Source organism: Patagioenas fasciata, chromosome 12, assembly GCF_037038585.1.
Source record: "Patagioenas fasciata isolate bPatFas1 chromosome 12, bPatFas1.hap1, whole genome shotgun sequence".
Classification (NCBI taxonomy): Eukaryota; Metazoa; Chordata; class Aves; order Columbiformes; family Columbidae; genus Patagioenas; species Patagioenas fasciata.
In genome coordinates, this window is record NC_092531.1 from 19,309,726 (window position 1) to 19,453,904 (window position 144,179).

At 45.9% G+C, this 144,179-nt stretch overlaps 2 protein-coding genes across 3 annotated transcripts; one reads left to right on the forward strand and one right to left on the reverse strand.

Moving 5' to 3' along the window:
• Positions 1-25,873: 25,873 nt before the first annotated feature.
• Positions 25,874-52,058, forward strand: RGMA (repulsive guidance molecule BMP co-receptor a). Its single transcript, XM_065847462.2, has 4 exons — positions 25,874-26,034; positions 33,265-33,380; positions 45,745-46,256; positions 48,852-52,058. The coding sequence occupies exons 1-4, from the start codon at positions 26,021-26,023 to the stop codon at positions 49,551-49,553; spliced, it is 1,344 nt and encodes a 447-aa protein (XP_065703534.1). The 5' UTR covers positions 25,874-26,020; the 3' UTR covers positions 49,554-52,058.
• Positions 52,059-54,949: 2,891 nt separating this feature from the next.
• Positions 54,950-99,777, reverse strand: CHD2 (chromodomain helicase DNA binding protein 2). 2 transcript variants are annotated; one of them, XM_065847065.2, is made up of 38 exons: positions 99,672-99,777; positions 95,239-95,446; positions 92,397-92,483; positions 86,332-86,393; positions 84,866-84,988; positions 84,388-84,537; positions 83,344-83,477; positions 82,477-82,702; positions 81,659-81,759; positions 81,127-81,171; positions 80,792-80,967; positions 79,988-80,112; positions 79,137-79,353; positions 78,424-78,513; positions 77,411-77,601; positions 76,261-76,449; positions 75,161-75,323; positions 74,622-74,774; positions 74,064-74,135; positions 72,761-72,910; positions 72,015-72,163; positions 71,422-71,518; positions 70,633-70,725; positions 69,965-70,138; positions 68,869-69,044; positions 67,336-67,377; positions 66,216-66,355; positions 65,690-65,828; positions 65,401-65,551; positions 64,139-64,261; positions 63,728-63,856; positions 62,852-62,992; positions 61,525-61,659; positions 60,567-60,745; positions 60,063-60,162; positions 59,299-59,515; positions 58,680-58,929; positions 54,950-58,566 (listed from the first exon to the last, which is right to left on the reverse strand). In XM_065847065.2, exons 1-38 carry the CDS (start codon positions 99,713-99,715, stop codon positions 58,233-58,235), a joined length of 5,475 nt encoding a protein of 1,824 aa, XP_065703137.1. In that variant the 5' UTR covers positions 99,716-99,777; the 3' UTR covers positions 54,950-58,232. The 2 variants fall into 2 exon arrangements, with proteins under 2 accessions (XP_065703137.1, XP_071670104.1); XM_071814003.1 differs by lacking the exons at positions 95,239-95,446; positions 99,672-99,777 and adding an exon at positions 91,224-91,338 and having other exon boundaries at positions 92,397-92,416.
• Positions 99,778-144,179: the final 44,402 nt, after the last annotated feature.

Sequence of the window (144,179 nt, forward strand, 5' to 3'; positions counted from 1 at the left end):
ATTAAAGACTTCTGTGTATTTTTTTCAAAAATGAATAGTTTCACCTATTGTTGAACTGCAGATGTTTCTTGGGAGATCTTGGCCAGAGAGTGGGAAAAATGCATCGCACATTTCCTCCCAAGGGAAGGAACAGGTGAAGGAGCCATCCATCACCACATCAAAGCAGAGCTCACCCCTTTGTAGTGCCCATGAATGAGACTCATTTTTGTCCTCCTAACAAGTGGGTCCTGTGCCGAAGATGGCTGCATCAATTCTCCAGACGTTATTTTTAATGGCTGCGGAAAAACCAATCACCTTGATGTCATCGACAGCTTTTGACACGTTGACTAAGGCTCTCTGGCAGAAGAAGGGGACAATACAACCTGGAAAGCCCTCCTTCTTTTCAGCCTGCCCTGCACTTCCCCTCTCGCCTTGTTCTCCCTCTCCTCTTTATTTAAGCCGCTTTTGTGGGGCTTTCACCCATTCTCTCCAATAGTGAAAAAGTCCAAGTGAGTGAATCTCCTCCTCCTCTTTCCCCCCGCCCCGCCCCGCCTTTTCTATCATCCTCTTTCACAGCAGGGCTTGCAAGGGATGGTGGGGCTTTCAGCCCTTTGGGGTCCCTGCCATGCCGCTTTGTTGGCTGCCCCAGCATTGTGCTTCCCAGGGCAGTGCAGGTGCAGCGAGGTTTTGTCTGGGTGTTAAACACAGGGTAATTAGCTGGAGGGAGGGGAACGGGGATTGCAGTGGCAGTATTCATTACACAGAGGCATTCAGGTTCCACAGGAACTGGGATGTGCCCAGTTAGCGCAATCCCAGCTTGTTTCTGCCCCCACTGCGAGACGGGAGAGATTTGGGGAGATGGGATCACACCCCGCGTGGGTTCACTCACATCCTCTCCCCTTGTGTTTGCCACTATCCGGGGAGCCGTCTCTGATGGGGAAAATAAATTGCCATCGGCTCTCCACAGCCCTCACACACCCCGAGAATCGTGAAATGACATATCGGCTCAGGAAGCCAGGAAAGGCACAAAGCCCAGTAAAAGAAACACAAATAACCTCCATGTAAAATACCGCAGACAGCCCTGGCATTGAGGGCTAATGAGTGAGGGTCTGCCCCTGACTTCAGCAGCTTTTCTCTGCAAGCTCTCATGAAAATGAATCTATAATGCACACCATATGCAATTTATGTGGCATTCAAGCTGGATATTTATTTTGAAAGACAAGAGTCTTTGCTTGGTTTCATTCGTCAATAAAAAGGAGAAAGAAGAGGGATAAAGTAAGCAAAAATAGAAATGCTTTGACCCAAACCCAGAACATCAATGGCACAAATTTCACAAAAAAAAACCCCAAATATCAGTTTAATCTTAGGTATTAACCTGTGCTAGCTCCAAGGTGTTTGGCACCAGCCCCCTTCCGAGCAGCACTTGAACACACATCGAGCACACCACACCGATGGCTCGTGCTCTGAGCCAGGGCACCAACCTCCATAAGCTGGTAGAAAGAAAATGAGAAGTTGTTGGGGGCTGAGGATCATATGTTCCTTTGGGTCCTCTGACCTCGCATTTCCAGAGTGAGAGTTGCTCCTTATTCACATCTCCCATTTGTGAGTCCAGCCAGGTCAGAGCAAATTCTGTGTTGATTTAGCAGCATTTTACATTTACTTTGGACTCACTTTGGGCTGGTGTGAATAACTGCGTAAGTATCAGGCAATCAGGGGAGCAAAGATGTGCAAGTAAAGCAAAATAAACCATACAAAATCCGTATAAGGAACAGTTCCAAAAAGTCAGTCAAGTATTTTTGATCTACAGAAATTACGCATCCACATTAAGTCTCCATCCAGGTAAAAGTTGTGAGATAACTGTGCCACAGTTCAGATCAAAATTAAAAATTTTTTCTTGTGTTTCCCCCCGACAAATGAAGGACAATCTTGCAAAGCCTGTGTTTGTGGGAGTTTTCCACGAAGGGTTTCAGGCAACATAAAATGTTCCTGGCACCAATTTCAGCTGTGTGTCCCAGAGACACTTAACTCTGTACTTAATTCAGGTTTAATAGGCTGCGATTATATTAAATAAATACCAGCTGAACTGATTATTTAATACATAGTTATAGCTGTTTAACAGCCGCGCAATTGACTGTTACATCTCAATAAATGCATGTTTTTCATCGATCGCCTAGTATTTTATTTCACATCCCATAATTTTCCTATATAACTCTTGGAACCTTCAAAGCATTGCTGGGGGTCGCCCCAGCCTGCTGCGCTGGGCTCTGCAGCACGAACGTGCCCGACAGCCGTTGCCTTTCCAAGGATTCACTGCAGACAAGTGCAAGGTTAAGTTACCGCCACCGCCTTCCGTCCACCTCCCCCTTGCATTTTCAGGTGGATGCAAAAATGCTTCTTCGCATCCTTTTCTGGCCTTGCCCAGCTGCTCGGTGCCAGGGAAGCAGCTGCATCTCTGCACCCTGGCGCTGGCCACCTCGCAGGAAGCCAGAGATCATTCTGCTCTCAACAGGCTGTAAAGAGTTTAAAGCTTCAGGAGGCTCTAGCAACGTATAATCTGAATTTTATACTTTAACATTCATAGTTCCCTGCCCATTGATGCTTTCCAACTGATATTTGTGTTTTCCCCTTCGCTATCGGTTTGCCTGCAGCGCCTTTGAAGACATTTACTCAGCTAAGAGGCATCTTTATTGCAGAGCTGTCAGGCATTCAAAATGATCAGAAGATATATAAATAAGATGTTGTTTCTTAAACCTGCATCTATTTGCAACCCAGTGAACTAAATAACAAGCCGTTATTAAAAACACATTTGCTGAGGCCTGACAACTGCACAACAAACCCATACAGTTTCTGCCGTGGAGTTGTTTATCCCAGCTAATCACTTTACTTCTCAAAAGACACTGTCAAAATAAAAATGATACATATCTCTATTTAATTACTTTCTGGTGTTACTACAAACAAAATGGGGTTTTAAGGGATTTGTTTTACGAAGGCTTTTATTCGAGCATCCATGGAAACTGCGGGCACTGGCATTTCCATGTATTATACCAACTGAATTGCCATGCTCCGCCAGAAATTTCAGGTTGCACAGTAAATAGCAGGTTATTTGTCTGATTTGTGTATGTCAGTGTAAGGTCACCAAGCCTGAAAATATAGATGCCATTTGAAAAGTGGCAGAAAAGAAAAGAAAAATAAAAAGGAAAAGAACAGGGTGTTTTTCACTATTTAGTGCTGCCCACCCTTTCAGAATACAAAAGACAACCCCTCCACATCCCTGGCTGCCATGAGCTGCGCTGTCCTATTCAGACCCCAGCCCACTGAAGCAAATAGCTATAAATGCTCAATAACTAATAAACACTTCGCAGGGTTTAGCACTGGAAAGCCACATGGCAAGGAATAGACAATTCTTTGTTATCACTGTACGAAGCCCCTTCCTTAAAATGCCCTGACACAATTTTTCAGGCAATAAATCAACTTACTTTCATCCGTGTGCTAAAACCCAGCTATGTACCGTAAAAGCTGTTGTGTTGGGGTTTTTTTCCTCCATATTCCATATTTCTGTGATGGCTTTATTCACGCACAGGCACATGTGCATTCAAAAAGAAAACGCAGATCTTGCATTTCTAAGATATAATTCATTTTGCAAGTTAATACTCCTCAGAGCAAGTGGAGAAGCCTCATCCTCATCCAGCCAGCACGGGCTTTATTTGCTCTATGTTTTCCTGACACCGTCACAGCTCTGCACCGTTCCATCATATGGTAGAGGTATTAATTCACTATTTCCTGCATTATAGAATCCCTACTTCCTTTCCAGTTTTCTCACTCTAATGATGCTATAATAAAAAACAGAGGTAATAATGAAATTGGAAAATAGTGCAATTTCTAGCTGGCAAAGAGAGTTGCTGGAATAGCAGCTGGAAGCTGCTTTGCTACTAGCTTATTAGATGAGGGTTTTGAACAGCATTTGAATTATTGCTCATGAACTGCCTCGAAAATCTGCCAAAGCAGCGTTACTGGATCTGGAGAACAGACCCAGGACTGACTGGCTGACGGTCGAAGCCAGGTAGACCAAAAAAATCAAGAGGGAGGGTTATATTCAACATTGATGGAGAAATTCCCTCAAACAGGGCTTTTCTCACGGTCAAGTTAAAAACGCTCTGTGCTCCAAAAATATAAGGAATCCAAGATGTGAGGCTTGACTCTGCTTTTGTGTTCCTCCTTCTGCCGCAACCCCGCTGGCTGGTGCTGCTGAATCACTGGGCACAGGCTTTGCTTCTGGGGAGCTACTCCCGATTGCACCAGAATAAACAGGATCTGAATCAGGACATTAAAATGAAGTTTTTAATGAGCAATTTGAAGATAACATCCCCTCTCAGCACACCCAGAGACACACCCTCCTCTACAAGCTCTGCCCCTCAGCTGATTTTCAACACTTCATTCATGTGCCTATGACAATTCGTTACACAGATGCTTTTTCCCAAAAGAAGTCTTCACGATACGGTTAAAGATACTGATCTGGCTGGCTTCATCTTCCAGAACTCCTGATACTGGGGTAAACGGCATTTCAAAAGCTGGATGCTGTTGGGAAATGTAGTAACATCCTTCAAGCCTTATTTGTGAGCTGAGCTTGTCATCAGAGAAGTTATCCAGGCAACCCCAAATGCAACGGGTTTGTTTGAGCTCTGGTCAGAGGGTCCCTCAGCGTTGCACAGGCAGTTGCTGCAGTGCTACCTGGATGTCACTGAGGGCAGAGAATTTGGTGATTTAAGGAAAATCTGGGCACTTCCCACCCACTTCATTCATCAGCACTCTTCAGCCATATGAGGGAGACAGTAGTTTGGATGCTTTTTCTCCCTCCTGCTAGTACTGCACAGTCATAGAAGCAAATGTGAGGAAGGGAACGCCATCCCCAGAAATGGTGACATGCTCCAAAGACAACTTCTTGGTGCATAACAAACTAAATCAGTAACAGAGAAGCTTAGCAGGTACTGATGGAGAGCAGACCATGCAGCAGGCTGTCCCTGGAGACCTGTTCCATGCGATCCTCAGGCTGAACCCCTCAGCTCACCCATCTTCCATTAGCTCTCCTGGACGCCTAATTTTATGCCTCACCTTCCACCACAGAAGAGCATTCAGCTTCAGGACAGGCCTGGCCTCACCCTTCTCCAGAGGAACAGTGGCTTTCCAGAGGAAAAGTTAACTCTCCAGGTCTGTAGAGAACTGGACAGAAGCACAATGTGGGGGATCTCTTTTAAGGGCACCAGCTGGAGCAGGAAAAGGCAGGCAGAGGAGGTGGGGTGACCTGAGCTCTCATCCAAGCTTTGAGAGCTCCCACTGAGCAGCCAGACCTGTATCTCATCCCAAGACACAAAATCCTCCTGTGGAAGAAAGTGAGGGAGAATAACTGCTGTGCTCAGCCACCTCCAATGAAACAGGAGCCCGCAGCTGAGTCCTTCACTGCCTCCTGAGCTCCTGCAATTAAAGAAAGCCTTGGGGGGCAATAAACAGCACCCAGCTGGTTGCAGCACAACCCCAAGCAGTCTGGTTTCAGTGTCTGGAGTCTTTTAAAGCTTTGCAAGCACAGACTTTAACAGGGAGAATCATTTACCCAGGTGATGGTGAACTGCAGCTGGGAGGAGGGGGTAGCTGGATGGAGCATGTGGCATTGGACAGATCCAGAGGCAACAGATCTCTCACTGGTCAAAAGGTGGTTGGATCTGAGATGCAGCCAAGTCTGATCCCCAGCAGGGATGGAGCTGAGCTCCTGGGGAGCGGAAAAGTTATGTACCTGGCATCAACGCAAAGAAAAGTGGCATCCTGCACCCTCTTCCTGCAATAAATGAGGAATTATCATGGAATCATAGAATGTCCTGAGTTGGAAGGACCCACAGGGATCCTTGAGTCCAACTCCTGGAATTGATGTCTTGCACCCCGTCATCCGGATCTCCTCCCCGGTTGTTGACACTCTCCAAAGGCCTGTGCACCTGCAGCAGTGGCTACAGGAGAGAATATTCCCTGTAACGGGAAGCAGATCCCAGACTGCATCAGGTACAGTGAAAAGAAAAACGCACATCATCCATCTTTCCTCCAAAGGGAATTTCGTGCCACTACTTCTGTTTTTTGATCCAATAGCTGTCATGTGAAACTGCCACGGTTTCCAAGCACGACCACGAAGGGAAAGGCAGTTGCTTGATGCAGCACTATTGAAACCCTGCCCAAATGCATGATGGATGCAACATCTGACCGGCTTGACCTTGAAACCCCCTCCTCAGCTTTTCCATAGTCTGTAGTCAGATATGATGGTGGTTTCATTTCTTCAGGATATGCGGGCAGAGATAGGTGTCTGTTGACTGATGGTATCAGGTTGCATAATTTGCTTTTAATTTATATCTGTCATCCCAAAGAGTGTCTAGTGGGGGAAATAAAATAGATGTGAAGATAAAACTCTGGCTTCAGGGCAGAAGGGATGTACAGAACATATAGTCCTCTCCTTGCAGCACACGTCAGCCTCTACTAAATACCTGAACAGACATTAGCAGCTCCTGTGAGAGCCAAACTATCAGTTAAGCTAGAAGAGGATGCAGGTAGCCTAACTGGTTAGAGCTCAATTAGAACTGGGTTTGGAGCAGATATTAGGAAATGGGAAAATCTGGGATCATACCAAGTCACAAGCCTGGGCTAGGGGGATGCTTAGGGATGCCAAAAGTCAAGAAACCAGAGACAGGGCAGGTGTACCAAAGGAAGAGCAAGGTCAGGGGCAGGCTCGGTCACACTGGACCATCCTGCAAGATGCCTGGCTTTTTGAGAGGGACACTGTACAACAAAGACCAGCTTGGTGTGGTAGGGCAGGTTGGCTGGGAGCAGGGACAAGAACAGCCATATCAGGGTGTAGAAATCATCCATTAGGATGGAGACATCCAGGAGAACAGCTACAGCAAACAGCACATTGCAAGGGCAGGAGCAACTGGTGGGATTGCCCAAAATCTCTGCCATTGCTGGCTAGTCCTAGGCCTGGCAAGATTGGTCTGAAACTGATTCACTGAATGTTTTATTAATCAAAGTATGTAAAAGATCCATTTTTTTTTCTTCACTTGTCAGCCACACAGTTTGTTGTATTTCACTTACAGCTGCTCCTACTCTGCAAACACAACAGCAGCTTGCATTTGCAGAGACTGGCAGCCTGCCTTAATTAATCCTGAGATGTTGCGAGTTTTCTCAGCCTTTGAGAACAGTCACACCTGACCTTTGCATCTGCAGAACTCCCTCCTTTTAATGTACTTATCACCAGATTTCATCACAGCCATATTCAGCCATCCCACCTGCACAGACTTGGCCCACTGGAAGTGCACACCTGCCATCTCCTCCCTCTGAAATTATCCTCTCCACACACGAGCAGCTCGCCTTCCTCCGCATGGTGGGAAGGATGACATACACCTTCATGTGTATGGCCACCAGATTGCATAGGCACAAGTAATACTAAATTCAAGCACAATGTTAAGCCATGTCTGTGTCCTTGCCCCTTCAGCATCCCCATCCTCTCACCAGCTGCAAAAGGGAAAAGTACCTGCATCTTCTTTAACCTGAGGCCCACTTATATTGTAGGAGTTATCAGATGGCTGTTTTACTTTCTTTCTAGCTGCTCTTTAAACAGCAGTGACTAACGTGTAAAGTTTGTCACCTAGATTCAAGTTTTCCTTGTGCAGAAAAAGGCACTAGTGCATTTAACCCATCTGGATTCCCTCTTTTTTGATTCAAGGCTTCCCTGGACTAAAGATTCAGTCTATAGCTGGCAAGAACGCTATACTGTTTTGGACTGCAGCATCGTACTAGTTTATCATTCACATGCTGGATTAACTGGTCTGAATTCCACTAAAGATGAGGGAGCCAGTATGGAAAAAAACTCATGTAAACCAAACGTGCATCCAGTTTGATTTCATCGCAACGCCTCTGCTCACAACAAGGCTTAGCTGGGATCCAAATGTTTATTTCCAGTGCAATAATAATTAGGGTAAACCTAACTATCTTCAAAAGTCAGGGAGAAACATGCAAAAGCATTTTTAATAGGACCACTGCTCACTCCCAGCTCCATCCCCCACAGTGGAAGGAGCCCTTTCCCTTTGCTTATCCCCCCACTGTTTGCAAACACAGTCGAGTCCTGCAAGCAAAGCATGGCCAAAGGAAAAAAATCCGTCCTAACACATGAACCTCCCTGTGCCTTTGAAAACTTACTTGACTCATTGCCTTACTACAAAGCACAGTGAGGCCATAAGCAGAGCTGAAAGGGAGCCTGAGACCAGTAGAGAATTGGAGCTCCAGAAAGTAACTGTGGCTTAGAAATAAAGTTTAAATACTTCGAAATAAAATAAAGAAACATTAAGAGCCATATCAGGATCAGTACCATATACACGCTCATCAGGCTCTGCATCCCCATTCAGTAGGTGAACAAACCACCTAAGGGAAATGACTCTGACAGGATGGGCAGCCCCAGGAATCCAGGGTGACACTTGGACATTGAGAGCAAAACTGGGATTTAAGCAGAAATAGCCAGGAGGTTGGACTGGATGGTATAATAAAGGTCCCTTTTGGTCTTGCATTTGGTGATTTCAGGTTTGCATCATACACAAGTGAGCACCAGGAGAAGTGGGATGGAGTAAGCTGCCATCTGGCCAGATAAGGTTGATATTCAGCACTTCCATTCAGTTATTCAAATCTAGCAACTGTGGGAAACCCTTAGAATGTTCTCCCTGGGGTATCTCCACTAGTTACCTAGAAACCCAGACTGAGTTTTATGAGCAGAAAATATGTTGGGAGGCATGTTTGCCTCATCTGCTTTAAAAAGGAGCTATTTTCCCCTTTTTCTCCACCCAGCAATTTCATTAGCTGAGAACTATTTATGGGCTTTAACCACCCCTCTGTTTTTTGCAGCCTAGACTTCCCAGCCACAAGAGCATCCCAAGTCCTTTCACTTCCAGCATTATGGCCTCACTCACAAGTAATCTGTACAAGCTTCTGTGGTATCTACAGGGTTTTCTGTGAATAAGAAGCCCTTTATGAGCCTAATACCTCTGCACGCTGTCCTGAGACCTCAGAGAAACCTACTTGCAAGACGGATTTTGCCTGGGGGCAAATGGTTGGGGGAGAGCCCTGCCAAACCTACTGGGATCAAATTCCAGCTCATAATTGAACCCAGTGAGTTTTTCAGCTGACTGCCCTCTCCTTTTGTCTGGGATCTTGCTGAGCTTTCATTGCGGCCTGTTTGCCGAACATCACCGAGCAAACAGCCCAGCAGCCAGCGCATTATCCCCGCACACCAAGCAGGGCTTTCGCATTTCATTCATCATTTATGGGTTGCAGGAACGATTTCCCAAAGTTAGTGCATCGTCTTAACAAAGCAAGGGGGCTCAGTGGCAGGGAGGGAGGCCAGCGTATTAGCCTTTCACCTTTGGAGGCCCCAGCTCACATCCTGGCTCAGGTTACCAAAGAAAGTGAGTCTGATGGGCTCTGAGCATCATCTGCGGGGTGAAGGTGCATCCCCCAGCAGAGAAGTGTCACGCACGGCACTCAGCCCCAACATCCCATTTTCCTGCATAGGATGCTCACACTGGAGCTCCACTTCCAGGGGACATGGACAGGACTAACAGTTTTTTGGCTACAAATTGCCACATCTCTTGTGAGCACTGCAAAGGCAGCTCAGCGTGAAAAGTGAAGCCAGGTTGGGAAACACTTCGCCATCTATCTGCTTTCCCTTGGGTTAGCTGATCCTTCTTCTCCAGTCCAACTTGACCAGCTTAAAATTTACCAACCCTTTATCTCTTTGTCATTTTGCTTCTCTCTGTGACAGATAATTCATGTAAAAGTACAGACAAAAAAAAATAGTTTAACTATAAAATAGCTAGGATCATCACTTTTGAGGGGGCTCTGCTCTATGTGGAACTAAACTGCTGAGGGATTTATTTCTTTAATTACACTGGAAGGAAGCAAAAATAATTGATTCTGGAAAAAACCCAGGACCCAGAAATCATCTCAAGCTCTCCAGACTGTTTCTGGAGATAAGATTGAGCTTGACACTCAGAAATGTATTTTTAGAGAGGAAAAGTTTTACTTCTCTTCCTTATATTTAACCGTAACCACCAGCTGTGTGTTCCTGCAACAGCCTCCCAGGAAGAGTATCAGGGACAGAAATTCAGCTTTAAAGATGAAGGTAGAGCAGTTTAATGAAAGTTTAAGATGTGGCTGCCAGCAGGAGAGCTGGGTTTTTTAAATTATCTGAGATGTGGCCTACTTAGAGATTTGAAGTAAATTTAAATTGTTTGCATCTATAAAATATTCTGGTTTGGTTCAGAAGGAAATGAAGCAGAGATGTTCTTCTAAACCAGCCCTGGCACTGTCAAAGAGGACTTCTTCCAGGGATAGCAGACTTGCTGACACTTCCAAATTTTCTGTTTCCTGACTTCAAGATAAGTAGGATCCCTGAGGTTTGATGCATGGTGAGGGTAAACATTCATAGAATGACAGAATCATTTTGGTTGGAAGAGACCCTCCAGATCACTGAGTCCAACCATTAACCTAACTCAGGCACCAAACCATGTCCCTAAGAACCTCATCTATATGTCTTTTAAACACCTCCAGGGATGGTGATTCAACCACTTCCCTGGGCAACCTGTTCCAACGCCCAGCAAAATTCAGATGCAGGTGGCTGCAGCAGTGAAAGCCGAGGTGCAGGAGGACAGCTAGAAGTGGGCTGCATATTTGAGTTATCAGCCAGGTTTGGTTTTTGACCTGTTCTCAAGCCCAGACTCAGCCACCATCCACAGGATCAGTTCCCACATTTGTGTTTCAGGAGCAGCCAGTCAGTCTCAGACAAATCAAGCACACCGGAGGTTTAGCTCTCCCTCCAGCACACATCTCCAGGGGCTTAGCAACTGCTCCTACCAGACCTTACTCACTCAACCCACAGAGAGTCCTACTCAACAGACCTGCATGTTGGATACAGAACACCTAGAGCCAACCAGTGTGAACAGAAGGTCTGCGAGTTTGGGGGTCTGAGCTTTTGAACCCACTCATCTTGCCATGAAGGCATCCCACAGGGGCTGAGCACAGACAAGTGAGCTTTCCCTGCCGTGGCTCACGTCATGGGTGTTTTGCAGGAGGTACAGACCACCTTGGCTGTCAAGCAGATACAATCCACCGGTGTTATTTTCACTTCAGGTATTTCTTTTCCCTTCACAGAGGAAAAAAACAAACACAAGGCCCTTTGCACCTGGTGAGGAATGGCTGTTTGTTTAGACAGCCAAATGAAGTCATCACTGAGAAGCGATGCCCTCGCGCACCCTTTAATACTCACTTGCCAGAAATCATAACGGAGTGAAATGACCCATCGCCATCTGCAGCTGTCTGATATAAGCAGGAATGTTCCTGCCCCCGCTTCCATCTCTTCTAACCATACAAAGCCAAACTGTCTTTACTACTGTCATTAAAAAAAAAAATAAAAATAAAAAATAAAAATCACTGCCCTAGGATGAAAGGGAAGTAGAAATTGCTGCCTAACTAATTTTCCCTGCAATTTGCCCTGGGAGCCTCCTAATGAAGGCTACAGCACCTGAGCCTGCCCTGCTGTGGGGTTGGCCAAGGACTACACCAACCCCCAGCCCCAGCAAAGTTGCCTTAAAGAAGCTCCACAATTTACCACCACTCTGCTCCTCAAGATAAATAGAAAACTAAACATTTTTAATTTGCATTTTAAAATAAAGGCTTCTAATATCCAGACCATTAACTTGGCTGTGAGGCTTTCACAGCAAAACTTGTTACCCGCTATGTGTTTTGTTGTCATTAAGATACATTAAATACTATTAATTCTGATGCCTTGCTATTATGCTGTTTGGAGACTTGCCACAAACCCACTTCCACCCAACCTGTATTATGCTGTGAACCTTGGAGGCATTTTAAACACCTCGTGTAAAATTCATGAATGTGAAGAGGAACCTGTCTGTATTTCCAACTTATTGAGGGGCTGGGGAGCCTGCCTGAAACCCAGCTCAGGCCAGTGCTGATCCCCAGCAGCCACTATATCTCAATCCAGCATCCAAGCCCCTACTCAAGCCCAGATGATTACCATGCTCTATATGCACCTTCCTTCTAATGAATATAGGCTTACGGACATCTCATGAATTATTTACCAAGGTGTGCTTATTATGATTGCAATGATTTAAGGCAGTTTGTTACAGGCACAGCTCTGAGTGATCACGATCAATAGAAGAAACAAGAACAAGCCAATCTGCATGGAACAACAGTCCTAGTCCTTAAGGGCTGTGCTTCCTTGATTAACCCTTCTCAGCCTGGCAGCAAAACAGGCTTGCACTTGTCTGATAGACACAAACAGTTGATCACCCTCCCTCTTGCCCTCCCCACCACAGCCTAGGGTGAAGTGGCACTTTGAGGGGTCATGCAGCTCCTCTAGCTGTTTCCTGGGGCAGGATCCTACATGCTGGCACAGTGTTTCTTATGGTATTTAATAGGTATCTTGGATGTGGCCATAACCTACTCATCACCATATGGCACGCCTCCACCTCCAGGCCCTATACACAAACCTCCATTTCCTTTCCCAGATGCAGATTTAGAAACCTTTGCCGCTAGCTGTGAAGATCCCAGGTTCAACCCCAAGGATGAAAAAAGTACCAAATATGAAGCAATTATTGGAAACGAGTAGCTGGACACTGATTCTTCCCACTTGAAAGGCAGTTGGAGCTTCTTCAGTGTGAACTGGGAACCGGAGGGGAGAGGGATGTGCAGCAGCTTTGCCATTATCTAGGTTTAAATACAGGAAGGTCCCCACTCTTCACACTTGATACCTCCTAGCAGAAGGAATTATGGTTCAGCATTTGCTCTGTGCGCCCTGGGAGCTGGACCAGATCTCTGAACCAGCCAGGATGACACAGTGTTATTGCTGTAATGTCCCACCACAGCGGTGTGAGGTCTCAAATGCCAGAAACTTCACCCTGCACCATGGGAAGTGAACACCTAGAACCTCCTCTGGACAGGGTAACCCAAAGAACATGGTTTTAAGGGCAGCCAATAAATGCTGCTCTAGATTTATCCCCAAACTCCTCACACAGGTGAGCCTAGACAAGTATTTCCCCACTGAAAACACACCTGATCTCAGCTTGCTGCCTCAATTCTAAACGGGAACTTTGGATCAGACTTGGCACACAGGAAATATATTCATTATTTCAAAGGGGAAGCAAACAGGATGTCTGGACAAAGCACCAAATAAAAGGCTAATGACACAAATGGATATTTAATACAATCACTTCCTCTGATTATCCTATAAGGAAACACTTCAAATACTGTCCATTTTGTACATCCTGCATCACTGTAACATGTTTCAGAGTCTGGGAGGGAATTTTCCACACCATGCACTGGTAAGGTGAGGCTGTGCTCTTACCTGCCAGCTGCAGACGGGATGGTACAGCACAAATACAACCTGCCCAAGCTGCTGGGGTCCTGGGATGCTCTGCCAAGCAACAGGATGGCAGCCCAAGCAGAACAGAGATACATTTTCCCACCTGCTCTATGCCCATCATAGCCAGCAAAGCATCAGGGGCTGGGGATAACATCAGCACTGGGGCATCATCACTTGAGCTCAGCCCCCAGACTCAATCTCTTCAGGATCAGCCTGTACCCTAAGCCATCCCCCGGGCATTTCTGTGCTGGGGGGTCACTGAACAGACAGAGTTTAACCAAAAGCCCTGTTTAGATTAAACCAAGACAGGGTTTCATTATCACAGCACTTGCTCCACATGCTGCTGTTGTTGTTCTCTCTGGAGAAAAGAAAACTGAAGCCTTTTGCTTTATAGCAACTTGGGGCGGCGGGGAAGAGAAAGGAACAAAATAGTTCCATTAAAAAAAACAAAAATTGTTTCCAGAGTCACCGTGACCCGATGATTACTTCAGGTTAAACTAAATCCAACCCAACATAATTGGCCAAGAGGCCAGAGACAGTAATACATAGGAGAATTAAGATTAGATTCCTTTCTGCTGGAGAGAGAAGCCTGAAAAACTTCTCCCCAGAAATACTTTTGATTTCTCTTTGATTTTTGATGTGAAAAATTCAAGTGAGAATTGAGCTCTATATGGTTACTGAATAGCAAAATAATGACACCATTAGGAACACAAAGCTGAATGACTGAGGAAAGTTCCTTTCTAGTTTAAACTCGTAGGTTTTGTTAACAGTTATTTCATTCCAGTGCCTAGCCAGCACTTTGTTTAAAAGAGGCCTTTGTTAATATTTTGATTAAGTTAATAAACATTATTAGGCAAACCTCCCTCTACATAGCCAAGGAAGACCTCCTAGCAAAATCATAAGAAAATGTTTGACAGTCCTAAAAATTCTAAGATAAGGAAATACAAAGAAAAAAATATTGCTCGACCTGAGCAGTCTTTAACCAGAGCAGCAAAATTAAATACATAAATAAAATGAACACTAATTAAACAACAAATTTCATTACAGGCTGTTTTCAGGAAACTGTTCTTCCAATAAAGGAGATCTATAGTCCAGGGAGGAAGAGGAGTATTTTCTAATGCCTTTAAAAAAATAAATAAAACAAAACCCTTATTTAATAGCATCCTTGGGATAAAACTTGTTTTCCTGATGCAATAACGATAGTTTTGACCATTACAGCCATTGCTGCTACTAATCAGACTCTGATATCTTTGGACATGGTGTGAACTATAGTCATTTCTGTATCACTGATACAACAGCAGTTTTCTACCCATCTTGAGCTGATCCTAATCTCAAGGGAAAGAGGTTTGTTCTATCCCATCTTTGCTGTACAGCTGCTTTAGGAAAGAAGCCAGTCAGTGTTCCATTCCAGTCCAAGAAAAATAATTTTTAGGGATGAGATAAGACAGAATCTGATCCCATGTTTACAGCTCCCATTGCAACCAAGGCCAAGCTAACAGACCTGTGGGAAAAGCTCATTGTCCTACGGAGCATAGGTGTTCCTGAGAAGACAGCTTGCCCCAAAGGGCCAACGTTCCTCCCTAACTCCTATCCTGGAGCCACACAAGGGATTAACTGGTCTCATTATTCGAGAGCTCAAAGCTCCCTATTGATTCCCACCTAGTGCTGACACTAAGAAATTATAATTAGTTTCAGTCAGTTTTGCACACAGGAGCAAGCCTGCTAACAGCAATCTTTAAAAGGGAGAGGGGAAGCCTACAGCCCTATTACCTGCTCAAGTAGACCAACACAAGTAGAAAAAAAAAAAAAAAATCAAGATAGAAAACCACCTTCATTCAGATTCAAGGTCACCTCCTTCTTCTCCCACAAAAGCTCCAACCTCCATCACCTCCTCCAGCCTGGGAAATAAACTCATCTTCCCTCACAAATGACCCATTTCAACAGGCAGCAGCTGATGCTCAGCCACTTATTAGCATCCACCTCCAGCTGCTGGCTGCTTGCACAGCAGAGGAGGTTAAGTGTCACTAGAGCTTAGCAGCAAGATTGGACCTGCCCTTCTCCAGCTGCATCCGTTGTGCTCTTGGGGCTAGGCCAGGCTCAAGACAGAGGATCTGACAGGGTGGAAAAGGAAATTCTGTGCATTCCTCATCTGTAGCCTACATGCCAAGTGAAATGCAGCGATGAGCAAGCCAGACCGGAGCGCTTGTCTGAGGCTTCGTTCTAGCTGCAGAAATTGCAATGTGTCTAAAGCAAAGTTATTGAGTTGGATCCAGGGAAACCAGGCTGCTGGGGTTATGAAATCATTCGCCTTTCAGTGCTAGAACAACAGGTGAAATGTTAGGAGGAGCATAAATCCTGGGTTACACCTTCCAAAGACTGAATTCTGGCTTAGGAAAAGCACCTGCCCTGAAATGTTCTGAGCATGTGATTTTAATTTTCTTTGACCTTTTCATGTCTCTCCAGGCACAAAAATATCCTCCTCAGAAAAAATTCTGCCTGGAAATGATGGTCCTTTTCCCCCAAGTCCTTTTAAATGGAAGAAAATTACTTGTCTTCCAGAAATACACTGCTATGAACAAGCAATGTATGAACTGCTTGTTCAGAAAACAGAACATGTTCTTCAGGGAGCATTCTCTCCATGCTTATACCAGCTATATTGTAGCAAACACTAATGAAATTACAACACAACTGCAGGAAAACCCAACATAAATGCAATGTGACCTTGATAATTAAGAGCTGAAAAAATCAGCTTTGGATTCCCTACTCCCTCCTGTCGGTGCATTACTAATGTTGCAAATGGAAATCTCCCATGAGCAGAGTCATGGCTGCTAATCACAGCATCCTGACAAACACTGGTGTGAGTAGCTTCCCTTCATTGCCCCATCTGCCTTCAAGGTTTTTTTGGGGGGGACTCTACTCCATCCCCACAATAATACCAGCTCCTTTATTTTATCCCCTTAAGCCCTGTGCAGTTTGCTGGGGTGCACCAGATCCAGGTCATGTCTCCCCAAAGACTCTCCACCCCAGGGAATGTTAACCCCCCGTGTAGTGGAGGCTCTGTGGGTGTGAAGAGCATAAAAGACATATGAAGTGCATCACTGTTATAAAAATGCCTGGGGAAGGGTCTGCTCATTGCCATCCTTGTTCCATCTATGGTTGCTGACTTGGGTGGGACATCAGCTTTGGTCCAGGACAGTTTGGAAAGAGCTCACAGTCAGGTTAAAGTCCAGGCATTTTGGGCAAATCTACCTCTTATTCAGCAACAACAATGAGTTTGGAGGCCTGGCTTTTGAAAACTCAGCTAAAAACACTAGAGAACCAAACAAGTTTGGGAGATGGTGCCAATGACAAAGTGAAAGACACTGCTCAGAAGAGTCTTGCAGGAAGCTGGTCAAGCTTTGTTGGCATTGTCCACACCATGTTTTCTTCACCACAAAAACAGTGTTTCTGCCATTGTTACCACTAATTTCACTCCACTGCTTTTAAAACAGCTCCTGTGTTTGTATATGTTTCTGGAAAGGGTTTATAACCCTCCTGTTTGCACCATTCAGTGTGGGACTCCTTTCAAGCCACACAGGAGGTGCATGACCCAGATCCACTTGGTGGTCATCTCTAGTCACTGCTAAGTGTCACGTCTGCTTGAAGAAGATGCAGCCTCTTTGGACACTGGTTCACCCCAGCACTGCTGTTATCCAGGAAGGAGGATGAACTTCACGAGGGAAAAGCCAAGAAAAGAGATACATGAGGCACCATTACAAGGGGACTTCTCCAGAGCTCTCTGTACCATATGTATCAAACTAGAAGTACCATAGTATAAACAATTCCCAAGCAGTTGACTTAAAAACACTTTTGACTCTACATGAGGAACAGTTTCAGGCTGAGGTGACTGAGCTCCAGCAGGTCACGCTGAGGACATCATCCCCCTTAGAGAAATGGGTCACAGATCAGTGGAGAATGCAAGAGTGCAGGAGGTAGTTGGTAGGGATGTCACATTAGACCCTTTTTCCATCAAAGGGCTTAGTTAACAGCTGTATCTGATGCCAGCAGCAACGTACTTCATGTAGTCATGCTAGCTAAATGGGTTTTGGTGTTTAAACCTGCTCGTACTGATGCTTCTTTCAGCTGGATATGATATTCTCAACATCCTTCCAAAACCATCCCACGGTTGTCTCCAGTAAACTGAAGTTGGTCTCCAGCCAGTGCTGATTTCTGCTGCTCAATCTCAAGTTCATGTTCCTCCAGCCTAAATGTCCAACATAAAACTCTGGGATCAATATCAGCAACAACTTTTGTTCCTTGGGCAGAGTGGAAACATCCCCAGGAAGGATAAATGCCTGTGGGTACAGGAAAGAGAGATGGTGCAGGGTTTGGTCTTTCACTGAAAGACAAGAGACACAAAGAGCCACAGCTTTTCTTTTGCATTTCTTCCCAGAAAACAGTTGTGACCCCGGATCAAGCCTTGCAGCACATGTGCTGAAGGTAAACAACCACACTGCTTTTAAAACACTGCAAACAGGGCTACAATGACATGGACCAACTCCGTGTGCTAAAAGGGTTTTTCCAACCCTGTGTCCCATGGTCCTGTTCCTTTGACCTTGCCTTTCTGACATTAACACATACCACACATTTTTCAAAAAAAGCAACCAGCAAAATGAGATATTTCACTGCATTTGATCCTCCCTGGGAGAGATGAGAACAAAAACTCCTAATGCACGTTAATCCCATCACCAGGGGCACTGCTGAAAGATGGTTGATGGTTGGGACAGGAGCACTTGCAAGGCATAGGAAAGCCTGTAGTCTTATCAAGGCTCCCACATCGCACCCGAGCAGTGGCTGCCTATCAGTGATTGGTGAAGCAATTCTCAAATATAATTTGTCCACCAAAAGCCCACAGCAAGGCTCATTCATGACCACAGACCATGGTTCAGACTCCACGAGCTACCTGTGTAACATGTGTCACACTGGGCAGGGAGGTGGCCCGGTGGTGTGGGTGGTGGACAGCAAATGCACACTGTTCTTCAGGAACCCTTGTGCCTCTGTCTCAAAAAAACACAGAATAAGACAACTTGCATCTGTGGGACCTTCATGAGTTACCTGTTAAGGGGAGAATAAACCCTCTAGCAAATATAATGAAACATTTTTTAGCCCAAATAAACACAGGCTGGAGAAAAGGTGATGCCTTCAATGGGAGGAAGGCAAAGTCAAGCAGCAATTTCCATGCTGGGGCTGGGGCAGGTGGCAGCAGCAGCCGCAGTGGCTGTGTACAGACTTGTCCTCATTTTTGTCCTTTGACCCTCTCCCCCCCGCCCACAACTGAGCCTTGTTTACTGGCATTTCGGCAGCTCATCTCCTGTTTCCATTCACCCTCGGAGGAGATGGGAGGGAGATCAGAACAGGCTCATCGCGCTGGGCGGTGGGTGCTTCGCACGAAGGGCAACACCACGGGGAGAGGCTGAGCCAATATTTATTGAAGAGAGAAGCATGGGGACAGCAGCCTGACAAGGGTTTGCTGCTTTGCCTGGTACACAGCACACAGGGAGAAACAGAGTGTTGATAACGACTCTGAAGTCCCCAGGTTTGCCTCTGATGCCGCACAACTGGGAGGCATTTCTCTGTTGTGACAATTAGACAGACGGTGTCAAAACTAGCCCCTCTCTGCCTTCGGGCTGTGTTTATGCAGCACAGAGATGAGACATTTTCAGAATTCCTCCACTGAGCCTGACCTTGTAAGAGAATAAAGTCCACAGGACCTGTCCCCCACAAGTGACACTATGGGGACATCGGTGCTCCTGGACAACCATGCCCTATGGGTTAAATTCAAGAGTTTAACATAAGAACAAAGGGGAAATATTGTCCTGCTGACAGTCAACACCACTGAATCCAACTGATCTGAGCCACTTCTGGCTAAAAAGATCAGAGATTAATGATACCTGCTACAGGCAAAAAGACATATCACCCATTCTCCTTGTTCCTTCTGATAACCCTACAGTTACTACAGCATGGCTGGTACCCAGGCTATAGCTAATGCTGATTTGTGGGTAAAGTCCTGGGACAGTCCTGAGTCACCCCAGCTATGAGCCAGGCCAGTGCGATCCTGAGAATGCCCAAATAAACCCTGTTCTGAGGAGCATTCATCTAGGAAAAGCCCTCCCAAGTCCTCACATTTTCAATCCATAGTAAGAAATGAGCTCTGCTTACCTGCAAGATCATTAGGTTTTAAATTTGGGATGCTTATAGTTACAGAGTTTGGCTTTTCTCTTCTTTTTTCCTTTTTCCTTATGGAATTCATCACTAGCAAGAAAGAAGAAAATTCATCTTTGCAACACTGCCAACTGCAAGGCATCAGCCCTTGGTTTGGAGAAATCCCATTAACCATTTTACAAGATAAATGCTGAACCTAATGACAAGCTGCTGTATGGTCGTTCAGGATGGATAGACAGACAGACTATATCTCCTTCTAGCCCATGTGTGTTTCAGCCCAGCTGCAGTCAGTCAGCCTGGCTTAGCCGCAGGTATATTTGTCATACAGGGACCTGAAGGATAGCGAAGGGCACAGATTTATCATTAATCCTGCAAGCACAGGTCCAGCCTCTCCACCCTGTGCCTGGGAATTGCCAAATGCTACGAAGAAGAAATTGTGGATTAAAAGGACCCCTCGGATGTGGTGTCCCCCCCTCCATGATGTTCAGCTTTGCTGCTGACCCAGGGGACTGAGTGTTCCCTTGCTCTTTGTCTCTGATATGGGCTTGAGCAGGTGGCGAGGGACCCACTGCACCAGACAGCCGTCCCTGCTGCCCCACAAGCGTCAGGGTGCTGATGAATACCCCCCTAATTGGAATTAGAAATTCTCCAGAACACCCCTCCAACTGGAGAAATTAGCTAGTTTATTCCAATAAAGATGCTAATATGGGGGGCTTTGTGAAGGGCAAGAAACTCCCATTATCATTCAGAAGCAATTTGCAGTGGATTTGAAGCTTTTGAAAAGGTGATGTGCTGCTGGCTGGCTTTGTATAATACCCGGCCCCAAAATCCACAGCTGAGCATTCTTCCCTTCCATATGCTTCAGTGGTGCCCAATTTGTATTCCCCTGGTGAGGAGGCGATGGAGCAGAGCAGCGAGCGAGAGTGAACCAGCAGCAACAGCGAGGGGAGGGTGGCTGGTCCCAGGGAGGGGGACACCATAGCCATGCACGGGATGGAGATGTTGGGCTGGTATCTCTGCTGGGATAGGCAGCACACAGGATGAAATAAGCTGCTTTGGGGGAGAGGGGTCTTCACCCAGCAGTGTCAATTGTTTAATGCTTCTTGCGGGTTTTTATGCCATTTTGCTGGCACTGAACCTCTCCACACAGCCCATTTACTTTTTGCAGCTTCAACATCCATTGCTCTTTATTGCTATAAGTCATGAACTCTGGAAGCAATTGAGACTGAAGTTAACACCATCTCTCCAGAACAACACCAAAATCCTTACCTGAATTTTTCAACCAAATTTAATTCTTCCCCAACTCTCTCTTCAGCTGTAGCCTTCTGAAATGAAGGCTATGCAGGCTGGTCTCTTGAGGCATCAAATGGAACTGAATTATCTAGAGAGGCTTAGGTTCTCCAGATCGCTTGGTAGGTGACGTTTTATGGACCTTTTCACCAGACTTGCCTCTAAAGAACCAGTATCTGTAAGAAATCTAATCAGCACATTAGGAATCAAGCACTTCTGCAAACTGCAACCTAAATTCACATAAAAACCAAATGTCTCCCCAAGCTATTCTTTGCAGACTGTTCTAGGAGACATAATGATACAAAAATGTTTCTCTAATCTAACAGCTGCCTGGAAATTGGGGTAGGGCTTTGTACCACAGTGAGGGATTATTTTTGCTGAGGGGGCATCCTCTTGCCACTAACCTTATGTCCTTTGCTCTTTCCATTTTATGATGTAAAGCTGAGAAATGACAGCAGAAGCCATGAGCAGCTGGGGTTGCTCCTCAGAAGCCCAGATGCACTTGACTCCTGTCCATCTCCCAGTCTCTATAGCTTTATCTGTGCGAAGCCTGGCACTGAATTTAATGTTTCCTGTGGATTGCATCACTCCATTGAGTCCATCTGACTGACAGGGGCTGCCCTGCTATAAATGTTACGCTAAGGCCAGGTATTTCAACAATTGTCTAAATTTAAATGTGGGATGGCCACGCTGAACCCAAGGGATTACTCCCATGCCTGCTGCAAATACCTTGGGGTCAGATGGTTTAGAAGCACAGTCAAGGGAAGAGGAATAGTCCCATCTGCTCAGGATTCTGCCTTTGCCCAGGGGCAGTGGCCCCACTCAGGAGAGGACACCCTTGACCAGGTCAGAGCCCATAAATGTGCACTTTTAGCCATGGCGAGGAGGACTCCTTGGCTGCAGCCACTGTACCCGGAGATGTGAAGCTCAACAGCCTTTTCCACAGTATCTTTGCCAAATCTTTGCATTTTTCACCAGAGACTCTGGCAGACAAGCAATGTGCCCACACGCAGCTTTTCAGCAGTGGTGAACTGCTGGCATGTTCTCTGTTGAACCAAGGCTTACATATTTTCTCTAGCAATACCTGGGAACAGAAAGGACTTCTGGTGTTTCTCAATAGCCATGCTGTGCATTTACTACTCAGGCAGTGGTTGAACCGGTATTGGGTTTTGATACTTAAAGCAAACCTTAGTTTAAAAGCAATAGATAGAAAATTGTTACTAAATGGCTGCATATGAAGAAAAGGCAGTTTGGTCCCTGGCCAGGGCAGCTGATGCATCTGTGAGATTTTGTTTGAGATTTGGCTGTGCAGCCCGGCTTTCCACGGGTGTCTCGTGTGACCAGAGCACAGATGAGGATCATACAGAGCAGGAGAGCAGTCTTGGCTGAGCTCAACTTTATGCTCTGAAATAAGCTAAATTCAGCTCTAAAACCCCCCTGAGTAGGGATTACAGAATCTGTTTGCGATCACAAAGCACTAAATTGTAACTGTACGCTTCTTTTCTTATTTGCAATGTTGATATGAATTTTAATGACAATGAGGAAAAAAAAGTTTTTCAGACATTTTGGCTAGCTCTGAAGCAATTCTTTGCGTTATCTACCCAGAAAGAATAGTTCTATTAGCACAATAGCTTTTTTTTTTTTAACTTCTTGAAAACTTGAGTGAAGATAGTATTTTATTTTTGGTTTCCAGTTGGCTTCGTTTTCTACATGAGGCTCAGAATTGGGGAGTTGTGCCTTTTCCCTGGTCCTGGATCAGAATGAGGCCATGGTACCTTCCTCCCAAACGCAACAGGGAAAGGAGCAGAAAGGAACCAGTTTCACTGAAATGTCCCAAATAGGTAGGTCAGGCTACCTCCTGAATGGTGCCATTGTGCCTGCCTCCAGAATAAAACAGGTACAGGAGGTGTTTCCACCCGAAGAAAACCAGTTTTGACTGGTGACTTCTCCCCCCTTGCTCAGAATCCATCCTCCCTTTTAGGGCCCCCATAGCTTTCCTTTGTGCCTCTTCTAGGATGAAAAGAGGTAGTCATTGATTGTATTAATAATTCAGAGCTTAATCTCACGGACGGGTGTTCATGGCCTGTGAGGTGGCAATCTTTCATCTCGAGATCAGAATCAGTCAGATCTTTTAGAGGTCAAGGAAGATAGCTGCAGTGTGGAAAACACCTTCAAGATAATAGGTTTAGGCGACTCTTGTGCATGGATGAACATGGCAAATTAAAAGCTGATGTGTCCCAGATGTCTATTGCCCCTGCATCTCGAACTGGTGATGCCCACAAACCCTTGAAGATGACTTCCATCAGCTCCAGTGAGCTGTGGAGCGATCTCTGCCCCATGTCCCAACCCATCAGTGTTCCCCAGGTCACCTGCACCCTTCTCCTCCTCCGGACAGCCACCTGCCTGCTGACGAGGGATGTTGCACTGCCCATGGCCAAGCTCCTCCTTTAACTGCCAACTCTGTCGTGTTGTCTTAATCATTTCTGGAAGGACAAAGTGTACTGGCACTGTTTGCTTTGCTTGGTTCGTGGCCAAGCAGGTCCCTGTGCAGGGAGGGGGGAAAATTCAGCTTTGGTACAAGTAGGTGAAACCGGTCACAGGCACTAAATTGGGGATTCCCAGCACAAGCAAAAAAAAGGGAAATCCAAATATTCTAGATTAATTTTTCACCTGGATGTACTTTACAGACCAGGGGAAAAGTTACACTGCTCTTGGAGCATATCTAAAAGGCCATAGTCCATTCTCCATCAAGCCCTTTTCCTCTCCCACAATCCACATTTATCTCTGCTGCATCTCCAGCAATGCCCTGTTCACCGGGTGTTGCTTTGGCCCCAAGGGCGAAGCTCCTGCAGAAGGGTGCCCGCAGAGAGGTGCTGTTACACCTCCACCTACGCTCTACACCTCGCTGGGTGTTTATGGAGGAAATGGAAAGGTCAAAGACATGCACCTTGCACTTGGAACTGAAGGTGCCAACTCCTGTTGCGATGCCAAAGATTAACGTCATGCTGATAAGAGACGGGGAAAGTGGCCGGCGGAGACTTCTGAGAGTTCCCGCAAGCGCAGCTCCACTTTGCTGGGAGCCTCCCAGCTCCGGGGCTGCTGGTTCACAGCAGGAACCAGGCTCAGCACCAATTCGCTGCCGCCGCGATGCTCTGCCACTGTTACCAAGGCACTTCCAGCACCCTGTGCATTAGCATTTCTTCTGTCTTTGTGCTTTGTCTTCTCAGAGAAGCACTTCCACAGTACAACAAAAGACGGTGTGTTTACGATGGTGAGCTCGCCCCACAAACGGTGGTGGCACAATCCCCAAGTGTTCAGATTAGTAACGCTCCAGTGTACAGTATTTTACAGCCTGGGACTCAAGCCCAACCCATGGTGCACACCTGCAGGAAGGCCTGAGCTCGCAATCACTTTCCCCCCACCTTCCTCTTTGTCTGCTGTGCTCACTTGGGCTTCTCCGAACAAGCAGTTTACTTCTCTCAGGCAGGGTTTGTGCCTGGTTTCCTGCCTGTGCAACATCTCAGGCCTGACAGAAGCAGCTCTGCCTGCCCTATAGTATCCAGACACCACAGTATCCAGAACTGTGAATTGATTTGCGAATAATTATTACGGAAGGAAGCTGTTCCTTCTATAGCTGATAACTTATCTGGTATACATCAGACTTTCCCCAGTCTTTTCTCTGCTCTTGCTTTTGCAATCCATTCCCAAACACGTTGTTCCTTTGTCAGGACTATACACCCGTATTATCCACATTTAAGAAAAAGACCTCTTTGATGGCAGGGTTTCTGTAGCAGGGCTGTTTAGATTTGTTGTGATTAAATCACATCCATTTTCTAATTTGTACCTAACACACACTCAAATCCCTCCTTAAGACTGAGCTGTACAGGCACATTTTGTCTTTGCTGCTGACTTAATCAAGCAGCAGAGAGCCGCTGTGTGCTCTCTGCAATTGTCTCTTGTGCTGGATAAAAAAAAGAAAGGAGAGAAAGAAACACTTTGCAAAGGGCTGCTATTATCTGCACACTACGACGACAGCATATTTAGCACGTTTGTGGCTCTGGGGTTGCAGTAATTAATTGTGTGTCTGACACTTTGGCTGGCACAGCCTTGCACCCACAGCTTTCCCATCACAGCGGCAGAAAAGCAGGCACCTTGGCACCCATGCATGCCAAAATCAGTCCCCGCAGGGGTCTACGGCAGAGGGGTGCTCAACCCCGGCTCACCCCACACTGCCCAGCTCCAGGCAATGCAGGGTGCTGGGGCAGCTGGGGTGGAGGGGGGCTACACCAAGGGTCTGTTAGGGCAGCCTGGGGTCTCCATCCCCTCCTCATTGCCTGGGTCCTCTTCCCTCTCCCAACCTCAGTCCTCGCTGCAATCCCCAGTCAACAGAAAGACGCTCTCAGCGCCTATACGTGCCCAAGGTGTTGGAGAGCAGGTGCTCCCCCGAGACCCCCCTTCACCTCCATACCCTCCCGATGCAGGTGGAGCATCCCCACCCCTTCGGGAGGGGGTGTACCCTGCAAGACCCCTCCATCTCCCCCAGCCCCGGCAGCCTTGAACAGGGAAGGGGGTGCTGGGGGAGAGGGGAGGATTGCAGCGAGGACCCCCCCTAGCTCCCCCTCCGCCTGGCCAGGGGCCGCTCCTGCCCTCCCTCCGCCGCTGCATGCGAACGACGCTGCTCAGCGAGTGCGGAGGGAAGAGGGAGGGAGGGAGGAGGGAGGGAGGGGACCTCCCTATCTGGCTCTATCTCCTCCGCTGCCTCTCACATGCTCCGGGAGGGCGATGCGGTTCCCCGCGTCCCGCTGAGCGAGGCCGCGCTGCTCCCCGCCGGGGCTGCCCTGCGCAGGGCAGGGGGGGCCGCCCTGCGCTTGGCCTTTCCCCCTCCCCCGCCACCGCCCCTTCTGCCCTTGGGCTTTTTTTTTTTTTTTAACGATTTGATTTGATTTGCTTTTATTTTATTTGGTTGTATTTTATTTGATTTTCTTTTATTTGGTTTTATTTTTGTTTAATCTCCCCTGCCTGGAAATTAAAAAAAAAAAAGAGAGAAAAGTCTCCGCTCCCTGCACCCACCCCCGCGGCGGGCTGGAGAGGCTGATGCGGCCGCTAAGGTAAGCGGGGGCGGAGGGGCTGCGCGGGGTCCCCCGGCCGCATCCTGCCCCCGGCTCCCTGCATGGCCCTTCCTCCGCCGGACCTGTTGAGGTTGTCGCTCTCGGTCCCCGGCTACCTCCTCCCTCCCGAGCCGTTTTCATAAGAAACCTCGATTCTTCCCGTTTTCTTTGCCCACCTCGCTCCCTCCATCCGGCTCGATACCAGCCTGGCGTGCATGCGGTTATTCATTTATCCTCCCTTCTGATGGTTGCCACTAAAAATGCAGCCTGCTGGGCTAAGTCAATCGAATAATTCCTTGCAGACCACTAATGAAAACGGAAAATATCCTCCCCAATATTTTCCCCTTTCCGTTGCGTAGCTCATCACGGGGCTGATCGTGATTATCGCGACAGGCGCGCTTCTTTTGCCAGGACACAAAGCTTTCCCCTCACTCCCATGGTTGCAAAGCGCTGGGGTGTTTGCAAGCTGAGGGAAAGCGGGGTGAAGGGGTAACAGCTGGACAGATGTGGGCAGGGATGGCCACATCTGTGTGCAGGGAGAGGATGGGCAGCTGGAGTGTGTCTGGCCAGGGGAGACTTTGCTCCTGATGAACTGGGTCTGTAAATAGCCCGTAACCTCAGCCAGAAGCGGGGGCGGGAGGGGGGCAGAATATAGCCCCCGGTCAGGACATTTCGGAGGCACCAGCCAGAGCAACCTCTGTCGAGGCTTGCTTCCACACCGGGACCTGCACGTTGCCCTTCTTAAGTATTATATACGTTTAAGGAAACCAGGCTGTGTTTGCAAGACAGGTGCTTTTTGTTGTGGTGGTGGTTGCGAGGCAGGAGATGAAAGTTTGGTGTTGTTTTGATGTGATTCTTGATTGCTGCCTGTTGGAGTAATTGCATCGCAATTGCTCAGAGGTAGAATCAATTTCCCCAAATTGAGATTTTAATGGGAGCTCGCAAGCTGCTGTTATGTCATGTGGTTTAAGGCGGCGTTGGATTGCATTTATTTTATAAACTGGCTATTTTTGCAGACGGCACAGGGATAACAGCACCACCCAGTGGGGCCGCAGCCCCAGCCCAGCCCCAGTCCTAGCCCTAGTTCTAGCTTTAGTCCCAGCCTCAGCCACAGCCCTAGTCCCAACCCTAGCCTCAGCCTTGGTCCCCGTCCTAGTCCGAGTCTTACTCCCAGCCGTAGTCCCAGCCCTAACCCCAGTTCCAGCCCTAGTCCCAGCCCAGCCTCAGTTTCAGCCCCAGTCCCATCCCCAATCCAAGTCAGGTTCGCTCAAGAGGACTCAAGGTGCAACTTCCAAGCTGTTCCCCCCTCCACAGAAACTCCCAGATTCATTTGCTAAAATACCTATAGAGGTGCTGGATTAAAGTTGGGGTTTTGGTGGTTTTTTTTGCTTTTTCTCTTAAGGAATGTCTCTCAGATATTCAGGAAAAAGTTTTAAATTAGCTGATGATACTGTAATTTATTGTTTCATGACTGATAGCACAGGAAAGTGTCCTGCACTGGGGTTGTATTCTGGATATTGCTGTCAGGAGTTGCCACACAGCGACCTGGGCAAGGTGGTTGGTTTTCACTGAGCTTTTTCCGTAGGATCTTTCAAACACCACTTTCTCAAGAAGTTGAAGATGTAGATTTGCAAACACTCCATGTCATCTCCCACCTTTAAATAAGAGCCAGGAGATGTCCTTAGCTGACCTGTTGGTTGGAGGGGTGGAATTAGGGACCTGTGTTTGTACTTTCTCTAGATACCAGAAGTTTTTAAAAGCAGCAAAGAAAGACTGTCCCGTAACATAGATAGGTTTCTGTCTCTGCTGTTAAACGCAGAGTTCTCTGGAAATCTTCCCTGTTTTTTATTTTTTGTGAGTTCAGATTGATCCACCTTTTCTGCTGAGTTCATATTGGGCCATTCAAACTTGTTCTTAGGTACCTCTCAGCCTACCTTTTTTTTTTTAATTTATTTTTGGGATTTTTAGAGGGGAGCGCAGATGTGAAGAATATATACTAAAGAGATATTGCTTGATATTTACCCCAAAGAGGAGACTGAGCTGGCAAGCCCATCTCCCTGCAGAGAACTAAATATACAAATGGTGAATTCCAGCCAGCCCTCCAAACACTGTTGAACAAGGGACGGTTACAAGCTCCCATGTGGAGGAGTTAGGGCTCACCCCACAGGGCTTTGCAAGCCAGGGAGAGACTCGAATGAATGCCACCAGTCAAAAAAATAAGTTGATGTGATGAACTCTGTTTGCCTGAAAATATCCCTGCTTGTTTTGCTTGCTGTCGTGGGTGAGACTGGAAGTTTTCCACCAGCCCATCTTCCCTTCCCCTTGTCCAGCCTGGCTGATTGCGAGCATTTAGACATGACTTTTATGGCTGTGAGCTTGGAGTAGGCATTTCGGAGAGAGAGCCCACAGCAGGGATACCCCACAGAGACTTCAGATGGGGCTGCCATTAATCTGCTAATCTGTGGATGCAAAGATGCCGGTCAACCAAGCATTCTTACTATTTTATCTACTGCTGTTACAAAGCTGTGTTTTATTCCACCTTCAACCCACTGGCCTCTTCTTACATAGCCAGATTGGTGAGTCTAATTAATGTTCACAGGGGCAGCTGTGGATTAGCTAAACCAGCAAACTCTTCTCTGCACTTTGCTGTGCAGGAGCGGGTCGATCTTCAAAGCCCAGCTCTGTGCCATCACCTCCGCCTGCCCTGTCCAGCTCCTGCCAAAGTTCAGCACAGGGCACTAGTGACACCTTGGTGGGGACACTTTCCCTGTCAGCTGCTTTACCAAGTGTTGTGAGTAGGGTTAGTAGGTTAGTAACCCTACAGGTTAGTAGGGAAAAGGGTTTAGATGCATATTTGGTAGTTTTGAGGTGCACAGCTCAGGGAGAGGGTCTACTCGTGCTGTCAACCAAGGAGACTATAAAATTATAAAATAATTGAATTATGAGTTAGAGGAGTGTCTAAGAAACTAAATGCATTGTTTTCCAGTTTGCAAACATGAGAGATGTGGCTGTTACTGCAAAAGACGAAGGGAGTTTTTTCGTCGTTTAGAAGGTTTTTTCTTTAATAAGGGAACTGTTCATAGCACAGGTGTTTGGTTTTACTTCCACATTTTGGAATCAGTTGTTAAACCTCCCCAGATAACAGTTTGGGGGGTTTCCACTCCAAGCTTCCTTTCTTCTTCCTTTAGGGACTGATTTGCTTTTTGCTGCTCACCCCCAACACATACCACTGGAGAACGTTTCAGAATTGGCTTCCTGCATGGACAACCACGGCTTATCCCGGCCAGGCCACGAGCAGCGTTTGTTGAACGCCTTGTCCTAAGGCAGAGCAGGCGAAGCCGTGCAGAGATCGCTGCGTGAAGAACAGCCACGCAGAAAGCTCAGGGGAGAGTCAGGAGCAGACCAGAAGCCCTGACATCCATTCCTCTAACTACGAGTTAATAATCCTCAGAAATACCCATGTTTACTATTTTAGCCATATAATTACAGGTAGTGAATAATTCCATTAAGAAGGCTGTAAGGGGAGGTATCATCTGTAAACCTGAGGGTTCAAGTTAGGCACGTTCATTCAGCCCCACTGAAGCCCACAGCCATGTGGGCAAAGGGCAGACAAAATTAAACTCAGACCAGTGATCCCAGCTGAGTTTCCCCTGGGAACTGCGATCTTCCAGCAAATACCTTGAGGAATGCTATCAGCTAACCCCAGCTGTGATTCCTCCTTCTGTGTCACCCCAAAAAATTCAGACCCGCGTCTCCCCTCCATAATGACACCAAACACAAGGGTCAATGCATATGTGGTCACAGAGGTGCCTTTGCCCCCGGAGCTGAGCCGCTGCTCAGTGTAACTCCGCTGTGCCTGGGAGGTGTTTGCATTTTAGCGGTGGGTGGTTTCCCACATGGTGTTTGCAAAGAGCATCGGGCTCAGCAATGCCTAAACAGGGAGCCCCAGCCGGGCTTCGAGAAGGAAAGAAGCTGGGCAAAATGCAGTCATTCCGCATTTCCAAGCCTAGATACCCCCATTAAGCAAGGCAGAGATCTGAATTTCACACAACCTGCATTTCAGTAGGTGATTTAAAGTCTAGGTCTTTGATTCAGCTAATCAGAAAGGGGGAGGTTATTTGAAAAATGTGGTAGGGGGAGCAGGATTTCAGAAACACACCTTATTTGGGGCCTTTTCCTGCTCTGCAGTTACAGTTTGGACACATCTGTTGTTTTCTCCAGCAAAATCCGCTGCTTTGATCGGTGCCAAAAACAGCAATCCCATTTGCAATGCATGATGCAACTGAGCAAAATCAAGGAGAAATTTTTACAAACTGGATCCAGGGGCACTGGACCGTTGCTTTGTGACAGCGCAGTTTTCCCTACACCGAAGTCAGAAGCTCCAAAAAGAGTCTTATTTTAAAAATAATGCTTCAAACCAGATTCCAGTCCATCATTGCAATGTGTCAGCTTGCCACAAAATGGCAATACTGAAGTGACGCTTTAGGTCAAACAATCAAACCAGTCTAACAGCAGCTGCATTTTAAAAGTTCATAATTCAGATGTTTGGGGGTTTTTCTTGTGAAAAATAAATAAATCATGCTATATGTCATCAGCCGGGATAATAGCAGAAGTGATGTTTTCCAGTTTGAAACAAAAGCAAAAGTTGCATTGCAAGAGGACATGGTTGGAGCAAGAGGAAGGGATTTGAGGTCTGAAACCCCATCCCCTGGTTCTCTCCCCCCTGCCTAAGCTCTCCCTAGCTCAAGGACCCTCTCCCTCCTCCCTCCGGGCCCCTTCCAGCTCCAGCTGCCTACACAGCCCATCAGCAGGCATTTCTTCTTGGGTGGTAGCAGCAGCTGGCAGGGTTTGGACATATTTGCCCCTGTTTGACATCCCCCCACAAAGAGGTGCTTCGAGTAGGCGTTCCTCCCACTCTGCCTTTGCTACAGGTCTGGATCCGGCCTGCCAGCTTTCATCTCCTGCCCAGCTCAGCCCGGTCTGGCAGCTCTTTCTGCACAACAGAGCTCCTTCTGACTTTAGTGGACATCATCTGAGTGCAGCTGCCGGAGAATCAGGACCGAGACAGATCTCCAGTCAAGCAGGCAGAGCCTCAGAATTTTTGGATCCCATCTGGGTCCCAGATGGAAAAGCTTCAGCATTTTAATTCCTGTTGCAGACTGGATAAAGCCTCAGTGAAACTCCTCCTTCATTTGGAGGCAAGGGGGCTCAAACCCTCTAAGGAGATAGATAGGTGGTGTTAGATGCTTTTGCTTTTTGGATACTTACTGCCATCTCCTCTTCTGAAGCTCACCTTCCATGAGATATTTGTGGTACCTGAATCACAGATTCAGTCCTTGACAGGGAGGAGTTCACAAACTCTTCTTGGAGACTTTAAGCTACAATCACTCCAAAAAGCATCCTTAAGGCTGTTTGCAAGGTGGAAGAGAAGGAGATTTCCAAGGACAACTAGATGTAGAGTCAATGTAGACCTATACCAAGCAGCAGGAGGAAAGATCCATTGTTAAAGGGCATTTACAGAGTTGGGAGAAGGGTTTTGTAAAACAAAAAATTTGTATAAGATCCCCAAGAGAAAGGAGATGAAACATTAGAATAGCAAGGGGGCATTCAGTTAAAGGAGGGCTAATGATCTAAAAGAGGGAAGTTAAAGCACATTAAATAAAGAATATTACACTCATGGGCACTCTCAGAGTGAAGTTCTCATAGTTCATGGTGGCTAAAACATCCTTCAAGACAAATTTGAAAGAGATCCAGGTCTGCTGTTAAGGGGATGCCTCCCCCGCAACTTAGCCCTTTCCTGGGTGGAGAACCCCCTGGGATGGTGGGGCTGCAGATCCAGCCTGCTCACTCACGCTGTGGCATCACAGGAGGTGAAGAAGGGCAGGATATTGAAGCCCAGCAGGCAAATGCTTGTGTGCTTTGAGCTGCTGCTCCAGCTCCGTGGCCCATGAGCAGGGAAGGGGCTCCCAGGACTGCCACCTGTCCAGGGGCTGCCCAAGGGGTCTCTAAGTCAGACCCCCGGGACAACTGTACAACTAGTGAGACTTTCCCCCAGAGAAAGCTGAACAGCCAGGTCTATACACAGGCTGGTGGTGCAGACTGGGCTGTGCTGGAGGTCCTGAAAGAGCATAGATACACGTCAGTCCTCTCCATCAGCCCTTGGGGGCCTGGCAACCAGATTCAGGGACCCCCAACAGCGATCCCTCTCTCCGAGGAGTGTCAGCCTAATAATAAGGATCTATGAGATTTGTTTTTTCTCAGTCATCTGGGCTTACTCCACCGCTGCCAGCGCGGGGTGAATGACCTGAAAGGTTGTGAAAGGCTCACACCTCCTGCGCAGCCGGGGCTGGGGCGGTGTGGAGGAGCTCCTGATGGGGGCTATGGCACAGGAGGCTGGAGGCCACAGCAGCGCTCTCGCAATCCCTGCTGCGCATGAGCTACCTGGCATCTCCCTGCCTCAGTTTCCCCCCTCTGCCATACGATGGCTCCTTTGCCCCAAGTTGCTTAATTTGGGGGAAACCCAAAGCGGTCTTGTTAGGTCTATGGGAAAGCGGCAAGGAAGGCGCGCGAGGTGTCGAGACCTCAAGGGGGTGGGAAGAAGCCCCTCTCCCAAATCACAACCGAGCCGCGATGCAAGACAGCAAGAAGACGGGGCAAAATCACAACGGCCCCTCCCGCAGCCCACCCTGCGTGGGACCACCGCCACCCACCGCCCCCGATCCCCTTCCCCACAGAGCATGGGAGGGTTTGGTGGCTCGACCCACAGCAATAACCCCTTTGTCCGGGTCTCCCCGGCTCTTCCTTCCCCTCTCTCCCTTCCATGGCTGCCGGGCTCGGCGCTCGTTCCTCCGCCCCTTCCACGCCGCCGGAGGAGCATGGCCGGGGAGGCGGGCGGTGAGCCGGGAGAGGAGGAGGGGCAGGGAGAGGATGCAGACATTGGAAGGCAGACTGGATGATTGATGGTTTGGGCTGTTTTGTAATGGGAGGGGAAAGAGAGAAGGAGGAGGAGAAGGAGAAAAAAAAGTCTGTGTAATATTGCAGTGCGGAGGCCACCGGAGCCCGGAGCTGGGGCCGCCCGTCCCTGCATCGCTCCGCGGAGCCATGTGGGGCTTTTGATTTTTTTTTTTTTCCAGTTCTTTCTTTCGATTGATTTATTTTCCCCTTTTGTTCTTCTCTTCCTCTCCTCCCTTCTCCTTTTTTTTTTTTTTTCTTTTTAAACTCTTCTTCCAGGGAGAGGATAGTGGTTAAAGCTCGAGCTGGATGGATGGGTATGGGGAGAGGGGCAGGATCCACAGCCCTGGGACTTTTCCAAATCCTCCCTGTCTTTCTCTGCATCTTCCCTTCAGGTAAGGAACAGCCTCTTTATTTTAAAGAATTTTTTTTCCTGTATTTCTCGCAGCCCTTGGATAGCCGCCTCAGTCCCCCCTGTCTCTGGGCCTCTTTCTCTCTCCCTCTCCTTGCAGCAGTTTGCCACATGTTTGAAATAAGCAAGTGGGGCTCAGTTTTGGTGCGTGTGTTCCCCTCATTCCCTTTCCCCTCAAGCAGTTGCGGTGGGTGTTTTTCCTTGACCTCATCTTCTTTGTCTTCCCGCTGCTTCATCCCACAAGGAAGGAGATGGTCGAAATCAAAGCAATTCCCGGCGAAGGCAGCCGGGGGTTGTTTCTGACAGCGTCAGGCAGGTTGCGTTGTTCTCCCATTCCCGGGTGTGCTCTGTACCTTGAAAGGAAAAAGGGGGGAGGGGGGTGACCCACACATTAACACCCCAGATGCCAAATTTCTGCACTTAAATGCAGCAGGGGGTCCCCGCTCCCGACCCCCCGCGAAGGCAAAAGCCATAGGGAGGTTGCGAAGAGGGTAAGGAAGGTCGTTGGATTGTGCTTTCGGGAAGATCGTGTGTCCCGGGGGGGTGCACGGCCCCACGGAGCGGGGAGCGCGGCCCCGGGGCGCACCTGGGCCGGGCAGCGCGGCGGAGGATGCGCGGGCGGCACCGAGCGCCCCCCCTTCCCCGGCCTCGGGCTGGGGTTTTTTAGGCTCAGCACCATTATTTCGTTGGAAAATATACCCGAGCCGGGCCGGGAGGTTTTAGGCTGTCCGAGGGCGGGATGGCAACCAAATGGTCCCGCAAAGCATCGGCTGCCCCGGCCGAGCCCTCGCCCGTCGGCCCTTCCCCGCGCCCCCCCGGCCGCTCGCACCTATCGCTGATCTCTGCCTCCCCCTTCCCCATCCCCAGTTTGTTTGTATTGTGTCAGAAAAAGGAGAGAATTTCAGAAATACAGCTGAAAACGCCATCTGTTTCCAATGAATCCCCCATAGTTTTTCACAATGTTTTTGGCAGATCTCTGCCTGCAAATTCCTTCAAGCCCTGAGTGCTTGTTTTTGTTGGGGGAGGGGAAACCCAGTCCACAGAGGCGGATTTGTTCCTTCCAAAACTCTCCAGTTTCTTTACCTCCTTTTTTTTTTTTTTCATTTACAAGGGGAAAAAAAAAAGAGAGAGAAAGCAGGAGGGAGAAAGGAAAACCCTAATGCTTAAATATCCCCGTTTATCTTTTTAGTTTAGCAACACTTTCCCTCTCAACAAAAAAAAATCGCCTCTGCCTTTTCTTTTGCATAACCGTAGGTGAAGCAGTCTTGCACACACATGCAGTAAATAAATAAATAACTGATAAGTGCTTTACGCCCTTCCTTGCCCATTGGCCTTTTAGCCCTATTGCAGGAAAACGAGCCTTTTCAGGGCTGCCCTTAGCACTGAGGTGTCTCTTGGAACCCCACTTTCCCCAGGGGACTTCCCAGCATCCCAGCAAGCTGGAGGCTGAACCCCCTTTTTATTTTTTTTTGTAATGGCAACTCTGGACCTGCTCCCATATGTGTTGCTTAATGCCCTTTTCGGAGCGTCTGAGTTGCAAAGCGTTGAGGCTGTGAGATTTACGGTGCAAGAAAGAACTTGATAGGAGATCGGGCTGCTTTGTTTGATTCTCCCTTCAGCAGTCAAATAAGGTGCAAAGAACTGGCAGAACGAGGCGATCCGGAGCCCGCGGGAACGGGGCGCAGGCAGAGACGGTGCTCCCTGTGCACAGGGCTGGGAGCACGCTGGGGGCTTTCATTGAAAGTTTTTTGGGGTGGGAAGGTAGGAAAAAGGGGGATTTATTCGCTAGCATATGCTTTGCCTCTTTTTTCCATGTGCTTCCTGGGAATTTGTGGGTTCTCAGCAGGTTCCCAGCTCCGAGAAAGCTTCGCACCCTTCCTGAGAGCCCTGGGTGAGCGGGGCCGCTGGAGGCTGCCCAAGCCAGCGCTCGGCGTGTCAGATCGGTACCTCACCGAGTCCTGCCCTATTTATTTATTTGCTTAACCCCCCCTCATGCACACACACGGGGCTGGATTCCCGCTTGTGCTGCTCTCACACTCGATGGCTTCACCCCGCTGCCTCCTGGACAGCCCCCACCATCGAGCACCCTTGGACTGGGGGCACCGGCGTGGGTCCCCCTGCATGGGTCAGGGTGACCCCTGAGTGTGGGGCAGCTGGGGAGGGAGCTTTGGGCAGAGCAGGCCACTGCTGACAGTTTCCCTGGTAGGAGTCCTGCTCAAGGCTTGTGCCAAGTCTCAGTGTCAGATGCTCATGGGTGCTCTCCCCTCCCGGCTGGGATCCTGATTTCTTCAGGGTGCTCAACTGATCCCCACCTGTGCCTCCCGCTATGGCTGTGCTGAGTTTTCTTGCAAATCCTTTTGTACTTTCAAAATATGGCCTTGGTTGTTTTGCCCCAGACGTGAAGCTTTGCTCTCCCCTTCATACTCTGGTTTGCTTTGGCTTTCCCTGTTTGCCTTCAGCTTTGCCATTTTGGCTCTAATACACTTCTACTGCCCTTGGTCCATCCAGGCAATGGGGTTGACTCCAGATAAGGATCCGTCCCTTCTGGAGGTGTATTGGGTCGGTTGATAAATGGCTTTTGTCTCAGCGGCAGGGAGGGATGTGATCGCAGCATTAAGCCGAAATTGAGAAGGGGGGCTTAGAGGCTGTTAAAACAACACCTCCCCAAGGCTGGGAACGGGGAGCCGGGCTGGGGGCCGGGGAAGGTGGCGGCAGGGGAGGAGCGCGCCTGTGCGGGTTGTTGTCAGGGCAGAGAAGAAGGGAGGGATTCAAACGTAAACCTGGAAATATTTTGGCTTCCCTGTTTTGTTGCTCGCTCGGAGCTGGTCTCGTACTTGGAACAGGGAGTTCTCTGCGATTGCCAGCAAAGCTCGTTGTGGGGCTGGAAGGAGGCGCCTTGTTTTTAGTGCAGATGGGGTGGACGTCTTGCTTTTTTTCCATAGAAAATCCTGAAATTCCCAGACCTTGGTTACTGGAAAGGGAGGACTGTTAAGAATGACTTTGGGTTTATCATGGCAGCAGCTGAGGTTTCCTTCTTAGTGGCCTGAACAGCTGTGTTGAGTCGGTTGTGCATATGGAAGTGCTCACAGGGCTGGGCAGCCATAAAAACTTCCTAACCTGGGGGCTCTGCTCGGTCTCTGCACCAACCTGCTGTCCCTGGAGAGCTGGGCTGCAGTGCAGGATCAGTCCCCAGCACAGGTTTTGTGGTCTCTCTTCTGTCTCCCTGATGGGCACATCCCGTAAAGCAGCTGTAGGCTCTGGCAGACCCAAGCGAGCCCCTCCTCATCCCGTCAGTCCTTTGGGAGACCCCCCCGCAGAGTCCTGCAGCTCCCAAGGGATGAAGGTTCGCAGCACAGCAAAGAAGGTCAAACGTGAGGGGGTTTGGTCCGTCTGGATGGGTTTGGTTGGGTTTGATTTGCTTTGTCCGTCAGAGCAGATATCAAACTTGGAGTAAGGGGGAGTGTGGGAACCCAGGACCAAAGGAGCATTAGGGTCACAGGTGGTTTGAAGGGAGCTGGTGTGGACTTGGGGCTGCTGCAAGGCAGGAGTGATGTGTGCTGTAGCGATGAGAAAGGGGTTTCAGGAAGGATGGGAGATGCTCGAAGATGCAGCTGAGGTGGGGCAGGTGAGGGGGTGCCTGGCCTTTTTCTGGCTGTCCTGGCAAATCCTGTCTTGATGCTGCAGATCAGGAGCAATTTGTGCAGGCAGGGCCATGCCTGACTGTGTACAGCACCAGGAGTGCACTTGTAAGAGGAGAGCCTCTAAATGCCTTTAAAAAGCTTTGTACCTTGCACTTGGCAGCTGCTGGGATGAAAAGAAGAGGATATTTATTCCCTTTTCCATGAGCTCTCAAAATAACAGGGTGTTCGATTGTAGCCTCAAGATTGCTTTGCACTCAAGTGCAGCCCGGCTGAGTAAATCACTGCTTCACCAGCTGAAATTCCTGCAGCGAGGGGGAGAATTGAATTATGGCCAACTGCAAAACCAGATGCCATCCCCTTGATGAAGTCATCAGGCTCTTACTGCGGAGAACAAGCTGGCTCCTACACACACGCAGCCCTCGTAGGCGCAGACTGAGCCGCTCTGTCTAACGGCCTGGCCGTGGTGTGCGGGGCAGCCGGTGGCTGATGTCCTTGCAGATGCGAGAACAGTAAGTCCTTCAGGGTGGAGCACCAGAAGGATGTCGAATCCCACTTTGCACTGCTTGAGCATCCAGGGGAGTTTGGCCATTTAATTCCCAGCAAGCAGAGCTATCCTTGCATAGATGAGGTTTTTATGGGTCAGGCGGAGAGCAACATTCACTTGAGCCTGAAGTATTTTCTCCTCCCTCGGTTTCCTCTCCTTCCTGGACAGCTGTTGACTTGAGTCCCCAAAGCCCTAGTAATGATGTACAACGTTTTGGTTTTTGGACAAGTTACCTTTTTTTTTCTTGCCGTGTGACACACTCCAGCCGGCCCTTTCTGAGATGATGAGGACATGTGGCAGGATGTTTTAGGGATGGATCCTGGCTCTGGGCTTTGCCAGCCCACAGTGATGTGACCATCATCAGATATGAGCATCACGATGCTGGGGATGGGAGGGTGCGGGGCAGCAGGACTGGAGGGGTAGGTTCCAGTTAGGAAGATACTTTTTCTCTTAAAATCAACACCTCAGCCCAGGGGGTGCAGCAAACAGCTGCATTTAAAAATAAATAAACCTCTCAAGGTCTGTGACTGTGAAGGAAGAAGAAATATTGTGGTTCCCAGGGGGTGCAAATGATGGGGAGCGACTCTGGTGCTGGGTGGGAGGCAGGAGGGATCCAGCAGATCCCTGCACATCCCCTGAGTGCGGCTCCAGCATCAGTTGGGTGCCGGCGTGGATTTTCGGGGGGGCTCATGGGGCTGCTGCCTGCCAGCCAGGCAGCTGCCACCCCCCGCCCTGCGCGCAAACCAACGCCTCTGATTGAGATGCCGCAATTTTTTTGGCAGGCGTTTAATTGTATAAATTTGCCTCATCCAGATTTATGTGCTCCGGGCTTTTCTCCATCTCCTCGTTTCGTGTCTCATTTACCTCTGCGTTTGAAGGGTTGAAATTTCACAAGAGCATGGCGGGGATGATTATTCCTAGAGGGAACCCACACCTGCAAGCAGAAAGCATTTCCCTGCCAGCCCCGCCGCGGCCCGGGCGAGGGGGAGGAGGGCGAGGGACCCGCTGCCACACCTGGGGGGCCCGCAGGCGCTGGTGGGTGGCAGCCGTGTCTTCAAAGGCACCCTGGGAAAACAGCTTCAGCATGGGGAGAGCGATGTCTGCTGGAAACCCGAAACACTTGGTGATGGGGGTGGCTGGCGGAGGTGGCCTTGTCCAGGTACCGCTGTTTCAGAGGGGTGGGGACACAGGTGGTGTTGTCTGGGGGAAGAAGCTGAGGGTGGTGCTTCATGCAGGGGGTGAGAGAGCAAATCCACCTCTCGTCCCACTGGGCTTGTCTTGGGTGAAACCCTTCACATCCTCAGCGTCCTCATCTGTAAAATGGACCGCTCCCCTTAAGGAGATTTGCCAGCTCATGAGAACTGTCGGTGAAAGTGCCTGAGTGCTCCCCAGCTGGGAAAACCCAGGTGTGCAGCTCCAGCACCACTTTCCAGCCTGCGGCACACCGTGGCGGGGAGCCAGCTTTGTTAGCACCCTTCTGCAGATGGAGAATCAGAGGAGATTGTTTCCCTTCCTCCCTCCTCATCCTCCATCTACCAGCTCATAGTCTGTGTCCATGGAGCAGAACCCACGTCCTCCAAACCATCCTTCGAGCAGGTGAAGCCTCAACAGTTGTGTCGAAGACAACGCTGAAGCCTGAATCCCATGATGAAGTTTTAAGAGCAATGTCTGCAGCTCTGTTGCTGCTTTGGCTGTAAACGCCGTTTCCTCCTTTCAGCCCGTGGTGCCTCCTGAACTTCCCAAGATATGCCGGTAATTCTCAGAGCAGCATCGTCAGCTGCTCGTGGCCCCAGCTATGAGCTCCACGGGTGATGTCCTCTCAGATGGTGTCTGCTCAACCTTCTCCCTGCACGGGGATGCTGAGGTGAGCGTGGAGGAGCAATGCTGGCTGGGGGGGCCTGGAGAGAGACACATTTGCCCCCGCTAAGCATGCCGGGTCAGCGGTAAGCTGACTCTCTGAGCCAAAAGAGCTGACTAAGTGACAGGAACGATCAAGGGCTCCTTTGGCAGCATCCAGCAGTGCGTGCTGTAGCTGGACCCTGCTTTTTCCCTGCCTGTGCTTGCCCAGTGTCTTCATCACTCCAGGAGAGACGGGGGGCTGTGAACTCAGCACTGAGGACAGAAGGGACTTGGCTGTGGCAGGTGTTCCAGATGCCTTAGTGATGGACACAGGTTGAAATGAGAAAATTCCTTGTGTGTCCCTCTTTTGGCTTAACTGGAGAAAGCTGTTCTCCAGCATCCTCTCGAGCAAGACAAGGACTGGGCTAACAGAAGCTGCATGGATTGAGGTGTGTTCTCCGATACATCCAGAGTCGCTCCATCAGCACATCCTTTGCCTGGATTTAATGCATCTGCTGCTTTTGCCAGCAGAAGAAAGCACAAAACCCAGACCCCAGCATGGAAGGTGGCCGCTCCGGGCCACCCTCCCCATGCACACCCTTGCAAAATATGAGCTCCAGCTCTTTAAGAGAGTCAGGTTTATTTTTCTCCTTCAGTTCCCTCCTCCTGGTTCTCCTCCCCCCACTTCAGTGCAACTGAAACCTGATCTAATCCCTTTGCACATGGGTAATTTATTGGTCTATTGGGCTTTTCTTGATGGCAAATTGCATTGTCTTTCTTCCTGGGCTGAGGCTTTGGAGCAGTTTGCTGCATTCCTGCAGCTCTTTTCTCAGGGCTGATCTTTCACACCCCCTCTGAGCACAGTCAAATCAGTTTTATTGGGGCCTCTTTGTTATGCAAACAAGGCAATAATAACCAGGCTATTATTCTGCAAGATTGTGTTTGATTAACAGTTCAAAGGGGGTCGCTGGAAGTGCCCAGCTCTGCCATCAGAGCACAAATCCTTTCTCGAAGCTTGGGTCAGGTGGCCCTTGGGTCTTCTTCACCCCACAGTACCCTTTGGGGCTGAGGAGAGCTGCCCCTGCCCAGGACACCCCATCCATCAGGGCTCTCCCTGGTGTGACAAGGCACCAGTCGATGCGTGTCAGCCTCGCAGCCCATGGGGGCACTAAGAGATGGGTGCACCGTGGTTGCCATGTGGGGTAGCTCTTGTAGACTTCCCCACTGGAACAGGGACAATGTGAGGGGCTGGATGCAAAGGGTTGATGTCGTTCATCCCCTCGGGTGTTGCTTTGGACTCCCAAGACCTTGCCGAAAGGGATCCTGTCAGCCAGGTTTTTGAGGAGCAATGTGATTTATTTTTTTTAACACTTGTGGCCATTTTGGTGCTGGTGGTGATTGCTGTCCACCCAGGAGCTGAGCAGCCCATATCTCCTGGAAGCTAGTAGATGTTGCTGGTATTAAGTGCCTCCAAGAATCGTACCTTTCCTATTGAGGTGTCAGCATAAATATGCTTATTTACATTACTTAAATAAATATGTGTTTAGGAGCCCAAGTCTAGGTGCTCAGATCTGAGGCCAAAGATAATTACATTTTACTGTGTTCTCCGAAAAAAGCCTTTTACTGCATGTGTGAGGCTTGCACATCTACACTTCAATCCATATATTTGGAAAGACGCGGGATGATGTATTTGCATCACATGTGGGTGATGAAATACTTTCCAGCCCGTTAGTAACCAAGAGGATATTAAACAACATCTCTTAGCAATGAATGCCTTAAAATTAACGGGTTTGGTTAACATGCACCCAAGAGTCTTAAAAGAATTGGCTTTTGCTTAATGAAATTAATTTCCACTAATTCTTTTTGCTAGAGAAATTACAGGAGGACAGATGAGTTGCTGTGCTAGTTTTCTGCAAAAGCATAATTTAGGTAAATGAAATCCAGGTAACCTGACACTCGCTGAAGGGAAAACGGGGGGCACTGATAATTAAAAGGCTGTTAAAAGTAGATGCGTGGATGTAATGTGTTTGAACACTCAATTTAACAGCACCTCATACGATGTACCAAGGATGAGGGCAGAGCAGGGGGACCTGGGTTGTGTGATGCCCCGTGCTCCCGCACACCTGGGAGCTCGCTGGGGCAGGTGGACCACGGGAGGCTCATGGGATGGAGAACCAGTGCTTTGCAAACTGGGAGCTCTGGGAAGGGTCACAGCCAAATAGCACGTTTTGGTACCCACTGCGGTGCGATGTCCTGGTGAAAGGGGTGACCTCAGGAGAGCGGCGAGCGTGTGTCCCGAGTCGGTCCCGCCTGTCGGGCAGGGAGGTTTTGCAGGAAACAAGCCTGCCGGGAAGAGGTCTGGTGGTGCGGCTGGGCAAACACCTTTCAGTGAGAACATAAAAGTGCGAACCGTTTAGCTTATCTAAGGGATTGACAAGTGATTTGATTGCAGTGTGTAAATATCTTTGTGGGAAACATACCGGTTACTAACGGACCTTTTACTGCTTTGGAGAAAATTGCTGGTTCTTTTTATGTCCTTACAATGAAGTCAGATAAAATCCACTTAGACCCAAGACCCGCATTTTGTAAAGGCGATAAACTCCTGAAATGGGAAAGGGGTGGCTTCTCAGACTACGCAGATGCAGAAGTCCTCATGGGAGATACAGCTGAACAAACACAGGGCACCGGGCTCTGCACAGGGAAAGCTGTCTGAGTGGGCTGTGCACAGGGAAAGTTGTCTTGGTCCAAGTGATTTAAGGATTTCTTCTGACTTTAAACCTTCCGAAACCATTGGTTTCAAGACACAGAAGGAAATTTTGTCCCTAGTTTGAGTGGCACCAGGCCCTTGAAAGGAGAATAAAATGAGGAGGTGCCTGGGCTACCAGGGCTTGAAGTCACCTGTCCCCAGGGATGAGGGACCCAGCAGGGTGGTGGCATCACCCAGACCTGGGAGTGTCACACAGATCCCAGGAGAGCCTTGCTGGGCTCCTGCTTGAGAGGGGTTTGTTTCCGTGCTAAGTCATCTGTGGTTGAAAAACAGATCCATTGTGAGTCGATGGAAAATAGATTATGCGAAATTGAATAAACATAGTTTCTTGGCTTGGGTACAAATGAGCCTGCACCACCGTGCCAAAGCTGCTGCCAGAAGGGACGAGGCAAGATGTGCTTGTTGCGGGAGGGGGAAAGCGTTGTGTCTGCTCTTCTCCTTGGCCTTTATCAGCCACGGTCCCCTCCCAGCGGCACAAGAGGTTGCCAAACCCAGTGACCACCAGTGTGGTTGGAGAAACACCTCTGGGAAAGCCCAGGCGGGAGGGTGCGCAGCCCTGCTCACACACCGCCTCTGCGGCACCTGGCTTTGGAAATCTGGCCTTATATGGGGCCCTGAGCAAAACAGCGAAAAGGGAACGGGTGCCAAAACCGGAGTGATAACATCTTAAAGAAGAACGCTCCCTCTTCAGGCCCAGGGAGGAAGAAGATGGGCTTCCCTGCCCTCAGTTTGGTTGTGTTTTTCTTTTTCTTTCCTTTTTTTTTTTTTTAATCAGTACCTTATAAAGTCTCACGTGTCCCTGGAGCGGTGTGGTGGTGAGGGATGCTCAACACAGGGATGTGTTTAGTGTTGGAGGAGTGTTTTGCAGCAGCCTGCTCTGTCTGTAGACTGCCATAGCTCACGACTGCATATCCTGATCCAAGCAAATGAAGCATCTCCTTAAAGAGCAACAGGCTGTGGCTTTATTTCTACTAGAAAAATCCCATCCACACAGCAGCTGAAGGGCTGGAGCAGCCAGAGAGCGCTGCAGCCTGGGCTCTGCAAGCTGCCCGCTGGACGGGATGCTTTGCACGGTGCGTCCTGGTGCTTTACTGAGCTGTCAGGTGAAGAGGGGTGTGCGGGTCCTGCATGTCCAGGGACATGTCTTCCAGCTTCGACGTGTCTTCCAGCTCCTCCTGGGGCTGTGCTGGCAAGTCTGGCTGCAGTGGCAGCTGCATGCAACCTCAAGGCATCCTCGAGCTGTACATTAGCATAACTACTAGGAGAGCAATGATTTTAATTGCCTGATGCCACAACTGTTTTGGGATAACTGCGATGGTGGCACTGGTCACACTCCTGCATGCTTTTGTAACTTTACCAGGAGAGTCCTGGGGCATCTGTGAAGCTATGCTCGCCACCCCTCATCAGAGGCAATGAGGTGCATTTCCCTTATTTTCCACCGTGATAAGCCCACACCCACACCACAAGTATTTCACCCCCAAACGCTTCTGCTTGCATTTCCTGTGCCAGAAAACCTGCTTGTTCCTGTCACTCTGTGCTGTTGTGTGCGATTGCCTGCACTGAATACCGTCCCTTGCTTTTCCCTCAGAGTTTCAGCACTGTGCTCGCTATAGCATATTGCAGCAGCCGTGTTTGAACGTATAGTCTTCAGAGCCAAGGTGGGCAGCATCAGCAAGCCAGGCTTTTCTGTATGTTTGTAACAAGACATTGTTTGCATCATGTCTCTAATCTAGGAGATAACACTGAGCAATATGCTCTATTGCAAGGCAGTGGCTGTGATGGGAAACCCACTGATAAGCAAAGTGTGTTTGGTGGAAAACCACACTCTTGGGGCTGAAAAGAAAGGGACACAAAATAATAAATATATTTAAATTTGACCCATAATGCAGATGGCTTAGCAGTCAGAAGCTTGTTATCAAGTCACCTCTGGTCAGTGATGAGTTAAAGGCTTTCCACAGTGTGTCTTGCAGGTTTAAATGGGATGCTGCCAAGATGAAACAGCTCCTGGGTTCTTGGTGCTGTTGCTAGCATCTGAGTTTATTAAATGTGAATTTTGAAACTGCAAGGAACCTGTCACCATTTCCTATTTGCACTTCACTCTCCTTGGAAAGGGAGAGGAGACAGGCTTGTTCCTTAAGGCCAGACTGCTTAGTGGTTTATAGCCCTGGTCTCCCTTTCTGATTTTCCAGCACCAACTATGTTTAGGTTTCCAGCACAGCAATGTTTAAAACTAAAACACACTGTTTTCCCTGAAACAATACTGGGTTTTGTAACTTTCTTTTTAAACAAATCTGAAATGGTTTTGGCACAGATGTCTTGCCAGCCTCCTTCTAAACAAACCCGAGACAGGAATATATGTGTGTGCCTGCGAGAGGCACCACAAAGCATCTGGAAATGGTGGGGCTTTTCTTCTCATCCTCCTGCCTTGTGTGCCTGAGCCCATCTTGTCTCCAAGCCCTCCAAGGGGGTCGATTAAGAGGAGAGGAAGGAAAACACCATGAATTTTCAGTGATGTGAGCCTGGGTTCACCCAGCACAGCTCCAAATTGGCAGGGGCAGAGCGGTGTCTGCGCGATGCTCGGCGATGGCCATGTGCATTTTGCACAGCTGCTTTCAAGTCTGCTCCAGGGAAGCCACACTGCCGCGGGGAGCAGACGTTGTGGGGGGGAAAAAACAGGATCTGGAATACTTTTTTTGCCTTCCTCCGCCTTGCCAGCAAGCACCGGGGCTGCGGCTGAGCCTGGCGAAGGCTCTGCTGCCTTTGGCTTCGCCTCCGCAGGGGCAAGGCGAGGCGGGGGCTCAGCTGGCATCCCCGCACCCTGCCGCGCCGGTTTTTCTCCTCCACCTCTTGTTCTCTCTCAGTGAGCCGTGGCGGGGAATGGGCTCCCCAGGGCTGGGCAGAGGCAGACGGCAGGCAAGAAAGAGGGTTTCTTGGCTCCTGCCTCTTTCCGGGGACACGGGCAAGCGCTGCTCCAGGCACTGCTGCAGCCAGGAGGGTGCTGGGGTGGCCGCTGGCTCTGCCGCAAGGCTGGTCATGGTGCAGATCCTGCTCTGACCGCTGCACATCGGCGTCTGTCCAGGGCACAGCCAGACATGGGCTACCCCGTGCCCATGGAAAAGGAAAGCAGATTTTTGCCTGGTAGAGCTTATCTGGACATGACACACAGAGTTTTGAATGTCAAACCCTAAAAAGGCGATAAAAACCCCAACTGCATCTCCCCTCACATTAATGGTCCTGCCTTATCCCTGCTAATGAATGTGTCCCATTCTTCCCCCCTCTGGTTTTCCCCCAGGAGCATTCATCTAAAGGCTGGATGCTTTTTCCTCTCTTGCCTTGAACTGGGGCAGATCCTGTTGGTTTCTTTGGCTTTGATGCATGAGGGTTGGGTCATGTGAGAGGGTCATGTCCGGTGAGAGGCCTCATCACGCGGTAGAGCCCATGTCATGAGTTTGGGCTGTGGGAGGAGGACACCACCCTCTTGGTGGGTGTAGAGTTGGATGTCCCACACGTAGCCACTCAAGCATTAACCACCTTGCGTTTTCCTCCCCTCTTGCAGTGACGTCTCCATGCAAGATCCTCAAGTGCAACTCTGAGTTCTGGGCGGCCACATCAGGCTCCCACCACCTGGGCACGGAGGAGGCACCCGAATTTTGCACGGCGCTGCGTGCCTACGCCCACTGCACCCGCCGCACCGCCCGCACCTGCAGAGGTGACCTGGCCTACCATTCCGCCGTGCATGGCATAGACGATCTCATGGTGCAACACAACTGCTCCAAGGATGGCCCCACATCCCAGCCCCGCCTCCGGACATTGCCCCCCGGGGACAGCCAGGAGCGATCCGACAGCCCCGAAATCTGCCACTACGAGAAGAGCTTTCACAAACACTCGGCCGCCCCCAACTATACCCACTGCGGGCTCTTCGGGGACCCCCACCTCAGGACTTTCACAGACACTTTCCAAACCTGCAAGGTGCAAGGGGCTTGGCCGCTTATAGACAATAACTACCTGAATGTTCAGGTCACCAACACGCCGGTGCTGCCTGGCTCCACAGCCACCGCCACCAGCAAGGTGAGCTTTGGTCACGTCCCCATGAGCAGAGGTGGACAAGGCAGAGGTGCTTTGGAACAGCCTTTCTTTCCACCACCTCTTTCCTCCACCATTTGCACATCTCCTTGGGGAGAGTAAGACTGGGTGGGAGCTCCTCTGAATTTGAGTGTTTGGCCCTACATATCAGATGCCCATCTCCTTCTTCTGTCACTACCTTCACTTAAGTGGCCTGTGGTTTCTTCCTGAGCACATCCAGCCCCATCATGGTTAGCAGGCTGAGATGCTGCAGCTCAGAGGACAGTCGTGGCCAAGGTTGGGGATGAGGGCTCCCATTTGAGGGACTCCAGGTTGCTGTGAACAGCTGGATCAGAAATTATGGTGGCACCTTTTGGGAGGCACCTGAGGTCCGAGCAAACCTCAGACTCACCTCCAGGGAGGCTCCAGCTTGCAGGGAAGAGCCTGGAGGAAGCTGAGCTCCTCACACCATCTTCCCCTCTGCCCAGGCTCATAATCGTCTCTCTGGTTTGCGGCTGAGTCATTTTGTGGGGCACAGGCTGTTCTGGTGGTGCTTTGACAGCCTAAGTAAACATCCTGAAGATACAGGGCAAATACTGAGAAAACCCAAGTGAAAAATGGCCTGGCGTGATACAGCAGGACTTGTGCGACATGGCCTCAGTTTCAGGAGAGACCTGGAGCTGATGAACTGTCATGTCACTCTGTGGTGCACCAAGCTCTAAAGCTAATGGCTCACTTTTTGTGCCAAAAAAAGAGGGAGGTTCAGCAGGAGGCATCCTCTTGGTGTTGGAAGATGTCCTGTCCTGGCGTGTCTTGGAGATTTGCTTCTCCCTGTATGTGAGGAGAGGAGAGATGCACATGTAGGACATGGGCTGCTTTTCAGCTCTGGATGTGACCTTTGGTTTTGGTTTTCACCTGTCCCTGATAAACCTCCTTAAAGATACTTAATGATGCTCTTAACTCCTTATCTACCAAAAAGCATCAAAACCTGCTGAAGCTTGCAAGGAAGTCTGGCTTGGGGAAAGTGGTCCCTAAGGATACCAGGAACCTGCCATTTCTAGGCTGGATTGCAGGATCACCATCTTAATTGAGCCTTTTCACCCGTTATCTGCCTCACGGGCTTGTGGTGAGGAGGGATTAGTCATGAGATCTGTAGCATGAGCTGTGGAAAGCATTACTGGGTCATTGTTGGAGGACCATGTGCTGCTGGAAAGGATGGGAGCTGCTCAGTTCATGGGGCTTTTTGTGTTCTAGCATGAGGTTCTCTGATCCAGCCTTCTTCCTCCAGCCAGAGGCAGGGCTGGACCCAGAAGAGGTAGCAGAAGGTCCATGTGAGGGGAAGTGCAGCCTGAAAGCCATGGCTTGGTGGTGCTTCATGACGTGGTTGAGGAGGGTACAGCAGGGCTGGGAGCATCTGGGCACTCAGCGGAGGCATGGGTGGGAGAGAGGACATTGCCAGGGCTCTGGACAGCTCTGGACTCCTCACCAGCATCACTGGGAGCAGAGGTGCTGGTGGCCACCCCTGTGCTTAGCCCAGTCCTTGGGGAGTCTCAGTCTTTCCTTTCGCACTCAGCTCTTGAGTGTGTCTGCCCTGTAGCTGTTGGAGCCGTCTCTCCTCCAGCCCTGCCCTGCTCTGGCCGGGTCTCAGTCTGTCTGTCCATGGGGAGCACCTGTGGGGAGGTCCTCCTTACCGCTTGTCCCTCATGGAAAGAGGTGCAAGAGGAAGAGCAAGTTTGCAAGAGGTGAGAGAGGAATCATAGAGTTTGCATGGGAGAAAAAGCAACTTGCAAACTCTGCTTTTCCTCCTCCTCATCAAGCTTTCCTGCCAAAGCCAGGTCAGCAGGGAAGAGCAAGCACTGTGAGGTCCTTCCTCCAACAAGGGACTCATGTTTGAGCACAGCTGAGGATGGGGAGCTGTGTTGGGCTCAGTCTATGCCTGTTTTCCCCAGGAGGACCTGCCCACTCAACATGCTGAACACGTGTGTGTCTGTGTGGTTGAGATGAGGCGTGATGTGTCCTGGGGCCTGGAGGAAGAAACTGTTGTTCTGCAAGTGGCCGGAGAAAGGAAGAGATACAACCTGTGGGGGTTACAACCTGTAAATACAACCTGTAAATGCTGTGGGAGCTGGAGGAGAAGCTCCAACCACCTCCGTGAGATTCAGGGCTCTTCCCCCACTGCCATCTGCCAGGCCCTGGAGGCAAGACGATGCTGCTTGCAGGGGCATGCCACCACAAGCCTGTGAGCAGTGATAATCCAACCAGCTCCAGCTACAAGGGAACTCCTGTATCAGACATGGGAATAACAGACAGTACATTCATTCAGTTCTGTGTCTTGACTCCATTCACAGTCTCTTAATCCCTGTGCTGAAGCAGGATGTCCTCACCTAGGTGCCTAAAAGTAGGGGCAACATCCTTGTCTGGGTGTCTAAAAGTTGGGGCAGCTTTTCAGGAAGAAGCATCTGCCCATGAGCTGAAGGCCATACTCCTGGCGGGGCTGAGCAGACAGCTCCTCCACCTCCCATGCCATTCCTGGTGGTGGCCCTGTGCTCTCAGGTGGTCATCGCTGATTGTGACCCTGTTCTTTTCTTTCCTCCCCTACAGCTCACCATCATCTTCAAGAGCTTTCAGGAGTGTGTAGACCAGAAAGTGTACCAGGCAGAGATGGATGAGCTCCCTGCTGCCTTTGCAGATGGCTCCAAGAATGGTGGGGACAAGAATGGAGCCAACAGTCTGAAGATCACTGAGAAGGTGTCAGGCCAACACATCGAAATCCAGGCAAAGTACATTGGCACCACCATCGTGGTGAGACAGGTGGGCCGGTACCTCACCTTTGCTGTACGTATGCCGGAGGAGGTGGTCAACGCCGTGGAGGACCGGGACAGTCAGGGCCTCTACCTGTGCCTCCGTGGTTGTCCACTCAACCAACAGATTGACTTCCAGACCATCCGCTCGGCTCAGGCCACAGAGGGTCGTGCTCGTAGGAAGGGGCCCAGCCTGCCGGCCCCCCCCGAGGCCTTCACGTACGAAACGGCCACGGCCAAGTGCAGGGAAAAGCTGCCCGTGGAGGACCTCTACTTCCAGTCCTGCGTCTTTGACCTCCTCACCACGGGGGATGTCAACTTCATGCTGGCTGCTTACTATGCCTTTGAGGACGTGAAGATGCTTCACTCCAACAAAGACAAGCTGCACCTCTATGAAAGGACACGGGACCTGGCCCCAGGCAACACGGCTCCCTCGGGGACCCCCCCTGCCCTCTGGGTAGCACTGCTGTGTTTGAGTCAGTGTTGGTTGGGCTTGTTATAGAGGTTTGATCCTTGACACCACAAAGAGTGGGGAAAGTGGAGCAGGAGGGGACCAGGGACGAGACGGCGGCGCTGGACAACGGGAGGTTGGATATCAGAGCCACACGGGTTGTCCTCAAACCTCAGCCCCTCTCTTTGGCACCAGGTCCTCCACCTTCACAGCTCTTACTTAGGAGGAACATGCTGACAGTGGGACAGGTCAGGTGTTTTTGCTGGACTGTACCTTGTCTGGACCTTCCTCACCTCCCCCTCTCCTCCTCCCCGTCCTCCCAGTAGTGTGGGTGCCAAGGAGCCCCCACATCCTTGTAGCACTCCCTCAGGTCCCAAAAATGCACGTGTTGACTGTGACATCGGCGTGCATGAATGTGGCTTTGTCTTCGTGGAGTGGTGCCCACGAGGAGGGCACAGAGCAGCGAGAGGGGGCCAAGCCTGGCCAGCACAACAGGGCTGGGCTTTCTACTCATCGGGGCCGTGCTCTGCTTTGTGGGCACATCCCGCTCTCCCCAAAGCCTCGTCATTGCAGAAAGTGGTGTAAGGGGCCACAATGGTGGGGAATGGTCCCATGCTTACCCAGCTGCTGGTAGCTGGCATCTTCTGGGTGGAAGCAGGACACGTTCCTCAAGCCTCGGCTGGCGTTTGCTGTGGTTCAAAGGGCATCTCCTGTTTTAGCCAGCTCACTCAGCTGATTCACTCAGTGGTTTTATTCCTGGCTCCCTTGTCTCTGCCTGGACCAACCGAGGACTCTCAATGGCAATGGGAGAAGCCTGGCCAGTATTCAGGCAGTTTCTGTAACTTCTGCCTGGCGTTGGATTAATTCCTTGTGCCGTTTGCTGCCCAGTCCCCTAAAAATGGCAGTGGGGAGGCTGCTCAGTGGGAGACCTGATCCACACCCCCTCCAGCCCCATGTCCCCTCGCCTGCCTGTGGCTCGGCCGGGTCCTGGGATGGAGCAGGAGCATCACGCTCTGTTTGTTTGCTGCTAGGTCTCTGCTCCGCTCCTCCTCCTGGGGCCACGACTTACAACCCCATTGCAGACCAGTTGCACCTTAAGTCCTTCTGGGCTTGAATTGGAAATGGGGCAATGTTAGAAATCCAGCCAGGAGACGGGATGCAGCAGAGGACCCCCTGACTGCCCCCACATGTCTGTTCCCTGCCTCAAAACCATTGATAATCTTTTTCCCCCACCATGTAGTGCTGCCCATCTCCTCTCCTCCATGTTCCTCTGTGGTTCACCTCATTGCTCACTGAACAAACAGCAAGACCACCTTTGCGTTTTGGAGACCTCCTGATGGGTTTTCCCTCCTTTCCTCAGGGGGAAAGTTCCCAGAAAACAGCCCCAAAAACACGTGTCACTCTTGGGCACACCTCCTGCTCTCAAGGGAGGTCTCCGGGCGTGATGAGACAAGCTAGCACCGAAAGAGGTGGGAACAGGCTATGTTTGGCAGTCTGAACTGGTGCCAAGAAGCAGCCTGGTGTAAATACTCAACGTGACTATTCATTGTGTCCTAACAGCTCTAGAGCTCCATTTGTAAAGCAGCACAGAAATGCAAAATTGTGTCAATGGATGTAATTTATATTGTCTCTTTAATATATAGACCCCTGGCATTGATCTCGTGTGACTGTACAGATGAAGAGATGTAACTGGTTTTTAAATGTTTAAGGAAAGAAAAGAAACAAAAAGATGTGTTTACTACTTTGTTCCTTGCTTTGTTTGCTGGTGCCCCAGGTATTCTGTTTAGGGAGATTTTGAAATAAGGATATCACAGTTTGGAGGCGCTGTGGAGAGCAACCACTGGACTGCAGCACAGGACAGTTTATCTTCCCAATGCACTAATTTACCAGCCAGGCTGATTTGGACATTTGGTTTCCTTTGTTAAAGAATAAAGTTTTAGTCTTCCCTAGAAATTCAAAACACAAGTATTGAAAGTCAAAAATTGTCACTTAGGAAGAGGAAGCTTTGGTTTTTTCTAGCTGTATTACCCCATAGATAAGCAGCAGCTGTGCAAATCACCCCTCCAAAAACACGGACCTTCTTGAAAGCGCCCTTAGCTGGCCAAGCCACAGCGTGAGAACAAGTCAATACTTCCCTTAAGACCTCTCCTTCGTATAAAGCAATCACCCTAGGGCACGATGCGCTGTACTTTAGGGGTAATTTCCAGCCAGGGAAAGTCCATTTGATTAGGGGTGGCTCAGTCCCACTGTCCAGGTGAGCGTCCAGTGGTGGCCGGCTGTTGTACGCTGGTTGGGGTATCCCTATTTTAGAAGCAAACAGTGAAGCACTTTATTTTGTTGTGTTTGACCCAGTTTTGTTTAAAGGTGAAGTGTGGCCAAGAAAGACCCAATTCTTGGAAACAAAAGAAATACGTAGGCAAAGCGGGGGGTGTTACAACAAAGGCCCCCCCCACCTCCTCCCTGCGTTGAGACCCATGGGAGTGTCACCACGTGTATATACTGTAAATTATTTATTGAGAAAAACACAAGTAAAGTTTGAGTTTTTTTGACAATAAATGAGTGGGTCTGGTTCTGTTCTCAGTGTGCTGGATGATGCCGTTCACCACAGATGCAAATGCCGCCCCATTTCTGCATTCACTAAAGGAGACTTCTTCTGTCTGTAACCCAAGGACTCTTTGAGGCCTGTCCTAAATTTTCCTGAGAATTTCACTCGGGGGTTTTATTTATCTACAGCCAAATGAGAAAAAAAAAAGGGGGGAGGGGGAGGAAATATACAGTGTGTTTCAAAAAGATGGGCCCAATTTGAAATCACTGTATCTTTGAAATTGCGTCCACCTTTTTGAAACACCTTGTAGATGATAAAGCACTGGAGGATGGCTGGGAAAGGAGCCACGCAGCGATGGAGTCCAAGCGGGTACCATGGCCCTTCCCCTGCGCCCTGATCTCCCCTTTCTTGGGCATTGCTCTTGGCCCCAGTCAGGTCTGTTACTGCCCTCTAATGAGGGAAACTAAAATTGCAATTTTTTTGGTCCATTTTCCCTTCTTGAAGAGCTAAAGGGCTCCTTGCCCCTGCAGCTGGGGCCAGGGAGATGCTGAGATTGGGCAGGGCACCGACACCAGTTGAAAACACGGATTATTTGGGCAAATCAGCCCAAAGACACCCAGCGACAGAGATCTGAGACCTGACCTCCCCATCCTTCAGAGCCCTGAAGAACCAGTAGCTTCCTGGAAGATCCAAACCCACTCTCTCTGCCACCACTTGCACCAGCTCACAAGAGCTCGGCTTTAGCTAAATCTGTGAATTTGTAAAAACTACCCAGAGTATGGGGGCTCTAGGGGTCTTCTGTTGGTCACTAACAGTCCCCTGCTCACCAGCCTTGGGCAGGGAGCAGGCAGCAAGAGCACATCTGTATCTCCTGGTGGGACAAAGAGCTGGATGTAAAGGGATGGTGATCCCTGAGGGACTGGGGTGTCCTTGTCCTCGTCAATCACGTGCAGCACTGAACCTTCCCCAGGAGGTGAGCGGGGAAGATGCAGGTTGTGCAAGGACACCAGGGCAGTGATAGCAGCAATGACCCTACGGCATGTCCAAGAGGTCCACGTTGCTCTCCAGGTCATGCGTGAGGGCGCAGCCTTTGGGGGCTCTGAGGTCCAGTCCCACCCCTCTGTCTGAAGCACATGGTCCTGTGATGTTTGGCTGCTGAAGTGCCACAGCCCGATGTCTCAGCTTTGGTTTCAAGCCCCGTCTGGGCCGTGCCTGCCCATCCCCTGGCCCCAGCCCTGGCTGCTCTGAGCTGCAGCCACCCGGCTGCTTTTCACACCAGCCTGTCTGGCAATAACCACAGCTGCAGAGTATTATTCACCAAAATATGGGGTTTTGCTGGGAGCTGGCTGCCCTCTAGAGGGTCCGCTCTTGCACAGCGTAAAGCAAAAAGGGGGAGCTTCTCTGTCACCCCACCCCTGGCTGGAGTGGGTGTGAGACAGGGCTGTGGGTCCTGCTCTCCACAGCTGTGAAGTGGCTGCCCTGACCACCTTGGACAATGGGATAAGCCAGTGGCAGTGACCGTAGATCCAGCCTGTGCAACATGGACACGGTCCAGCCCTGGTCCTGTCCTGCCCAGCACCCTGGGGAGGTCACAGCACTCGGTGGCCTCGTGGAGGGGACATTCCTGTGGGACTGACTGGACCTGCCCTGATGGGAAGATCATCCCCACCCTGATGGAAGATCATTTCCGTCCCTGGCAACATCCCAGGCCAGGCTGGATGGGGCTCTCAGCAACCTGATCTGGGTGAAGATGTCCCTGCTCGTGGCAGGGTTTGGACTGGATGGAGCTTTGAAGGTCCCTTCCAACCCAAACTATTCTATGATTCTATAAAGATGCAGGAGGTTGCATCACACACACCAAGGGGTTATTTCCCCATCAGCTTTCATGGGGGGTCAGGTTTTAACCATTTGCATTGTGGTGCTGCAGATGCAATGGGCATGGGGATGCCGATGTCCTCCAGCATCAAGGCACTGGTGTTCTTACCTATTGCACTGCTCTGGTTCCTCAGGCCCTTGCTTCTCCAGCTTTCCTGTGGGTACCCCTGGGTAAGAAATGAATTAAAAACATCACCTGCCTCAAATAGATTCAATTCACCCCCTGTGCTGCAGGCAAGGACACCCAGACCAGCTCCCCATAGTGCCTGCGTCTCCCTCCAGCCGAGCCCCCTCTCCCTGACGCAGCCCCACAGCTACCAGCCAGTCAATCTTTCCATTAGGAAATCCCGTTTTTCAGGGGCATATATAATAACTCAGCTGTGAAATTTTCACTTTAGTCTGAAACTTGGCTCAGCAGCAGAGAGGCTGGGAAGGGCTGGATGCAGGTGTGAAAAGCCCTTTTTACAATGAGCCTTTATAACTTGGGAGAAATGGCTTTAATCCTGCAACGTGTCATGTTGTGTGGGCCTCAGTGTGAATGGGTGGAGGGGAAAAACCAAAAACCGAAGCAGTCCCCAAGAAGCCATCACATGCCACCCGGGAAGAGGCAAGTCCTGCTCAACAGAGCGGAGAACACCGATGCAATGGAACGGCACTTCTAGAGAAAGGGGAATTCTCCCCAGAAAGGGTCAAAAAGAAGTTTACACACCCCCACAGATCCAGAAAACATGGAGATTGGATATACACACAAATGCTGGTACCGTTCCAGTAAAGTCCTGTTGGGAATGGGTGAGGAAACGCACGGCTCCTCCTGGTGGGGTGGAAATTCCCATCCAAAGGGGTTTCCAAGTCTCTATCACCGCAGACTGTGAAACAATGTAAAACAGCCAAGAAGAACGTGCTTATTCCTGCTCAGTGAAATATCCATCCCGGCATGCCCGTGGCTCACAGGAAAGGACCCTGTGACCCCCTAACAGCCCCGGCTTTAGGGGCTGCAGGACCCCCCGGACACACCATGCTGGCACGGTTCTGAAAATCTCAGTAACACTTTTTAATATACAAGAATCAAAAGTACAGCAGTTTTACAATGTAGGAAAATTTAATACATACTATATAAACAACATATTTACATCAGAAATCACTAGGACAGTGGCATTTTTTCACAAATATAAATTAATAATTACTGTTTTTAGTCAACAGGTTTAAAAGTCCACATTTTTACAGTAAGAGTCCTTCTCTCCCCGGAGGGGAGGCGGAGGTCGGGAGGAAACGGGTGAAAGCAGAATAGCATTTTTGTGTGGATCACCTACACTGTTCACTTAAGCACTTCAGAGAGATGTTAAGAATCCACTTTGGTTGGGCACCGCATTGTCCGTCCACAGCAGGTTTTGGTCTGCAGGACTTCCATCCTGTGAATTCACAACTTTACACCATTTCCAAAGGGGTCAGGCTGAAAAATTATTTATTTTTTATTATTATTATTAAATAAAAACCCAGCAAGTTGCTACTTTTTCCTGCAAAGAGGCTAGAGGGGATCCCACAGCTGGTTCGGAAGGAAGAGCTGTACCAGATGCTGACACAAACACCACAGTGAAGTTTATGGCTGTGGACCTGTCCCCTCCGATCCCACTCACACCCAAGTGACTGTGTCTGGTTATGGTCCCTACATCAAGGGGACATCAAATGCATGTGTGTGTGTGCTCAGGGAGGACTTTCTCCCAAATCTAGTTCTTCAGCTTCATTAAAGCCAACCCCAGCTAAGATCCACCTGCCATGAGTGAACAAAACTATGTGACCAGTATCAGGTTAATGTGACAGTGGGGACAGCTCTTCAGTGGACATGGGTAAAGCTTTTGCTGTTCCACACGGAGGAAACCCCAACCAACCTCATACCAGGCACCCAGGATGAGCAGAAACCCCCACATCTGGGCACAGAAAATGCTTCTTGCTGGGGTTCAAAGTTTTCCTGCACCAACCGTAACACTGGTCTGGCCAGTATTGCCTTTTGCTGTAAGTGTATGGCACCAACTTTCCAGCACGATAGCACCACTTGGTGAGCAAAAAGAGCAATTCTCTTTGCCCCTCCAAGGTGTCTTCCATTTTCACATTAAAAGCTAACACCTCTGAAAAGAAAGGACCTCTGTCAAATACCACAGCAAGTGCGCCTGCAATCACAGCTTAGTGAGAAACGTCGCAAAAAACACTATCTCAACACCTCCCATCACCCGTCAGCTCCAAGGGGTCGGTGGAAGACTTGTCTCCTCCTGGGCAGGTAAACACAAGGGTAACACTTTCTCAGGGCAATTCAGCACTGCCCATACGGGTTCTGCCCCCAAGGAAGCAAAACTGCCCTGCGGTTGGTGGAAATCTTGCAAAATTAAAACAAAAGGGGAGCAAAACACTTCCCACGCATCCCGTTAAAGCAGTGGGTTCAGAAAGGAGTGAGTGACGGCAAGAGATTCGGGGACATGGGGGTATTAGTGTTGGTTTGTGTGCGCCTCCCAAGGCGCGGGCTGGAGTTAGGAAGCCAGCCCTGAACACCCATCTCCCCTCAGACTTTCCGGGGAAAGGACATCACAGCTTATTCAGGTCAGATACTGGCATCTTAATATGAGGCTCGGGTCCTGTCCCCCACCAAAAAGAGGAGTCTGGAACAACCCAATCCTTAACCCTGAGCTCTGGGAGATGATGCATCCCCAGACACCACGCTCCAAGCAGCCCGGCTGCTGGGAGAGCTTTGTGGTCTCCAGGGATGCGACTCTACAAACAAAGGCCTAGGACCTGAAAAATCATCACCCAAGCTACTTCTGGCCAGCAAATCCGTGCACAACCCCTTCCACCACACCACAGTCTTCGGGATGGACACTGTTCTGCATCATACGCTGTGGCTTGAATACTTGGAGGAGTGTTTGCTCTGAAGTCCACTGAGCTGGGCTATAGATCCCTCTTCTCCCTCTGCCATGCTGTGCTCTTAAAACATTTGCTCAAAGGATTTTTAAGGACTCAGTCCTGAATTCCTCATTCTCTCCCCGCTAACTTAGGTGCTAAGTCCTCAGGCACGTTTCCAGTTTAGCCAGATGGTTGTTCAGTGCAGGTACTTTTAGCAATTCCGAGTTCCTGCTGACTGCTGGAAGGGTGGCACGAAGGTGGCCGTCGGCTGAACAGTGATCAGGCCACTGGCTTCCTATTTAAGTCTGCACTACCTTATCCTTTGGTTGCAGTAAAGGTTTGCAGTCACTGCTTCACAAAGCGCAGAGAGGAATTACTTGCCCAAAGACTGGAGCACTTCAGTGGCAAGGAGATGAGGAGCTTCAGGATCTCCAGATGCCCAGAGCCACCTTTTGACCTTGCAGCTCCCAGCCAGCATCTGTTAGTTCCTGAGCCATCCAAGCTGTCCATGTCAGAAGAAGAAGAGGAGCTTTGTTAGGAATTCCTGAGCCCTGTCCACTGGGAAATACTGTTCTCAATCCAGTTTCTTTCCTACTGGTCAGAAGTGAACTAAGCCTTTGCTAAGGGGGTCTTTTTTTCGCATATCCCAAAGCCCCCCAGAGTCAAGATTTGCCAGTTCCAGCCCTGAGGGGGAAGGAAGATGCCCTGCATCTTGCATCTCTTCTGTTGCAGGGGACACAACAGCACTCAAAGCAGAGCCAGCTTCTTGAAATGGATAAAGACACAAGAAATGATAATGTGGCCAGAAAAGTAATGGATCGTCACCAGCATGGTTGCAACTCCTTTGGAGTCACTCTGCAGGGACATCGAGTACCTCCTTCAACCAAGCTTGGCTGCTGAGGGACTTTCCTGTTCCTCCTTTAACCAAGCTTGGCTGCTGAGGGACTCTCCTGTCCCTCTTTGAATATCTTCCCATTGCCCTGTGCTGGTTACACACAAGGCCCAGCCCAACCAGTTTATCCCCAATCCCAAAGCAGCATCTGTCATATAACATTAAGTCAGAGCAGGCACGCAGCCTTCTGCACAATCCTAAGCAGCATCGATCCGCCTTCTCGGTTTGGGGAAACACTGGTTGGGGATAATTCCCTTGGGTCCATTGGAATGGGGAAAACAAAAACAATACAAAAACAAAACAAAAACAAAACAAAAGAATGAGGCAGCAAGGCTGGTTCCAAACGTTCAATAGTAGAAGAGGGGAAAGGAAACGAGAATCCAAACCAGAACAAAGAACTAACGAAAATCTTCCTCCAACTGCTCCTCCAAAATCCTCCTTGACCCAGCAAGATGATAGCAGCATGTTCAAAGTTTCTTGTTGCATCAAACCAGGTATTTCAAATGTTCTCTTTCCCCTCTCAGTCACTTTATGCTTTCCGAATGTTCCAGTTATAATCTGGATTGGTTTTTTGTTCTAATGACCTATCCAGAGGTGACCTGTGATCGAGAGGTGACTTGGAATCATGGGGGGATTTCTGAGAGGGAGGCGAGCGAGGGTCCGACACCGCAGGGTGAGGTGGAGGGAGCGGCTGTTTGTAATCTCCCGATTTGTCTGTGTGGAAGGACCGGTAGTGGTCCGAAGGTCCTTGGCCATGATATCCCATGGGCGGCCTGTGATCAGACATCCGTCGGAAATCCTGCTGGTGGTAGTTCTGAGGCCTGAACTCATCGGACCGTCGACGCTTGGAATCGTGGTGGTGCCTGCAGAGAGAAAGAACAGATGCAGCTCAGTTCTCCAAGGAAAGCCTGGCCACCACAGTTTGCAGCGTTGCAAACTCCTCCCAGCCTTTCTGAGATGAAAATGAATTAATTACCTGTCATAATAATCCCGGTGGCCTCTGTGGTCTCGGTCACTGTTGTATTGTTCATATGGTCTCTTCCGGGAGAGGTTATTTGGTCTGTAGTTCCCAGAGCTCCGGTGGGGATCTCCACGAGATCGCCGATCGCCGTAGTGGTGGTCCTTGTACCAGTGCTGCTCATACTGGTGGTGCCGCTCCCCACCCCACATCTGGCTGCTGTTGCCACCATAGTTGAACTTCCGATCCCTCTGCCATTCTCCTCGGTCTGCAATGAGGAAAGCACCACTAAGTGTCTTTCATACTTTAGTTTGAGACCATTACTTTGCTGAATTATTTAAAAAATGAAAACTATTGCTGTGCCCCTTTAGCTTTCTCCTCCCTAAACTATGCAGGACAAATTTTATTCTTTGAATTTCTTTATGAGAAAGAAAGATAATATTCTAGCAAATATTATTCTGTCCTGTTCTTATACTCTTTTCATCACTATACCGTCATGTTTCCTAGCCCAGCAATAAGCACAGTGATAATTTATGTTCCATCGCATCAGCTTTAAATCTGACCAGCTGCAAGTGCCAGAAGGATTTGTGTCCAAGAGCAAACAGCCATGAGGTTAGAAGGGTTTTTCGGTGCTCACCTGTGTTGCTGAAATGTCTCTTGTTTGGATGGCCGTAGTTGTCACGTGGGTGTCCATGCATCTGCTGCTGGGCATGGGAAGGGGGCAGGTGGATCTTCTGGGAATGAGGATTGTGAGGCATGTGAGACTGGGACATCACAGAATCGCGGCTGGAGCCTGAAGGCTCTGGGCGGAACGGCTTCTTCATGCTGGACATGTCCTCCTTCTTCTTCTGCTCCTGCAAGGTGCAAGAGAGGTTTACAGCTCAACTGCTCTTCCACTAAAAGATTCAAACTATGTGAGCCGTGGCCTCATCTGCCAGGCTCTGGATTTGTCTGAAGACTCTCCACGCTATGGGCCACCTACTCCTTTGTGAGGGCTTTGTTTGTCAACTGTGCCCAAGTGTGGGATGAATGAAAAGAGTACAAGTGTGGTGGAGGACGGGCACGGCTCTGCCCCACACAGCTCTGCTTCTACATCCCAGCTCTACAGGGCAGCGCTCCCGGGCTTTTCACTCTAAAGGTCAACTCAACGCAATGTGCCACACCAAACAATGGTTACTCCGGGTTAGAACAACCAGGATAAAGTGTCCAGTGTTGTTAGATGAGGGGAGAAATGCCACGTGGAAGAGGAGGCAAAGGCAACCAGGACTGTTTAGATGTTACGAGAAATCACAGACTGCCAGCAACAATAAAGAAAGTCCATGATAAGAGAAAAAGTATTGACACTCCATGTGCAACAAGTATTAAAGACAACAACCAGAGGGAAGGCGCTTCAGATCTCACCTCCTCTTCCTGTGACCTTTTCTTATGAGCCATCTTGTAGAGTTTGTGCAGTTTTCTAGCATCAAATTCTGTGAATTTTGACACAAATATCCATAGGTTCCTAGAAGGACATGAACATTTTCTGTTAATTGGTACATCAGCAGTTTAGCTGCCATCTGCTTTCAAACCAACATCAGACCAGTTCTGTCCTCTCTGGAAAACAGTCTCAACCCAGCTCAGGACAGGATGATCAGGAGAGCTGGAACAAAGTTCTTCAAAGTAAAATAAAGAGGTTTGCACTGGTTTATCTAAACTAGTTCTGAAATCAATTCAAATGAAACCAGCACAGCTTGCAGATAAAACCCTCACTTGGGACTGGTCATGGACTTAGTGGGCTAGAGAATGCAAGAATTTGCAGGTTAAATAAGAGGAAAGTGGCACACTCATCCACATGAAGCCCAGCAGCCTCTGACTACCATTTTTAAATATCATAGGCCAGCCAAAGAAACCAAAATGATCCCTTACCTTCTCCATAGCTTGATATGATCCTGGTCAGTGTAGGCTTTAAGGCACTCTGAGATGCGGTCCCCAATTTTTAGGAGGCAGTTTCGTGTGTGCTCCAGCTGTTCTTGAACCGTCAGTCCCTTATCAGGCTTATCGAGTTGCTTCAGTGCTTTTTTCACTGGTCTCATCCTTTCCTTGCACTTGAAAAAGCAATAGGGAGCAGAAAGTGATTCATTTGGCACAGGGCTCTACACTGTTCCCTTGTTAATCAGATAGAGCTCGAAGAAGTTCATTAGCATGAGACATTAGCTTTATCAGACCATTAGGCAAAGAGAAAACAGCTATGAAAACAGCAATTTGTTAGACATGCTGCAGAAAACAATAAGGAAAAGACAAGAGTCTCCCCATCCCCACTGCCCACCCCTTCTAGAGGGGAACAATTTGTAACTGCACACGTGATCTGCTCTTGTGCGGATCCCACGGCAGGCAGGGAAGCGTAACCGAGCATCAGCGCGCTGAATCAACAGCCCTGGCTGGATCAGTGCTCACTCCATAGCCTCCCTGTCCATCCCCATCTGTGGTCACTTTAATCTATTGCTTTTACCCAAACTGAAAGACATGAGATGAAAGCACCATCTTTTTTCAGTTGTGCGCATCAATGCTGTGCGCAGACATAAATCAGACAGGTTTCTGCTGCCTGACTGGACCTTTCACACATCACAGAGGGAAAATAAAAGAAAAAACAAAAAGACAAAAAATAACACAGGACCTGCAGCAAATACAGAGATTTGAATTTAGACAACTGTTTTTAAGAAGTGGTATTTCAGTATTTCCCTGTGCAAGTTAGGCCAAGGAGAGTCTACCGTGACAACTTTTACTAAAAGGCTATTTTTACAACGAGCCTTGCAGGCACCTTTGCTGCAAGAGCATTTACACAACCAGGGGAGCCGCCCTCCCATCTCCCGAGGAAAATACTCACTATGCTGAACGTTTCTTGGTCCAGATCATCGTCCTCGTCTTCTCCAATGGGGATGGGTTCACTCCCTGCTGTAATGTGGACGGGACCTTGTGATCTCTTCGCTTTACTTCCAGATTTGGCTTCACCACCTTTTGGCTTTACAAGGACAAATTACACACATCACATGATGAGCCAGACTGCAGGATCCCAAGCGATCCAACCAACAACCTCCACACTACTGTTACTGGGAGTTGTTAAATCCTAGGCACCACTCCTACAACTTTCCTCCCGAGATCTCAAACTGTTTAGCTGCAATGCCTCTATTTAGCTTTATGCCATCCTTGACGAAGCTGAGAGAAATCAGAGCCAACATTCTGGACGTGAATACAATATTCATACTCAAGGAGAGAAAACCAACATTGAAGACTTTGAAGTGAGGTTAAGCTAAATAATATATATCCATTGCAAAGGACAGAGCTCAGAGTAGTCTCATGTCTATGAGGATCTGCAACATCAGGTCATGTCACTAGTCCTCAGACCCTCTGGAAAGTCACCCCAAATCACAGCCTGTCAGTGTAAATTTTGACTGATTTTATTTATCTGCAGTCAGAGCCCTTTAGAGTCAAAGTCACACCAAAAATCAGAGGAAAGCAAACTTTCCCCTACATAGGCAACACTTATGACCTCAGTGTCAAAACACACTGGGCATGTAGTACATACCTGTTCCTCAGACAGGTACTTCAGGTCATTATTACAGCAGCCTTTACCCCACTTCCAATCTCAACCCAGCCTCAGGGCAGTTGTACCCAAAACTCAAGGGTCATTTCAGTCCACAACATACCATTGATGATGAAACATTCATTCTGGTGAGTCCTTAACAGTCACAAGGACAACCCACAGTCTCGATGGTGTGGACAGTTGGGTTCTTTGGGGTGAATTTAAATAAAAGGGCAATACAGACAAGGAGCTGCCAACCCCATGATAAATCACAGCTGAACAGAACTTTGATTTGAGTGCTCCAGGCTCTTCCCAATTTCTCCCTTAACATTAGCTATTTGGCCATATCGCTGTCACAGGGACAGCTGTATTTTAAAGGCAGTCTGACAAAATCCCTTCCTTTTTGCTCACATTCCACCAGGCTTTAGGATAACATTGCCTTCTCCACTTTTTGCTGCAATTCTTCAGAAAAAGAATTCAGGAGGGCTGAAAAAGGGATACCACCTCACCCCACAGTGCTCCATTGATGTCTCTTCACACAGGGCCTTTAATGAATCATAAGTCTCATAGCTTACCCTTCTGCTCAGAGACCTCCCTAGCTCTTAAACCACTCCTGAGAGTTACCACATACCTTCTCTTTCTTGTCTTTTGTCTTCTTCTTCTCTTTATCGCTTTCCTTTTCTTTCTTAGTAGTTGTCTGTTTTTCCTTGTTCTCTTTGTTCTCTTTCTTCTTCTGTTTCTTCTTCACAGGGCTCTTATCCAAGCCATCCTCCTAGAAAATCAATCATGGCACAGTCAGACTGGAGTTCCTCACCTCATGTACACTTTCTTCAAAAAAAATGCAGGCAATTTCTGAGCTCCATCCAAGTTTGTCCTCACACCTCCTTAACCAGACAGCAAGCACTGCTTAACCAGCTGCAATCCACCCAAACCTTGACAAAAGGATATAAAAAATAGATGAGCCCCAATCTGTAACAAGCTGGCAAACTAGATGTGCTGCTTTCCTATGCCAGCCACGCTCAAGAACGCTCAGCCCCTAAGGTAGATACCGATCAGCACAGAAACAAAAACCCTTAGACTACAAGCCAAACCACTCAAAGACAGAAGGCTTTCTAAGCAACAGCATGACCTTGGTGAACTCCATCTTCACCACTGGCTGACGTACTGACAAGGAGCGGGAAACAATTCTTCTTTCTCTCCTTTATAAGGGCAACAGGCTTTGTCCTGAGACAACCTTTCCTCCAAGTCAATATGTGGATGTGTGTGGCCATTCTAGGATCTCCCAAAACACTTAAAGCACTAAAAGTGTGACTGGTGAAGGTCCTTGTTTCACCCTGAGAGCTGTACATATGTTTTTGTGAGTTTGCCAATCTCCTGTGGGAAGCACCATGTAGCTCTCCCCACTTTCACAAGGCGTTTGCTAGGGGTGCTTCTCAAATTGAGTTTCTGCAGTAGCAACATTGCTTAGAGAGACCTGGAAAAGCCGTTACCCACCAAGTTGACTCACCTTGACTTCACCTTCTTCTGACTGGTTGTCAGAGTGCCGAGGAGAGGACAGTTCATTCCCATGCTCGTCTTTGACTTTGGGCGCCTTGTTCTCTTTCTTTACTCGTGGTTTCCTTTTCTTCAGCTTGCCCTGGTGAGAAAACAGAAAAAGTCAGGGCAAGCAAAGAGCTACAGCTTCTTCCTGAAGACACACATCTCCTGAACATCAGGCATGAGCCTGAGTCCTTCAGTAAGTGTAATGATTACCCGCCCCATAATAATTATCATTGAAGTATCACAATGCAATCAGACAGCAGATAAGTCCCTGTTCTTTCACATAGATGATGTTCAGTGACCTGGGAGCACAGACTGTCTCCTGCCATCAGCCAACCTCTCCTCCCAAAACCCCCAGAATCCAGCAGCCACAGCTCACCTCTTCCCCATCTTTCATGTTTTCTTTCTTGTCCAGATCTTTCTTCAATAGTTTCAGTAGATAATCAACTCGGGTCTGGAGCTGTTTTCCCTGAGGTTTCTTATCTGTCTCAACAGGCAGAATCTTTGACAAAGAAGGGAAAAAAAAATACACCCACATGAACCTACCAAAGTTTGACAAAAGAGATACACACTAGTAACAGTCCTTCCAGGCCCAGCAAAGGGTTGGAGATGCTGCATCTTCTCAGGGAACAAGAAGGCTCAAGCATTTCTTGCAGCTCCTACACAGACTCTCCCTGTGTAGCCAAAAGCGAAGCTCGTAGCAAGCATCCCTCCCCTTGGCCTTTTGCAGAAGGCAGCTCTCTACATCCTCTGTGATCTTTCTCGTAGGTGAGCAAAAAGAAGAAAAAAAAACTTTGCAAACTATATTTGGGACCTTGACTTGCAAAACTGACTCCACTCTCCTTGACAGATCAGATTTGTTTGTGACAGCCTTGTCACAGCAGGCTGGTCCCTCTGGTAACCTGAGACATTGCTAAAGCCAGGATACAGCTCTCAGCCACAGCCTGATCTTTGCTAAAAACACTAGTGGGGATGTCACGGGAATGTAACATATTGGCAGCAAAGCTGGTGTAGAGATTCGTGATGTTCCTCAGCCCTGTGTTGCAGTTCGCTCTCCTTTCATTGTGCTGACACAACAGACGGCAGCTTGTTTTTAGCCTGGATTATTTCAATGCAGCCCCCAAAAACAGTTCTGATGGGAATGACTGAGGAACAGAGGAACCAGATGGAGGTTCTCCAGTTGGCTTCCCTGCCACAGCCAGTCATGTAACTAGACCCTCAAAGCTAACACAGACCAGTCTTGACATAAGCAGTTTGAAATCTGTGAAATATTATTTCCACACAGAAATTCAGACTCAGCTTCTTGTGAGATGCTCAAGGAAATATCGAGTCACAATTATGCAATGCACCCTCTATATTGTGCATGTAACCACACATGTCAGCATTACCATTTTCTTCCTGCATCATTTCAATGTGGCTCATATGGTAATATTCAGAGAAAATTTACTGCCAATCAAATAACACAACTCTGCTTTCCATCAAGCATGCAACATTCCGTGGAGGTCATTGTTTTCCTCAGTATTATTTATTATTATTTTTGGAGTGGTTACAAACATAAACATCTGTTTCTGAAGTAAATCAAACATATTCTCTATGATCACTGCAATGGACCCAATGCAAGCAACAAGCAAAGCGACCTACCTTATCAGATAACTTCAATTCCGGATCTGTTTTAATTAGCTCCCAGTTTCCATAACCATGTTCGTAAATTCCCACTAACAAGCGAGAATCCTCCTCCACTCCCCAGTCTACATCAAAATGGGCAGCTTTGACACGGCACGTCAGGCGGTACCTGAAGGCATTTCAAACATGAGCTACTTTTAATGCTGCAGAGGATAAAGCAAATCCACATATCTAGGCCATTCTCTTTCCACTACAAAATCCAAATTCCCTGAGCCTCTTTTTGCATTGCCTGCTTAGCCAAACTCACTTCTTCCTTTCTTCGGGATCCGCAGGAATGGATTTATGCAGCATTTCAAACTCTTCTTCATGTTGGATGATTGATTTCACATTGACTTGGACACCAGAAATTTTGATAGTAGGGCCTCTTCTTTTTCCAGGTCCTTTCCCTGCTCAACAATAAAACACAGCAACTAAGAGAACTCTTACAAAAAGAAGTGTCTCAGGAAAAATGTCTAGACACAGAGATCAAGACCTTGCCTGCAACCTCTTACTTAAACATAAGGCTGTCTGCTAAAACAGGCCCAAAACACAAGATTTTTTCAGTAGCTCACTTAGATCTGCAATGCAAACAGCTCTCTATCATTTTCTTAAAAACACATCCAAGTACACCAATGCTGTTGCTTCAGTAGTTTCGTTCAGCTGCAACAGGCAGAGACCCAGTGGGAAATCCAGCCCAGCCCCCTTTATCTCCAAACCAACAGCACAGAACAGCCATACACAAAATCATAGAATAGTTTGAGTTGGAAGGGACTGTTGAAAGTCATCTTTCTTACCTTCACCTGGATTTTCTTTCAGCTGCTCCTCGTATTCTTGCATTGCAGACACACAGCTGTTGTGGATGAGTTCCCCTAATCGTTTCAGGTCAGCCACAGACTTATCCACCAGCTCAGCATCCCGGGCAATACACTCCAGCCTGGGAAAGAAGAATTGCAAGTTTTGGATTTGATAGGGCATATCTCCTCCCAGACGCTTCCCGAGCAGTTGTTTCATAGCTTTTGTTAGTCAATACTGTATATTTATGAATGTATGAAACCTGCAAGAGTTGAGTTTGTGCAGGAAACAACACAGTCTTCTTTGAGATTTAACAGCTGCAGACCAGCACAGATGCAGTTTAACTGTTCAAATCCTTTGGATATTTTAGTATTAAAGCAAAGGTGAGAACTGTCTAGTTTGGGCACAACAGGCACTCTGTGACTGTCCAGCACTCCTCCCTGCCTTCTCAGTTCCATTTTAACCCCCTCTGATGGTCCAAAGCTGCCATCTGCTGTCCCTTTAGCCTGGCTGAAATCAGTAATGTCAAGGCCCACACACAAGCCTTGTGTTTCACAACAGAAGAGTACAACCAGCTGAAAAAACAGTCATTTATCACATGCAGGGATCCCTGCCTCAGCTCTGAGACCTCAGCGAAGGGCTACAGCTCTCCAGACCCCACACATGTGCCCATCTCATAGAGCGGATCTGCAGACCCACGCTCGAGGACGCTGTGTGCAGCTCTCCTCCCCTTCAGGAGGGATACAACAGCGAGAGAAAGATGCTCTGAATTCAGTCTTGAAACTAATATGCACAGAGAAACTTGGCAAGCGCTTTGGGCAGCTGCTCCCTCTCCTTTCTAGGCAGAGTGGAAATGCCCCAAGGGCCAGGCTCTGCCAGGATGATGATGCTGAGTACGGCCCAGCGCCACCACTGCTCTAAGTTGCTTTTTGGCCAGCGTTCATCAATGCCCATCAACTGAGATGTGAGGGATTGTATGGCAGCGCTTGGGTTACTGATCAGATGACGGCGAGGCTTTGTGCCATCCATGGAGGTCGTGTCCAACACCCACAGTGTATGCCTGTGCTTAGAAATACGTCTCCTCACGATAACGCTCTGGAGCAGGGCCAGGTTAGGACTCACCGTTCAAGAGGCAGTCCAAATTTCTTGTAAGCCTTGATAAACCTAAGCAAAAAAAGAAACAAAACCAAACTAAACCAACCACCAAAAAAGCAAATCCAATATCACAAATCACTTGAATGTATTAATTACAGCGTGCCCCATTATCAACCTTGCATTCCACACTGATCAGTTAAGCATCACTTGGGTCTGGGAAGCCTAATTCATTAGCCTCCACAATGAGTTTTCTGACTTTGGTTGGAGAAGAACACAGCATTATTATGAATCTTGGATGTTTGACAGATGAGGAAAAAAGAAGAGGAAAGTTGTAAGTGTAGTGTAAAAAAAAAAAAAATTTGAAAGAAAGCATTGGCTCACAACATGTTGGTAATTATTAACTTCATTTTTCCAAAAAGAAAAGATGCATTAAATCAACGTCATTTGTAATTTTAATGCTCAGGCTATAAGTGTAACAACCCATGACAGAAAAGCCAAATGTGGTGCAATCCATCACAGAGGTATTCAGACAGGGATTGCTATTTATTTTTATGTCTTAATTTTATTGTGAAAATCACTGCCATCGCTAACACACAACTTTAGAGCAAGAGTCAGACACTGTTGCTGCAGCTGAACAGTGCCTTGTGCTGGGAGTAGACCCAATGGCTTCAACTACAGATCATTTTTAATATGAGTTATTTTTTCCTTTTTTTTTTTTTTCATCTTGTGCTCTTTCAGCTTCTTTCTGCTGCATCACAATAACCTAAATGGCTGCTATAGTTCACATCACAACCCCTCCTTCCTTCTCTATGTTTTCAGCCTGGATATGGGGCAGCTAGAACAATATGAAAAGTCTCTCTGACCATCTCCTGTGTTAAAAGTACATCAACTCAGACACAGAGAAAAGTCAAGGAAAACTCACAACCCCCTCTCTTCCATCTTCAACTGAACATCTAGGCAGAGCCATAAGACAAAGATCTTTGGGAAAGGCTCAAGAGTTAGGAGATATGAGAAGAAAATAATGCTCTGGGGTTCAGCTCCCAACTGACTTCAGGGACACAGTGCAGAAGAGGATACAACACTGCTGGGATCAGCTGGACCGGTGCTTCTCATGGGGTTATTTTGCCAGAGTTTGGCTTTCACTTAAAGCTTAAGTCAGCAGAACAGCTGCCAGAAAAACGTCAGGAAGGCCAGAGTCCTTGGCTTCTCCAGCTCTGTGTCTCATGGCACCTAAGACCTCACATGTAATTTGGAATTAGTTTGATCCACTTGTTCCAGGAAGGGCAGTTACAAGAGGGATTAATTTTGGGAAGGTAACTGCTTCACTGCAGCCTAACTAAAGACAATCCAGTCCATTTTGCAAGGACCTGAATGTTGAGATCATCAGCTGGGAGCAAACTGAATTCTATAAAGGTGCAAAAGCTGGCCCAGTGAGCCAGCCCCAGCTAAGCCACTAACGTGCTTACAGCTGAACTCCTCCCAGATTAATCTGTGGTTTTCTCCACCTGCATGGAATTTCTGTATTTGTTTTCTGAACTGTCTCTTGTGCACAGCACTGACCTCCTGATTTCAGCATCAGTAAATCCTTCCACGGTATCTTTTCTAACACTCCGAGGACGCCCCCTGCGCTTTGGTCTCTTCTCATCGTCAGTATCATCAGTCTCGCTTTCTGATCCAGATGATCTCTGAAGCCTTCTCTTAGTTTCTGCATCTGATTCACTGTCATTTGTCTGAGCCTATATGCACCAGAAAAAAAGCAGTACAGTTAACAACCGCTAATCTGCCAACCTTTTCTGTCCCTCCCAAGCACTGACACTATTTCATGTCCAGACTGTAAAACACCTTGGCGTCTCTTACTGAAGATGCAGAAGCCCAAGTAACCAACTCAGAGAGGCTGCACACCCTTTCAGTTTCCCGCTATCTAATGCTCTGGTGATCTTCCCTTTAGAGCCTTCTAGACAGCAGTTTCACAACTGCATTCTGATTTACTAAGGTATCAGATCCATTAAAACACGTTGATTACCGTGGTTTTGTGCCACAGTCTCTTAAGCTGTTTCAAAAAACAGGGCTCCTCAGAGATCTGGAATCAACCAACATGAATTATCCTTCTCTCTAGTTTCCACTTTGATGTTTTTCCCCAGCTTATCCCAGAGAACAATTCATAACCCCTTAAAGTCCCATATCCCAGAACAGTTTCCTTGTACGGTCTGTTTTCTATTGGATTGGGGTAGATCCCATCACCTAAAAAATAACTTGGGAAGATGCCATCTCTTTTGCCTGCAAGAGACACATTTAAGCAAAAACAGCCCAGGGAGCTAAGAGAACCCAAAGAAAAGAAACAGCCACAAAATGGTACAAACTGCAGTAAAATCTGCATTATACAGTTGGATATTTTGCCCTGTGGTCACTACATGTTCTCTTTATTTTTTCTGCTAAGACAAGTTGTACCAGATCCATGAAGAGCCCTCACACTGCGTTACAAACCATGGGCCTGATGCACGATGCCAACAAGAGGTTCATGTGCTGCCTCTGTGCTTTACTCCTGACCAGTTTTGGAGGAGGGAAAGAAGCACTCAGATGCCAAGAAGGCTTCCCTTGAGTGTTTCATTTGCCAGCTCTCGCCTCCTGCTTCTCAGCAACTCAAGACAGGCTGTACCTTTTTAGTAGAGCTCCGGATTCGAGGCAGCATATAGATTTCCTCCAACTCTTTCTGTCTTTCTTCCTCCTCCACCTTTTTCCTCTGCTCCTCTGGAATAATATCATCCCAGTCCTTCTGGGACCGCTCATCCAGCTCTGGCTCTTCATCCTCCATGGTTGCAAAGTTGGCCACCTTTTATAAGCAAAGAAACACTTTTAGAAATTCCCTTCCCTGGCAGGAATATCCCAGAGCTGTCTGCTAAGCCTCAACTCCTTCCCCATAGGAATTTTGCCAACGTTTCCATAACTACTTTATAATTGATCCCTATGTCACTACATTCCTGGTTCCTTGCCACGTCTTTGGCTAACAGCTTTTGAGGAAGTACGTGCAGTTTAAGAAGTACTGCTGAGCCTCTCTAAGTTATCGGGTTTGTTTCCAAATTTGGTAAATCCTGCATTTTATTCACAGCCTTCAAAAGCACTTACTTGAAATGAAATTAATACCCATAATGAAATGAAATTAATACCCATAATACCCATTAATCCCCAGCTTTCAAACCCAGACTGCTTTGTACAGGTCACCTCTCACCAGGCCTGATTTGTCCTGCTTGTTCCTGACCTTACCACTATGGTAAGATGTGGGGAGCCACATTTCCACACCCCACTACAGAGCCTGGGGGTCCATACCTTGAACTGGGAGAGAAGCTCGTCGGTGGCACTGGTGGACACTTCGTTCTCTCGTGTTTCAGCCAGACGCAAAATCTCATCAATGTCCATCTCCTACCAGTCAGAAAGAAAGAGCAATGAAGTGGAGGGTGCCGAGCACAGCGGGAAATAGAGAGGTTTTGAGAACAGACTAACACGCACTGTGCTGATAGGAGCTAAATAAAGTGCAAATATCTGCAGGGTGTCATCACCGAGGGTAGGGATGAACTATCTCAAGTGGTACAAAAAGAGTATAAATAAGGGTGATAGGACAGAAGAAGAGGAACATCAGGGCAAATTTCCAGTCAGTGAGATGTATTAACTGTAGATTCCCTCAGGAGAAGCTCTGCTACTCTGACCATTAAGAGAATGGGTCAAAGCACTAAACTGTCGAGCAACAATGCACTGAGGCAGGAGAGAGTGGCCTATTTGACTTCCCTGTGCTGACTCCTGCCTCCCTGTGAGAACAACCCAAAAAGGATGCTGAGAAGTGCTCAGAGGAGGCAGGGAGTGGAGCTTTCAGCAGGCTGTGCTGTAACCAGCTAATGAATCCTCTGGAGCCAAGGGACTCTCATAGTGACCATTACTATTTAAACAAGGCTCTCCTCAACCTCCTGATCCCCCAACCCCAGAGCTCTCCTACTTTAGCTTCTCCAGACTCACTCGTGCCCTTATCACTCACCTGCTCTTATGCAAAGGCCAAACACAAAGAAACACACACAGTCCCCCATGCAGACTACAAGCAGCTACATGATTTCAATTCCAAACTACCTGAGGCTCTGACTCTTCCCCTTCAAGCTCCTTGAAGAGATCTTCAGCTCCGAACTTCAGAATAGCTGTCAGTTCCTCTTTGTTGAAAGGATTTGAGCTGCAAGAAGAAGTGAGAAGGAAAATGTGTTTTGAGCTGTTAAGTCAGCACTGCTACAGCACAAAAACATACCAAAGTTTTTCCTAATTAAAGCAAGAAGTAAGTTTTCTACCCAGCACCATAAAAAAGCTTTTTTATTCATTCTTCTCTTTCCTGCGCTAGTACTGACAACTACTGTAAAGTAGGGGAAAAATGGGGAGAGTCTGAGGTCACTGCAGCTCTTCTACCACCAGGTTCCCTCAGACCAGGATGATTTCTGGGAGGAACACAGAAGGAAAAACAGGCAATACACTAAAATTAAGGGGTTTATTTCTGACCATCTTTATCCTATGTGTCAAAATTACCAGTTGCATAAGCCAAATCAGTGGATGCCCCTATTACTTATTAGCCTTCTGTCCTGTTCCCTAGCCAATAAATATCGGGAAATACCAGCAGGTGAAGCTGGCTGTGCCACATGCTGTACCAGACACCTCTGTCTCCTGACACAATCACCTACTTGGATCGTCCAGAGTTGTTGTCCAGAACAGTTCGTCCAGTAGTGTCCATACGCTGGATCACCAGATGATCCAGCACCATTTTCTTCTTGGCCCTCTCGATGATCTCCTCCTCTACCGTACCCTTTGTGACCAGGCGGTAAATATTCACCTGAACGGCAAGAAGAGAGCAGAGCTGTTCCCTCGAGCTGAACATGGTCTGCTTACAGAGCAGCTCTCGGTTGTTTCACAGAATACTAGTCTGCTGACATTGTCTCTCCATGTACAGATGTGCCGTTTTAGAGGAAAAACGAGCACATTCTTTTTATATTTCAGGGGAAACAGCTAAAATCAGGCTGGTTAACACAGAATAAAAACCTTCCAAAACAATCACACGAAATCCAAACTAGCATCAAACTTTTCACATACTTAATAAAACCTTAGTTAAGATGGATGTTCTACTTCCTAAGTTTTTCAGGGCAAGAAAGAACAGAATTCACGAGGCTGAGAATGGCAATGCCACTGGTTGGGTTCTTGGTTTTGAACCATTCCAGAACCCAAAGCCAACAGAGAGACCTGGCATTTGGCAAATTTGAGCTGACTTTTTGTCTCCTGGCTTTTAAATGAGCTTCCCTTGGGTTGGCAGTACTTTCTGGCACAGGACTGGGGGCAAAAAGACCATGTTTTCAGAAGTTCTGCAGAGGTGAGAGCCCACTTAGATGTACACACTGGAGCAACAGAGAAAACGACCCAGGGTCACTCCTCTGACCTGCTTCTTTTGTCCGATCCGGTGAGCCCGAGCCTGAGCCTGAAGATCATTTTGAGGGTTCCAATCCGAGTCAAAGATAACAACAGTATCAGCAGAGGCCAGATTAATTCCCAGCCCTCCAGCTCGTGTTGACAACAAGAAACAGAAGTCCTGGGGGAAAGAAAAAAAGCATCCACAAGTTACACCAGCCTGTGACTGTGGACACAAAATAGCAGTGGTGACTTTAAAGCTATGCATGATGTAGGGAGGACTCTGCTGTACTCATGCTCCTTAAGAAAGCAGGAATAGGATTTTCTCCCACACACCACTCTCTAAGCAGAAGCAGAAGGTGAGGCGGTGCAGGCAGGGGTGAAAGTTGTGCTATTCCAAGATGGGCCTGGCATGCATTGTTCTTTGAGAGCAAACTCAACCAGCTCAGGGCAAGGGCACCATGGAGTCACTTTTGAAGGTCAGACCCCACTGCCCACCAAACTCCTACAAAGGCAGCAGGCGAACACGTGTTTTCTGTTGTCTGAAGCCTGCAGGGAGTGAGATCAGCAGCCAACAGACTGTTTGAGTCCTGGTCCGAGGGCATGGGGTGCCAGGTTAGAGCCAGGATGCCTGAGCCCCAGTGGATGAGCCCAGGAGAGAGGAAAGGGCAGCTTCTGTGGACACTCCTGCTCCTTTCCCACCCACTCTGCTGTCTCCTCACCTTTATTTGTTACTTGTCCCACTGCCATGAAGCATCTGGCTGTATCTCCTGGGTCAGCCACGACTCCTCCCCAGTCCAGGCCTCTGGAGCGAGGACGGGTATTTCTCAAGACTGGGCTGACTGTGGCACAAAACAAGTGCCTCACACCAGTCACTGTGAGTCAGCAAGCCCAGACGAGAGGCTTGAGACACCTTCTCCTATTACGCTGGAGACTTTCGCCTCCAACACCAGACTTCACTGCCTGCCGACACTTAAAATCCTCCTCTTGCCTCTGCCACTTCATATCCAGAACCAGCTTCAGACCAGAGGAATCATTTAGCAACCACTTCATTCCCCAGACCACAGGGGGAGAATTGTTAAATTCTGACTCTTCCCAGCATCTTTGGGACTTTCTGGAGATGGGACTTACGGCCCTGTTCTTTGGATGAAGGATTTAAAAATAAGCAATATGGCTAGTTGCAAAACCTGCTATATCTGTGTCTTTAGAAGTATCTAGGGTCCTGTAAAAAGAAATGAACTGAACTAATCCCCTGTTGGCAGTCACATCCATTAACGCCTGCTGCTCCGGCAGCCCCCCCGGCCCCCCTGTGCAGGACGGCCCCTCTGCGGTACCTCGGAGCCGTCAGCGTTGAAGTGGTCCAGCGCCTGCTTTCGGATCTCCCCTTTGATCGAGCCGTCCAAGCGCTGGAAAAATCAACAATAATGATAAACGAAAGAAGGAGCCCTGTGGAACTGCTGCATCCAAGTTCTGGGAGCCCTACAGCCCCTTTTCCCTGCCTGCAGCATTTAATCATTAAAAATAGCCGCCAATTAAAAATAACTGGCCTGCCTTAGCCCACAGGCTAGGGGAATGCTCAGTCACACAGCGGGTGACACCGCAGCTCCCGTTACAGGCTCCCAGCCAGGGTGGCTGTGCTCGCTGTCCTCTCCTCGGGGTTTGTCACAGGACACAGCCCCAAGCAGGGGCCTGTCAGGAGTTGTTTTGTGGAGATGAGGCCACACTGGCATGAAGGGACTTCCCAGTTCCCTCCAGTGTGCTTCAGTAAGCGTAACCAGTGATCCCAGCCATCAGTCTCTGGGAAACTCAGTGAGTCCCATCGCCCAAGCTCCCTCTGCATTTTCTTGAATTTTCAAATGAAGCCAACTGGTTTCCACGCTGATGTTTCTCACCTGAAAAGGGTAGTGTTTGATAGTCAGGTACTCTGCCAAGATGTCCAGCATCCTCACCATCTGGGAGAAGATCAGCACTCTGTTGCCTCTGTCCCGCAGCCTGGTCAGCAGCTTGTCCAAGAGAATTAGCTTTCCACTGCTCCTGATCAGAGACTGAAGAAGTAACCATCATTCTAGCTGATGCTTTCCAACCTTACCTTAGGTACAGTACACAGAGACACAGAGATCTGGTTCTGTTGGGGCCATGCTTCTCCTGGATATGTCTAATCAAATCATCTGCATTTATACACCAGAGGTCACACAAAAAAAATGAATAATCCAAAACAGATCTTATATTACAGGCACCTCCCACTCTAGATGGCCAGAAAATGTTGCCCACAGTGGAAGGGGAGGGCAGGAGATTCAGCGGCTCAGCTGTGAGGACTATTTCTAACAGAGGAGCAGCAGAAGCTAAAGCTTCACCAGATCTTATCTTGGTGTGAGGCCAGGAGAAATGGGAAAATTAAGGAAAACCAGTGGTAACCAAAGACACTGCCCACCTGCAGGGTCTCAAGGCCATTCTCTCTCTCGTTTTCCTCGGGAGGTTTGATAAGGTAGCAATGGTTGCAGCACTTTTTCAACTCCATCACAATGTTCAGGAAACCAGATGTGCTCCCCCTCGTTCCCTTCGAAAGAGCTTTATAGTTTCTTGTCAAAATCCACCTGCAGGCAGGAAAATAAAAAGTTCAGGTAATTTCACAGTGTGAAGTGGGCACACAGGAGCCTGGGAGGAACAAAACTGTGGCGACGAGAACAATTCATACAGACGCAGACAGAGACGCGAAAGCACACTGTTTTCGTTAGCAGCGAGAACAGGGCCAGGCAAAGCTGAGCTCTCTTTCACTAACAGTTCTCAATTTATAGGTTTACAGATATAGGGCTGGACCAAGAGGTTAGACAGTTTTTTCAAAAAATGTTATTCTAAACACATCACACTCATGTTGTGACTGTTTTCAGTCATGTTCCCACTCACATCTCGTGGGCGGCGTTCTGACCCACGCATTCACACACCCAGGCCCAACATTCACACATCATACATATGGGGGTGGTTTTCTGACCCAAGATACCATTCTCACTGGCCTGGGCTATCACTTCAAACACCCATAAAAAACATACTTCTGTATAGTCTGTCCAAGGCCCCTCAGCTGGAACTGCACATCCTGCTGTTCCCACACAAAACCTTCAGAGATATCTTGTTACGGCATCAGTCTACTCTCTTCCCTTCTACAGGATACTGCTGTTTCCTCACTAGAAACCCTGATTTTACTTTCCTTTAGATATTATTACAGGTGAACATTAAACAGCATCACAATTTTGTGGACAACTTTACTCCCTCAAGAAAGACACAGCCCTTGTCCTGCAAAGCTGGCCAGTTGAATTGCATCACTTCAAAAATGCATCTCCAGGCTACTGGAGATGCTTTTTTTAGAGGAAAAGGTACCACAGAACTGTAACTCAAATTCCTACCATGAAGCCCCTGGTACTACACCGATGGCTGTCACATTGTGTTATGAAGGACAGAGTACATTGAAACATATTCCCACACAGAAAAACGTGCCCATTTCTATTGGCACTCCCAGTAACATAATAAATGACTCACTTGTAATACTGTTTCTGCAAAGCAGACATTTCCACACGGAGGATCTGCTCCACTTTGGCTGGCAAAGATTTCTCTACATCCTTCTTCACTCTGCGTAGGAGAAATGGCTCCAGGACTTTGTGAAGGCTCTGGTAGCCATTCTCTCTACCTTTCCCGTGATCCTCTTCAAAATCCTCCCAGAACTCAAACCTAGCAACAGAAATGAGGAGCAGAGTGGGGTCATTACGTCTTGTCTTATCACACCAAACATCATCTACTGGATATGCTCCTGCTGCACAACAAGAGAGAAGATCATGATGGAGATACACTGGAGGATCAAAGGTTCACTATGCTCTGGCTAACTAAACAGACTGGTGGTAAAAATTGAAGCTCTCTGGGCATAGGTGCCTTCCTAACATACTATCTTTGAGCTCCACAATGACACCCAGGACCCAAAATCCCAGGGTTTCCAGTATTCTGCTCTGCTGTCTCCTGGCAGCAGTTTCTGAACTTTCCATAGTGTGGTCCCCTAGGCAAAGCTTTGACAACTGGACTATGTTTTACTCTGCTCTGAAGGTTCTTTTGGATTGCTAAGATCTGGTCTTTTCCTCCATTGGGGAGACCTCAAACATTTGGGGGACAGCTCTTTTTGCAGTCAAACATCATTTTAGTGAGTCTTGGGACATGCTTGTCTTAGCCTTAGCAATGCACACAGCCCATTTTGTTTCAAAGAAAACAAAGCATTTGTGATAATGTGGACAGGCGAACAATCAGCTAGACAGCACTGTCCTTGAGCAATACTCCCAGAGACTGCCATAAAATGTTTGGCGAGGGTGGCTGAACCACAATGTACTGGAAACCTCAGAAATGGTTGAGATGATGGTTTAAAACAAGTTTAGCTTTTTTTAGAGATGGCTCTAAGACAGCAAAGAGATTTGGAAGGCACGTATTAGGTTTCCCCATTCAATTGGCTGCCAGAAATACCAACACGGTCATTTAACCTCTGATTTTCCTCACCAATATTTGTTTCCCTTTCATTGCTTTAAGTCCACTGAGTTTAATTCAGGGATTTCATTCAGGGACTTCTGTCATTCTGTACTCCCTCAAACCTACTTCACAGACAAGAACGGACACACAGACGTGCTTTTTGAAGGACCAAAAGTAGACTTACTTCTCCGGCATGATGAAATGCAGCAGGGACCAGAGCTCTTTGAGTGAATTTTGAAGTGGGGTGCCAGTGATCAGCAGCCTGTGGTTGGACTTAAAATCAATCAACGTTTTGTACAGCAAAGAGTCATCATTTTTCAACCGATGGGCTTCATCCACGCCTAGAAAGGCCCAGTTAATACTTCCCAAAACAGCCTGGAGGAAAAGAAGAAAAAAAACCAAACAGGTCCCAAGGAGATGCTGAGTCAGGCAAGCCCCACCACCTTGCACAGAAAGCACCATAGGGTGTCCTGCCCCAGCCCCGGTGCCCGACCAACCACCAAGGGAGTTGGGTTCACAAGAGTTTTTTGTTAACAAAATCTTAGGATGAAGATGCCTACACTAATATTGCCTCCCCAGAAAGGAAAGGTGAAAATTAGCCCTGCTGTAGAGTGCTCCTGCCATATCTGAATGCTCTTCTAGCAAGTACACCTATTTTAATCCATTTTTGCTTTAACCTGAAAACACAGTCCTCCCCCAGCCGCCTGCTCCTCCTTTCCCCATGCCCCTGGGCCCTGCTGTAGCACTTAAGCTGAGAGCTTTGATTATTTTTTTTCATTAGTAGTAAGCTTCTTGTTTTCTACTATGACTCAGTGATGCACTGACAGGGCTGATAAGCATTTCCTAAGGAGACTGATTTCTTCTAAGTGTAAAAATCTAGATATTCCTGACACTGTGGTTCAGTGTAATGTTTTGTCCTTTTAACTAGCCTAAATTAAACCAGGTAAAACCCAACTACTGCCCTGCCTGGTGTCTTACAAGTATAAAGAATAACACAACGGTCATAGTACAAGAGTGAAGACACTGCAATGGGTGTTTTGCATTCCCTCTGCATCACTGTCAAACAAAACCAAATAGCAGCTACACGATCTCCATCACCACACAGGAAAGAGAGGGGAAACCCACCAGTCGAGGGCTGGCTTCTCCCTTTCAAGAGAGAAAAGTTCTAAATAAAAAGATCATTGGACCATTACTCACCTTATCCTTGAGAAGGATCTCATATGTTGTGATAAGTGCATTGAATTTCAACCTTTTAGACTGAGAATGGATCCACTCATATTCACGTATCTGTGAGAGGAGGCAAAAGTTAACTTCAACCAAGGAAAGAGTTAACAGCTGTTATTTTAATGTAGCTATAGCCAGAGACTCTGACCAAGTCCAAACCCCTGTAGTTCAAGGTGGCACCTGATGAGCTCAGGGTGCCCAAGGACCAGATTGTTTTAGTGCACACATGGTTCAGCAGCCCTTGCACAGATAACAAAACAAGGTCAAACAACTTGTGGTGACATAACTGTCATCTGCCAAACAAATGCATCATCTCCCTCACTGCTGACACCATTAGACTCAACACTTGTGTGCCTCATTGTCTGAATAATTCAGAATAGAGGAGTTCAGCACTTTTGCACTGCTGTAAGCTTTACTGCAGCATGCCTCAGCCTAGTGCAGAAGTGGTTTCCAAACCCTCTGAGAGAAGCCAGCACCCCTGTGCTCACTCTAAGGGGAGAAATAAGGTAGAAAAGTCCCTGCAGTAGTGAATTATACCCAAGTGCTCAGCTACAGCAGCTCTGGCTGCCCACAGTACTGTCCCCCAGCCTCTCCAGCAGACTGCGTCTCACACGTTACACAGCAGCTCCTGCTCTGCACCCAGCGTTTCTACCCAGCCCCACACCCCTTGCTTTCTGATTACACACCATGTTCCTGCTCATGAGGTCTCCGATGTAAACCACCACGTTGATCTCAGGTGCCCACACTTCAAATTCTCTCTGCCACGAGGTGAGAGTCGACAGGGGCACCACCACCAGGAATGGGCCATAGAGCTGGTGCTGGTGGAAGAGGTACGACAGGAACGATATTGTCTGAATCGTCTTGCCCAGGCCCATTTCATCAGCCAGAATCACGCTGTTGTTCCTGAAAAAGAAGAGAGAATCATAAATCCTGTCAAAGAGTCTGTTTCCGCCACTACTAATTGATTGTGCACCAGCACAAACAGCAACTTGCGACAGGGCAGAGAGGGGGCACTGTAAATACATTTATGTGAACGCTTCCAAGTGGATCCTGGGGACATCTGGCCTGTGTGTGGCACAATAACTTGCAAAAAGGAACAGTCAAGGAATTTGTGAAGAATGATCACCCCAAATTGGCAAGCAAGTACAAAGGCAAAGGGAGAGGGGAGCAAGTGGCCTCATTTTTGGACATTTCTCAAAGAATTGAACAAGTGTGTAAGCATGCCAAGCCAAAAACTCTTTTTCCAGTTAGGACAATGGAAAATTAAGGCTGATATGCTCTAGGTTCACACAGCAGTCAAGTCCAGCATGCGAACATGCCCAGACAGGGAACAACCTTTTTGTTTTTCACACATAGTTTCTTAAGTTCATGCTCCAGATAGTTCCTGCTTGCAGTATCTGCAACAAAGGAACTGGGCATGACAATATTTGAAGTCCTTCAAGCTGCAGAAACAGGACAGGTAGAGGCCTCATTTGAAAACAAGAGGGCCACATCCTACTGGGCTAAAAATCAGGAGACAAAATGAATCTGTACGTACTTGCACCACGAGTGAGCGAGCCAGTTGAGGCCCTCCAGCTGGTAATCCCGCAGCTCCAGGTTCTCACTGCCAATGTAAGAAGGTTGCTTCTTCAAGGTAACAAACCTCGGTCTCTGCTTTAATACCTGTAAAAAGAAGATGCTGTTAGCCCAATGAAGAAAAATACGAAGTAAGGTTAAAAATTCAACAATGAACATATATCTGTTCATTGGTTTAAGTCCATCCATATTTTCCTAGCCAGTGCTCATGTCTGCAGTTCAGAGAGCCACCCCACAGTGTCGTGTTTTGCCTGCTGTCCTCTGGTTCTGATGACCAGGGTTGTGAATCCCCCCAGGAATGCTGCCAGTTGTACATAATGCACACTAGATGGAACAAGCTCCACCTTCATTTTTCTCCACTTGTTTTTTCACCCATTATCTCTGTCCCTTTCCTCTATTACATCAGTGTCTTGCAGGTTTCCTCTTTTCCCAGGTGTGCTGTTTTTTCATCCAACTGATATTAGAACTTTGCATTTCTGCTGCAGCACCTTCTAAGGAGGAAGCATTTTGCAAGGATTAATTAAGCCTCCCACTCCCCAGGGAGAAATAACATTCTCACAGTGCACAGAGTAAATGAGAACAAAAGGGGTTCACACCTCTGCATAAAGTACATTACAAGTACAGCAAACAACCATCCAAACACTGGTGGGAGGATGGGAAAACGTTCTCTGACATTTATCCCGACAAAACTTCACATTCCCACTTTTTTGTGTCATCACCCAGCCTGAAGAAGCCCAGTAGTTTGAGAGAAGAGAAGCAAAGAAACCTTGCAGTCCCGGGTAGGAATCGTTTTGGAGTTGTTACGGTTGTTGAAGCTGTCAATGCAGTGCTGAAATTTCTTGCTTATCAGAGCCTCATCTTCCCAGCTGCACTCAGCATAGGGCAGCCCCATCCATTTACACAGGTACTCGGGGTCATTCGAGGATGTTTTGCGACTGTTTGCTGCAAAATATGCAAAAAAGCCCAAACCTCAGCAACTGTGGTTCTGTGGCTGAACCACGAGCGTGGCTCACAAAGGGAGTTTGAACCACCTGTACAACCACAAGACAGGTCTTGGCTGGTAGGAAAAGCTTAAGAGGGACCAAAAAAATGCTCCTTTACCTGGGAAATCTGAATGTCCTGTCGCAGACTTGCTGGTCTTCATGGCTGTGTTTGGAGAGAGAAGGGAGGAAGGTTTTGGAGGGCTGGCAGCCAGCAGAGGGAGCAGCGCAGCAGGGCTGTCCCTGACACTCACTTTCGTAGGAATTGCACAAAAATAGGTTAAACAGCTCTCCAAGCCAATTCCCCAAGCAGCACCTCTGACTGACATCATCGTAATACTACTGAAGCGCTCAGCTAGTCTTGTTTTTATTTTTAATAAATAATCATGAAAATCTAAGCCCTGAGCTGCCTTGCAGCCCAACCACATCCTCAAGCACTTCATGGAAAGTGGTCCTCGCAACAGCCAGGCCTGCACTGCTGCTTTGGATGCAAACACCTTGCATCCAAAGGGCTGAAGTCAAAGAACTTCAGCAGCAGCAATTCCAACATCCCCTTGGAAACCAGTGTATCATCCCATACTCCAGGCAAGGACAGTGATCAATTTGTATTATGTATTGCTTGTAAACAGAAATCCATAAACGTATTCACTTACCAATTACTCTCTCCACTATTTGATACTGTTTGTTCAGCTCTGAAGCGAGCTCTTGTTGGCAGTTGAAATATTCTACATCTTCAGGTGATACCTTGCCCAGCCTAGATGCAAAAAAATCCAAAACAAAAAAAACACTGTAATGCTTCTGTCACAACACTCATGAAGGCCACACATGGAAATTCTACTTTCCTATATGTTTCTGTCATTCAGACAAGTCATCGAAGCAGACTACTGCTTATATGACATGTTTCTTAAAGCTTCCTATAATTATCAATCACTACTGAGAAGCAAATGTCATAAATGTTGATACTGTCTCCCTGTCAAATGACGCCTTGTTCTGCTGCAAGAACCAGCCTCCAAACCAGAATCGGAGACGGAAGCTGCTACTCCAAACTTATCACTTTGGAAATACACCATAGCTCCCTTATAGTTCCTGGGGAGGTCAGACATAAATTGATGCAAAATCCTGCACAGACAACCCATATTTAACCCAGGTTAATAAGGCTGCAAGCTCTCATGTCACCTCCTGTGCCAGGTGAATCTGTGCACCATTTATTTGCTGTCAGCTACCCCAATTCTTAAGCCTGCAAGTGGTAATATTGTGGATTTCATGCCTCTTCCTCCACAGACATAATTTCTATGAGGGGCGATGTTCATCAGTGGGCAAAGAGAGACGTGAGTGTTGTGCACTGAAAACAGTCGCTTTGGATGAAATATGCTTTGCAAGAAGAAATCAAATGTTTTCAGTCACCACTCTGCAAACCTCTGCCTAAAAAAGAATCGCTGAAGGCCAAATCACTGGCTGAAGTAAGGCGTACCATTGCTTGATCTCCTCCTCCTTTTTCTTGAAGTTTTCCAGCTTTTTGAGGCCCTTCACTTTCTGCTGCTGCAGGGATTCCTCGCTCTCCCATGTGCTGTGGATGTACGACCAGCCTTTCCATTTGATCAGGTACTGAACTTCTCCCTCATCCTTTTCAGGATCAAAGTCGGCGCTGGGGTTGCCATTGGCTTCAGTCGCATACACGGTGGTGGAAGCACCAGTGGCTGCAAAAGAAATCAGGCTGCAGTCAGTACCTTTGTTATCAAGCACTGGACATGAATTGCATTAGAGCAGAAAGCTATTTTTCTAATAGATCTTTTGTGACAGCACAAGAATATCCTATGGATTCTGCAGCCCAATAAGGCAGAGACACAACAGTTTTCCATATCACAGAATCTTTTAAAATCTCTCATAAATGCTTTTTCTTTAAGTATAATTCAAAGGTCTCTTGAGAATGTTGACAGCTATTCAGTTTTACAAAAACACTTTTGTAAGGCTATGAGAACAAAACATCAGTTTTATTTTCATTATGGCTTTTGTCAATGGAGCTACAAAAACTGACTCTACTGGAAGATCTATCTTACATTTCAAAAAAGAGAAAAGCAAGAATTGCAGAACAATGACTACGTCTTTAAAGTACATGCATACTAAATGAAAGCTGCCAAACACATAAACTTCACATTTTAGGTTTTTCAATGCTAGATTTTACAAAAGGTGCTAGAAGACATAAATAAGAGGCAGAGACAAAAGGGTGAAGAGCAATGAAACAACCCTTGGCCCCACTTTGAAGTTGCAGAAACTCAAGAGAAGCTGTGAGTGCACATGACTGGCATCAGAAACAAAGGCTTTTTCCAGAACTACGCACCTCCTTTTTTCCCAAGTCTGATGTCCAGGACTTTCTCAATAGTTTCACTGTTGTCTTGCTGTTCATCAGCTCCTTCTCCAGTCATCTCTATTAGGTCATCAGAATCCGTCTCAAAATCATCATCTTCTTTGTAACTGAACGAGATCAAAACCAAATCGGTAAAAAGCCCTTGACTCTACCCAATCCAGGAACACACAGGATGGTGTGCACTGGAGCAAGCCTTCTCCAGCATTTATCCTGAAGTTCTGTGCATGTTCGGCACATGCATTTGTTAAGTTAGGCATTCAGAATTTTTCCCTGAGACACTCAGATAGTTACACTTCAGACTAACACTTTGTCTTGTCCATATAGTTTTTTTCTGACCACGGCTGACAACATATTCTTCATAAGGAGGTGGAACAATCCCCGCAGCAGAAGCGACACCATCACCAACAAAGAAAGTCTCCTCTGTCAAGTTAAAGATTATTTTATGTTCAACAGCAGAAGCTGCAAAGCACCAAAAGGCTGCATGGGTGCCTACATTGCACTAGGAAATACACTTCTCATCTTTGATGAACATTTAACCACCAAAAATTATTCTTTGGGGGGCTCTTTGCAAGTCCCTTATTAGGACTGCCAGAAGGTGAGAAGGTACCTTGGGGAACGGATAATGCTTTATCTCCACCATGTCCCAATGTTCTGTCTCAATGCATCACCTATAAGCCACTCTCAGACAACTGGTCCAATCTAGCACAGCTGCTCCCTCTTACTCCTTTATGTATTTTTTGTAATTCTTAATCTTATTGAAGAGTGCTTTAGGAACATTACGCAAACTTCCTCATGTTTCTCTAGGAGTGACTAGTAAATATTCCCTCCTCAAAACAAGGTAAAGAGAACTCAAATGTTTGAAGCGTGAACCTCTTAAAAAACCCACATCTCAGCCAACAGGGATCTTCAGGGCAGAGGAGAATCTCTCTGCAGGATCACACAGGGAGTCAGGTCCTCCAGTGTCTCCCTCTTCCCCAGCCAGCTCCCATCATCAAGCAACACCCCAATTCTTGATACCTGACATTTTTGGCTGCTCTTCGTCGAGTTTGTCTCTTAGGGGTCTCATCGTCTTCATCATCATCATCATCTTCAGTTGAGTCCGGTTTCTTTCTCTTCTTCCCACGCTGGGTTTTGTGAGGCTTTTTAACATTGGTTTTTGCCACTGTTCTAAAATCAGAATTAATAGAAAGCCATAGTACAGCATGTTTTACATAAACATCAATTTTATTAAGTATTTAAGAAACCATAAATCTTAAATATTAGACTCTTAGGGATTTAGTCAGCTCTAACTATCATAGAAACCACTGTATCACTCACCGGAGCATGAAATGTGTAGACAAGAGAGTAACTAGTTCCTAGGTTTACTAGGTTGTAAACAGGTATAATATTGCAGAAAAAAACATTCTTCAGCAACAAATAGAGATCATCTCCCCACCCAGCACAGGCAGAAAGAACATATGCAGAAAAGGGACAGACTGAAGCAACCACTCCTTACCTCCTTTGGGCAGGTCTTCTTGCTTTAACTTTCTTCGCTTCAGGCTCACTGTCTCCACTAGTGCCTTGCTCCCCTCCATCTTCATCCTCTTCTTCACCAGAGACCTCTCTCTTCCATTTATTTCTATGGTCAGAAACGTAGGTCATGAAGGGCAATCATATTTCAACACAAATACTTGGCTAAATAGACATCCAAGTCATCTATGTTAATACTAGCAAGCTACAAATATGAGAAAAAGTTCAAAACTGCACTCTTGGTTGTTCAGTGCAATGCAGGGGGGATTTTATGGTGTGATTCTCTGCTTTTAGCAAGACACCTCAGTCACCTGGGTTTTAGTTCATGTATATCTTGAGCAGCAGTGGCTCTTAACACATACTACAACAGTTCTTGTGGCAGAGCTGTACTTCTTACAACCGGGTGGGCAAGTGCTTCAATTTATTTCTTTTTCATGTCCATTTCTGCATTTCTGAAATGAGCTGGAAAAAATCTTAAGAGAAGTGCTCGCTTGCACTTACAGAGCACGAGCCACAACATGCACAGCTACACGAGCTCCCTGGAGCCCAGAAAATGGAGCAAGAAGTCTCCTGTCATCTAAATTCAGGCAATTAAAGTTGCCAAGTGTGAAGCCAAATCATGCTGTACCATTAGTGGAAGGAGGCAGGTTCTCTGCGGGCAATTCGGAGCAAAGCTGCGGCTGTTAAATGCACTTTGAAGGAGCTTTTCCCCTCTCCAAGGAGAGGATGGATTATTCCCCTTGCCCATGAGATGTCTGTACTACCACAGTCCTCCCTGAGCTTTATTACCTCCCGTCCTGTTCTGCACCGGTGGGTACAACTGAACGAAACATTAAAAGACATGAAACAGGAGAAAAGGAGCTGGATCAGCTGGCTGTATTTCAAGTTTTCTCCATCCGGCAGCTTGTAGTTCCCTCCAGTGTATGGAAAAACTAAAAGGTAGTTATTTGGTGGAAAAAGGTAGTAAAATATGACTGTAAATGGACTCACTTATGGTGATCAGACATCCAAAACACCCTTTAGGGAAGGTCTTTTTTTTGTAGTTGAAGGTTATGAAAGAAAAAATATGATCATGCTTTGGTATTTTATGCTCTATCAATCAAAAAAGGGAGAGGAGCCGGAATTAAACTGTTTTAAGAATCTCTGAAGGAGAATAAGTAACCTGATGGAGAAGTGAAAGACTGACAACAGAAAGTGAACCTGATTTGTTCAGATTCTGTCACAGGCAAAGCGGGAAGATATAAACAAAATAAAAGCTTGGAAATTGCATTCATCTGTAGACCCATATTCACACTTCAATTTTAATAATCCGAAGTATTAGTAATGGAAATGTAAAATAATTTATTTTACAAGCTGTGTTGACAATGCCTATCAAACAATCCAGTACTACTGTTCTGAAAAATAAGACACAACAAAACACGTCCATTCACAACCCTTTCCCTAGAAACTTACGTTCTTTTCATTTGCTTCTGGCCTCTTCTTTTTGGGCTCTCATTTTCAGATTCACTACTTGCCTTCAATTGAAAAGAAAGAAAATCAGGTTGTAGGCTTCACTCTGGACTGTCTCCTCAAGGACGCAACTGAAAGGCATGCACGTGGTCTGCGCTGGAAGGATGCTTTGGTGGGATGGAGCTGCAAAAGAGCAGCCAGCTCCCCGGCTGCAGGGTTAATGCCGCTGTGCTCTCACCATAAGATACTATAAGTCTGCAGAAAGGCTGGAGAGATCTACTACAACATCTGTTCTGGAGCACTTAAGCTTGGGATGAAGATTGTGACCCACCTACCCCTCAGCATCAACCTCCAACCCCTGGGAGATGCCGTCTCAGCGGGGACAGTGGCCAGACAGACCTGCAGTGTGTCTGAGACCCCATGAATTACAAAACCATGGGGGGAATTTCACCCACCAAACCTCATATTGCCCAGTGTTGCAGGCAAAACGTACTCCAGAGGGCCCAAAAAGCCCAAATTCCCGCTGCTGCTGCCCCTGTCTGTGGTGCAAGGTGAGCATCGCTCCTGCCTGGTGCTCCAGAAAACAGCAGCGGGAATTTGGGCTTTTTGGGCAGCACTTCCAGGTCCTGCCGCAGTGCTACAGCTCAGCCTTTTTACAAAATTCTTAATTGGAAGTGCAGTGGGTGAATGTACATTTGTGAGTGTCCATACTTGCTATTTCAGCAGGAATCATGCAATATTTGGGGGCATTCAGGCTTGGTTTCTGTGACTGCAGAAACTTTCGCAGCCACACAAATGCATTATGATCTCTGCCTTCATTAGAGAGGCTTCCTGTAAGGCAGGAAATTCTTCTAAAAATAGAATATTCTCCTCACAAGAGCTTCGTTGCCTTCCTGAGTTGCTGAGGACCTGCCTGGCTCAGAGCCGTGCGCTGCTGCTTTCCTTCCCCCTTACCCCCCAGCCTCCACCAGTGAGGTCTCTTTGGCTAAATATATCTAGAGATATTCTAACCGCTTGATGTACTATTTTAAATGTGGGTGTCATTAACTCCTACAGACCAAGATAGCTAAAATATATATATATATATCTTTAGATGAGTTGTACACAAGCTCATTTTCAGAAAAACAGATTACCACACAAATAACACCCCTCAACCAACAGATGACTTCACCTTATACACTTGCCCCAGAAAACACAAATTGGCAGGGAGAAAACTGAAGAAACCAATGTGAGATTTCTAAAGGAGCATTAAAATGACAGAAGTAGCCTCCAAGGCTGCTTGATCTACACATTTACTGGTCATATTCCATTTCATACTGCCTTCTGCAGCAGGATTCAGCTTTGGCTCTAGGTGAAGTCTGTCCATCTCACACGTATCTTAGTTCGCATCTCCCGGTACACACACCACCCTACAGCTCACAAAGCTTACAGCCTAGAGCTGTTTACACAAGAACTTTGTGAAATGGTGTGAGCTGCAACATGAAGGCTCTGGAGAGCCTTGGCCCACCCCACCATTTTCTTTCTGCATCCTTTATTTCCACTTTCCAGCCTCCCTTCTACAAAGAGAAATCTAGTTCTCACCTGCATCAGTGTTTCCATTAAAATATACTGAAATACTGGATGCCGCGTTAGACCAAAAGCTTTGCTGAATTTCACTGACACAATAACACCTTTTGGCACCATATCTCACTACAAATGCACGTTCATCCACCTGTTTCACAGCCCTGCAACAAATCTCTGTCTCACAGACCAAGCATCCAGGAAGCAAGTGACTGGTGAACACCTTGGTGAGCCCTGCCTACCCTTGCGACATAAGCCAAGCCTCGCACAGATTTCGGTTTCGACATAGCAAAGCTTAGAAGTCCTCAGTTTTCTTTTTCTCTTTCAATCTCTTATCCAGTTTCTGAAGTGTGTTGCCCAATTTTGGAGTGTTTTTTGAGAGCTGCCCCTCAACACACACTTGCTTTTGCTGGGCTGTAGCAAACCACAAGTTAAGAAAGGTGGATTTTTCTTCTACTCTATGTCATAAAAGATCAGATTTGGAGTAAACCAAATAAAACTTCTGGCTCTTTGAAATGAACTCCACTATACCAAAATCCTGCTTTCCAAGTTCCTAGTGCCCATTCTCCTGATGCCTCTACTCTTCCCCTGCTGTCACTGTCTCTATAAAGCTGATACTAACAACTACTCTTTTCCTCATCTCTTTCAGCCTTGAAAAAAATCAACTTGTGACTGCAACTGAGCCACCTTCGGTTACATTTTTTCAAAGACACCATTGTCTTTTTTGGATGCGTGTCAAGCCCAGCTCTGTCTCCTCTGACACAGCCAGTCCCAGCCTGAGTCATCCGCCCGCCTTGTGCTCCCACATCCTCCCTAGTGCCGGGAAGCGCCGTGTCTGCGCCCACCAGGGACTCGGGTTCTCTGGCCCCCGCCTTCCACCCACCCCTGTTTTCCTCTCACCAGCTCCTCCTGGCATCCTGACCCTCAGCTGCCAGGCTCCAGCTCCGCTTTCTACCATTTAATGTATAAATAACATGTATGTATATAAATATGTATATACTTTAAGTGTAAGCACGTTTTAGCAACCTCTTAATTCCACTTAAATCCACATTTCAGGACCCAGCTGCAAAACTCTCCGCTGCACTGCTCAAATCAACCCCAGGGTGAGATTTGTGCTGAGACCCCATTATCAACACCAACCCACAGAGTCTGGCTGGTGGTAAATTCCTCGGCTGATGATAACCAGGGAGCTGGGAGCACGCCAGGCCCTGAGTGTGCCCCCAAGGTCCCATCCAGCCTGTCACCCACCCTCCTCAGGACGCAAAGCAGTCGAGCATTGCATGCAACTTCGATTTTAGTAACATCACCTCCCTGAATGGCACAAGGTAAGCTGAAAAAATTCATCTCCAGTCCCCACCAGGGTTTTTGCCAGCCCTGGATCCTCCTTCCCCGATCAAACACTATAAACATGTCCAACTTAATTCCTGCACCACTGTTTCCAACTGGACTGGGAATTGGCCTCTTATAACTCACTTTCCCCACCTCCAGCTGAAGGGATCTGACTTCCCTCTCCATGTCTCATCGAGTCTTCCCATCTAATTTATTCCTTCTCTCTCCCACGTGTTTTACTAGAATAATTGTACTCTTTTTGCTGTGGAACAATGCTGTGTGATGCTGTGTATGTAGCACCATGCAGCAGGTTTGAAATTCTGGTCCTACAGATTGCTCATGAGTGTCCTCACTCTGAGCCTGGGGCAGGAGACACAGACCCAAGGCCACTGGCACGGTTCAGGTGAGACTCCCAAGCTCATGCTGCCTATCAGGAGAGGTGAAGCCTTGCTTAAACAGAGGCAAAAAATACTTCAGCTGAAAGGCAAAGCGAGGATTTGCTCATTCCAGGCTTAACAGTGGCCAAGCTCTAGTGCTCCAGAAAAGCTGGAGAATCTCAGTTTGCCAGATTAGTTCACTATGTCCACTGAAGTTCTCTCTCCCAGTGACACCAGCAGCATTTGAACTTTCAGCAGTGACGGGAGGCAAGGCATTAAACAAAATGCAAATGAGCAGATTTTTTTCAATAATAAAACCAACTATATTTTGGGAACACCTCTGGTGCATGACTTGTGGTCTGTCTCACAGAAAGGATGCACCGTGTCATTTATTACTAACTCCGATCTCAAACCACCCTCTTTACAGCAAAAATATTGTATCTGTTTTGGGCACATTCATTTTTTGACAGCCCCATAACACTCTGAAAGGCACCTGGCTCTGCGTGTCTCACTTCCCTTGGCTGAAACCTGAAGCTGACTTATTAACTGCAAAGAAAACGCATGGGGTAAGTACTGTTTTCACTAAAATACTCACATGTGCTCTTATTCCTGGAGACACCTCTCGTCCTCCGAGCAGCTCTGTAGCCCTATGCAAAACCGCACTTTCGCTTCCTGATCTTTCAGCCCACACCTCAGTATCGATCACAAGTTGTCACTCTCCCTGACGGCAGCTCAGAGACCTGCACAAGGTGCCCGCTGACCCCTGGGCAGTTCCCAGAAGGTAATAATTTCCAACACAGAAATAGTCCGGCCCAAGCTGCTGGTCGCGGAGGACAGACCAGTGATTGAACAGTGCCCCAAAAACTAACCCCCCTCCACCTACACGTCATTTCCCCACAGCAGGGTGAGTCCTGAGGCAGCACATGGGGAGGTGCCATAGCTGACGCTGGTTCTGATCTCTGAGCCTGTCGCGCTGCCTGGGCGATGATGTTTGCTAATACCGCAGAGAAGCATTAGGGAAAAAGGCAATTAAAATCCCCTAGACACTGTGCTGGAAGTCCCAAGCAGCATCAAGTGACAAGAGCAGGTCACTGGCAATAGGACTAACCCTGTAAAGGCAAAAAGCAATCTGAAGAGGTGTCAAGCGCCTTGGGTTTCTGTCAGCTCCAGCAGCAGCAAGGAGTGCTCAGCACCATGCAGGCTCCAGCTACACTATTTCCTCTCTCTTAGCATTTAGGTCTTCCAAAAGCGAGACTTTCCATGTCTTCCTGCTCTCTGCGAGGCCCCAGCTCTGTGCTCCTGGCACGTCACACCCTCCATCGGACTCTGCTGCAGGTGGGAGTTGCCCTATGGGGACCAGTCAGCGTTGCTTTAGGGAGAGAGTGGGGAAGGGGGTAGTCCAATTTTGTTAATTTTGGTTTTCTTTTTCACAAAAGCGGCAGGGGGGTCATTTGAAGGATTTTTTTTTTTTTTTTACAATATTCTGTGGTATAGCAAAGTTTTCACATCTCAGATAAATTTTTTTTTAACTTTATAATACCTTAAGTAGTAGGAAATAAAGATATTGAAAAAGAAAACAACATTTGCAAAACCACGTAATATTGTAAAACAAAAAAAGGCGGGACTTACCTGAGCCCCTAACAGGACACTGGGGTCTGCAGTGGAGGGCTGTGTGGCATTGCCAGCACAGTGCACGCCGGGGCATCGCACAGAGAGGCGGCCAGCGAGCCTGGGCTTTGCCGAACTTGAAAAGGAAAACAAAAGCTAAGTCAATGATGTGCCCCAAGCCCCTTCCTAACCTGCTGCTCTGCGGGACATCCAGCACAGGAGTCTGGGAGCACAGGTGGTGGCACCAGGGGTGCCAAAAGCCTCAGTAACGCACCAGAGCAAGGAGCTGGAGACCCATGTTTGCTGCACGACTCAAACCTCTCGAGCATCCAAATGCACATTTCGGCAGTGAAACACAAATAGCACCACTGGGCTCCTGTTCTGCTGCAAACGTGGCTACTTATCTTCAGATTCCCAAATGCACGGTTTTGTACCTAGCCCTAAGCCCCAAGCTTTACTTTACTTAAGCCTCTCCCTGGTTTTCTTCTCCTCTGTAACTACTCAGCCCTCCTGAAGACCTGCAGATGAAAAGCTCTATACAGAAAGCCCGTTAGATGTAAACGAAGGCAGCAGCTAATTCCTACATCTTCAGAAGAACAAACGAACAATATTCTGAACAACTGGAATGTCTGTCTGCCAGGCTCTGACCACTGTCATCTCCAGATGAAGCAGAAAAGACTCCCTAATATCCAACCAAAGAGAAGTGATGGTTCATAAAGCTGAACACACACAAATGCATTTATCAGCATTCCAGGATGAGCAACAATGACTGTTTCGTTGTTGTGGTATTTCTGGGAAGTTTCCTTTATTCCTGGTTGGACTTGTCTTGTGTTTGGTTTTGGTTTGGGTTGTTTTTTTCTGGTTTTGCTTGTGTGTGCACGTGTGGTTGGTTTGTTTTACACAGTGTCATTCTCTCCAGGATGTTTCTACAGCAGGGCATGACTTGCATTATGCCCCATTCCAGCACTCAGACCAGTGCCCGCAGACCTCAGCCCAAGCAGGGCCCCACCAACTTGAGGTCTCCAGTCAAACGGATCCAACTGCAGGACCGAGACCTTTTCTGAGCTCCAACATCCAGGCACCAAGCTGGAACTTGGTGTTTACAAGGTAATGCAGATAAGACCTGCCTTTGCTCTTTGGGTTTGGTGGTTTTTATATGTTCAGTAATCCCTCATCTTTTTTTTTTTTTCTTACCTCATCTTTTATATTAAATCGCGATGGTTCTTGTCTGCTTCGGTTTGACCTCCTAACCCCATAAACATCAGGATATTCTTCCCACATCTGCAAAATAAACAGACCATCAGAAGGCCTGCTTCACCCCAATTATTTCTGACATCTTAGAGAAGTTTGATGTTGAATGTTTTTACAAAACATAAAACCATTAGGGAATTTGCAATCAGTGGGTGGACACCTTAAAAAAACTGGCTGAAGAGGATTATGAGTAATTTGGGATATTTGGTACCAGTCTAAAGTAGCATGTTTTATCTCAGCACTATCTTTAGAGCAGGCCATCTTTCTGCCAGGGTACAAATTACTCTCCAGGTCGCTCAGGCTGAAGGACAGAGCACTCAGATAGCAGCCTCTGCAAGCTATGGTGCTGAGGATCAGGAGACACCACCTTGTACATGGAATAAATGGACCTACCAACTCAGAAAGGACAATTCACTGCCACTTACAGCTTCCACCACAATTTCTTTCCATAGGAAACACCCCACCAGCTGCCTGAGAAGCTCAGCGATGTCACCAGCAGCAAATTAAAAAGTGAATTTTGTGGCCCAGGCTGGATGGCAAATGGACCAGACCAGGGCACCCTGTCCTTTGGCAAGGCAGGCGGTGGTGCTGCCATTTCTCCTCCTGAATGCACTGATGTGAACAGTTTGGCAGCACAGAACATGAGGATGTGCAGAGTCATCTGCTGGGAATGGATGTGGCCTATTTGCTGTAACTAGATCCTAAATAGTGTAAATACACTGTATAATAGCACACATTTGTGGTGGGATGGACAGGAGGAGAAGGGGGAGACCAGAACTGATGCCCTGAGGGACATGAATGCAGAGCCCTGCTGGTGACACCAAGAGATTCACAGGGCAGACACAAATCACCAACATGTCTTTCAAACACCCACACCAACAATCCTTCTCTACTTCAGCAGAGCTCATTCTCTAACAGTTTTCTAAACCTATTCATTCACCTCTTACTTCTCTCTCCCTCCAGTCCTCAAGTGTCTCTGAAAGCCACTGGCAGGAAAAAAAAAAAATCAAAATATACTGCCAGATGCAGCAGCAACTTGGGATTGAGGGTGTGATGAACACAAGGCTGCAGCTGAGCAATTTTTCTGCTGTTGATAAAGTGGTAATGGAATGACATGGACAGATTGTGAAGGTGTATATCTGTTGAGCATGCAAATACAGAGAGATAAATGCACATGGAAGAAAAACTCAAAATAATTCCCAAACCATATGAAGAACTTGTCTTTTCATCTTTTAAATGGCATAGTTTTTGGATGAGGGATCAACTCCCATGACAAATCTTATTAATGCAAATTGACCTCACCTTCACGGGTGTATCTAGACAGAAATACAAAGTAAACAATAATATCATAACTAATTGCATTAGATAATCAAGGGGAACAGGTATCAACACGCCTAGGTCAGGTCTAGTTAAGGAAAAGACCCATTAACCGAAAAATTAGGGAAGGGAGAGGCTTCCTTATTAGAGAGTGCCCTGACCTTTTCATGTTTCATCCATGCTAATTGTCACCCTCATAGGCTAATTTCAATGTTCATTGTTAGGACATGCTCTTAGAAGCCCACAGAGGAAGAGAAATCTTCCTTCAGTCCCCACCTATCAACAATAAAACAGGAATTTGAATATTGTGTTACCATAACTGCCTTAGGAATGCATCATTCCTTGCCAGTCAGGAGAGTTAGTGACAACCTGAGCCGGCAGCCTAGAGATCTGTGAGATGGAGAAGCCAGTAACAAAACCCTCCACTTCTCCCTTGCAGGTGTGTGGGGAGGGCAAGCTGAAAGCACTGCCTTTCATTCTCAGCCTTTACCTACAGAGCAACTTTCTCCATAAAACTCACTCTCAGGAGCAAGTTGTGCAAAGTGCAAACCACGGCTAAGAAAAACTGGATAGTTACACACCGTAAACAAACAAACTGACCTAACCTGATGTTCCTCCCTCCACGTAAACTCAATTCACCCAGGTCCTGTCTCCAAATGGGTATTTTGGCTCCTCTTTCTCACCTCACACTACACTGTTACTCAGGTACCTCCATCCCCTGTGTAAAGCAGGTGCCCAAGCCACAGCTCCTGCACTGGGGAGGTGCTCACCAACCAGAAGGACACCACGTGCATTAGACACCTGCAATCCCTTCACCTCCTGTGTACCAACAGGTGGAAGGCAAACCTGGCTGTTTGGGGGGGATATTGCTAAGGGGTCGCTGGGAAGCTTCAGAAAAAAACAAACAAACCACGGCAAAGAACCACTATTCTGGACCTAATAAATAATGAATAATAAAAGTTAAATAGCTTTTCCCCTGCTCCTCTTTTTTTTTTCCTTTATTTTTTTTCAAAGAGGAAGACATTGATGGAAACAAACCAAAGCAGCCCAAATGTCAGACAAGCATTTTCCTGATTATACATCACATGGGGAAACTTTACTACTGCTGAGAGGAGATACAGGAGAGAGGAGTGGAAAAGCAGAGGATGAAGTGAGAGTCATGTACTGATGACAAGCATCTGCCCCCAAATGCACCCATCAGCCCCATCGATACCTAGATACCTATGCGGTGCCCAAAGAGTTGTCCTGTCAAACACACACAAGCTCCTGCTCACAAGGATGACACCAGCAGGGCACAAACACACAAACCAAACAGCCAGCGAGCAACTGAGACATCAGAAGCCGGAGGCTGTCTGGTCAATGTGCAAAGTGGCAGGGAAGATGAAGGCAGCTTCATTAAAGCCTGCTGTCTGCCCTTTCATGGTCGGTACAGAGGTAACACGGCTGTGCAGAGCAGTGAGGGCAATACCTTTTTAACATCTGCTATCCTTTCCTTCTTAGAGGCTGGTTTTTCTTTGGTTTCAGGAGGGGTCTGCTGAGATTTTGAACCCGTGGATTCACTTTCGGATTCAGACTGACTTTCAGAGGACTCCGAGCTGCTGTTTGACTCGCTGCCCTGCTCGCTCTCAGACTGGCTCGCAGAGTCAGAGCCAGAGGCTTCTTCGGATGCCGAGTGACTGATGGTAGAGAAAGAAGAGATTATATTTTAACTGTACTGTCACAGCTTTGAAATATGCAGCGAGCAAACCTGCGCCTACAACGCAGGTTTGGAATAGCCTAAATGCAAGTGTGAACCGTGCAGGTCCCAAACAAACACCTTGCACAAGCATATTGAAGCAGCAGCAATTCTGTCCCAGGACAGGCACTGAACACATGGGTGAGAGTGTGGCCTCAAAAATCACTGTCCAGTATCTCCAGCTCATCAGCCAGAACACAAAGAGTGGTGGCACCATGAAGAGAAGCATTATCAATACCAGCAGCACAGGTCCTACTTGCTCAGAGCAAGCAAAAATAAGAAATATTTGGAGCTGGCGTGTCCAGAGACCATTCTGCTATATCAAGATAATCAGTTGCTTCAACATGGCTCTCCATTACATCCTAGGTATGGCCAGTGCTTCAAAAACCTGACATCCAATTTCTGAAAGAGACCAGCATCAAACATTGTATACATAATACTGTATAGTATAGTAAATATCATGTTTCTTGCAAAACAAATAAATTCAGCAAAAAAGCAGCAGAAAGGGGTTTATACAGGCACATGGCTGGGGCAGTTCTTGTTTAAAGGATTACAGCAACGCTGTGCAGACTGCGTTTCCCAAATAGCCAATAACGAGAGAACAGAACATCACATAAGTGTATTTATTTATTTTACATTAAAATGGGTTAATATCTAGAATATTCAATTAAATGTAGGGCTCTCAAGAAAACAATGAGAGGTCAAACTATTTTTGGTAGCCAAAACACTCAAATACCTTTGTTCAATCACTTCAACATCTATTTTTCATTTAAAATCCAATTAAAGAAAACCAAAAACTCATTACAACATATAACATACACATCAGTAAGGCAACAGTACAAATCCCACTGTCACAAACCGAAACGCAGTGTGGCATACTACAAAGTTTTGAACAAGTGAGCAGCTTTTTCCACTCTTGATCCACAGTTAAGTGATTTTGTAATATTTAAGGGCACACTGCAGATATCACAGAAGAAAAGACGAGTGAGGAAAATCTTGCAGAGAGAAACCAGATTTCAATTTTTTCTCCTTTTGTAAAAAACTACTAAAGTAAGATGATACATCAAAGGCTCTGCTCAGATTTCACAATGCAATAAATAAATAATACAAAGACAAAAAGGCAAAAGCACGTGTACAATTACATACAAATCTACAGAAATCAATGCAAGCTATAGAGCTGGGATCACTACAGACTCAGCTACTATTCATAGGTATAACCGCATGCAACCAGGGAAAATTTACACCATGAAGTAAATTTTCTGTTCTCAGATAAAAGCTCTTTTGGTGAAATCTCAGGGGGCTGGGCTCATGCACCAGCAGCGCTGCTGCCGCCTGCCCAGCCCGGGGCTGCCCGGCCCCGGCTGCTCCGCTCCGGCCTGCCCCGCTCCGCCCGCCCGGCCCCGGCTGCTCCGCTCCGGCCTGCCCCGCTCCGCCCGCCCGGCCCCGGCTGCTCCGCTGCGGCCTGTCCCGCTCCGCCTGCCCGGCCCCGGCTGCTCCGCTGCGGCCTGTCCCCATGCGCCTGCCCGGCCCGGCTGCCGTCCCCCGGGGAGCGGGCAGAGGGCGGCAGCCGAGCGCCGCGGGAAGCGGCTCCATTCATCCCGCAGCGCTCGGCCGGCTCCCGGCCGCCATTTTACAGCCATCCCTCCTTCCCCACCATCTTGCGATTCGCGGGCGGTGGCGGTTGCTGCTCTGCGCCTGTTCACCAAGTCCTGACATGGGGGAGCGTAGCAGGCACAGGGAAAAACGACACGGGAGCAAGAGAGACTTTCTAAGGCTGAAGTAACAGAATCGGAGCCTTTTCAGCAAGGAGAGCGGGGCGAGATGTCGCTGGCAGTTGCTGGTTTCATTGTCCCAACTTCATTTTGAAGGAAACAGGTATCGCATCACACCCTCCTCGCAGGGCTGGAAATTCGGGTTGAACTACCACCCTTCCAGGCTGCCCGGTCACTCCTTGTCCTACTCCCAACCACAACCAAAGGCACAGCCATCTCGCTACCCCCTGCTGCCGCCTGGCCATTCCTCTCCCTTTTCTGCAGCTTCCAGCCCCGTTTCTCCAGCCTGGCCCTCCATCGCCGTGCTCTCCAGCTACATCCCGCTGCCAGCCGCCATGTCCCCCGCTCGCCTGCCACCTCCGCAGCTCTTCCCAACTCTTATCGAGCACGGCCATGAATCCACTGACATCTGCTCCCATCGTCCTGCTCAACCACATCACTTTGCGACTGAGTCTACTTAGAGCAAGTGATGAAACTTCTCTCCGCTGGAGAGTTTTCAGGATTTTTTCAAGAAAACCAAGGGAATTTATTAGGAAGCATTGCCACACCACTCGAGGAAACGATGCGCCAGCAGCTCTGGGGACACCCAGTTTCCATGGGCAGGTCTCGGCAGGACGCCGTCCCACAGAGACTCCCACAGGGACGGGGACTCGACCTCCCCAAAAGAATGGGACGTGGAGGCATCCAGACCTCTGCTGTCAAAATGGGAAGTGACAGCAGCAGGCTCTGGTTGAGTCATGTTGGCGTCCCATGTGGCATGGGGACACGCAAGAGAGGAAGACACTTTTCTTCAATCAGATTTATTAGCAATAGCTGGAAGAAATTACAACAACCCAGGCTAGACTGAGGCCAGACAGCTTTGGGAATATTTGTTTAAAGGCAGAACAGTAATTACTGGCCTCTTCCCACTCTGGAACTTTTTGTTTCTCCAGGCCCTAAGCTTTATTTCAAGAACACAGGGGCACAACCCTTCTGCACACATCAATAGCCATAATTCATATGCTTTATCCACAACATCATCTGGACACTATAATTCTGTTTCTCAAGATGTGAACTGTGTTCAGTAATTCTTTTAAAATAAATATATTATTTTAAAATAAACATTTCTTTGTTGTTTTATTAAATAATTATATTTTAATAAACCACTTGTTATCAAGGCAAAAGCATATGTGTTTGTCTTTATTTCTACATTGATAGAATTTAAAAAAGGTAACTGAAGGCTAATTCAATAAAATAATCCTTTCTAACTCTCACTGAGACAATCAGGAAGCATTTCTACCTGCAGCAGCATATAAAGGATTAGCAGTATTATATGTCAAGTCAGACCTTATGCTGTATGTAACTGGATATTTAAGTCTTCTTTTCAGAAGCTATTTTTTGAATACGCCCTGCTTTAATACCCCTAAGTGAACATCTAAACAAGACCTACTTTCAATTAAACTATAAGTGCGGGATAAGCTATAATTAGCTGTCGCAAAAATCACAATTTAACCAGGTCACCCCTCTCCAAATTCAGCAGAGAAACACCCATGAACATCAAGAAACCTCCAGCTGGACCATCGGTAACTCCCCTAAAGTGAGAAATTCCTATAAAAATTGAGATCTGCTAAGACTTGGCCAAATACGTTCTCTTGGTTTCTAAGAAATACTTGAGGCTATGATTCTGTTTTAATTAAGAGCCTGCTTCTGACTTGAGGAGGAAGAAAACCAAATCATGCCTTACCAAGAAGGGTATGTTCCTTCCAAGAAATAAGTAGCTGAACGGCAGCGATAAGACCATTTACAATCAGGCATCTAAGTTTACAAGGCAATTACAGCGTGCCTGAAGCCTCCTGCCTCAGCATTTAATATTTCACATATGACTTCATTTTATAGGGGATCATCTTTGCTAACAGCAACAAATCATTTCCTAAGCTCTTAACAAGTACCAACGGTAGATATATTTCCAGAAGGTGCAAGACAAGATGAAAAATATGACCCGATACACGTTTCTAGAACCAAGAGCTGACAAGGAAATGGCTCTAACTGGGACCATCCTGCCCCAGCCTTCAAAATTTGGTTTTTGGTGGGCAGAACAGGAATTCAGCCAGGGGGATACAGGAGGATTAATGACCCAAGACCCTCCCACAAGCCAAGCTCCTCCTAGCTTTAAGAACTGTCATGAACATTTTGAATCTAAACAAGTTTAAATTCAAACAGCAATGTTCCACTGGGCATCGCAAGCTCAGCAGGGACCCAGCGCCAGCAAAACTACCCCGTACGGACTCAAAAAGGTCCTTGGCACTAAATGCTGGAGCTGGATAATATCAGAAACCAAGTTTGTTGTCCCCCTCCAGCAAACATACACCTAACGGTTATGCATTCATCACAACCGCCCACGTTCCCAGTACTCACCTGGTGGTCACACCAGCACTGAGCAGGTCGCTGGGCTCCTCCATGATCCACTTGAACTTGATAACACACCAAGACTTGTCCAGAGAAACAGCAAACTAGTCCTCTGCCGGCTTAGAGAGTAAGATAAGGACCATGGCTTTGCAGGAACCAGGAACAGTACAAGTACACTACCTTGGGTAGCACAGGCGAGTTGTAGAGGACAAAAGGGGCAAGCAAGACCCCAATTTTGGGGCAGCAGCAAGCCAGGTGTGAGCCAGCTGCTCAGTTTGGCCACCCCTGGGTGCTCAGGATCCCTCTCTGGCAGAGCTGAGCCAACTGTCTGCGAGCAACCCAAACATTCCAATTCCATGGCAACCCTTAAACGGACAGGAGCAGGGTCATGCGCTGGAACCATTGGGCAGCCCACCAGACCCGGTGCCATACGGCACTGCCGATTCACGGCACAGCCGTGAGCAGCCAAAATGTGACTCTTTGAAGGGGCTGGGATGTCTTCTCCAGACCAGGTGTATCCGTTAGATCCAGTTCTACCAGTAAAAGAGGCTTCTCAGCACCCACACCTCTCTAGCAAGGGCTGCCAGCCTCACCCGTCCACCCGCAGCACCAGCCCTAGATTTACTCCCAAGCCCAGATCAGCACAGCCAGTGCAGCCCACCAGTTTAAAACTATTTAAACAGATGTGCCTTCCCATAGCGACCTACACACAAACTGCTGTACACACAAAGAGACGGTGACAAACCGCAGAAGATGCTAACGCACCAACTCAACAGGATACCGTGTTGCTGTTAAACATTTCCTTTGAATATTTGATCTATACATGTTGTACTCCCTATTATTATATATAAACATATATGAAATGTCTACATATATTGCAAATAAAAGCAAGCACCATCAAGTTAATGTTGAGGCATGCACCCAAGTCACACAGTAGCTGTAAAAAAGAACCAAACCACATTAAATTCCACCTCTAGGCTAAACAAGCCAGGAAAAGAAACGCAAGACTGATTCTGGCTATAGACCATCTGATGAAGAGGGGATAAGATTTGATAAAAAGGGTGGGACCACAGAGGACTGAGAACTTCATGGGACCTATCCCTTTGCCTTGGGAAAAAAAACATGAGTAAATGCTATAGTAAGCATAACTAAAGCCATATAGACAGTACATGGAGCTTCCAGGAGAGCCAAGTGACACTCAGATTGTGACACTGAAGATGAATTCATTCCTAGCTTTTTGAGTTCCCTATATTTTATTCTGATAGTCTATTAAGAAGAGTGATTGGTGCTTGCCGGTCTCACAAGGCAAAGATTTTCTGAGCGGTAAGTGTTGAGAAAGGGTCAGTCGGTGACAAAGCTTGTCCCAACTTATTTCCTGCAGGCAAAAGTGGAAATGGGGGGAAGGGAGGGAAGAAAAATATTCCGGTTACTCTACTATCCGCACCCACGCACAGTACATATTTCTAGCAATGATCTCTCTCAAAGCAGGAACTTCAACTAGAATATATTACACATAGCCAGGCTCTTCATGCTGTTTAGAAGCGAGTTCTGAACTCACAATATAATTTGGCTTTCAGTGGGCACAACAAACACTCCCAAGGTTGCAGGGTAACAGATAATCAACACATCCTTCAAAAAAGAAAATAAAAAAGAAAAATATTTCCCCAATCTCATTATTGTGATGGCAGCTTTTCTTAAATAGGCAAGTGAGAGGAGTTAACAGGGAGAATATACACAATTTTCCACATGTGACTGCAAACCTTGCTTGCAGAAGCTGGGTGTTAATTACATTTACACAGCACTAGGCACAACAGGGCCATGGTGAGACTGTAACAAGGGGGGGATTATGCACTCAGCAGGTATCCTATCTAAATAACCATCTGAATTGGGTCATGGAGGTTTCCAGCCTGGCCCAAAGGAGGGGAAGGGGAGAAGGCAAAGGGAAAAATCTTCACACGCATTCTGGCCACTGCTACTTGCCCCAGCACAGGACTCCCAAATGCCAAAGGAATCCTGAGCACACAGTGAGCTAAATAATATCCCTTACTGCAGCTCTCTGTAAAGGCTATCTTGAATGACAAGTCTTTTCCAAAAGAGTTGGTTTTTTTTCTTTCTGCACTACAAAGACACCACATTACGCTTGCATAAGCAAGCAAAACGAGCAGTTCATTCATGATTGGGAGAGCTGGCTCTCTTGCTCTCTGATCTTTGAGCCAGAGGCTGAAAATGCTTGGGATGTTTAGTGGGAAAAGAAAGGAAAAGAAAGAAAAGAAAACCAGCAGAGGGACAAAAGGAGTCAAAACCTGTCTGCTTGATTAAGGAGCACCATTGAGAATCTCCAAAGGCAACATCCTTCCCCTTCCCTGCACAGAAAGGGAAGGACAAGTGAGGTTCTCAGGGCTTTGAGAAGGGCCTGTTCTCTCCTCCCCGGGAGGGCAGGGAGGTTTCGGGGTTTCACATCCACCACCCGTGAGGGGACCCGGGTGGCTCCTACCAGCACCCACTGCCCAGAACCCCCTCGCACCCCACGGTGAAGGAGCCTGGGGGGGTGGCAGGGGTTAACTCGCCCCGTCCCTCTGCCACTCCAGCTTTGTCACAGCAGGGGACAGCCAGGCCACAGCTCAGTGCAACACAAAGGCAGCATCCCACTTTTTGTAAAGGGTGTATAGATGCTTGTGGGGGGGGACGGGGACTGGCATACACACCAGCAATTTTGGTTTAAATCTGTACTGAAAGGGTGGTTGTTTTTTCTCCCTTATCATTTGCAAACTTCCTTGAAGACATAACAGATTAAAGAAATGCAGCAATATGGAAATTATGGATGCAAAATCATTAACAAGAACATGAAAGTACACAAATTCCTTTCTGGTTCCAGCTGACCTGCAGTTGAGAAGAGGGGAGGCTGACCTGGCCTGAGGGCTTTATTCCAAGTGACTGTTGAAAGCTGTTTTTAACCGAGATTTAAGGCTCATCATTAAGCCTCCGTTTTACAGACAGCACATGGCATTCAAAGCTCTCAACTAGTGACAACTCTTGTTAAGAACAGAGGTTCCTCCCCATGAAAGAGATGCAAACTACTCCTATAATTAATACATTAGCAATTCTATTAAGTCATCCATACCTAGCAATAAAACTGGCAAGAAACATAAATAGTTACAACACAATTTTTTCCTAAGGAGCCAGTTGTTCTGGAGTCAGTGGATTCTTGACATTGCAACACGCTTGTTCATACCAGGGTAAAGGCTCATGAGCAATGAAGTGTTCAGCATCTGCCTGGGAAGCAGCCGGGGCTTGGCAAACGCTGCACAGAAGCCCTGCCAAGACGAAAGGCCACGCGAGATTTACCAGCACAACACCAGAAGGGAACCTGAGATCACTGTTTCAAAACTTTTATTGTTTTCACCTTAGAAGTCAAGGCCAGGAAACACAGAGCATTGATTACCTCAGCCCACAAGTAAATATAAAGCCATTTGTATATTGAAAGTTATAATTTAGCAACAGTGCTGCACAAGGAATGACGTATTAAGAGCTGCTGCATATTTGGAAAGACTCGTCCACATTTTGCTTCTGATTATATCCGAAAGACGCTCCCTATTCCCAGAAAATGAGGCATTAAGAGCACAACAGACTTCACTGCAAGTCACTAGATGTGATTTTTTTTCATGTAGTCTTTTTTTTTTGCTTTCATTTCAAGGATACTTTACAGGATATAAAGACAGACTTTACGAGCACACCACCACCTGTTGAAAGAACATCTTCAAAAGCATTTTAGCACACATCTTTTAATAAAAATACACCAGAAAAATTTGTGTTAGACACCATATCAGTAGAACACTACATCCCTTTGCTAGAAGGCTGCTTATATCTAATTAGGGTAATCCAGGCCTTCCCCTCCCCCAGTGCTGTTCTGTTTGTATTTATTTTCCTTGAAGGAGAGAAGAGATAATGCAGAACAGAATCTTTCTCCATCATCGCCATCTTTCTGAGCTGGATTTCCGATGGGGGCAAACTTAACAGCCTAATTCAACATTGCAATTCCTGCTGGAACTGTTGTCTGCAACATGAAAGGAGCTACAGTGGGTATTGACACCTCCAAGTTATATGTCAGGAGATGCAACTTCAGGGTAAGCTGTCAAATCCACCCGAAGTAGGTTTCCTGTAGCTTTTTCGAGTTCAAAAGAAGCAAGGCCATGGTGCCAGAAGCTTCAGTTCCATCCCTACACGCCTGCTCACAGTCCCAGGTACTTAACCACAGCGCTGATCTCACTGCATCTGGCACTGGCACCCTCATCTGCTCCTCAAAACTGGCTGTGATAAACCTGAATAAAGAGACATGCCGGTATAAAAATTCCTCAGAGACAGGCTTAGCAACTCAGTAACCTGCTAATTGCACGAACAGCTTTATAAAACAAGGGCTGAAACACAAAAACAAAGACTGGTTTCTCCCTATGTCAGGTTGGAGAGATTAAAATAAAACATCGCTGCCTTCCTGGCCCTTCCTCTGAGCCCCCTCAAAGGTTTAACACGAAGCTAAGAGCAGAATCATTTGTTTTACTGCAAAATATATTATTGTAGCCCACGTGCGGCCAGCCGCACTGCTCCCAAGACACACACAGGTGTGATCCCGTGTTCTCAGAAGTGACCCTGTGGCACACCATGTTATTTTTCCCCGAGCCGTGGGAGACTTTGACTTCAGCTCATCTAGGAAATGGGGGAAGGTGCAGATAAGGGCAACTGTTGCCCTCAAGTGCAGCAGGTGAAACATCAACCCAAGAGAAAGCGGAACAGGCTCTAATCTGCCATCTCAACCACGCCAGCTTCTCTTGGCTGCACGCACCGAGGAGTTCAGGCAGAGCTGTGCGCACACACGTGCAGCAACACCTCCTGTGCACAGCAGCATCTTGGCAGGGTTACCCACTCACCCAGGTGAGCTCTTTAGTCCGTTTCTATTCAGCAAAACAGTCGTGCGTTTAGAGAACGTGTAAAATTCCATTAATTGGTTTAAGATGTTTAACTAACAAGAACAATCAAGAAGAGATTCAATTTCAGCTAAACGTAGCGGTTTTTTTATAGCACCCTATGTTGTCTCCACTCCTGGCAGCAATCACGAGACAGGAAACAGAGAAGTTGAAAGCCTCAGAATCGTGCATTCGTAATTAGATGAGACATTTCCTTGGAGAGGGTAATGTGAAACAGAAGTAACAAAGCCAAACAAGAACAATTTCCTTTGTGCTGCACACAGATTACATCATTATGCATGTGAATTCCTTACACATTATTCCTTTTGTGTTCCGAACTGATCAAGCGTTTTCCCTTTTCAAAAAAGCCTCTGGACAGTTTCATAAAGGGTTAGTTTAAAAAGGAGCGAAAAAAAATAATCTGTGTTAGAATCCAACAGTGCAAATGAAACTGAAAGACTCGGTACATACAAGATGGCCGCAACGGCTAAAAAATAACCCATCAGCCTGGATGAAAAGCTGGAAACCGTAGTCAGAGGCATTTTAATAAATGTGTTTAACGTTTCCACTCAGGTCAAAGAAAAACAGTAGCAAAACGCATGTTGAAGGCAAGGAGTGTAGTGGTTTAAGAATGCTGAAAGACATAATGCTATTAAAAAAAAAAAAAGAAGCCAGGAATATTACAATATTCTGCAATTCTTTTCAAAGTTAAAAGAAAAAATAAAATTTAAAAAAAAAAAAAAAAAACAACACACCAAAAATAGCCCTGCTCCTTTTCAAGTAACTTGCTTCTCAAAATAGCCTGAACTATTAACAATAATAATGATAAAATAAAAGCCCGCGCCCGCCAGATGTGAGGAAGCGGGGGAAGGCGGCCACGCTGCCCCCCGTCCAGCCCAGTCCGCCCCGCAGAGCGCGGGCCCCCGCGCTGGGAGGCGCTGCCCGGGACCGCCGCTCCGCTCCGCGCATGCGCAGCTCTGCCCCCGCCCGTCCCCGCCCGGCGCAGCCAATGCCCGGCCCCAGCCGCACAAGGTGGCCTTTGAACTCCCCACCAGCAACTTCCTGCTGTTCCCAGCGTACACCCAGTGCAATGCAGTATGCATGTCAGCTCTGCGGCACAAAGGAACAGCCATTTTGTGACTGAACTGGACCCGCACCAAAATGCCAGGCGGGGCGGCTTTCCCTTCGCGTTTTGCGGGGAATCGGGGCTTCCCGAGCGCTGCCGAAACAAGAAAGGGATGTCCCTAGCTTTTATCAGCAGCCAGGGAGGGCAGATTGTGTTTAACACCTTCGTTTCCCTGCTCCCCTCCCCGCAAATCCTGTCATATGTAACTACATCTTCATAAAATGGCTGCCACGTAAAACGAGGGTGTTCTGCTCCGCCAAGGCTGCGGCGCACGCTGCAGAGCACTCAGCCTGTGCGAGGCGGCCACCGAGCAACAACGCCATTTCAGACCCCACACTGCCAGCTCTGAGCTCCAACCCACTGAAACCCCCTTCTCTTCCTCCCCACAAAAATAATGCTTTAGTACTAGAGAAACCAAGAACTGGATACAGATGCAAGGGTTTGTCCAGCTCTGCAGCTTCTGTAGCAAGAAACCATTTCCACACCAGGCTACTAAGAGAGGTGCAAAACCAACAGCTGCAGGCCAGGGAAACGAGAGGAACAATGTATCCACCATGTGTTACTTGCCATCCCCTACAAAACTCACTGGGGGACCCCAGGGGGACCCCAGCCTGCCTCTTGCCACTGAAGTCCACATTTGGGTTGCACCATGGATGTGACCCTCTCACACCACCTGCTTTTCAGAAACACGGCAAAGAGGATGCTAGAAAACACACCAGGGTTTGGGGCTGTTATTTAATCCAAGTCCCAGATAGGCAGGTGGTGGGTATTAGTAACTGCAGCATCCCCAACTTTTATCCCAGGTGGAGAAAGTCACAGGAAATCAATCAGCTCCAAGTGTGGAAGAATTTACCATCAATATACAAAGGACAGGTGCTGCTGCTCAATCTACAGAAAGGCACCAGGTACACCCCCTTAGCTTAAAGACTGTAAAGAGTTAACACCATTTCCCTCCTTAAGAATAATCGTTTTGGAACAATTCTCAAGTATTTTTGTTTATTCAGCATACACCTTTGCATTCCTTAGGCCTGGAAAGGTAGGAGTCCATTCCAAACAAGTTTCCCAGACAGGACACTAAGGAGCTGTATATGAATTGTATTTTACTTTAACACCTTTATTCTTGCACTTTTGCTTCTCCAGCCCAGGTAAGTGGCACCGGCCACATCCACCTTTTCCACCTGTCTCCATGTTTATGTGATAGGACTTCACGTGTTTCCAGGGATGCCGAGCTGGTCCCACACCTGGGGAGGAGAAAGCTGCACAGCAGCACGTGAAGTGCAGACATCAGCACCTTTCTGGGCTACAGGAAAGCAAAGTGGTGGCTTTACTTCCTAGAAATCATTTCCCCTACAACTTCAAGTCAACCTCAGGAAGTAAAGCCCATTTTACGACATTCAGCTGACTCACAGCTCAGAAATAAGCTCGACAGGGCTCACTTACAAATATCCTGCGCTCGATTGTTCTCACACTTGAGGTGAGTGGATGTTACCCACAGTAAGTTTATTTTGAGGAAAAAAACAAAACAAAACTGTGAAGGGGGAGAAAGGACAACCTCACACAACAGGTGTTACATGTAAATTGATCAATTACGGTAAATAACCTTTCAATGGAAAGACCAAAAGCACACATGAGACACTATGCAAATGTAATACCCCTGAGGACAAAAACCCCAAAGGCCTTTCTGTGAAACTACTGCTGGTTGTCTCCAATTTCATCTCCTATTTAGCATAATATTTATAACATCGATAAAATACCTTAATTTAGATTTCCTGAACAAATTATACCTATTATTGCTCTTGTTGATAATATGTACTTTTAAAATAGCACAAGGACCTGAGCTGAATAGTAATTTTTTAATTTGATTTCTAAAGCAATATTTTGTGTGCAGCATTTACAGTAATATAGAGATAGCATGGTTTGAAAATCTGATGTGTTTTTAAACTGCATTATTATAAAAGCCCTGTATAGGTGCTATATTTAATGCCTCAACAGTCCCTGAGGCTAATTTAGTTAATAATAATTTCAAATTAAACAAACTTACCCATATCCATTTTAGGATTTAAAATTTGACTGTAATTTTAATACATCCAGAATACCATCCCAGTTTATGCTAGAAGGTTACAGTAATTTAATTATATATATTCCCACAGTATTTCAAGTTCATGTGTTTAAGGAAGGTTAAATATTTGGCATCAAGAATACTATTCCAACACCTGCAAACATCACATAGAGCACATGTGATACAACAGACAGTTCGGAATTCTTTTTTATTCATATTGGTTAAAAATTACTGAAAACAACACCAGAGAAAAATAAACAGGCCACGATTCAATTAAAATTAACAAAACGCAAAAATCAAGTGTACGTACAAACCAGAAAACAAAAATGCATATAGTTCAAATTTCCAATTTTTGAAAAAGCCGACCCTTTAAATACAAAATGAGCAATTCAGTAATTATACTTCTGCATTCCTAGCAAACAAACATTTCCAATATTTCATACTTTTCCCAGATCAAGGTTAAGCTTCTAAAAATCTGTAAAGAATCTCAACACTTGACAAAAGTAAATAAAAAACACTCTGAGCAAAAATACATTAGACAAACAAGCAAAGCATTTGGAGCATCTTGTTAACAGACCCAGTGTGTATTTTGTGATACGAAATGCTATCACCAGCAAGAGAAAGTCTGGTTAAATTGTATAAAAATATTCTAAAATACCTAAACAGTATAAAAGTTCTACAAGCTCAAATAAAATTTGAAGTAAGGGGTATCAGACAAACAGACACTTTCCAGTTTATATTTTAAAATGAGCTTTTTTTCATTCATGTAACTTTTTCTTGTGTCTATTTACTATAATTTACTACTACACCAGGCTTCTGTATGGCCCTCAGTTAAAGTTTAGACTTCTGAGATTCTTCAAAGAAAAATTTGCCTTGTATGTAAAATGGTGCAATGCAGCAATGGCTAAACCGACAAGGTCATTTTTCACAGCACAAAAAACCTAAAAACTGAAATTCAAAAGCTGGAAAAACATAATACAGAGGAAAGGGCTCCCCTGAATAAAGGTACAGTACCTTTTGCCTATGACATGGGCCCTAAAGTCACAACACAACTTTCAGAAATTGCTACCAAAAAAAAAATTAGGGTGTGGCATGCTAACAATCTCAAGGTCATTCCTTAAAAAGGAAGCAAAATCAGTAAAATGTTTTGTATTAAGCACCGACAGTAACCCAAGGCTGTCAAAGTAAACAGGGTATTCACAGGTTTTACCAAAAAAAAAAAAAGTAAGTTGATAGATCATACCTCGATGCATTGCTGTGGACTGAACCCTCCTCTCCTTGGCTTTTGTCCTTATTTCTCATCATCTTTTTATTCTTAAATATTAAGAGGGGATCAGGGGGTGTCTGTTTGCTTTGAAGTCCTGTGCCCAGGTATTTACTGTCAAAAGTTGAAAGAAAGGTAAGGTCCCAGTTCATTTCACGGGCTTTCATTATCAGGAACAAAGTCCTGACGCTGCAATGATATTGTTATAACAATATACAACACTGATCAACACGGCAAAACGAAGATTTAAAACAAATAATCATTTTAGAAGAAAAATCCGAGAATAAACACAGTAGAGGAGCATCCTGCAAACTTTCCCAAAGTAACACTGAATGCAAATAATCTCTGTATCTTATTGCGTCATCTCAATACGGCTCAAATCGGTCAAAAATCAAAGGACTAAAAACGGCAGAAATCTAAAAATTATTATTATTAATTGCTCACCTACCTGATCCATGCACCGCCGCCAGGACCAAGTCGATATTAGTTTCGGGTAGTGGAAAAACATTAGATCCAAAATATTTAGCGTTATAACAATAAAATACAAATTTCAGAGAATGAAAAAAAAATATATATTCTAATCCCAAAAATATGTTGTCGATAAAGCAGAAGAAGCGATAATTAGTACCAAAAATGTCCGGGGGAAAAAGCTCATTAGGAGAGCGCACAAAAATGGAGGTACGCCATGGCTTCTAAGCTGGAAAAACAACGACCTGGGCTCTCTCCACGGCTTCTTCTTTCCAGCAAGGCACGAAAAGGGAGCCCTCAAAAGCTGCTGTTCTGCCCGAAAAAGGTCTGCTCGGCCCCCGATCGGTGCCTAGGAGAGGCAAGGGGCTGTGGGGGCCCCCTGAGGCTGCCCAAAAGTTAGGGAAAGTTGCGTAAAGTGTTGGGGAAGGCAGGGAGCTGAGCGCGCTCTCTCTAAGGCACAGCCGCCATCTAGAGCTCCTTCCCAGCTCTGAGCTCTGCCTTTGATTGACACTCTCTACATTTACCCCACAACTCAGGTGATGTACCATAGACCCACCCCTTCATTTCTACCAAAAAAAGAGATAGCCTCCACCTAAAGGGTGCCTGCTACCCCCCACAGCCCTGGCTTCTTCCAACTACCCCAGCTGAAGGGGCACCTTAACCCCATGTGGCTCAGACACCCTTTTGAAACCAGAAAGAAATGGAATTTGTGCCTTTTGTTTTAAAGATTTGTTAAATATTTCAGTGCCTGGGCTAAAATTACTTCCTCCCTGGACAGGAAGTGGTGCTGTTAAAGCCATTTTGAAAGAATGGAAGTGGAGCTGACAGCCATGCAGCCACCACCAACCCACCTTGGGGCTCACCCCACCCAAGGGGTAGCTTTTTTGGGGGTTGGTGGCAGTATCCCCAGACAATAGCTCCTCCATTTGTCACCCAACAGGGGCACTTAAAGCTTGGGAGAAGAGCGTCAGGCACTCTAAGGAGAGCCCTGTGTTGCTGATCAGCCCCAACAGCTCGACAGCGCCTCCCTACTGGTCTTCCCCAAAACCAAAAATCCAAAAGCTGCACCATTTTCATCAGTTATGCAAAGGCACTACCATAAAATGAGTCTGACACCACTAAAAGGGTTATTTTGAATTCCCATTCTTAACCCATTCATGTTTGTTAACAGATTTTTAACACAACAAATTAATTTTAAAGCTGCACAACAGCCAAGCTGTAGAACTGGAAATCAAGCGACATCTCAAATACAACATCCTAGTACCGAGAAGACAGACCATGGAGGAGATCCAAGCATCCCCCAACCTCTTGTATTCCAACTACCAGTTGTCCTCGCAACAAGCAACAACCCCCTAAAGTGCAAGGACATCTTGCACATTCATAAGCATCACAACATGACAGTAGAATCAGACCCTGGGGGACTGCAGGGGGGAAGGAGGTAATGGGTGGGGACATCCATGGCACAGCATCCCAACAGCCTGGGAACAGCAGCTTCTACCAGCAGAACCAAGCTAGTCCTCATCAACTGCTCCACACACTTGCTACTCACATCCTCCAACAAATTTCCACACCAAGAAGCTGGAGTAGATGCACTCTGTGGCCACTGTCTATTTTAGAGAATTCAACTTTACCAATTGTTTACAGAAGATCTCTTACACCTCAACTATAAGAAAACACAATGCAAGATCATTCCAAGCAATTTGGGGCAACACCAAGGAAATCCACCCATCTCAATGGAGATCCCTTTAGGTTGGTCCCAGGATCCAACTCCACCATACAACACATGGCAAAACCAAACTTGAGCAAACAAGCGCGCATCATCAAAATAGCTGGATTAAACAGGTACCAACAATTCATCATGGTAAAAATGGATATTTACAAAGAAGTCCGAGCAAGCCAAATAAACACACAAGAGGGTCTTGTTTGTTTTTTGTTGGTTTTAAACCAAAATACCCAGATTGTCTCAGCATCAGGTTTGTCATCCTGGCCCTCCAGCATGAAACAAAGAAAACTATGATTTTCATGTGAAACATAGACAGGAGGGTGGCTACAGTTTAACTATCTGATCCACAAAGAACTTGAATGGAAATTGGTTTTCAAACATTAGAACCATTTTAAAATTCATTTGTAAAGGTTAATATAACATCTGTAGCAATATCAAAAATAACTCCATTTTTTCTCATCAAATACATGGTACAGTATCATGCAGCCAAGTCTACATTAAACAGTGGTGAAATAGATTGAACACATGTACAGAACAATTTTATGGCAGAATAGAGTGTTTAGGAAGTGTGTTGTCCAGGAAATCTGTTGAGAAGTTCCTGTACCCACATACAACTGAAGAAGCATATCTAAAAAAGTTACACAAAACATTCAACCACTCCTTTATTGTCATATTTGCTCAGCCTTCAACTGATATCAATTTCATCTTAAAATAACTTCAGAAAGTTCAGCAGAAGTACCCTGACAATAGGCCAAGTACTGAAAAACCCCTAATATTAAGCACCTGCATGAACAAACCAGCAAATAAAAATTCATTTGAAATCATGGTAAAGTGAAAATAATTTGAAAATGAAAACCACATTTAAAATCGAACACAGCACAAAATTTTACCTTGCCTTTAGTGCTTAGCAGCTAAAGTACTTCTCACTTTAACAGTAACCAAAAATGTAACCCACTTACATATCAACACAATAGAAAAAATATTCAGCCAGAAAGGACAAAGACAAAGTGTGGAAGAAACCAAAACCGTTTATTAAGTCACTTAAAAAAACATTACATTTTCTCCAAAGGGGTAGCAACAGATCTCTTACCAAATGAATCTGCCTGTTAAGCATACACAACCCCAGAGCAAAATTTTGCCACCCAGTCCTCAAACGGATCCCTCATTGGAGAGACACTGATACAATCCCCTGATAAATTCAAGTGCAAAGTCCATTTTGATAGGATGATCACAACCCAGATCTTCTCTGGTTTAGTAACACGAGAGTCCACGTTTTAACATCCTTGTCTTGGACAGACATATCACAGCACTCATGCATTAGTCCATTTCCTCAACCTCTCAATCAACAGTGGAACTGCCATCCTGGTGTCTCATTCGTAGACTCCATTTGACACTCTTCATCTCATTGGACTCTTTATGGAAAATTAAAAGAAAAATGCTGTTGGAATACAGATCATATCTTTAAACTAAGACAATAAACTACTGTACCTTGAAGATAGTTTAAACATGTAACTGATGTTTCATTCTGTATTACACATTCCAGAACATCTACTGTTACCATGAACAAACCAGGTCAAATCATCAGTCAAAAGTCAAAAATATAAACGTTAACAAAACCTATAAAGAAGTAGAGGAGAAATTATTAGAGGTTCAGGAACCTTTTCAGGCTCCATAAATTCCATTCGAAATTTCTCCATAGTGTTAAAACAGTAGAGAAACCAATAGTGAGAAATCTGACAAATTTGCTCTGGCAACCATCTTTATTGGACTGACCCATCTACTAGAGCTGACATTGCTTAGTGGAAAACCAAGTTTATTATAATAAAGCTACATTTTTTTAACTACTGTCTATGCTCCTTTCTTCAAAGGCACAGATGCATCAAAACCAATGTAACAGGCATGAAAACTGGTTTCCTATATTCAGATGGTGACTGGAGACAAGACATTGCACCATCTTAACCTAGTTTTCCAGCTCATGAAAGACATACAGTGCAACAGCAAACACAGAAACAGAGTGACTGGTTTAGTTAGTGGTGGAAAGGACATGTGAGAAATCAGATGAAATGGTAACAAGTCACACTGGTTGCCTTTAGCAAGGCAACCATACTGCTCCTGATCCATATTCCAACTTGACTCTTCATGTAACAGCAACCAAGCCCACAGGTGAGTGACAAACCAAACTTCTCAAATGACTTCCACATGGATAGATAAAAAGTGAATGTCCCCATCTTTATATTTTCTTCCAAGAAAAATAAGCTCATATATTAAAAAAAAAAACCCACAACAAAACAAACTTCTTCTCCTAACATGCAAAAATGGAACACAGGAAGTTAGTAAGTGTTAAGAACGTCATTTTAAACCCAAGCTAACTGCAGAAGAGATTGACATACAAAAAACAGTTTTAAAATGCCTTTATGGTTTTGAGTATCTACACTCACATCAATTTATTCTGCATGTGTATAGCTCTAACCTCATTTTAGTCTAAAAGCCAACTCCACCACTGTTGTTCCCCAATAGCCCTGGGCAGATTCTCACTTGTGAAGCAGGAATTACCCACAGTACAGCAAAAATCAGTGGAGCCATCTAGTGGTCTCTGCCTCAACATCCCAGGTTCCCCATCCTCATTTCAAAACAACCACTTAGAGCAAAGCAAACAGCGATGGCACCAGCGCAACAAACATCAGTCTGACTTTGACAACTGCCTATATGTCCTGTTCTACATTTCTCTATAGACTTCCTTGTTTTAAATACAATGGCAGGTAAGTACAGCACATACAAGTGGAATGCAGGATCTGGAAATTCACTTTGCTTTGCATTGTGCGACATGTGTAGCTGTAGTAGTATTTAATTATGGGATCTTCACATTTTCAGAACCAGAAACTGAAGTTTGCAGAAATTCTTTTTTTCAAGCATTTAACTCCTCAGTTAAGACAGGAATTGAATATTTTGCAAGATGTTCTTCCCCACACTCAGCTGAAGAAAGTTTGGGGATTTTATTTGTGGGTTTGCTGGTTTGGGTCTTTTTTCCCTCACCAGTTTTTATTGGTATATTATCCTAACCTCAAATCCATTTGGGCATTTGAAGAAAAATTAAAACTTCTTTTATTTTTTAATGCTAATTCCTTGACTGAGGTACCAAAATATGAAAAGTAAACCACCACAAAGTTTTCCATTATTGTCACTATCAAATATACAGAAGTACTAACATGAGTGCAGTGGAAACCCTATAAAGAAGACCCTTAAAATATTTTTTTATAGTTATCGTAAGAAACTTTAGTAAATTTAATTACTGGCATCAGCTTTATCCATCTTTCAAAGACATAGTTTAGTTACATATTAGTCAACCTTGAAAGGCCCCTTTCAGTTGGGTTAGCTTTCCGCCTTGGACACTAATGAGATCTGCCAAAAGCAATTTAAGGGCAAGTTTCCCTATTAGGTTCACCTACATTTGGTTGTACCAAAAACTTTGCAAGTAACCCCACCACATTCATTTTAAACTCTTCTCTTGACCTTGTAAATTAATTAACAGTAAACAGAACTGATGATACATTGTAATTAAGAACGTGCTACCAACAGCCCTTGTTCTAAAAGTTATTCATACATCAAAAATATGCCACTAGTAATGGCCAAAATATTAATAGCAATCTGTACTATTTTTCATGTGAAATCTACATTTGCTTTAAAAGACTTCACAGCATTTGTTTACTTATGAATTAAGGTACTTTTTGCTAAGAAGCTTCAATAATGTTGCAAAAATATACTCCTTCTCCACCAAGACATATGCAGTGATCCTACACTTAAGGTAGCTATTGAATAGCCCACATTTTTTTACTAGATAGCAAGAGTACTTAATTCCTTCTATACCACCAGTTAGGCATCATCCTGTTTTGCAAACATTATTATCCACTTTTTACTGTAATTGTTTCCAAACACAGTGTTCTGGTCATGATTAACGAGGTACCTGAGTAATCATGTAGTACTTTCAAAGTTGCCTTCAAAGCTCTTGCAATACATTGACACTATCAACAGAGGCAAACTATTCCCAACCTTGCCCCAAGGCTTAAGGCAACAGTTTTGAAACATGAGTTAAAGTTTTTCTCTTCAGGTTTTTTTTTTGTAATTCCTTACTTGTTGCACTATTAGTAGATCACAGCAATAAAAGACATCCCTTATGGCCAAAACCATGGCCCCAGTGATTTCATGTCTACTGAAACCTTGCAGTTTTTCAGTATGAGACTGTGAGACAACAAGACATTTACAAAGTTTTCCAGAGTGAAATCTCTCACACTCCAAGGTTTAAACTTAAAAAGAAAGGTGACATAACTGCAAGGCTAGGGAATTTTCAGCTCCCTCTGTTGGAGGGAAGCATGGACAGAATGAAGTTCTGAGCAAAGCAAATCTGAAGTTCTACACTTCAAAGTTCATTAAAGCAAGATTTTATTCTCAAAGACATGCTTCTGGTAACTTTTACACTAGAGGAAAAAGCACACATGGCCTTCACTGAAATCTAAAGTCTATAATGATGTTTTATCCAATTTTTAGAAGTATCTAAGTTCTCTGGACAGTCCTAATTACACTTTCACTGCTATTAAAGATGTGCAGTAAGCACAGCAGCATAAGCATAAGTCATGTATTATCAGGTATTTTTATCTAAGAAATGCTGTTTAGCAGGTTTCTCATAGATTAATTTCAGGTAAGATCTGACTTTATTCACAGATGCACTCTGTTGTGGGTATTACTTTTAAATAATAAATTTATTGCATTAAAGCAAAGTATGCCAACTTCAATAAAGTTCCTGGTGTTTTCAAGCATTTCCTCCCTTCTATTAAAAATAAATAAATAAAAATCAGTGCTTCAACTAAACATTAACTATGTTAACCAGAGAGGGTAACATTAGATCCTTCAAGATCCACACATTTGGATGTTTTTAAAAACATATTTCGAGGCAACTTCCTTCGATGGCAACTCTTTTTCAGTCAAAGAGTTCCATATTCATCCCTTCCTTTAGTATGTAACCGAAAAGCCAAATTCCTGCTCAAGAAACCAGATCCAACAACGGCTAACTTAAAAACCCAGGAGAGAAAACAGAAAAAACACAAAGATGTAGAAACAGATAAAAATTAATTAAAAAATGGAACGTGCGTCACATGTTTAGAGATTATAGCAAGTGACTGGGGAAAAAAAGGTAACAGTGGACAGCATAGGAAGTTCTGAGGAATAGCTGGAAGGAATACCAGCAATAGGCTGGTTTACACATCTGTAATGTGAAAAGTAATTTAAGACTTCTGAAAGAACAAAGTAGTAAGATTTACAGAACACAGCAGTAGAAGCGATAAAGCACTAATCAAAGATCATCAAAACTGAGCACATGAACACACAATAAGAACTAAATTCCTCAAAGTTCACAAATTCTACTCTTTTGCTTCAGGACTGAAAAATTGGTTCAAAATGAAACATACCAAAAGGGAGAACAAGGCTACAATAACACAGCCTGGTGAGGTTTGCACCTTACCCTCACACACTCCTTTTTACTTTCAAAACACACCTACATTGGTCTCTACATCGTGAGTAGATCAGAAGCAAGCATGGGAACTTTGGAGTACAAACTGGGAGTAATTGCTTTTCTACCACCTGAAGGCAGCACAGATGGCAGTTTGTACAAGGTGAGCGCAGTTGCAAGTGTCTGCAAACACACAACACCGCTGGACAGGTAAAAATCAGTAATCATTATCTATCCACTAATGGAAAGCAATATTTACATCTTGGAACAGCATGTTCTCAAGCTGCCTGCAGGCTAAGGCAGGCATTACTCAATCCAGTAGCATGTCATATTGAAAGAACTGTCTCCAAGAAACTGTCTCTTAAAGCATCTATTCCAAAGTATAGACCTACAGGAATAGAGCTTCCCACTAAACAAAAGTTAATCGTGTACATAAAATGCAATGGATCCCTAATCAAAAACGAAGAAGTAAGGAATCTGAATGTTAAGCAGACAGGAAATCCGAAGGACTTTGGACTTTCCAGAGACAACTCCCAAGAGAGTCATGGAATATGCTAGAGACAAAAGGTCATCAAAACCAAATTATTTTAGTAAAGGCAACTGGATAAAATTTTGTCCTCATATTCATGCAGCACAGAACCAAATGAATTTTTCTACTCAAGTCTGCCAGTTTTGCATTTTGACTATATGAGGAATGGTTCCCAAATGAAGTCTACCAGCTAGCCGTTTAATACAGGAAACTGTATCACCATTACATGCCATTGCCTGCAGAGCTGAAGCTTTGTGAATGAAGAACAGAAACAGAACAATCATAGAACAGAAGACAGTTACTATCTGCTCAAAGACCCTCACTGATCCTGACAGAAGCACAAAAGGACAACATGAATTGGTTGTAAGACAAGTTCTTCCTGCCATGATACTGTCCACACTATTTGTTATCCAAATTGTGTGTAGTAATTATCTGTAGAGACAGACATTTGTGCACCAAGCCCTTTTGAACAAGCAAGTCTATGATTTAATAGTTCTCAACGAGATATGGACTCAAATCACAGAAGCAGAAGACCAAAGAACTACAATTAGATACAAAAGCTGTTCTCCAGCAAGACAGGTTGACAGTACTATCCAAGTACAGCTTCATTTCCCAAGAGCTCAGCAAGAATATTCCTGTGTCCTTCTAACTGACTCTTCTAGAAACACACATGCACGCACAGACACACCTGAAAGAACCTCAGGATGTACTCAGCCAAAAACTTCACCAAATTAAACATTATAGCTATGTGTGCTAGTATTTTTGTTTGTTTTAAAGCTAAAAAGTAAATGTTATTAGGAATAGCAACTTACCAGTGCTTCAACCAAGAGAAGTTATTTTGCTTACAGTAAGCAAATCAATTCAACACATCTGTAGGGAAAATTATATATTAAACACTTGTATTAAAAGAAAATTGAAAAATAAAGACTAGAGTACTAGCCTAAGACTATTAAAAAACCTCTATCCTCAAATGAAAACAAAAAAAAATTCCCAGTAAAACACAGCATACAGTACAAAGCACTATACAAAAAATGTGAAGTATCTCTATGTAACCTGTTATCCAAGAACCTATGCAAACCACTCAAATTCAGATCCATTCCTGTACACAAATCCCTTGAGAAACAACGCAAAAAAACCCCCACAACTTTCTTGAAATTGCTGAAAAAGATCAGATATCAAAAGGAAGTACGCTGAAACCAACTGATCTGCCCTTCACATAAAAACAATTAAAATACATTTTACTAAGAGGTGGTATCAGATGCAGTGAAATTATTTAATAACTTCATATAAAGTTATCTGTTTTCTATCTCAAAGTTATCATTATATGGGCAATGCCCAAATTTGAAGGTGCTTATTGGCAATCCACATCAATAAACATTCAATCAAAACCACCTTAAGCAGATGTAGTGAGATTAAAATAAGACCTAAAACAGGTCATGAATCCCCATTTTTTTTTAATTGTACATTTCAAGTGCATAAAGTCATCCAGGATCATGAGGCATACAAGTTATTCACCTAACCTCAGAATGTACTTATATCAGAATATGGTCTCAAATATGTACAAATTAATGAATCTATTCAGTGACATCATATTGTGCAGAACTATCTACAATCTTCTAAATTCTCCTCTTCGAACTGGTAGCTACTACTCAGATGTGCAGAAAGCAAGCTGTCATGAATAGAACTGTAATTTCTTTGTTCATGTAATTTACTTGAAATGACTAATATGGAAAAAGATCACTTTAGAAATGGGAAAAGATAAAAAAATTATAGTAGTAAACTGGCACAATCATGAAGAATATCCAAATTTAGAGGTTGAAAATACGCATTTAAGATGTGATCCAACAGCTGCTATTAAATGGAAGCACAAAACTGAAGTGCAAAATGGTGGACAGGCACTCCCTAGAAGAAATGTAACATGGGTGCTGGACTTGATGATCAAATAGGCATCTACCAGTCACGCGAAGTGTAAGACAGGAACTAGGCAAAGAGGTTTACTCATGCCCTTTACATCTCCTTCTGTCCTATATGTATCCTTTCACTCAAAAAAAAAAAAAAAGCCATGTGGAAACTATGATTTCAAAGACTAAAGTTAATGATGGAAAGATTCTCAGCTTACAGCTCTCTGCGTTTTTTAGTAATTTACAGCACAGTTAAACATCATCTGCATTCAAGTTGGTTCCTGTTTTCTTTAATTCTAGAGTTAGCATATCCAGTTATGGTCATTTCACAAAAACTTTAATGTGGATATTTAATATGGCTTTGTTTAACCACAGAGTAACAGCTTCCTCTACTAAAAAACTTAAGATTCAACCAGAATGTGCTCTTTTGACTCCAGCAAAATTTTTCCAAAGGAATCTAATATATGTCAGGGTGGTGTCACGTACTAGTAGTGAGACTTTTCTACTCTGAAGTGAATGGATGAACCAAGGAGTTTCGTAAAAATAGCACCAAGATGTTAATAACGTATTACACTTCATTCGCGTGATCACACCAGGGATAATTTTTCTACCTTTTTAAAATATACCACTATATTCTGAGTTTTCGAATTTTAGTATACGAAAGACATTCTCTCCCAAAACACAGAATGCATCACAAAAACTGAAGGCTTACGCCAAAAGCCATCAACTGTAAAACTAGTAAATACAAGTTTCAGCTGAAAAAAGTTAGCCTTTCAGATTAACACTTGTATTTCCTATTTAACATTAAATTCATTTAACAGGTGTCAAGCTAAAATATCTTTTAATCAGACTACTCACAGTAGTTGTTGTAGCCCACATGATTTAAAAAAAAAAATCCCCAATTTATAAGTAAACACATGGATTTACTTTTTTTTTCCCTTAGGTAGTCTTACAGTTGTGGATTATGTATTTTTTTTAACTATAGAATGAGATGTTGTAAGTACGGCACAGCCTATGCTACAGAAAACATGCCTTGCATCATAGGTCCATGACTCCTTCACCAGAATACAGGCACTGCTAGCTCTAAGAATCAGAAGAGTGTATCTCCTTCTACAGGATGTCATGAGGCCAGGCATTTTAAAGCTATTCACTTGACAGCAGATTCTTCCTTGGGATAAACTAAACTATTTCAGCCAAGGTGATGCATATCACCATATCCATGTTTTTCCATATAAGCTGTCAATGCTACGAATTAATTTTATGAGACTATTTAATATGGTTTTATATCACCACAGTTAACAAGAGCGTTCTTCTGACCTCATCAATCCTCAGTGTGCTGCAGGGCGGTCATAAACTTGAAACTCTCTAACTCCCCAGCAGCGCGCACCTAGCCTACTGAGGTCTACCTATCCTGAAGATCAAGCTGACATTTACTAGATGAAAACATGTGTTCTTACCAGAAAAGGCAGTTCTGAAGAGCTCACAACAGTAACAAGGGTCATTTAAAACTGTTTTTATTATAATACCTATTCAGCACAAACAGCATCATGACAATACAGGAAATGTGTAAGACCACTGAGATCACAGTGCTCGATTTCATATTTGTCACTAAATGGTCACGTCAATCAACATCACTCTGCTCTTTAGTACTGTGGTGTTTTGTTTTTTTTTTTTTCTTAAGAGCAGGTCAGTTAAAATTTGCAGCTGTAGACATTTAAAGATTTCATATTAGGAATACATGTCTTGAGTTCAACACATTCTGCCCCACGATTACTATGAGAATTTTATGTGAATCAGGCTAGTCTTGTCTTTTCGTAATAGACTGTGCAATATTCAGTGATTTTAATTCTCTAAATTGAAAATTCATGGGGGATTTCAAATATGTTCTGTTGTTCTTCTCAAGGCACCAGATCACAACTTCTGATCCTCAGACTTCATATCAGACAGTTACACAATGAATTTCTAGAATGTACCTAACAACCTTGTTCGTTAGTTGTGTTTTGCTGCAAGACATCCATGGTGTACAGTACATGTCTAGTACCTATAAATATTGTTTGGATTTTGTCTTGCACATCAGCAGTGACTTACTGCAGATAAAGGATTTTTTACAACTTAAAGAGACATTTTTGAAAAGCTTGTGCAAAATTTGTATATGACTTCTCTCATGAACACGCTGAAGCCTTTGTCCCAGCCAAACAGAACAGTTGCACTCAGGTAGCGGGTTCACAAGATCTGTATTCTAAATTATCGTGATAAACTATGTAGTTTTAAAAAAACAAACTATCAAGATTACTTTTGAGATTCACGATACACGTCTTCATGAAGACACCTTACGCTTTGAGGTCCTGAATGTACTCTAGTACGTTAGCATGGTAAGCTGTGAAAAGGAACTAGTTAATACAGGCAAAGGAGATCCCCAACTTTTAATTACACAGTGGTGAAAGCACAATTCAATTGTAACGTCTTACTCTGTCTCTAAATGCAGAACCTTAAAGTGTAAAAACGAAAAGTAAGCTTATTTGTTTATACTGCAAGGACAGCAAGGTACTTCATAACAACTGGGTGCAGGCTTAGCCTTTTAGAGTAAAATTTAGACTGAAAAGAGTATTTTTAAGTTGGTTGTAAAAAACCAATTTATTGGAACAGAAAAGCTTGAGTGCCACTTGCTAATGAACTAATACCTTCAACTGAAGGAAGAATGTTTCTAAAGTTTCATTAGACTGAACGTCCTTAGTGGCTATGACAATCCTCATTAGCACAGCTTTACTTTACGATGTGCTGACACGATCATTTCAGATTCTTAAAAAAAAGTCTTATTTATGAGTGACCATAAAAATCTTAGATGATGTGTAACGAGATACTAACATCACCGTATTTAGTACATACTAACAGTTTTTTAAATGCACTAAAACTTGAAAGAAAATTCAACAAGGTAAAACATCGTAGTTTAAATATTCAATGTTTATTTTGCTAAAATATATTTACAGGATAATTAAAAAAAAAAAAAAAAAAAACAAACCACAAACACTAATGCAATGTAACATACCTGGTACGCACAGTACAGAATTTTGCTCAAGGTCTTTTATCCAACCAGCCATCTGAATTTTTGGAAGCAAGAACAATATCCAGTAATAGCCTTTAAAGAAAAAAAAAACACCACACACACAAAAACAGGTTTGTCTGAAAACAAAGGCATAAGGCACATACAGATTTTACGTACAGTTCTAATGTTCTCAACTAATATAAACTTTTTCAAAACACATAAGGTATCTTACAATTAATACAAATTTCACCTACGGTACAAAACAGTAATATTCTATCCTGGCCATGCACCAGCCTTCTCAAAAAATGAGAAACAGGCCCCAAAATCTCCTTGTGCATGAACTCCTGAAGTCTAGGGTTATTACTCTCACATTCAAATTCTACAATATCCCCAAGCATTGTTAAAAACTTATGAAGTACAAAAAACAAACGTTTTTTAAGGTTCAATTCACGTTTTCACTAGCAAAATGGGACATAAAGAACTTTTGGGTTTATACAAAAATACTGTAATTTCCCACCAAACACAATGCACACGAATGTACATATATGAAAAAAAAAAATCCACTTACTAAATAGCCTTAATAAACTAAAATTTATATAGAAGTAGCAGCACTAACATCATATTATTTTAAGGCAGTCTACCCATATATGAAAAAACAAACAAACTTTGAAGTCCAGATAATTTATAAAATGTGTCCCCTCCAATTTAAAAAGAGATTTTTTTTTCTCCCGTCTGCACAGTATTAAAAAGGCAAATCCCAAGATCACAGAAATAACAAGGAAATGAGCATACTACCACAAGTTATAACCACTCTTACCTAAGAAAATAATGTATGAACAATTCTTCTGGCAGTCAGTCAGGAAATAAGGTATTGTTCACGGAATTCTACCTAAAAAAGATGTATGAAAATTTTCAGCATTTTGCTTTAGAAAAGCAGAACAAATCAGATGCTTGAACCTTATTGATCTTTAGGTAATTATTCAGTTCGGAAAACTTCTGATAGCAGTAACTGTATCTTTATAACCGAACTCTAAAAATAAAAGTACGGGTGGCTGTACATACTTGGCTGAAGAAAAACACTGAAGAGTGACTGACGTACGACATGCATGATCTATATTTTTACATGAATAACTGCAGTCTCCTCTTCTGTCTCCCATTACTTCAATTGTGAATGACTTAGTCAAACCCATTTAAGACTTTTTTCTCTTAAGAGTAATTTATCATACAATACCTCTTATTCTTCATACTTTTTTTTCCCACAGTAAAGTCTTTAAAAAATGGTATGCAAAATTAAATAAAACCTCTAGTGATGGCAAACTAATTTTAAAATGGCTTCTGTTATCAGCTTCTCTGAATTTTTAGTCAGAAGTTAGTCAATCTCTCCAAAAGACATCTTTTTGTCCTTCAGAATAGTTACAAAACCTTCAGCTTCTTTACCTTTAATCAGATCCCAAACTATGTTCTTTAACACAAGGATCACCATATTTGCCCTACCTCTAACCAACTTTTCTCACTCTTGGTGAAAAGGCTTAACATTTTATTTTACAGCAGTTATATTTATCACCATTTATTTCATACCCTAGGACAAGTCTGGAATCATTCTGTAAATACATGAGTAATTAAAAAAAAATTTGATGTCACATTAAAAGACAACAACTATAAATTAAAATTCCTATACCTTATATAAACGCAGAACAATTAAATAAAATATGTTAAGAATACGAGCAACTTATTTTCAGAGACACTTCGCTGCTGTTTTATTTTCAGAGGCTAAAGCAAGTTAAAAGCTATTTAAAAAACTATCCCCTTATATCAAAAAAAAAAGAAATACAGCAGACACCCACCTAAAGCTAGAACTTTCTTTTCAGCAAAGTGTGTATGTCAGAACCTGTTCTACACTGCAGAACTGTTGTTGGGGTTATAAAACCACCATAATCCAAATCTAAAATAAAAATACCAAGCACTTTCCATAAATGTTGCTGAAGTCCAATGGTTGCTGAAACTTGTATTTATATTTCCACAAAAAGCCAACTTTCATTGTTGTAATGATGGATTTGTACTTGCACAAGAAAGTACCAAAAAACGTAGATTTACCTCCAATTGCAAAATTTAAAACCTGCACAGAGTTTTATAATCCTGTACAAGCAGGATAAATCCAACAAATATGACTACACATAGTCTCCAATTAAAACTAAAGTCCTTAATATTTATCTCTTTCTTTACTACAGCGACTTTTCACATATTTGGAATGACAATTTTAATCTTAAATTGGTAACTGCAGAATGCGAGTCAATGCAACCATCAGCCATTCCATTTAAACTGGCATTTTTAGAAAGTCCTGCAATAGGTGTTATACAACTTCTAAATTATTAAACATCAAAACAACGATAAAAATGCTACCTAAACCGAAATAATTCCAAGCTCCCTGCAAAAATGCATAAACTGAACACCAAAACCAAAACTGACACCCGATAAATGCTTTTAAAAAGCTTTATCTGTGACACACAAACTCATTCGTTTCCTTATCGTGTGATTCGTACTTAAGTAACTACCTTTTCTTCTCGTAGTGTCGTCTAAATCATAACTGTATTTTGCCAACTTTAAACTGTAGACTTGGCATGACCAAGCTTTGTTTTTTTTGAGCTTGTAAGTTTTTGTATTGCCGTTTTAATTGCAAAATCATATTGCACGTAATTCTTAAGAGTTTTCTTTAAAGTTCTGCACCTGAACTGCTGTTTTTCAAGTGAAATAAATTTCTATCTATTGTTTCAGTAAAGTACTAAACTGTCTCATCCGCAGCCTGTTTTTTTCTTACTGGTTTAGAAAGAGTTAAAAGCCAACACCCCACCAAAAAAAAAAAAAAAGGACCAAGTTTTATTTTTAAGAGAAAAGGACATGGCGTCTTTGTTCTTAACAAACTACGAAAACATATACCCATCCGAGCAGCAATGGGCAACGAATGCTCTTTAAACAGATACGGACTTAGGGCTAAACATTTAACTGGTGATGTAGTAGAGTCTTCACCTCTCCCCCCTCCCTCCACTGCTGCATTGGAGTTACAAGCTGGTTTGCAGATGCCCCCCTTCCCTGCTGCACCGGAGGGGAGCAGGTCTGCAGCCCCCCCCTCCCCACTGCTACATTGGGGAACCCGCCTGCCGCTGCCCCCATCCTCCTTGCTGCGTTTTGGGGGGCCGGGGTGCGCGGAGCCCCCTCGGTGCTGCAGGGGCAAGGGGGAGGGGGAGCGCTCTGCAGCCCGGGAGCCGAGCGGTGTCACCGGGGCGGCCGCCGAAGTGGGGCTCCCGCGGCGGCACCGCTTCTCCCGCCGTTCCCTCCCCGAAACCGCGCGGCTCTCCCCTCATCCAAACGGGGTGACGGAGACACACCGGGGTCCCCGAGACTCCCCTGAGGCAGCGGTAGGGGGGGGGGCAGCAGGGAGAGGCAGGCGCCCCCTCCCCCTCCCGGCTCCAAGGACATTTTGTTTTTCCTCCCAAGGACAAAGGACAATGAGACGCGAGGAGACTCAGGCACTTACCCGGCGAAGAGCAGCCCCTCGGCAGGCAACGGGGACCCTGAGAACGGGGCGCTGCTCCCCCTCCTCGCCTTGGTCGCGGCGGAGGGCGGCCCCGCGCCCGCCCGGCGGCGGAGAGGCGCGGGCAGAGCTCCGGAGCCCGGCGCCATTGCCCTCCGCCCGTCGGCAGCCCCGCGCGGCAGCCCGGCTCGCCGCCCTCCGTCGCCCCAGAACCCCCAGAGTGCCGGGCCCGACTTGGCCCCCGAGACCGGCACCCGGAGCGCTCGCCGGACCTCCCCGCTCCGAGCGGCGGGGAAGGCGCCCGGGAGCCCGGCAGCAGCGGTGGCTGCTTCCCCGGCCATCTTGTGCCGTGTGTGAGAGAGTCTCTCCCGTCTCCTCTCAACTCCTTCCTCCCCTCCCCCCGCACAACATGGCCGCCCGCTCACTACTCACTGCGGCGAGGAAGGGGCGGGCCCGCGCGCCGGCCCCCCTACCTACGGCGCACGGCGCACCCCCCATCCTCCCCCCCACACTCACACACACTCTACGCCCCGCCCACGGCTGCGCGCGCGCCGCTCCCCATTGGCGCCGCCGCGCCCACCCGAGCGCGCGCACCGCTGCCATTGGCTGCGCCGCGCCCTCCTTCGACCTCCCCACCCCGCACGGCAGCCGCGGCTTCCCATTGGCCGAGCTCCCCGCCGCTCCTCCGCCGCCGAGTATTGGCGAACGGCGCCGGCCGCTCCCCATTGGCTCCTGCCCGCCCGCTCGCGCCCCGCCCCGCCCTCCCAAGTCTCCCCTCAGCAGCAGGAGGGCGGCGGGGGCAGCATGCCGAGCTCACGCCCCACCGGCGGCTTTGGGCCGGGCTGACACCCCTTCACCAGCTCCACCTGGCCGGGGCGTCCCCAGCTCCACCCCGCCTCATCTCAGCCGTGACCTCGTCTTGGCCTGAGCACGACCTTCCAGCCCACTCTTCAGAAATCTCATACCTCAGCCTGCACTGGTCTACAGTGAGGTTAAACCCTCTTAAATTGGCTTCTAAGAACCCCACACCCAGTTTGCTGCCATTCCCACGAAAGGACTCTCGGTTCTCATTAGCCCTTGATTTGCAACAGCTCACCCAGCAGCCAGGCCTGGGCATCAGTTCCACCTCACCATGGGAAGTGGTGCCACAAAACCCCTTGTTCTGTTGCCCTGGGCACAGCCAGCTGCCCCGGGGCTTCCTCTGCCTTGTACATTCTCAACCTGCTCCTAAACCCTGACGGTGGAAAGAGCCAGAGTGACCACAGCACCTCTGTCTGCAACATCAAGCCCAGTCCTCATTAGCACATCTCAAAAACACCACAGACACCCAAATAAAACTAAGTACGATGCTTTTTTTAGCCAACACCATAGAAACTGTCTCATACGCCAACCTCACCAGGACACTCTCTCCTATTTTGACTGCTGCCACAGAAACCACTTCAGATATCAGCAGGACAGAGGGGCATCCCCCACATTCTCAGTCACTGTCAGAAAGGCCTGTCCTCAGCCAGTCAGTTACCATGTTCCTCTGCAAGAGGCACACACAGCAAACCTGACGGAACAGCATAATTAATACTTACATACTTCAGCAGTCACTTTGAATGATATGCGTGCCTTTCTCCTCCTTTTATTTGCACAGCTTATTCCATTGAAAGCAGAGTTTTGTCTGTGTCCTGTTCTTCCTTTTTCACACTGCTAAGTAGTTATGGCAGCAATTAAACCAGCAATGCTTGAAATGACAAATAGAAGGTTTCAGGAGCTGGTCTGAAATGATGCAGTTGGACTTTAGCAGCAACCTCCTGAGCTGGGTCCTGAAATTCAGAAGTAGGTGATCAACTGAACAGAATCACTCATTAGTGTCCCTGAGAAGAAATTATTTTGAGCCAAGAGATGTATTTCCTTTAAAAATATAGAGAAAAACTGACCTCCCTACACAGGAGAGCAGGGGAGGAAGGTACAAGTTCACCCACTGGCTTGTAGCTTCAGAGAAGGGGTGGTGGTGGCCTGCAGAAAGGTACCACAGCATGGGAGCCTCCAGCTAAGGAATCAGCAGTGGAGGAAAACCACAAATCCCGTCTCTCACTGAAAGAGGGCAAAGAGAAGGAGGAAAAAAATAGAAGAATTGAAGTTCTGGTCTGCAGAGACTCCGGAGAGCAGAAAGCCTGTTCTGCAACTTCGTTCCCATTGAGATCCCTGCAAAGGCTCAACTAATCCTCTTGCTCTCAGTGGAACTACTCACACGTAACAGGACATAAAAGTGTTTGCACGGACAGAACCCAGATGCTGTCCTCCTCAGAAAAGTACCAACAGTGAAGAAAGCAGAAAGGCAACCAAGGAAAAGGCAGAAACTAGATAAAAGTAGGGCACAGCAAAAGCACTTCTACTTACGTCGGTATTTTCAGCCGACACTGCAAGGTATGACTGAACAGCAAGGACCAAGATGAGAAGTTCAATTTCCAGCCTTTGTATTGTTTTTTTTCCCAGAATACAAGTACATTTCTAGAAAAATATATAAAGTGTGATCACTTGCAATAACCACATGAAAAGGAGGAAGGAGGTCAGGCATTCAAAAGATGATTGCACTTTGTAAGAGTAGTGTGATTCCAGCCAGAAGAGTTTAAGATTGTAACTGAACAAGACCTAACCTCTGTGCTCAAACTGCTACCTGATCTTGATTTTTCTCTAACTATATCATACTGTCTAGTACAATAAATTATTCCTCTTAAAAAAAAAGTACATTTACAGACAAATGTTTGTGAAAGTCACTTACTGTATTGCTGCTACCTGTAATAAAAAAATACTGGAAGTCTAATATCCTCATTAAACATACTCAGTGCTGCTCTTCTGCTTCCTGGCCACCAAGGCCTAAAGCAGCTCTGAAAAAGCTTACACAAGTATTCGTTACCTCTTCTGTTTCTTGGCTTCAAGTGAATTGAATGTATGTGAACTTCAGTACACAGCATTTGTCAGACAACTTTGCTGTTCACGTACCAGTAACAGTGGGTTTGCATTCTTCTTTCCTAATGAGACAGGAGAACAGTGCTTGTCTCCTTTTTCACATTTTTATCTCCCATGGTCAGCTCTGTATAAACACAAAATTCTCATTCCCACTGTCTCTGCAGTTACCCCATTTTTTCCCGTCTAAATTCAGCATTTCTACGCAACTGCAAATTCCTCCATACAGTTTACTTCTTCTGTTTTAGAGAACATGTTTTCTTGCTTTGTGTATCAGACCAAATACTTCAGCCACGTTTTATGAACCACATGTCTGATGATAGTAGGACAACTTAATGTTTCCATTACTAATTTGGCAACTATTTTCTGAGACTGCATCTGTGTCTAGAATTCCAGATAGAGGCACACAACCTCACTTTCTGGTATCCACCCAAACTATTTCCTTCTACAACCTTTTCTCCTTCTCCCCCCAGGTCCCATAAATCTTGTTATTATCCCTTAGGGATGACACACAAAAGTGCACTAATTTCCCAGGGCAGTGTCCCTTCCCTGCTTGCCCCAACATGCCCTCTGTGCCAGAGGACACCAAAAAATTGGTGAAGCAGCTCGTTGTTGGCAATACATGAGGTGTCAATGTAGCATCCAGCTCTTTGGAGACACAAATATAAAGGAAAGGCCAGAAATCCGACACTAGTATTTGCCAAAATAGTCAAGTATTGTATCTGCCTTTTCAAGTGGAAAACAGGAGCTGAAACAAGATTGAGATGCACAATGTCACCAAACTTTTCCTCAACCAAAACTCTATCACTTTTCAGGAGAAACCAGTAACAGTTTTCTAGGCCCTAAGCCAAACAGAATAGTTTGGATTATTTTGATAGAGAATATGCAAACAGGATACCAAATGCCCTTTGAACACAGCACGCTGGTTTGTGGTAGGCATTTAACTTCCTCCAAACTGGGTGTTCACAGAAATTGTCGTTTTGCCCTGAATAAAGTATAGTCCTATTTTCTATGCTTGTAAGAAACCTTTAATATGCTACTAAAACAATCTGCTTTTCTTTTTTTCCTTCCTCAGTAATTCACTATTAAAAAACACAGTAATTGTGCAGGCAGATCCAAATCACCTTCCATTACGCTTTTGAATACCTGCGATTTTGAAGCAGCGTCCACAAAGATGTAAGAGTGCGGCGTCTGGATTTTTCATACCAGTGACACAGAGTTACATCAACAGACAAATGTAATTAAAGACAAAGTTCTTCTAAGTGTGCAACCAGCTTCTGTGCGCCTGGTGAAGATGATTATTGATCCTACCTAAAGCTTTTTTACATGCAACAACAGCAGCAAAGATAAAAACTAGTTCTAGCAATCATCTCGTGCTATTCTTTCTGCTCTGGATCTGGAACACAAATGGAGAATTTTGTTCCAGCCTGTAATGAATAATTGCAAACACATCTACACACATAGAACTTTTACTTATGCCCTTGTTGTTTCTTGGATTTAACACTGAAAACTAATATTAATGTTAATATGGTGATTTTGCTAGCACTTTCATGGTGCTCATGTTTGCAACAATGAACCTTGTGAGCAGAAAGAAAAAGATTTATTACTCAGAGAAATTGGAAACAAGTTCTTAGCAGTGTCATAAACATATGGTAAAGAAAAAAAAAATCTTTGAGTCTGCCAAGCCAAGCTCCAGAGCTTTTTCATTTTATTGAAAATGAAGCAATTTTAACCAATATTCAGTTCTTTTTATTCCTGTTTACAAAGAAAAATAAATTAATAATGGAAATATAAATATGTAATGGAAGTAAGAAATGGAACCAATATCTTTTGTTGGATTTAACTGTCTTGCTTAAGCAAATTTTTAACTTGTTGGTCACAATACATCAAAAAATCAGTATTGTTTCTGTACACGTGATCTTGTGGCCTGAGCTCAAATTTTAGATCTAAGAGCTCATGAACAACCTACTCACCTCCCTATTTCAGTTTTGCTTGAGTACCTGCATACAATAAGGCAAATAAAAGCCCAGTAACTATTGCCTAGTGAGAGGATTAATTATTGTGTTTTATATTAACTTGACTAAGGAACATACATAAATTTTTCTTGAGAAATCAAGTCCACTTTTCTTACGGAGCTTTGAAATTTGAAGCTCTTTGCTGTTATTACAGATCATCTCAAACTATCCCTGGTTGCCATCTTAACTGTAAGAAATAGTAACCATCTTGGCCAAGGTACTTATGTTGTGTTTGGTCAGCATTTAACATATAGCAGTTGCCTTAAATGGCAGTCTTATAGGTATAGGAAAAGTGGAAACGATACAATAGCCCTTATGTTGATGAAAACTTACAACAGTTTAAAATTTTAGACTGTTTTGAACTTAAAGAATTTGGCTGATTGTTTAATAATATCTTTAATTGCTGCTTCTAGTAAGCCACTGGAGCTTGGAACAACTAATCTGTTTCTTTTCCCCTTTTTTAACCCCTGCCACTGAAATTATCTGGGGTTTTTTAAAGATAACCTTTTAGGTAACAAACTATTCTGCTTGGCTTGGCAAACTTTCATAAGAGGACTGGGACACGGTAGGAAAAAAAACCCACTGATTGGCCATTTTGCCTGTACCGAGTTAAGACACTAGAATTTATTCAAGTGCTAACGAGGTATTATACACCTCCTTACGTGAAAAAGAATGATGCAACTTCGCTTATTAATGAAATCACCTTTGAAAGCAAGTAAGAAACTAATGTGCACCTTCCCAGGAACTTTAATACCTGTAGCCACAGGATGCACAGGCAGGTTCTGTGACTCGATTTACACTCTTAAACTTCTCTGTACTGGTGACGTGTGCTGCTTGGAAACTTGCAGGACTAGAAATGTGCAAGGATTACACATATTAGTAGGGTTTTAAATCTCTTTTGAGAAGGTGGTAGCTGCAAACAGTGTTCTTTAACTTACCATTCTGGCTGTAAATATGCTCTGCAGAGCCACAGGAGTGTTCTGCTGAGCTGGGAGATGGTCATTGCTTTATCAAGAGGCTGTAAGAAAAAAAGCATGGCAAGATTAAGAGCGCTATACACGACCTGATGTTTCAAAATAAAGATATTGTTCTGTTTTCCAATATATCACACAATTGGTATGTAAAGAGTCAGAAAATAACATTTTATAACTTTTAAACAAAACCTTCAGAGTATGTGGATTTAAAATGTAGCTGGGGAAAAAATACATTTTTAGAAGATCTAGGCAATGAAATTAATAATATTTTCAAACTCAGATAATTTGAAGTTCTAGCGTGATTACTTCCTTGAGAAGATTAAAAGTTCATTTTCCAAGAGCATTCATCTGTCCATCCTTGACATTTATTTGCTGCACACATGAGCCAGTAGAGCGTGATTGCTTAAGTGTTTGAGCAATAGGATCAGAAAAGGGAAAACAGACATGACACAAATAATGTGTTCACACATCAAAATCAAGGACAAAAAAAAACCCCAAAACAACCTATAGGCTCTAATTTTTATTTTCTACTAACTCCATTTGCGTTCTAGTGGAGACTTTGAAAAGTTGAGATGACGAGCAGAACAGCAAGTCGACTTTCCTGGTAAATCTCCTTGGAGGTTTAGAAGCACAGGGGCTTCATATTAGCCTTGCAAAAATGATGAATTTCACTCAAATTGAACAAGATGAATTACAGCTACTCTAGAATGAAAAGAAAAACAACCCAGGCCTCCTGAAATCCAAGTATAAAACTGGGATTTTTATTTCAATCAAGTTTCAAGCCTGTTTCCATAACGATCTTCATTCTTGTCTCTTGCGTGCAGGTAGCACCGTAGGGCATTTTATTGATTGCTATATAATAGTTGACAAAATGATGCATTATTCAGCAAATTGCCACATGCAGTGATAAGAAACCATGCCTTTTTTTTCCTGAAATCTTAAAAGTGTATACATTTTTTAAAAAATTTATAGACAGTCTGACAAAGCCCTGAATCACTCCGTTGTAATATACCATACGCGTAAAAGAGAAGACCCTTTATATTTGAAACTCAGAACAAACTTCTTCATATTTGTCAACAGTTGTTCTATGTGGAGTCCAATCAATTTTTGATGTAGTGATACTGAATCAGGGACACACTTGGATTAGAATGTCACCCGAGCAGAAATAGCTGCTGTGTCAGACTGATGTTTCCCAGGAGCTTTGATATTTTCTGCCTGTGGTCGATTTGCTATAACCTGGCCCCTGCTGGAGCTTTATCCAGCCAGAAGAGCTCACCAGCCTCAAGGCCGGGAGCAGTTTGATGCATGTCAGACATCTAAACTCCAGAATTAGCAGTTTAACTGTTGCAGGCAACAGATTTGCATGCTGAAACAAAAACTCTTTCTCTCCAGACAGAGCCATTAACAGTGATAATCTTGTTTCAGCTTGCAATCATTCACAGTGCATTGTTTTATATATATTTAGTCAAAGATTAGTATTAGAAGGTGAACTGGTGAGAAAATAAGAGCAGCCCAAGAAAACCCTGTCAGTATGGTCCTGTTGCAAAATGAGGTCGTGGCTTTTTGCACAATGGAAGCAGCAGAGGGATCACCAGACATCTTGGGTGAGACACCCACAGCGCTCCCATCACTGCCATGGCAAACCTGACTGCAACTTTCATTGCAACTTCACCCAGCAGAAGACACAAACAAGGTTCGATGGTCCCAAAAGATTACTGATTTGCAGCAAGATTTAATAGTGGATTTAACAAGAAGTTATTACCTCTCTTTACAAGTGCGTCTTGAGGTCTAGAAACATTTGGATTACTAACAAAAGCTGGGATTTTGATGTCTTCTTGTTACTCCAGATGTCCTGTGCCTTTAATTCACCACTGAGTAATTACATTTAGGTCAGTGCAATCACTCCATGTGTTTTCTTGGTATATCTAAATGGAATGTTGTCCTAAGGATTTGGAAACATATGAAATGAATTTAGGAATGAACACGTATGTAACTGCCATGAACTAACTCAGTCCACAGAGTGGAAAGAAAATATAAAGCAGAGATCTGTGAATTTCAAGAGAAAGAGCAAGCATGTAGTTTTGCACATGCAGGTATAATTGCATCATTATTCTTTGTATTTTCCCCAACATCTCTTTTTCTTGCCTATTTTTATTAACAATGGCAAGAGGAATAATATACATTAAATTCTGCTGGGTACTTCACCTCTTACTCATCTTCACTATACCTTTAAAACCTTTCCATAAAACAGAATATTGACCATCAAGACACCAAATGTCAGACTTAAATAGAAGCAATAGGTCAAAAGAAAACGCATTTAATTGGGAAACTATCTAAAATTTTCTTGTAACAAGCCACACAAGTTACCGGTATTAAACAGTACATTCAAACACTCTGACCTACTGTATAAAATAAGGGAGACCATAGAACACTCTGGAAGAAAAAGTGTATAGGGAACATGAGTTTGTCTGTGTAAGAGATAAAGTCAAATGTTTGAATAATTTAGAATCCTAACATGAACAAAAATTAAACACTGGGACTTAACTGCATTTTTTCCCTTAAACTCCAATTATTAAGATATTGTGCTTCTGGCTACTGTATCAGGTGCTGATAATGAATATTCAGACAGTACTTCTGCTGAATGAACAAAAACTGTTCTGTTCAAAAGATTAATAAAGGATTATCTTTTTATATAAATACACACACACTAAAGATAATGAAAATTTGAACCAAAAATTAAGTTGAAGAACGATTATTTAAATGCAGAAAGTGTACTCGAGTGATGTTAATAAAATGGAATTAAGCATAGGAGAAAATATACCCTAATTAAGTTCAGAAAGGCATATTAGTATACGCTGGAAAAGTAATTTTTAGATATTAAAACTATTTTATGCTTTATTTTATCATTATAGTGCACAGTCTTATACAAACAAATCAAAGATGTGCATTAACGTCACACAAGAGCTCTGTGCTATAGGTTTTGCTGCTCATCCGTGCACACTGTGTTCAAGGTACACGTGACCTGCGGATTTAATGTAACCTTAGCACAGTACAAGAGGGCAATCAAGGAAATCATGATCTTGAGGTGGCAGAAAGGCTTCTATACATTGCTTTTCAGTAATGAAGGAATCACTGTCTCAGAGACCCTCTTTGTAGACCCAGGGCAAGGAGATCAAAGACCTTGCAAAATTCACCTGCAGTCAACACAGAGGAATCCGAGTTACTCTTGGTTTTAAACACAACTAGTACTTTTTGCAGCCCTAGTTGGGATTTGAGTATCATGGCTAGAAGTTGTCAACTCTTCCGTGAGCAGCTGAAATAACAAGACCTGTTTGTGTGACAGCCAGCAGCCCACACACCCAACCAGCTGCATTGCTGCAGCATCCCCACTCCTGCACCATGTACCTGCATAGGCTGGGATATTTCTGAGCTATACGTAACTGACCGGTCAGCTGGCACACAGATGCTGATTGCTTGGTCAGCAAGGAAAGCAGAAAAGGCAGCCTTTGCTCATTTTGTAGTTCTTTCTTTAGCAGGAACGCTAATTTGGGTCTATAAGCTGCAGCCTCCCCCAAGGCGCAGAAGCTCTAGAACTGAAATTTGTTGAAACTGAACATCAGATCAAAAGCTCGAGGCCTCTAACAGCACAATTTCATAAGCCCTGCCTCCTTAAGAAGTCAGGATAAAAATACAGCTACATGAAAAATAAATGAGCAGCTTTTCCTGACTCTGAAACCAGAAAATAATGACACAAAACCAAAATCAAATGCAACGAGATCACTTGTATTCCCACACGCCAGCATTAATGCTCCCTCTCCCAGCGCCTTGGAAAACAAATGAGCCCTGTAATGTATTTTGCAAGGGAAAGCTCCGGGAGTAGAGAAAGTAAGCTCCAGCACTGAAGACCCTTAACAAAAATGCTGTTGCTTGCTCTAAGAGTTTTGCACTGAGGGGGATTCGGTCTGACCTCACTCCTGCCATGTCCAATATTTTCTCTTTTGATCAAATGAGCAGGTCTGCAGCACACTAGTCTGACATTTTAGATCAAAACTAATATCTTGATACCTGGAAGTCAAGTCAGCCCATGCTAGTCAAAAAGGGCAAGTACACTGCATGCACAGACCAGCCAGACATCTTTTTATACTACAAACACTATTTAAAACATACCTAATATACTACATTCTCCCTGAATACCACAGCTGTGCCTCGGTGATGCTGGGTGCAGAGGGGCATTATCATCCTGGCTATCCTCACCACAGGCTTGGTGGCATTTTCGGAACCATGTTACACCTCCCAAATATTCTAAATCTCCTGGAGAGAGACATGATTTTGGTTGCATACCGTGACCCCCCTCAGGAGAACTTTTCCTGTTTTTTCTTGTTTTTCTCACTACTTATTTTTTTTTTAACCTTAAGTTGAAATATTAAAGCCTTTGGACTGAAAAAGGGTGAAGGTGGAATGTATGAGCCTCTTGATTAAAACCAAGGAGAAAAACCTTAAGACACAAACTCCCACGAACACAACATGTCTCCTCCTGCTGCATTAATGCTGCTTCGCAAAATGGCGACTGCCTCTGTAGGCAGCTGCCTACAAACGCACCCGTCCCTGCAGGAAACCAGAAACACATTTTTTATATATATATATATATTTAAGCTTTTGTTTCTCTCTTTACATTCAGTCCCTCAGGGACTCCTCAGAGCCCTCTGCAACGCTGTAACCCGACAAACGGAGAAGCGACAGGGAGCACACAGCGCTCTCCTTGTGCAGGGACCAGCCTTCCCCCTCTGCCTTCACAGGAAAACACCCGGGAGCCTTCCCCACGTTCCATGGGGTGAGTGGGCACGTCCTGGGCTGGTGCGTGGGGCTGCGGACTCCAGCGCCCTGTACGGCGCAAATAAATTTGCTGATGCAGCCGGTATCACCGCGATCTTGCATTTCCAGAATTTTCTCCCTCCGCTTCCCAAATATAAAGGGACATTTGTACTAAATACTGCGCTGGAGCGCTGATGGGCTCCGTGTAGGGAGCCATGTGGTATTTGGTTTCTCGCTACAGTACATGTTTTTATAATGATGGGGGAAGGGAAGAAAGGGAGCTGCTCTTACCAGCATGCCAATAATCTGTTGCAAAGGACTGGAGCTCTCAGAGCCAATTAGTCCTGAAGTTAACTATTTAATTGCTGGGGGAAAAAAAAGTCTTAGGAACAGACTCAGCGAGATTAGGCACAGAAAAGACTGTGCGTGTACTCAGGGCATACGAGCTCAGTGCACATTTGTTCACAGATGCATTTTTCTACACTTGAGTACTGAATACTTTTGATACACAAACCAACCACTGACACTGTCTTAGCTCACAGCACACAAAGGTGAGACAGCTGTAGCCAGAACACATACACAGAAACATTTTAATAAAAGCTGGATGTGCTTCAGGATCTGTGCCAGAAGCATGGAAGCCACCCAGAGGAGCTGCATTTCCAACACAGATTTTGGGTGGGTACAAACCTCCGCTGTGGGAGGGACAGACCCCACCGTGGGGTCTGGGTGCTGCCCTGGCAGAGGACACCCATTTGTGTCACTGCAGCATCTCCCAGCAGCTCTGCTGGGGACAGACACAGTAAAGCAGGGCAAGCTCCAAGAAAGCGACGACATATTCTGTCGCCCTCTAAATGTACAGCTCTCCATCATCCTCGGGCTGTGCCCTGACACAAAGACACACTTCAGACCTCCCTGCACCAGCCTTGTTTTTCTAACCCCTTAACTGCATTAGAACAAGACAAAAAAAAACCAACTCTCTTTATATTCTGCAGTTTAATTTGTCATAAACTTTCAGTGCCTGAGGCAGAGTACCTCATGACTTGTGTGCTGTTGAACAAAACCAGGGATGCAGATGCACAGGGAATCCCTGCCTCGTCTTTCTCTCCGGGGACAAGTCTGAACGGGGCCAGGGAATACAGACAAATTAGTCCTAATGCAAAGCAACAGTTACCCGCTCCCATTTGACCCAGTAGTTCAGCAAACCTATTTTTGCGCTCTTTTTTTATTCCGTGACGTACCACAGAATATCGGATCAGATTCTCAGGGATGCCAGGGAGACCAGCAGAGTTTGCACAGCATGACGTGCCCTGGCACACCGAAAGCCGACTCTGACTCTCCACCCCAGCTCATCAGCCCCAGACAGAAGCACAGTTCATTTACTAGCTTGGGAGGGGACATTCTGGTGCTGCAGTGTATGTGAAAGGCACATCACTGCAGCACCGGCATCTTTAATGGATGAAAATGAAGTCAAATCTCCCTCCTTGCTATGGAGAAGGTCCAGTGCATGTGGAAGGTGCCTGCTGCTCCCCTTGGAGGGCTACAACAAGGCTGGCACCATAACACATATCACTTTTAAGCTCCAAGAAGAATTCTGGCTACATTAAAGTATAATTTTACATCCAAATTAAAAACACTGTAGAGGGGGGGAAAATGTATCGCTAAGAAAACAGCAGATTATTTAGGCATGTGAGCTGTCAGAGCTCTGGCAATAGAAGAGCTTTCTTGTTCCTGCTACCTCCCACAGCTGCATTCACTAAATATATCCTGGGCAGAAAACTGCATTTCTCCACCCCTTTCTCAGCCCAATCAGGTTGTGCACAAACATCGCCAGGCTCCCGTGGGACATCCAGCCAGGCAGCAGTGATGTCCTACTTACAGGCGTCATGAAGGACAAAAGAGACTAATACTGTCACAACAGGGGGAAATTGTTACACCCACAGGTTATTTTGAGAGGCAGTGTGTGCAGCTGATCAATAGTTAACTGTTCAAAACAGGGTGGTTTGTTCTCTATAGGGATACACCCAATTTATATGTCAGAATCAGTTACTAGAAGTTATTCCATCAGGTTATTTCCAATAGATTGCAGGAGAAAAACCAAACAACACAACAGGTGAGCTCAGGGCAGGTTCAATCAGAACAGTCACCTCCAAAATAAATGTAGATATAGCTCCTGGCAGATTTAGAGGTGAACAATGGTCTTCAGTGCCTATGACTAAATGTCCATAGAGCCAAGGTGCTTCCCCATCACCTCCATTCTGCTCTCCACATTTCTCCCATCCTCACCTTGGGTCTTTTACTTGCAAGGACACGGGTTCTTTGGCCTGGGCAATGGAGCTTTGGTCCCAGCCGCAGCCTGGAAACACGGCTGCAATCACAGCAACACAGGAGAGGAAGAGCTGCCCCTTTTGATACAGTGAATTCTGTAGCGCATTGAATTCTGGCAGAAACAGAGTCATTTAGGTGGCTTTCCTCACTTTCAAGCTGCGAGCCAGCAGGGATTTTGACCCTCCTGGTCGCCGCTTCTGCCTTTCCTCACAGTTCCCTATTTCTTTAGCGCCTCCCGCTCCTCTAGCAGCAAAGCAAATTTGACAGAATCTGATCAATTTTTTCAAGCTTTCTCATTTTAAGAAGTCAGTGGGAGCGAACTACATCTTGCAGTCGAACCTCACAGGAGGGACAATTATGTATCTCATGCATGACCTTAATCCGTAGGATTTTGTAGATAGTTTTTCATGTAATCTCAGTACTCGGAGCTGATCACGCATTCAGATCATATCTGTAGCCTTAAAACATTCTGCAACAAAAGGAACCCAAGTTCATTTTGATATAATGATGCAGTCACATGCTGCCATGGAATAAATAGAAATATTGAGCATTTGGGAATAACTGGCAAACTTAAAACACTTTAAAAAAATGAAAGCTGCCTGTTATATGAGGAGTTTTAGATGTCAAATTGCAGTAAAGGAAAATGGCAGAATGCGTGTATGAAGGGTCCTTTAATATCTTTTTTCAATCTGCAAAGCATGAAAGAAAGAACCTAAAGTCATACTTGAGCATTCACATAAAGTAAGGACCTTATTTTCAAAGATAGTAATATCATTTGAAGTATTTAAAACCTTTGAAATCAGATAATTCATTCCCAAAATGGCTACAGGTCCCTAAGCTTAAAAGTTTAAAGCTAGAGAAGTTTGAAAATTGTGCTGTCTTGTGTCTTCCCTGCACATTCTCTCCTCTGCTTTTCTCGTCTCCCCGAAACAAATTGTCCTCAAAGACACCTCTAATTTGGTATTTGGAAATTGCCAGCATTTTAATTAGCAATGTTGCTGTAGAAGAACTACAGCCTGAACAATTTCTGCCACAGCAGTTGCACTGAAAACAAACCTTGCTCACTGGGGACAGAAGTGGTTTTGCCTGCTCTGATCTCATAAGGTCTGCTGGACCCTACGGATTTCTGAGCACATGCAGAAAGATGTAGTCTCATCTATGAAGGAAATACAAAACGTGAAACCAGATGTTGAGATCGAGCCCCAGAGAATCCACAGTAACATGAGCTACGTTCACCAGCACTGCAGGTCTAAAAGCAAACAAAGGTATAAGAAACTGGGATGGAAGGTTTCATTCCTCAAACTAGGCAGTGACTCACCCACATTCCAAGCTGCTCAAACTAGGGAGGCGAACCCTCCTCCTGGTAAATCCTCTGTGTTTATTCTGTGGAGCAAATCCCAAGCAGAGCCAAATCTGGTGGTGGCATATTGTAGAGACAGCACAGGGCCAAGTGTGCAAGCCACTGGTATTTGCTTGCCTTCTTAAAAATATTGAAGAGTTCAGAAGTTCTGCTTTTCACATCTGAAAACATAATAAAAAAAAAAGGCTACTACTAACAATTGCTTTTCAAGAGCCAAACTCTTTATTTTCTTAGATACCAAGGTTTTCCAAAATTACGAAGAGGCAGGAGTTGACATCTTTTAAAAAAAAAACAGTCCAAGGACAGATAAGAGAAGTCAAAAAGTTAACTGAACAGAGAGCCAAGCTGTATGTAAGATGGATAGGGTGCTATTTTTAAGCATCAAGTTATCCATATGGGAAAATTTGACCTAGAGATACGGAAACTCGTGACCCTAAACTTCTGCTCAGTCATTCCCAACATACAAAGCAGACTTCACCGATGAAGGACAAGCACGTTCCAGATGTGAGCACCCAACCAAGCTGCTAAACATGCCCAGCTCCACCCTTCTTGCCTGGCTCTCGGGGACATTGGGAGGGCTGCGCAGGTCCCCAGGTGACAGGGACATCAGCTGAGCTGCTGGGTGGCAGCAACAGAGCCACCAACAGTGGGGATGAGGAGGAGACGGAACGGAGTCCCTGGGTGTGAGGAAACGGCACCAAAAAGAAAAGCAGCACAGAAAGCAGAGAACACTGCTGATTTTCCAGAGAACCCCCAGGACGCCAACATCTTTACAGCATAGACCTCTGAGAGGTTGTGGTGAGGAGACAAACGTTGCTGGTGACAGGGGTGCAGGGAGGGCTGCAGGTGGGCACGGGGCTGTGCCAGTGCCCAGGGAAAGATGCTTCAAAGCCAGAATTCATCTGGAGCCCCTCAAGGAGCAGAACTGGGTAGGTGGTCCCCTGTGTAGCTGTGCCAGGGCTCTGCATGAGGTTCATTCATCTGCATGATGAAAGATGCCAGATTACGGGCATAAAAATTCCCCCTCTGGCTTCATACTCCGTGAAGCAAAATTAAGGCTGACATTCAGCGAGTCCCACCCTGTACCAAGTTTGGTTTTTAATTCTCAGGTTTCCAGTGGTAGCCAGACACCCCAAAATGACATGTTCATTCATACCTCCTGGGGACCAGCTCTTGAGGGCACCTGGAGCTGCTGCAGAAAGCAAATGGCAGTGCTACCTAATGGGGATGACTTGTTTGCTTTACAGTTATCAGCAGGGGTTTGGCTGCTGGTGGAGGGAGAGCCCATGACAGCACAGGTTGCTAGCAGAGGAGCACAAAGCTGTGTTACTACTGAAGTATGGAGCCTCACACAAATAAAACAAGCTATCCTGGAGCTGCAGCCATGCCTGAGACATCATGAAAACGCCTGTTGCACTAACGCTGCTGCTGTACTTGAAGCCCAGCCCCAGCAAGCTGGGAAAGCACACAAACCCGATCCTCCCCGCTGCTGCGCATTTTGCTGGTGGCATTTGAAATATTTCAGGCACTTCAGACAACCCTACACAGATTAGAGCAGAGACTCACCCATCAGGACTCTAGACCTTACATTAAAAAAAAATAATCTGTTTATTAAGTTGTAGAACAACTCTCTATCTAGTTTATTAGGTGGAAACAACAAAAGCAAGGGGAGATTCTGCTGACATTATTTCTCCCCAGTTCAACATGCTGCCTTGATTAAGCGACTACTACAATCACTGCAACAGCAAACAAACAACACGAGCTCAACATTTCCATGTGTAAAAGCACAGAAACCGTTGCAGGAGACGGACCCCAAGCATATTATTATTACTGAGTATTTTGGCTGACTTGTGCTATTTGGAAACCCCAGTTCTTCCAGGCTGCTTGAGGAAAAAGCAGCATTTCTGCCCTGCTTTTCGGCATGAAAACACAACTCAAATCCCTTCTCGGGAACAAAGGTGCTTCCCAGGAGCCTGGCGTGCTGCCGGCATGCCGAGCGGGTAGCCAGGCAACGGCAGCCGGATCAGGGCTTGCGCCTCACCCGCGACGCTCCAGCCTCCACAAACAATTCTTGCCACGTAGACAAGAGCGTGCAGGGTAATGGAAAATTACTGCGGGCTTTTTTCTTAAAGGGAGAGAACCTCGGCTGGCGGAGAAGGTTGGGTTCGCTTCCCGGCGCGCCCGAGTGATACTTGTTTCCTGCAAGAAAGGCCGCAGTGCGTCACTGGGGCGCTAATAAAGGCAGATATCATTTGCGTGGTATTTTAACTGACTGGGGTGGTAAAAAACGTAAAGCAGAGAGCGAAGCAGCAGCCGGGGTGGAGGGGGGGAAGCTGCCTTTCTAAAGCTGCTTTCAACACAGCCTCAAACATGGCGACCTTAGCGCAGGGCGGTTTAATATTAGCCGAAAGCCGATGCCAAAATAATCCTCTTCCACTTGGCAGGCGCAATGTTTTAACAACTGCCTGGCAAATATCTGCCTGCAAAGCTGGAGGAAGAAAAAAACACCTTTAAAGAAAAAGAAACTACTTTGCCAATTAGACTATTATCAGGGCAGCAGCAATTTTTAAAAATTATGGCCATGTTTACCTCCAGTTTCTAGTGTAAAAGAAACTTATTTCTTAAGACAGGACTTGTGCCCACCTAGCTTAAAATACCAAGCTAAAGAGCCACACAAATAGCTACAGTAACACTAAGCAGCCCGAGCCAGGTACTGCACTTCTGCCATGCAAAAATCAGAGATTTGCAGACTTACCAGTTGGGCAGGGCAGCATCTGCCTGATGGGCACAGGGATACAAGAGCTTCCCAGCCACAGAGCCATAACACTGCTGCACAAACAGCACTCTTTGCAGGGTCTAAAATTAGTTCTGTATCCATTACAAGTTTTATTTAATCTCCTGAAAGGAACAGATCACACTGCCTGTTCCTTGGGGCACATATTGGGAGCTGCATCCAGCCTGCAGCAAAGCAAAAAGTGCAGACTTGGTTCTCTTCCTGTATAACCTCTTTGCTCACTGCATGCAGCTGTGGCTCATGATGGCCTTGGTTTGGTTAAGAGCTGCAGCTGTGCTCTCTGACCTCTCCAGACCTGTCTGCAATTTAGGGTGTTGCTTGCCAGACCGGTTCTAGCTCAGCTCCTGCAGAAACGTGGCTTTTGCTCTTCTTCCTTTTCATGGTTTGATCCGTTTTCTCCTATTTGTTTTCTCAGATACGCACTGGTTAAAGTCTCAACCCAAATCTTTTCATTTTGTTGTAGGCAGCAAATGGAAATGAAGTCCTTGCACTGAGTTAGGGGACTTCTTTGTAACAGAACTGCCCCCCCCAAATATAGAAAACTTTGTTGGGAAGCTGCTTTCATTGCAAGCTCCACAGGGAAAGTCATTACATTTAATAGAGGTTGACCTCATTTTATAGTCATCTATATTAAAGCTTATAAGGAGGGAACATAATTAGAAGCATGGACTTTTCGACAAAGGTATACAGTACTTGTTGTTGCTACCTCCTTGTTAGCTAAGGATTCAGTTAACATGACTTGGAAAGAGTAACTTGAAACAGCTTTTGGCAGATAAGTGAACTCAAGTAAAATGCAAAGATCAGGTTTCCAAGAAGCCTTTTACAAGCTGTACAGAGAAATGAAACTAAACCCTTCAGCAGTACATGGGCCTTCCTACAGAGACTCCTGGGAAGGACTTGCAAACGTGCATTCCAGGTGAAAGCTGATCTGGGTCTGAGTTGGGGTTACAAGAAGACGTGTGAGGATGGAGAGGACCTGTGGCTGTGTGGGGACCTGCCCAGCTCGGCTGCAGGGAACTGATGGAATTTTCTCCTTCATTTCCAAGTCCATGGTCTGAGACAAAGGGTTTGAGCTCAGTAAACAGGCACAAGGGAGTGAATGCAAAGATGCCACAGCTTCGTTAGCTCTCTGGCTTTACTAATGCAACCTGGGTTTCCACACAGCGGGCTCTGTCATTGCAG

Coding starts and splice junctions, on each gene's coding strand:
- RGMA (XM_065847462.2), top strand. Junction 33,381..45,744: donor TCTCTGCATCTTCCCTTCAG/GTAAGGAACAGC, acceptor CCCCTCTTGCAG/TGACGTCTCCATGCAAGATC. Junction 46,257..48,851: donor CAGCCACCGCCACCAGCAAG/GTGAGCTTTGGT, acceptor CCTCCCCTACAG/CTCACCATCATCTTCAAGAG.
- CHD2 (XM_065847065.2), bottom strand. CDS start 99,715: ATGGAGGAGCCCAGCGACCTGCTCAGTGCTGGTGTGACCACCAG. Junction 74,136..74,621: donor TCAAACACTACCCTTTTCAG/GTGAGAAACATC, acceptor TGATTTTTCCAG/CGCTTGGACGGCTCGATCAA. Junction 62,993..63,727: donor CAGAAGAAGGTGAAGTCAAG/GTGAGTCAACTT, acceptor TTGATTTTCTAG/GAGGATGGCTTGGATAAGAG.